This window comes from Hylobates moloch, unplaced genomic scaffold (assembly GCF_009828535.3).
Source record: "Hylobates moloch isolate HMO894 unplaced genomic scaffold, HMol_V3 SCAFFOLD_13, whole genome shotgun sequence".
Classification (NCBI taxonomy): Eukaryota; Metazoa; Chordata; class Mammalia; order Primates; family Hylobatidae; genus Hylobates; species Hylobates moloch.
Window position 1 is genome coordinate 63940763 of NW_026652288.1, and position 144179 is coordinate 64084941.

At 37.5% G+C, this 144179-nt stretch overlaps 2 protein-coding genes and 1 pseudogene across 5 annotated transcripts; 2 read left to right on the forward strand and 1 right to left on the reverse strand.

Annotated features, from left to right (window-relative positions):
• The first annotated feature begins 8569 nt into the window (after positions 1–8569).
• On the forward strand, positions 8570–77836 carry CPB1 (carboxypeptidase B1). Of its 4 annotated transcripts, XM_058426969.1 has the most exons (14): positions 28450–28491; positions 29950–29979; positions 30326–30379; positions 45356–45596; positions 45704–45779; positions 52163–52287; positions 58670–58769; positions 58858–58959; positions 59807–59908; positions 62461–62571; positions 62660–62750; positions 63417–63619; positions 75084–75168; positions 77466–77836. In XM_058426969.1, exons 4-14 carry the CDS (start codon positions 45526–45528, stop codon positions 77651–77653), a joined length of 1254 nt encoding a protein of 417 aa, XP_058282952.1. In that variant the 5' UTR covers positions 28450–28491; positions 29950–29979; positions 30326–30379; positions 45356–45525; the 3' UTR covers positions 77654–77836. The 4 variants fall into 4 exon arrangements, with proteins under 4 accessions (XP_032029689.1, XP_058282952.1, XP_058282954.1 ...); XM_058426970.1 differs by lacking the exon at positions 28450–28491 and having other exon boundaries at positions 29969–30018; positions 77466–77820; XM_032173798.2 differs by lacking the exons at positions 28450–28491; positions 29950–29979; positions 30326–30379 and adding an exon at positions 8570–8703 and having other exon boundaries at positions 77466–77820.
• On the reverse strand, positions 42415–43392 carry LOC116480085 (high mobility group protein B1-like; annotated as a pseudogene).
• Positions 77837–82946: 5110 nt separating the features above from the next.
• CPA3 (carboxypeptidase A3) lies at positions 82947–115230 on the forward strand. Its single transcript, XM_032172218.2, has 11 exons — positions 82947–83026; positions 83123–83198; positions 86574–86698; positions 96118–96220; positions 96323–96424; positions 97468–97569; positions 99203–99313; positions 100182–100272; positions 101292–101494; positions 104112–104196; positions 114538–115230. The coding sequence occupies exons 1-11, from the start codon at positions 82959–82961 to the stop codon at positions 114723–114725; spliced, it is 1254 nt and encodes a 417-aa protein (XP_032028109.1). The 5' UTR covers positions 82947–82958; the 3' UTR covers positions 114726–115230.
• The last annotated feature ends 28949 nt before the right edge of the window (positions 115231–144179 follow it).

Here is a 144179-nt window from a genome sequence, read left to right on the forward strand (position 1 = left end):
CACTCAGATGAGCTGGAAAATAGCCACACGGATTATAATATTTTTATAAATTCCATTTCCTTTTCAAAGCACCACTTAACATTATATATTGCTATATTATCTACCTACACAGAAATAATATACTCATCAGGCCAAAATTCATAAAGTAAATCCAAGTGTACATAATTAATGGCTAATGAAGATAGAGCCCATATTGTGATATATGGTGAATGTAAAATCAGTGCAGAAATATTGAACCTGAATCAATACATGTATATAAATAACATCCCTTGATTTGGTTTGCCTTTTTGAAAACACTTATAACACAAAATTTGAAGATAGTAAGATGCACCTTCTCAATGTTAACATCAGGACAGAATTCACACAAAAGCTTATCACAAAGGCAAATATTTCAGAGCATGTGGCTTTTACAAAGCACAATTTTATTGCTGAGACAATTCCAACCCAGTGTCAGTTTTTCAGCAACAGTTGCTATCTATCTGTCATATTCAGGGCAGTTATACTTTCAATATGCTCCACTAGAGGCAGCTGGATAAACTTGAAAGCACTTTTAAAAACATGTTTAGGAAAGTAAAGGAAATGACCTGTAACATGGTAAACACCCCATATTGTACATGAGATTCTCACTAGTCTAGCTTTATCAAGTCAGGATATCTAGGATGGAATGAATGTTTAAGCCAACATTCATGCTCAGGATTTCATGTTTCAGGACTTAGTGATGGCTTCCATTTCCAGTCGGTCTTCTTTTAAATGCTGTTTGGCATTTTATGTGGGCTTTGGTTGTCAATAAAATAAAATAAATAAGAAGGTAAATTCTACTAACCGCTTAATTGTCTGCAATGTAAGATGAGCAAAATCTAAGCAGACATTCTGACTGAGAGAGGGCATAAGACAACTTGGAGATTCTGCCAAATCCATAGGAGAGGACTTTTTGTTTGGTTGGTTGGTGGGCTGATTTTCAGCTTTTTAATTTTTTTTAATAGAGTGGAGATGTTGTAACCCTGTCTTATAAGCTAATAGAATTAGGAAAGCTGCCTCCATCCACAGCAGTTTGTTTTTCATCCCAGTGGTTTGTCAACATAATGAACTAGATAAACAATCTGCACAAGAAATAAAATTGTCCTTATAGATAGGCTAGGGAAATGTCAGGCCTCACTTGTTACTGATAACTCAGCAGAAACTTACAAAGACACAAGAACAATTGGGAGGATGCCAAACACACAAGCCAAATAAACTGAAGATTCTCCTTCAGGCTTCAGTTTCTTTGCTTTTCCTACACACATCTCACCCAGCATTTGGCTAGGCACTCCTAACTAAGAATGTTGAGGTCATCAGAAAAATTGGCCTAAAAGAAATCAAGATTTATGATCTTTAAAAGCAGCCCTTTTTTTTAACACCCTTAAACTGATGTTCACCACACTCAAAGTTGGTTGTCAGACTGAAAACCAGAATATTTTATGTCTTCAGCTTTAAAAAAAAAAAAAAAAAAGCTCCATTTCATTTGGCATTTTAGAATTATTTTTAAACAGAATAAATCCTACCTCAAAGCAAATTGGGAAGATGATAGTGCCAACTCTTCCTTTGAGTCCTTCTTGGTTCATACATGAGCCATTCATTTTCCAAGGGAGATGCTAATGAGCAGACAGACACCAACTAAGGTGTCCTGGTCCATAAAAATGCATCTGTGCAAATGCTACGGACTCTACACTGCCCACCCCACATCTCCCGCACCAGCTTGAAGTGAAGTAGTCAAGGGGCTAAAATATTCATGTAAATGAGCCAGTCTTGGTAATAATATTACGTACTAAGTGAATCAGTGCTTTCATTTTGCATGAGATCATATTCCGACATACAAAATCTTGGTAGGTTCAGTACACAGTTATTATGTTAGACATTTTGTTGACCTAAATGATAATAATAATTATTATTCTCATGTATTCCCTGCACTGCTGGATTCTGATTTTTCATGTTAATTTGATATCGCAGTTAAATGAAATGTACCTTCAAGAGGTCAAATGTGCTGGTTGAATATGCTGGGTGACTGATGTACACAAGGCTAAAAGCTGATGAAAAGAAGAGTCCAACAGATATGTACTTAATCATTCATTCAACAAATATTTTTGAGCACTTGGCACAGTTAAAATTGTTAGGTATATACAGCACTTAGGAAATATTTAAAAAAAAAAAAAAAACTTTGCCATCATGGAAATTACATTCTAGAAAGAAGAAAAAGAAAATGAACAAGACGGATAAGTAAAATAAGTAGAATATAAGTAAACATATAAAATACACAGAATAAAATCTCTCAGCATTTGCTTGTCTGTAAAGGATTTTATTTCTCCTTCACTTATGAAGCTTAGTTTGGCTGGATATGAAATTCTGAGTTGAAAATTCTTTTCTTTAAGAATGTGGAATATTGGCCCCCACTCTCTTCTGGCTTATAGAGTTTCTGCTGAGAGATCAGCTGTTAGTCTGATGGGCTTCCCTTTGTGGGTAACCCGACCTTTCTCTCTGGCTGCCCTTAACATTTTTTCCTTCATTTCAACTTTGGTGAATCTGACAATTATGTATCTTGGAGTTGCTCTTCTCGAGGAGTATCTTTGTGGCATTCTCTGTATTTCCTGAATTTGATTGTTGGCCTGCCTTGCTAAGTTGGGGAAGTTCTCCTGGATAATACCCTGAAGAGTGTTTTGCAACTTGGTTCCATTCTCCCTGTCACTTTCAGATACACCAATCAGACGTATATTTGGTCTTTTCACATAGTCCCATATTTCTTGGAGGCTTTGTTTCTTTTTACTCTTTTTTCTCTAAACTTCTCTTCTCACTTTATTTCATTCATTTGATCTTCAATCACTAATACCCTTTCTTCCACTTGATTGAATTGGCTACTGAAGCTTGTGCATGTGTCACGTAGTTCTCATGCCACGGTTTTCAGCTCCATCAGGTCATTTAAGGTCTTCTCTATGCCGTTTATTCTAGTTAGCCATTCATCTAATCTTTTTTCAAGATTTTTAGCTTCTTTGCGATGGGTTCAAACATTCTCCTTCAGCTTAGAGAAGTTTGTTATTACCAATTGTTTGAAGCCTTCTTCTCTCAACTCGTCAAAGTCATTCTCTGTCCAGCTTTGTTCCGTTGCTGGCAAGGAGCTGCTTTCCTTTGGAGGAGAAGAGGCACTCTGATTTTCAGAATTTTCAGCTTTTCTGCTCTGGTTTCTCCTCATTTTTGTGGTTTTATCTACCTTTGGTCTTTGATGATTGTGACGTACAGATGGGGTTTTGATGTGGATGTCCTTTCTGTTTGTTAGTTTTCCTTCCAACAGTCAGGACCCTCAGCTGCAGGTCTGTTGGAGGTGCTGGAGGTCCACTCCAGACCCTGTTTGCCTGGGTATCACCAGCAGAGGCTGCAGAACAGTAAATATTGCAGAACAGCAAATGCTGCTGCCTGATCCTTCCTCTGGAAGCTTAATCTCAGAGGGGCACCTGGCTGTAGGAGGTGTCAGTCGGCCCCTACTGGGAGGTGTCTCCCAGTTAGGCTACTCAGGGGTCAGGGATCCACTTGAGGAGGCAGTCTGTCCATACTCAGATCTTAATCTCTGTGCTGGGAGAACCACTACTCTCTTCAAAGCTGTCAGACAGGGACGTTTAAGTCTGCAGAAGTTTCTGCTGCCTTTTGTTCAGCTATGCCCTGCCCCCTGAGGTGGAGTCTACAGAGGCAGGCAGGCCTCCTTGAGCTATGGTGGGCTCCAATCAGTTCGAGCTTCCCAGCTGCTTTGTTTACCTACTCAAGCCTCAGCAATTGCGAGCACCCCTCCCCTAATCTCGCTGCCACCTTGCAGTTTGATTTCAGACTGCTGTGCTAGCAGTGAGCGAGGCTCCGTGGGCGTGGGACCCTCCGAGCCGGGCGTGATATATAATCTCCTGGTGTGCCATTTGCTAAGACATTTGGAAAAGCACAGTATTAGGGTTAGAGTGTCCCGATTTTCCAGGTACCATCTGTAATGGCTTCCCTTGGCTAGGAAAGGGAATTCCCTGACCCCTTGCACTTCCCAGGTGAAGCAATGCCCTGCCCTGCTTTGGCTCACACTCTGTGGGCTGCACCCACTGTCCAACAAGCCCCAGTGAGATGAACCTGGTACCTCAGTTGGAAATGCAGAAATCATCCATCTTCTGCATCGCTCACACTGGGAGCTGTAGATTGGAGCTGTTCCTATTCGGCCATCTTGGAACCTCCCCCCCCCCAATATTTATATAGTTTCATAGTACTTCCCTACAAAATCCTTATTAATTACAAAAGGATAAAGAGAATCTTCACAGTGGAAAAACCTGACTGTACCACTTTAATAATGGTCATGATTACCAGCAGTGGGACACATCAACACTGAGTCCCATTTGATAGGATTCAGTGAGAATACGGTATCACTTCTATAATACTCCTATCAAAATGCATAACCTGAATCAACCCATAAGAAAATATCAAAGATACAAAAAGTAAGGAACATTCAACAAAATAACTGGTCTGTCGTCTTTAAAAGTTGCAACATGAAAGTCAAGGAAGACTGAGGAACATTCTAAGCTGAGGGAGACGGCAGAGACATGATAGCTACAGGTGATGCATGATCCTTTACTAGATCCTTTTCTCTAAAGGACGTGATTGAGACAATTGGCCAAACTTAAATTGAGCCTGATGAGATGGTAGTAATTTATCAGTGTTGACTTCCTAGTTTAGATGTTGGAGAATTTCCTTGTCTGTAAGAATTACACACTGAAATAGTTGGAAGTGACAGGGATTTACATTAGCTACTTACTCTTAAGTGTGTCAAGGGAAAAAAAAGTTTTTTATGCTACTCTACAGTCTTTCTCCTGGTTTGAAATTATTTCATATTAAAAAATAAAACTCATGTACCAAACAGTAGTGCAGACACAGTTGAGTGAATTATTTGGAACCTAGAACAGAAACTGTTTTAAAACAAATGGAATTAAAATATTGGACAAAGACAAAGAAAGTGAGTGGAGGACTTCAGAGTTAAGGATTTCAAAGGGCCTTACATTGTTTCAGAGCAAGATAGATGTGCTATTTAACTTCACAATTTAAGAAGTCACATAAAAATTTAAAGGTAATATAGAGTAGAAAAAGAATGAAAAGCTTTCAGGCTCATAGAGGAGAAAATGAGTAATAACAAAAACATGATCCATGTTCTAGAAAGCTGCATGGAAGAAGAAAACCATAGAAATTGAATAAGTATGTAAGTGTGATTAAAAAAATAAAAGTTGGCAACACTATAATAAACATCCTTGGATATAAACCTCTCTCTCTCTCTGTCTCTCCTTCTCTCTCTCTCTCTCTCCATACATATATATATATTTAATGTACTTAAAATTATATAATATTTGATATTAATATAGTTTCAAAGTACTTTCCTACAAAATCCATATTAATTACAAAGGGATACAGAGTATCTTTACAGTGGAAAAACCTGACAATGCCATTTTAACTGATCACCAAAAATGGGACAAATTAACAACAAGTGCTACCTGATAGGATATTATATAAATGTCCTTAGACATTATGTAAGTGTTCTATGTTTTATAAAATGTCCTCAGAATCCCTGGAAATAGAATTGCTATGTTAAAATTACAGACACATTAATGTCTCAATACATTAACAAGTAAACAAAGGTTTTACTTAACAAACTATAACTTTTCTATTTAAAAAATGTAACTACATTTACTGTGCTCCACCCTATCAATGAGGCTACACCACACTATCCATCTACCTACTCTCACAACAGGCCAACTTCTTTCTTGCCCTAGGGCCTTTGTAAATGCTGTTCCTTGTGTCTGGATTGGTCTCCCATTTTCCCCCATCCTTCCTTCCCTTCATAAACTCACTCCTTTTGGTCTTCCCATAAATGCCACCTCCGCGGTGAAGTCCTCGCTGACATTCCTGGGAGATCACCTCCTATGCACCCCATAGCCACACTTTGTGCAAAAAAACGTTCAACAATTCTCTCCTAAAATTGAGGAGTTTAGTGTCATCTTCTTATGTTAATTTTTATAAAGCAGTCTTTCTCTTGTGACACACTATATTCAATTTTTTTCTTTCATAAGTCAAGCTGCTAAGTGCTAATAAAACACGTAATAAAAAGGTAAATGGCCTCTGTATTAATCTTAAGTACTGCTGCCTGTAATATGATTTTTAAAGCTATATTCTCAAATTACATAAACCCCATGGGGCTGATTGTCAATGTCTTCCATACATAAGAAAGCCTCACTGTGGCTGTCATATAACTTATGCCAAATCTGTTTTCTTCTCCTTAAAAAAAAAAAGTGTTTAAAAACTTTTTCTAAATATTTTCATGAAGTTAGTGCTGGTCGAAGGAGCCACACTAAAGCACTCATAACCTCAGCTTAACCATGGGAAAAGCACTTTCTTATAGCATTGATCAACCTCACATTTATTTCAGAAAATCCAGTTTTCTTATAAACAAGCATCTAACGCTGGTGAAAATTGTTGCCATTTCCAGCAGGAAGTGACCTAGGACTCCTAGAAAGCAACTGCTTTTAAGGGTCTGGTGATGACCACTGGGCATGAGCTGGTGAGTGATTAACATTGTTAGATTTGTCCGTAGTATTTAAGATGTTCAGAGTGTTTTACAATCCCTTTTCTTAGTCATAACTCATAGGCTTGTGAAGGAGGCAGCTCCTGTCATTATTGCTTTGCTATTTGGATGCTGATCCACAGAAAGGTTAAATACCGTTTCCAAGGTCACGGAGAGTTTTCCTGACAGAGCCTACTTAAGCATTCATTGCCGCTGACACAGGGCTCTAGGGAAAAGGAAACAGAGGAGGCGAGGAAAAGCCCTAGGCTACGATGAGAACACAACATCATAAGCACATCACTGGGGATAGCCTTTCTCATGTGCTACTAAAGACCACTATGTCAGCAAACATCCAATTATGTCTGATTCTTGCTAATATTAAATAACATTCTCAGGATTCCTGGGAAACAGCAAAACTATACACTGACATAGAATGGGAGGGGGATGAAAGTACATTGACTTTTTCATACCTACCCAGATGTACTGTTTATTTTCTATTTATAGTATGCTAATACTAATACATGTAAGCTTATATTTTAAAATGCTAATGGAATCCTATCATATGTGCTGAAAACAGTAGGCATCGTTTAGTTTTTCTATCTAAGGGTCACAAGTAGGCTTTTATTGTCAAAGGAAGACTCTCACTTTTCAGAGTACAAGTTGAATATCCCTTATTCAAAATTCTTGGGACCAGAACTCTTTCAGGTTTCCATTTTTTTTTTAATTTTGGAATACTTGCATATACACGGTGAGATATCTTGGGGTGTCTAAGGTCAAAACACAAAATTCATTTATGTATCATATACACCTTATATACATATCCTGAAGGTAATTTTACACAATATTTTTAATAATTTTACACATGAAACAAAGTTTTGACTGCATTTTGGCTGATATCCGTCACATGAGGTCAGGTGTGGAAATTTCCACTTGTGACATCATGTCAATGCTCAAAGTTTCAGATTTTGGAGCATTTCACATTTCAGATTTTTTGATGAGAGATGCTCAACCTTTAGCACACTATGTTCAGAAAGGTTAACATCACACAGCTATTCAGTGCACCTTTCCACCAGCTCAGTGCTCCTCCGTCCCAAGCGGTGTGTCTCCCTGTGGCCGTCCCCTGCTGGGCATTACTGATACATGTAAATATGTGAACAACAACATCCATAAGGAAAGGTTAATTTGGAGAAAGCCTAAGCGGAGGAATCTATCAGCAACAAGAGTTAATAATCAACTGCAGGTGATTTGGGTAAATGTGAAAATAGCCTGAGATCACATAGTCTTTATGACATCACCTTTAAGGACAGGAACTCATCATTGCTCAGTAGTCACCAATCTCAGTTTACTTCTTATCCTAAAAACATGGACAAAAGGGAGACTGGAAACCCAGACTGGCCCTGGAGGCTGGCCAGCTGTGAATCCCATTCTAGGCTCTTAGTCCTTATAATCATTTGTTTAATGAGACTGCCTTCTGCACATGAAGGGGGAGTAATGGCTATTCCTCACTTAGAAAGCAAAGTAATAGAGTACAGATCAGCTCTCTAAGTCTTCGTTCCAGATACTGACTTATTTTCCGTACATTGTGGTTCAAGAACACATCGATCATAAAAACGTGGCAGCTTTAATGAGTTAATGTTGTCTAAACTGGAGTAGAAAGAATGCCAAGACAGAGCCTAGGGCTTCTGAGTAGATTTGGACCTTCAGTAAATTTCTTTCAGTCACCCCGTATTCCAGACAGAGGCCAAGAATGGCCCTTTGATTCCTGTCTTCAGCAGCAAACCAAAGACGTTTTCACTGTGGGGTTTTGGGGTTTGGTTTGTTTTCCCTAAACCCTGTGACCATGACTTTCCTAGCATGTGAGAGCTCATTGTCTTTCTGCTGAGCTCTCCAATTGGTCCCCACAGAACACATTTGGCACCCAAGGCAACAAAGGCAGACCACAAAGTCTCCAGAATGAGGAAATGTTGGAAGCAAATAATATATTCAGCTGAGCATTCTTCCTGGCAGTGGGAGCAGGAGCCTGATTTGGACCTTAAAAGCTTAGTGGCAACAACAAATAAGCATTGGCCTGGAAAATCCACCTCCCATCAGGCTAAACAAGGCAGGTAATATGAAAATAAGTTTGATGTATTTACAAAATTTCTCTAAATTTTCTTTTTACTGGTCGCACTCTCAGGCCACTTTCATGGAATCATTCAGTTCTGCATCCCTTGTGTGGGATCCAGAGCTCTTTGTATCTTTGACTGCCTCCCAGCACCTGAGGGTCAAGTATCCCACTGAGAGCTTGGAAACAGAAGCCAAAAAGATTTGGAGCTGGTGCGGGTGACTGTCGAGCGCAGATGGCCAGTTATCGATGTAATCTGTGTATCTGGGAGGCATGTGCTATCAGAAGGCAGCTGCTAAACCAAATGAATCAAGGCACAGTTTTTAAGAAGGAAAAGTGTAGATTGGAAAAGGATAAAAGTTTTGAATGTATGCAGCTGTGCAGGGCTATGATCAATGCTTTAAAAATTAGGATTATATGCACTGATGGAGGGTTTTCCCAAAGTGCAACTCTATGTGAGGTCAGAGCGATAATCCATTTCACTTCACTGGCAGAGCTGGGAGAGGGCATGTAACAAGGTCAGCTTTAATACTGTTTTCCTTGTATGCTGAATGTGGTTTGTTACTGTTGATGCTCTGTGTTTTGGAATAAGGTTGTAAGTCTAGGTTTAAAAGAAGGTATTGACCTGTCATTTTCCTATAAAAGTGGAGCAGAGATTGCTTTTATTCCATGTATTGATCACTTAGATGTGTGACTTAATCTGTATGGCTGGATAAATTCTGGATTTTCTGTCTATCCATGGTTTAACCCATAATGTTACTGGAAAATGAGCCAACATTACTTTGTTCTGGCTGTGTGCACAGCACTGAATTCTAATTGTGTTTCTCAATCTAAGCCCCAGAATGAAAACTGCCAAGATCAATTCATTTTGATAAATTAACTGTTTCTGATGGCTATCTATACTGAACTGCAGCTGCTGTGTTTTTTTTTCCTTAACAAAATGATTATGAAGTAAATGTGCTCCAACTATTGCTCACATTATTTTATTGAACTAATGAATTGCTCTGGGAAGCTCTGTGAAGACTTTTGATCAATTATTGTGTGCAAATTGTTTAAAAGGAAATACATCATAATTAGGCTAACAAATCTGCATGATGCTGCCTCTCCTGATGAATAAATTTTGTGTAGATAGAGGGGTAGACACATAGGGGTACTTTGCATTTTTCTCTTTATTGATTTTCATACATTATAATATGATGGATTAACCAACATTGGCTCACAATTGTTCTTTGTCCGAAGTTTAATGGAGGAAAAAATAATACCTTTTAATCCCTTTTAAAAATCTCCTATAAGTGTGAGACAGATAAGCATATGGTCATCAAGCAATACTACTGAGAACATTCACCTAGATCAAAATGAGGAAATGTATTTCAGCTGTCACTGCCATGTCATTATAGCCCCCCCTTAACTGCATTTATGTTGCCAAGAGGAATCCTCACCAGATCAAAATGATTGGAATGAGGCCCAAGACAGCTGTGGCCTAGATAAAGAAAACCAAATGATTTTCAGTCTCCTGGATACCAAGAAACAGGATATGTCATTGATGGCCAGTTAGTGATCTTGTTCTACACTCAGTACTGCTCATCTGAGTGTGACACTTTCTGTATCGTCATTGGACTACTGTCACTCATTACAGCTTAAAGAGAAAATTATTCCATTTTCTTTAAAGCTTTCTACTGCAAAGTTTGGGACTCAGACACCAAGTAATACAGTCAGAGAAGACTTCAGGTGTCTATACAAAGCATCATTAATTCAATCAATGACAATGCCCATTGTTCTAATAATTTAATTGTTCAAAAACTAAAGATAAATTGGCATGGAAACACATACTAGACTAGAGACTACCAAATAATATAGAGAGTACGTGTGTATGGATATATATATATATATAGAGAGAGAGAGAGAGAGAGTATGGATTTATTAAAATTTGACCTTATATATTATATAAGAGGGGGAAAATGACTACATGAAGATAAAGGTTTTTTTTTTTTTTTTTGAGACGGGGTCTCGCTCTTTCGCCCAGCCCGGAGTGCAGTGGCGCAATCTCGGCTCACTGCAAGCTCCGCCTCCCGGGTTCACACCATTCTCCTGCCTCAGCCTCCCGAGTAGCTGGGACTACAGGCGCCCGCCACTGCACCCGGCTAATTTTTTGTATTTTTAGTAGAGACGGGGTTTCACCGTGTTAACCAGGATGGTCTCGATCTCCTGACCTCGTGATCCGCCCGCCTCGGCCTCCCAAAGTGCTGGGATTACAGGCGTGAGCCACCGCGCCCGACCGAAGATAAAGGTTTTAGTCAAGCCTCTCACAGGAAGTTTTGGGCATTGACAAGAAATTAGCCCTTTTTAGCTACCTATCTTTAAAAACACTGTGTTATGCTCTATGAGATGAAACTTCATGAATTAAAAAATATGTGGTGCCAGCCACAGTGGCTCACACCTATAATCTCAGAACTTTGGGAGGGTGAGGCAGGCACATCACTTGAGGCCAGGAGTTCCAGAACAGCCTGGCCAACATGGTGAAATCCTATCTCTACGAAAATATATATATACACACACATATATATGTATGTGTGTATATATATATATATATATACACACATACACAAAAATTAGCCACAGTTGGGGGTGCATGCCTGTAATCCCAGCTACTCAGGAGGCTGGGGCACAAAACTGCTTGAACCTGGGAGGCAAAGGTTGCAATGAGCCAAGATCACACCACTGCACTCCAGCTTGGGTGACAGAGCAAGACTCTATCTGCAAAACAAACAAACAAACAAACAAACAAAACGATGTGGGTTTGATGAGTGTTGGCATGATCAAAGTCATTGGGACTCTATGTCCAAACAAATAAAAGGGAGTCTCTGAGACTTGGGGATAGTATGTTTCTTAGGAAAAATCTGTGTAACATCATCTCCTGTCCCCAAAAAAAAGGGGGGGGGGGGGCTGGGCATGGTGGTTCACACCTGTAATCCCAACATTTTAGGCAGCCAGGATGGAAGGATTGCTTGAGGCCAGGAGTTCAAGAGCAGCCTGGGCAACACAATGAGACTCCATCTCTATAAAAATATACATGTTTTAAATTAGCCAGATGTGGTGGTGCACACCTGTAGTCCCAGCTACTTGGGAGGCTGAGGTGGGAGGATCACTTGAGCTCTGGAGATTTATGCTACGGTGAGTTATAATCACACCACTGCACTCCAGCCTGGGTGACAGAGGGAGATCCTGTCTCAAACAAAAAAGCCAAAAAGAGTTCCTTTAAGTGAACTTCATTTTCCCTGGCCAGTGAGTGATCTTGTTCTTTTCAAAAGGGCTTTCCCTAAGGAACTCTCAAGCCTCCTAGAGTTTCTTATTCCTCTAAGTTCTTCTCCTTCTCTGTAATAAAGCTTCTCTCTCCCTAAAAGATATCATATATGCAATAATTTTTTTAATGTGGTGTCTTTAGAAGACCAATATTTTAAAAGTCAAACCACTAGTAACCTAACAGTTTGCCTAAGCTTTCTTTTGTCATAGAACACATGAAGTTTATGTTTGCACAGACAAGTTGGCTTGAGGTCAGGGCCTCAGGGCCTCCCCCACTGAGGACCGAGAGCATAAATACCTCAGACACACTGTAAGCCATTCATGTGGGAAGGGTTGCTGTCCAGTAGAGGTTGCTTTTTTTGTCATACTATCTGTTGACATCTATTAACCCCTTCTCAGAATATTTTTAAATGCATGAAATAAAATTTATAGGATAGGAAAGGAAACTGATTATATTGAAATACAGTTAGCAAATACTTTAAAACAAATGTATGATATAATAATATAGGTACTTCTTTTTGAAGCATCAATTAAGATCAGTGGCAACTTCAAAGTAGTTGTAAGTGTAAGTAATTTTCCATGTATTTGCAACCATTGCATTGTAATATGAAAATATTTTTTGTTTCTATTAGAGACCCAGTCATGGGTGTTGCTAATACTACAGAAGTTTGTAGCCTATATTTATAGTTGAGGGAGATGACAAATTTTGAGAGAAAGTAAGGATGCAATTTTTTCAAATGCCAACTCATGGACCCCTAAGATTTTTTCCCCTAAGAAAACCCTGCTTTAGACGAGGAAAGCTACAGGAAAATGTTTCTATGGCACTCTCTTCTTCCCTGTCCCCAGACTTTTCCTGAATCACTCATAATCCCTTTACCTATATTCTTTTTTCCTTCAGTTTTATCTATATTTGTTCTCTTTGAATTCGTCTTTTTTCATTATTCTCTTCCAAATTCCTTCCCTTCTTTTCCTTCACTTCATTTCTTTTCCTCCCTTTCCACAATTCATTTCTCAATACACTTAGCACATGAGCAGCTCCATCAGGGCAAGCCCTTGAATGAGTCTGTCCATAGCACACAGTAGAAGTTTGAGCAAAGAGGGAAATGCACCAAGAAATGCAGACAAGGTATAGGAGGGATTCACCTTGCTCCAAGCCAGGCCCTTTGTCATAAGTAAAAAAAAGAAAGCAGTTTTTACAGCTCAGGATAAAAGTGGGCAATTGTCTGTTTACCTTAGTCAATATAATACAGTCAGTAAAATTACCTAATCATCAAAGTAGAATATTTGCAGTCATTTTTATCACATAAATATCAAGTTCTTTCTGTAGATTAAGGTTCCGTTAGTTAATCTCATATCTTAATAGAAGTTATTATCATTAACAAAACCCTAAAAATATTTATAGGCCATCAAGATTATAAAAAAGTGCAAGCATTTAAAATTGTTCTCCACATACCTCAAATACACAACCATACATTGGCATTGAAAAATGTCATAATACCACACTCATTTACCACCCTCCTGCTCAAATAATATTCTAGATAAAACTTGTATTATTAGGCCAGGTGTGGTGGCTCATGCCTGTAGTCCCAGCACTTTGGGAGGCCGAGGTGGGTGGATCACGAGGTCAGGAGTTCGAGACCAGCCTGGCCAAGATGGTGAAACCCCATTTCTACTAAAAATTAAAAAAAATTAGCCGGGTGTGGTGGCAGGTGCCTGTAATCCCAGTTACTCAGGAGGCTGAGGCAGGAGAATCACTTGAACTCGGGAGGCGGAGGTTGCAGTGAGCCAAGATCGTGCCACTGCCCTCCAGCCTGGGAGAAAGAGTGAGACTCTGTCTCAAAACAACCAACCAAACAAACAAAATACTTGTATGATTATGCTCTTAGAGGCCATGAATTATCTGCTTGATCTCTTGGGGCTGCCACTGGGTAATCCAGAAGACCATTAAATTCCCCAGTAAAGGCCAGACAAATCCCAGCACTTTGGGAGGCCGAGGCGGGCAGATTGCCTGAGGTCGGGAGGTCAAGACCAGTCTGGCCAACATGGTGAAACCCCATCACTACTAAAAATACAAAAAAATTAGCCAAGTGTGGTGGCGTGCACCTGTAATCCCAGCTACTCGGGAGGCTGAGGCAGGGCAATTGCTTGAACCAGGGAGGCAGAGGTTGCAGTGAGCCAAGATCATGCCACTGCACTCCAGCCTGGGTGACAGAGCAAGACTCTGTCTCTAAAACATAAAAATAAAATAAATTTCCCAGTAAGTAGATGAAGAAAAATACTGAATAAATATGGAAACAATAGGAAAACAAAAGATTCATAAATGAAATTTATTTTTAAATTGTGCTGGATTAGGCTTACCAATAAGGAAAGGGAATTCATTAAATGTTAAGTCTTTCATTTCAGTAAAGCCAATGTAACAACATCTAATATAATTGTGTGTACGACCATGTGAGCTAATTTTGCCATAAAAAACAGCCACCTGGGTAATAAATTGTCTGGAAAAAAATAATGATAATTTATAAAAATGCCAGTTGGGGAAAAGCACTTAATATTATGCTGTCTAGCCAAAGAAAATGAGATCCACTCCAATTATTTCAATACTCTGACATGAAGCATTTTGTGTTACTTTGATAGTCATAATTTATCGTGAGGAAGGGCTGATCAGGAAGTGTACAGAAGTATCTGTATGGAAGCCACACCTCAGTCCACAGGCTTTTTCAGGTGACTCACCTGTTTCCAAGCTACCTAGCTCTCCCTGCTGATTGTTTCAAGTGCAAATAAACATGCCGTATGATGCAAATCTTGGCTTCGCTAACCAAACGTGTGACCATAAGCAGTCATTATATTTTTCTCTAAGCCTCAGTTTCTTCAAATGTAATATGGGGTAATTCATAGAGCAATCATGAAAACCAAGTTAGACAACACATGTTAAGTTGCTAGTACCCAGCCTGACACAGAGTAAGTTCTCAATCAATAATATGGTGATGGCCTTGAGCTGATCCAAGCAACTGGCCAGATAATACTTTGAACTCTAAGAAGAAAATATGGTTGAATTTTGTATGATGTGTAATGTCTTTTACCTGTTTAGAAATCTATTTTTTCTTCTTCTATTTGGTGCAATACATACCAATGATGAGCTAATGCTGTGGTATTTTTCACACACCATAGTGGAAGTATTACTTTAATGTCAAGTGTAAGCAGCTCCTGTTATGCTTAAGACCATGACATCTGCCTTGATATAGCGTAAAGAAAAATCACATCCACCTGGAGAACATGAAGATAGCTATAGCATTGTTCCTATAGGGGGAATAAATTAAAATTTTGTGATTTCTTTACGTTAAAATTTGAAGTACGTTGACTTAGCCTGGGGATTTCCGAAATAACTTTTTAAGAAGTAATAGGGATCTTTAAAAGAAAATGATTAAAAATCCATCTATTTTATTTGGCTCATTCAAATATAATATCTATAAAAGCTTTGTGTTGTGGTAATAATCCCTTACTATTTCCCTCTCTCCTTGGTCTTTTCATTTATTCATTTCCCATTAATCGTAAAACTGAAATAAAAAGAGAATGAATTTTTTAAAGTCACTTTCCATTCTACAGCTTTGTTAATTTCTTCTAAGTGCACTTTAGTGCTGTTTAATTTGTATCTAGGGGCAGCGCATTGTTGCTGCACTATTTGCTTATTCCTCCAGAAAGAAGCAGTTCACTGGGCTAGCCAAGTCCTCCACCTGGCCACCATCAGCATATGCACAGCAGCAGGAGGAAACAGGCAGCTGAGTGTACCTTTGGGCCTGTTTCCTTTGGTATTCAAATTCTCCACTTTCTCCAGTGGGCCCACAGTAGTGGGGGCATGTTTATGGAACTCAGATCATCTCTGATCCTAATCCTGGCAGACAATGAACATAGCTGTGTTTCCATTCTGATATTTTAGTACTAAACAAAGCTCTATCTATTTAAATCTATTGCACTGACAGATAAGGAGTCTCTAATGTGCACTTCCGAATTTAACATTAGTTGTTACTGGCAACTCACTGTTTTGTTAATGTTATATAAGAAAAGTCTAGAAAGAAACAGGGTGATCTTGCTGTAGCTCAACCAGGATTATGGATGTCCACACTTTGGAAAATGTATAGATGTTAGACTGTGGTGATATGTTTTTTAGGGTCACTGGACAACTCCATACCGCTTAGAGCTAGAATTTGGTATGTTAAGTGTAACTTGGTAATACATATGTTAAAAATGGCTTTTATCTTGGATGATAACATCACTAGTTTCTAGGCATAGCATTTTTCTAATGTGTAAGAAGTTTCACTCCGTGGATGTCACCTGATGATTGATCATTTTGATGTAGGAAAGTTTGAATTTAAACACCAAATCATGCTTTATCTGAGAATCTGTTACCCAAGAGAGCAGATATTTTTAACTAAGGATGTATCATGCTACATTGAACTGAAACAAACACTAAGCACGTTGTACAAGATCAGTAGTGGCAGTAAATGTGCACAAATGACTAGGACACAGCACAGTATTTTTATTCCAAATGAAGTACTTGTAATTAGCTTTGTGTTTTTTGAACAATATTTATATAGATTTCCTTATGTTAAATTTCAACAAAACATGTAGGATCCAGAAGACCTCATCTTGGAGGTCTTGGGATTTTCACCTTACAGAATGATTCTTCTTGTCCTTGGTCATATTTTTCTTGGTCTTAGAACCTGCTAAATACCAAACCCACAGATGATTCAGAAAAAAAAAAAAAAAAGAAAAGGCCAACCAAGCTATTCTATCAAGGAGCTGAAGAAAAGCCCTAATGATCTTTAAATCCAGTAACCAAAAGTTGCCAGCTACTTCTTCTAAAACAAATTAACATTTTTTTTAATTAGTTGGGAAAACCATCTGCTACATACCTTCTTTCTTTGCTGTGTACAACTTGAACTGCTGTTCACACCCATAATCTACATGCCTAGCTTAGCGCCTGGCACATGAAAGGTATCACATAAATATATTTAGAATTCGTAAGAGTCTAGTTTAGTGAATTGAATGAATGAATGAGTGAATGAAGACCATATTCTAAGTCTTAATCCTTATCACTACTAATTTAGCAGGAATGTCCTGAGAAGTGCTGATTTTCACATTCCTCCTCATCACATTTTTCCTATTGATACTGTTAAAAGTGGCAAATGTAGAACTCCACTCCAGATTTCTCCAGTGTAGGAAACCAGGGAGCAGAGCAAATCAAAGCAAGGGAAGTCTTTCAATCTTTTAGCATCTCTGGTAAATTAGTAAGGTATCCTCCTGCACGTTGCTCTGGGTTTGAAAAGGTTTTAAAACAAATTACTTTTTTCTCTTGGCCTCTCTCAGGAGCAACCTAAATGCTACTTTTCAAAGGTTGAAATGCCCTTAAAAGGGAGGGGTTGAAATGATATATTCAAAGAATCAGTTTTAAAGAATTAGATTGCTAGCTCTCCTCACAGCAGATAGTCTGGAAATGACAATTGCTAGGCTTTTTGGTGGTATTAGCAGAGTAGTAAATATAATGTATATGTCATTTTTATTCCAGATGGAAAGACTAGTAGTTACTAGTGAATGACAGTAAATTGTACCAGATGCCAAGTAAATTTTAACAATTTTATAGATGCTTTTCTCATATTCATATAGTCATTAGTATTTCAATGTTTAGGTACATAACTCAAGGTTTCAATATTACACCATGTAAAAAGAAAATTACAAAAGTGTCTACAGAACAACATTCCACTCTTGAGACACAAATCCATAGTTTGGTCAAGAAATTATTCTATATCAACCCAAGAGAAATGAAAATATATATCCCACAAATACCGATATGTGAATGCTCATAACAGCGGTATTCATAAGAACCAAAATGTAAAAATTATCCAGATGCACGTGAACTGGTAAATGGATAAAAAATATGTGGTTGCTCCAGACAATGGAATATTATTAAGCAATAAAAAGGAATGAACTACTCATAAATGCTACAATATGAAAGAACCTCAAAAACACTGTGCTAAATGAAATAAGCCACATGCAAAAGATCACACGTTATATTATTCCACATATATGAAATGTCCAGAAAATAAAAATCTATAGTAATAAAAAAGCAGGTCTGGAGCTCAGAATGGGAGCAGGAATTGTCTGCAAAGAAGCATGAGGAATATTTTCAGGGTGAGAGAAAGAGTCTAAAATTGGATTTTGGTGACGGTTACACAACTTGTAAATTTACTTAAAAACTGTTAAACTGTACACTTAAAGTGAGTAAATTTTATGATATATAAACAATAAAGCTGTTAATAAAAGTGAGACCAAACACTTTTGTTACAGATGAAAAGCTTGATTAAAATGCTTACCTATGCAAAAAAAATCACCTGTGAAATATAAAATACTTTTACTAATATGTAAAGCAATTATCAATGAGAAGTGGTTTTTTTCTCTAAACAATATGATAGAAATATGAGAACAGCCATTCCCTAAATTGCCCTACCTTCCAATATGTTCTCTCAACAATGTCACTGAGTAGATACTTACTGGGTGCCTCCTGTGTGTCAAGTATCATGTTAAGTTCTTAAAAGTGAAAAAGATTGAGACAACTTTAATCAAGGCCTCCTTTTTTTAATTAATTAATTAATTTATTTATTTATTTTTGGCTTTCCAGCCATAGACCTTCTTTACCCTCACTGATCTAGAGACTGTCTCAAAAGGCATGGACAAGCACACTTGTAGATTTATTGTTCCAGTTCCAACATCGGCTGAGCCATCTATGTGAATCAGTATATGCCCTAACCCCTTGCCCAGATTTCACTTTCCTCACACTCCCTTCCAGCCACATGGCTCCATTGTCTGCAAATAACCTTGCCTCTTACTTCAAAGAGAAAATTGAAGCCACCCTGCAGAAAATGCCTCTTTCCACTCACCCACTGACAATTCCTCTCACCTCCCAACCCTTCAGCCCCTCCTATTCCCTCAGGGGTCAATATTCAACTCTCTCTAGTATATTTAACCTCTTCTTAATTGGTACTTTTACCTTAAGTTACAAACATGTTCAAGATCTTTCACTATTTTAAAAGTATTCTTAAAACTTACAAACTCCTCTAGCAACTTTCCTCTTTCCCTCTATGCCTTCATTTCCTTGAAAGATCTGGCTAAAATTCCTGCTTCCTCTTCTTGAGGCCTGTCTAAGATCAGCAATGATGTGCCAGTTGCTATATCACTGTTTCTTCATCAATATTTAGTTTACTTGCTGTTTCAGTAGCATGCTTTTGGGCCTTAGAGTTGATCCTGGAAAGGATTGAGACTTTGGAGAATGCTGGAACGGAGTGAATATATTTTATACCTTCACCTCTCCAAAGACCCAGATCATCATTTCCAACTGCTTATTGTACATTTCCACTTGGATAACACATTGACTTGCAGATTCATATACTGTATTTCATCAGATCTAAATTTTCATCAATTATAACATAACCCATTATTTTATATACCACTAAGAAAAAAGTGCCACTAATTTGATGATGCTATGCTATTCATTGTGAGAATCATAGCAAATTGAGAGACGTTAAAAATTGGCATCTAATTAAACTAAAGAGCTTCTGCACAGCAAAAGAAACCACCATCAGAGTGAACAGGCAACCTACAGAATGGGAAAAAATTCTTGCAATCTACTCATCTGACAAAGGGTTAATAGAATCTACAAAGAACTCAAACAAATTTACAAGAAAAAAACAACCCCATCAAAAAGTGAGTGAAGGATATGGACACTTCTCAAAAGAAGACATTAATGCAGCCAACAGACACATGAAAAAATACTCATCATCTCTGGCCATCAGAGAAATGCAAATCAAAACCACAATGAGATACCATCTTACACCAGTTAGAATGGCCATCATTAAAAAGTCAGGACACAACAGGTGCTGGAGAGGATGTGGAGAAATAGGAACACTTTTACACTGTTGGTGGGACTGTAAACTAATTCAACCATTGTGGAAGTCAGTGTGGCAATTCCTTAAGGATCTAGAACTAGGAATACCATTTGACCCAGCCATGCCATTACTGGGTACATACCCAAAGGATTATAAATCATGCTGCTATAAAGACACATGCACACATATGTTTATTGCGGCACTATTCACAATAGCAAAGACTTGGAACCAACACAAATATCCATCAATGATAGATTGGATTAAGAAAATGTGGCACATATACACCATGGAATACTATGCAGCCATAAAAAATGATGAGTTCATGTCCTTTGTAAGGACATGGATGAAACTGGAAACCATCATTCTGAGCAAACTATCACAAGGACAGAAAACAAAACAGCACATGTTCTCACTCATAGGTGGGAATTGAACAATGAGAACACTTGGACACAGGAAGGGGAACATCACACACAGGGGCCTGTCATGGGGTGGGGGCAGGGGGGAGGGACAGCATTAGGAGATATACCTAATGTAAATGACGAGTTAATGGGTGCAGCACACCAACATGGCACATGTATACATATGTAACAAACTTGCACGTTGTGCACATGTACCCTAGAACTTAAAGTATAATAAATAAAAAAAAATTGGCGGGGGATAGGAGGAGACAGGGACCAATGAAGTGAAGGAAGGATTCAATGAAGTGAAGGATTCAAGGAAGTGAAGAATTTAATCAGCAAGGAAGTGGAGGATTCATCTTCAGAAAGAAAGATGTTTCAAGCAGCTGGGAGAGCATGAGCAAAGTCACAGCTGTTTAAAAATGCCTGGTCTATTTGGAAAACTATGGCATCTGGAAAGACCAAGGCCAACTTGTGACAGTCTGTTATCAAAAATATCTCAGTAATTAAGCAGATTTTAAACTGTAGGGAAAGGAATAATAACCCCCATACGTTCTTAGTTGGAACAGACTCATTATGACAGATTAACAAGAGAAAAACAAACAGAAGTTTGTTAACATGTATATTTCATATATAAATGGGCGACACCCAGGGAATAAGTTCTCAAAGTGTAGCTTTGAATTCCAGCTTATATAACATCTTCAACAAAGAACAGCAAATTTTTAGAAAAGTAAAAAGACAAAGGAAAAGGACTTGGAGTCTCTAGGGACAGCAGCTTCGGGAAGACTAACAGAGAAAGTTTAGTTAGTAAAGCTTGTTAATGTGGATTTCTCTGGCATCATCCCTAAGCCTATAAATTGTGTGTATTCGAGGGAAAATAACACCTTTTGTCTTCGTAAATCTATGTCCTGCTTTTAAGCAAATAGAGAGAAGACAGAGAGCTTTCCTATATCTCCTTCTTAATTGCCTTCAGCTCAACAATTCTTTATATTTTGGGGTGATGTATTCTAGTCTTTCATAGTCCCGCCATTGAAACTTTATTTATATAAAACTTCGCAAAATAAAAGTAGGGTTGGTAGCTATGGAAAGATTTGGGTTGCAAGTTGCAAGATCAAAGATGGGCAAAAGACAGAAAAACATAAATTGAAACAAGCAGAAAAAAAAAATACACTGGAGTACACTGTCCCACACCTTATTGAATCAGTCACTTAGTACTAAGAATAAGTCAGTTCAGGTAAACTTGTGTCTCATTTCAGGAGGTGGTAGTACAAGTGGGCTCCCACCAAAGTTAGGCCTACATAGTGCAAGCACACTGTTATTTAATAAGAGGTATTTATATGAAAACAAGAGAAAAACAAAGATTACTCATTAGAGCAAATTTTAAACCAGTTACTGAATTCAGAGGGTGGCTGGTCAGAAAGAATTCTAAATGTTGGACTCAAGCATCTTTTGCAGTTTTCATGACTCCAGTGATGTCTGAGTGGCCCACAGGCAAGAGGAATGAAGGACGGCCACATGTGAGCTACTATGGTTATTTCTCTTAAGTTTATGTTAAGTTGTCCAGTAACAACTTGCGGGGTTTTGGGAAAATGGTAGATTTTGTTCTTAGTGACGCCAAGTCAGAAAGGTGAGAGAATATTGGAAATGTTAATTTGGAGACCCACAGCCAAATATTGGAGGAAACTAGAAAAATTCAGAATCCAGCTTAGTTTACAGGTAGATAATAAAACCTCAAAAACAATGAATAGGACTAGAATCTAATAATAGGTGCACTGTACTTTTATTCTGAAATATTTTTTTCTCTGTAATCACCCCTATTTTTACCAAAGAAAATCACAGTAAGGCTAATTTATTTTCAAAATAAGTCTAGTGTTATTAAATTTCAATTGATTATCTACATAAGTGCAGCAAAAACAGTGATTGATCACATAGGCTCTTTTTAAGTCTGCTTTGCTGGAACTTTTGATAAGAAATTTCAGATTAGACTTTTAAAAGGCTTTGATTCAAGGCCAAGGATTTGCTAGAAGACTTCAACCACAATACCTATAGATTTGAGTAAATTCTTCTCTTCTTAAGGTTCCTGAAATATTTTGAGGTTCCTGATTCTGCCAGGAAGTGACATTCCATACTCACCTATAAGGTTTGCAACACTTTTAATTAGGTACTAGGCCAGGTTTTTTGAGGGGAGGCTTTATTGGTTCCATAAAGCCTACCTTAGTTTCTTAAAACTGTCTGGTCATATCTGATTCTATGCACATTTTCAAGCATGACATTCCAGTCAAAAGCCTTGGCAATATATATAATGAATATTTCCAATTGCATTCTGCTATAAAGTGAATAAATTCTTATTGAACTTATTAAAATAACTATTGCCATAAAACAAAAATACTTGTAATAGCTTCTGAATTCTCAGGAGATCCGGTAAGGAGAAAAAAAAAAATGTTTACAAAATTCTGTTTACAAAAAGTATACTTTATCAAATTAATGTAAGCTATAGACAGTTTAAGAGAAAAAAAAATAAAAGATTTCCTTAATCTGAAAAACAAAGCATTAAAAAAACAGTAAAGTTTCAAACAAAGAGGCCATGAAAAATGTACCCTCATTACTGCATTCAGTCCCATGAAATTGATTCTTGTTCTGTTTGATCTTGGTTAGCAATTTTACGAACCCATCAGTTCCTTTATTGGAGTTCTGGAAATTCTAGCCCAGTCCAATGGTATGATCTTATAGTTAGCAGAAATATTTACTCGTCAGAGTCTTTTCCATGAATCACCTTGAAGATGAAACACTTCGATATTATAGTTGCTTACAGAAACTTCCAGGAAAGTACCAGAGTAAAACAATTAATTATCTGTGAATGACAATATTTTCAATAGCCATAGTTAAAGATCTGATGAGAGTTCATTATAATGATGCAATTGACAAGAAAATTTGTTTCTGTGACAGCATTTTAAGATAACTAGGATTATGTCAGATAATGTTATACAAACTTCTAGGAATCATATTTCTAGGAATTTCATACAATTTCTGGAACACATATTAATAACAAATCCATATAATTCAAAGAAGGTTAAACACCATTTATTTCTTTTTGTATTTTTCCAGAGATACAGACAGCCTGTCACCCAGGCTGGTGTACAGTGGCTCAATCACAGCTCACTGCAGCCTCAAACACCTGAGGGGATCCTCTCACTTCAGCCTCCCAAGTAGATAGGACTACAGGCACATGCCACCACACCTGGCTAATTTTTATTTTTCATTTTTTGTAGAGATGGGGTCTTACTACGTTGCTCAGGCTGGCCTTGAATTTCTGGCCTAAAGTGATCCTCCTGCCTTGGCCTCCCCAAGTTCTGGGATTATAGGCATGAGCCACTGCACCCAGCCCATTTCTTATTTGACAATGCTTCCTATGCAGATTTAGCATATCAAATAAGCCTAATTAATTTAATATGTCTCTTGTTATAAAGAGAGAGAGTAAATTTTTTGAGATAGTCAAGGGGCTCATCTGAAAAATCCTGAAGTTAATTCTAGGATAAAAAATACTTAATTTAGAATTTGATTTAGGGCGTTGTTAAAAATGCCAAAATGTTTAAATCACTTGAATCCATAGGATCACAGATCACTGTGAAATAATAGTCATTCAATTAACCAGAATGAGAATTAAAAGACTTCAAAGGTGGGCTGGGCACGGTGGCTCACGCCTATAATCCCAGCACTTTGGGAGGCTGAGGCAGGCGGATCACGAGGTCAGGAGATTGAGACCATCCTGGCTAACATGGTGAAACCCTGTCTCTACTAAATACAAAAAATTAGCCGGGCGTGGCGGTGGGCGCCTACAGTCCCAGTCCCAGCTACTCAGGAGGCTGAGGCAGGAGAATGGCGTGAACCCAGGAGGCGGAGCTTGCAGTGAGCCGAGATTGCACTCCAGCCTAGGTGACAGAGCAAGAATCCATCTCAAAAAAAAAAAAAAAAAAAAAAGACTTCAAAGACAAATACAGAAAGTTACATAGTTGCAGGAAAAAAAAAAAAAACAACTTTGCTCTTTTAATACAAAGGACTCAGTTGTCTTAAGTAATAAAAGACCTAATAATAGAAAACATAAAGCACAGAAAATTATTTTGATAAGATACAAAATCTTTGTTTTCTAGTCAGGGCCCTCTAAAGGTAAAACTCTTTCAGTGTCTCTTATCAAGAGCAGATTTAATGTTCCAAGAACATTTTGCTTTTTTAACAGAGAGAAAAACAGCTTCTAGTTTTACACTAATAACTTGATCGTAAGACTCATTTTTAAAACCCATATAATACATTTATTCAATTTTAGCCAGCGTCAGCACAAAAGATAGTCTCTCTCTCTTTGACCCCTCTTCTCCTCCCCTACATAACTTTCTATATCCTTTCAGTTTTCTCCTTCATTTTCCTTTTTTATTCTAAAATAACCATTCCTTTCACTTTAGTACAGAATACTTTCTTTTTCCTTTAACAAAACAGATCCTTATACCTTATAACGTTCCTTAACAAAAGCACATTTTCCTTGTATACTTTGCACTCAGAGTTGTTTCCCTTATTATTTCTAGTAGTTTTAATTATATATGTTAATCCAAATTTTTAACTCTAAGTAACTTTAATTTATAGAAACGTGTTTCCTCATAGTATAATTTTTTAACGTGACACAAGACATGTTTAATAACAGACCCAAATATCTTCAGCTTCTCTATACTATATGAAAACAAAATGCCAAAAGTATACCAACTTAAACTTATGCTTAGTAATTAGTGCATCAGTATTTTATCTTATTTGGAAATGATCTAGATATTGAATAAGTATCTATTTTTTAACTTAGAAAAACTTAAGGGTGTAAGTTACCAAAGAGATTTACAAAACTGTTTTTAAGTAGATATAAAACATAATTATTGTTTGAAAGCATATTCATAAATTCTTACCCCACTTACACCTATTTAATTCACTTATTCTTCACAATTGTGCTTGGATTACCCATGAAATTTTCAGGGACCTCAGACAAAGCTAAGCATCATTTCAAGTTATTTCCCCATTAAGTATTTTCACTGCACATGCATGTTAGGCAGACATCACCAAAACAACAACTTAAAGTTAAATACATCGGATTTTTTGTTTGTTTGTTATTATTAAACTAACAATATTAAAGTAGTCTTATCTACCAAAGATTTATCCAAGTCATGTGAACTTGAAAAGCATTTGGGTTAGTTCCTATACTTCTGGCAGTTTTAGGAATAAGTTACATAAGCACTCATTTTTCTTTAAGCCAGTTAAATAGAACTCTTTTACGTATTAATTTTGGCAATGCCATCGGGAGTTAGAAAAATACCACATATGCTAACATACATACAAAGACATATATAGACATGTAGAAAGTAGCAGATCTTATAGCTTTCATTCTAAAACTTTAGCCATGTTCCAGGTACTATAATACAAAACTCACTAGTTTATAAAAGAATAAGCAGAATCCAAATTGTTTCTGACAAATGGGACAAGCCAGGGTTACCTGCTCAGATGGCCAAACCTTTCTACTAGTATTTTTGGAAAAGACTTAGATTTTTTTATTTGCCCAACTTCCAAATAGCTTTTTTTCCTTCTGATGAGTCATCTCCCTGAAGTTTGCATTTCAAAAGGGATGGTTCTCAGGTAAGACAGGGTAGAACATTTATATCTCAAAGGTACAGAAAAAGAATGTAAGTTTCTCTCCAAGAAGGAGCCTTGGGGCACATTTTTCTATCATCAGAACTCAATCCTGTGGAGGCTGTTGACTAAATTTTAAGTGCCAGTATATTTCCAATTAACCTTTGTAGTCTCAGATATATGCTTTGGGGGAATCCTGAGATCCATGAGAGCAGGATTCCAAAGCTCAAGTCACTGAGAGGCTAGAGTGGGAGGGAAAAGGTCCGTCAAAGAAGGACAGAGGGACGGAAGAGGCAGAGGCTGGAAGGAGACATATCAACAACGTAAGGGAACTGATGGAAGATTTAAGGCAACAAAAGAAAAAAGGAGAAACAGAAGAAATGAGAAGGAAGAAGCCAACTTGGGGAGATCTTAAGTTTTTAAGAAGCTAATGAAGTTCCATATTACCCTTAACAAAATTTATGCCAACAAGAAAGAAACCTGAAAGTGGCGGCAGAACCTACAGTTAGCAAGGGTTTGAGAAGAAGCGCTTCCCATGGAGGAATTCCTATGGGAGGAGCAGGATCAACTGGAGAGAACAGAGTGGCCTTTAAAAAGTTGCTCCTATCAGGCTATGAATATCAGAAACCAAACTTTCTTAACTGAAGGTATTATCTATTAAGCAACTCAGGATCAAAACCAATAAACCTTTTATGGCTTAACTACAGATACACCAGCCATCTCCAGAGGTGCAAAGATACCACCTCCGTGATTTAAAAGTTCACTTTCAGAGATAGCCGAAAAAAATCAAAGATCTTTGTTGCCACAGGCGGTTAAGGATAGTGTTTGTGTAAAAATGTGTCCCAGGGAATGTGGGATGCCTCCAATCACAGCCCTGCTAATTTGAAATACTATGCATGCATTTTACTGGGATGGAATTTTCCCTGCACTAACCAAAGCAAAGAAGGTTGAGATGATGAAAGCCCCCTGTGGACTGGGACCTATTATTAAGACAAACTCCCCTGAGAGTTGGCACAAAGAACACTTCGTTTCTCATGTTCCCAACCCGACTAGCTTCCAGACACAAGTTGACACCTGCAACCCCACCCCAACACCAGCAAGGACCAGAGAAAATATTTTTACCAGTCATAAAGCCAAGCTCTCAGGACATAAACAAGACAAACAGGAAATATACTTAATGCTAAATGACGAGTTAATGGGTGCAGGAAATCAACATGGCACATGGATACATATGTAACAAACCTGCACATTGTGCACATGTACCCTAAAACCTAAAGTATAATAATAATAATAATAAAAAGAATGAGAAAGAAACAATTTTCTTTGAAATGTGTGTTAAACGTGAAAGAAAAGAAAACATAAGTAAGGAAGAATGTTTAGTGCTTGCCCAGATTTTTCCTGCTTTTATTAGGTAGTCCAAAGTCTACCTAATAAAAGTAGGTGTATGGGAAAATGTGTTAAGGTGTATGGGAAAATGTCAAGTATACCAAGAAAACATTTAATTAGATCATAGACAATAATCAGCAAGAAACAGTTTCCCTCTTCTCAGCTTCCCTTTGAGGATATAACTAAAACAGGAAGAAAACAGAAATAAGTTCATAGCACCTAGTTGCCCCTGCCCAGCATGTCTTCACCTGGAAAGAACAGAGAGAATTGAGCCAAAGAGAGGTAAGAAACAGGAAGAAAGCATCCAGTCCCATTAACCATGGTCACAGCTTCTAGGCCCAGCTGGACTGTGCAGGGAACTGTTTTCCTGGGAGACTGGCAGCGCCTGCAGATGTCAGAAGGAACAAGTGCCAAGGAACTTTAAAGAAATCAAGTTACCTCCATTCAAGAAAAGCCTCCTACTCAGTAATTGCTGCCCTCTTAATAGGCCAACTGCTGTTGCCTTCCAGCTTGCCACATCTCAACCTCAACTCCTCAGATCATGTTTCAGGGCTTTTTTTTTGCCCTGGGTACCATTATTCCACTTCATCTCACAAATCCATAGCTGCCTCCAAGGCCACCAAACTCTGCTTTGCACAGTTCCAGAGAAGAATCTATTGCAGCAAGCAATGTGTTCATGCTGGCATTTAAGTGCCTCATTGTCTCTGGTATTGTCCTGTTATTTAATGCCTTAATAGGTTCTTACAGATGCTGCTGGAGCCATTCAAAAGCCATGGACAATGTCTAGGCTAAACATTCTACATATATACCTTTCTCCCTGATTTGTGTCTCCATCTGTGTCCACAATCCTACTGAAGTTCATGGAAGCCATAGCTTGATTTGGAAACAGATAATCATGTCAGTAAACCAGTGAACCAGTGATTCTCAATAAGAAGAATAAGATTTAGCCCTGAGGGAACATTTGGCAATGTCTGAAGGCATTATTGGTTATCACAGTGACATCACAATGATATGGTTTGGCTGTGTCCCCTCTGAGAAGAGGGCTACCATCTTCCAGTTAAATTGGACTTTAACTAGAAGTCCAATTAAACCTCTTTCTGTTCCTAGTTTCAGGTATGTCTTTATCGACAGCATGAAAATGAACTAATATAGTAAATTGGTACCAGTAGGGTGGGACATTGCCGAAAAGATACCCCAAAATGTGGAAGCGACTTTGGAACTGGGTAACAGGCAGAGAGGTTGGAACAGTTTGGAGGGCTCAGAAGAAGACAGGAAAATGTGGAAGATTTTGGAACCTCCTAGAGACTTGTTGAATGGCTTTGACAAAAATGCTGATAGTGATATGAACAACAAGGTTCAGGCTGAGGTGGTCTCAGATGAAGATGAGGAACTTGTTGGGAACTGAAGCAAAAGTGACTCTTTTTATGTTTTACCAAAGAGACTAGCAGCATTTTGCTCCTGTCCTAGAGATTTGTGGAATTTTGAACTTGAGAGAGATGACTTAGTGTATGTGGTGAAAGAAATTTTTAAGCAGCAAAGCATTCAAAAGGTGACTTGGGTGCTGTTAAAAGCATTCCACTTTAAAAGGGAATCAAAGCACAAAAGTTCAGAAAATTTGCAGCCTGAAGATGCAGTAGAAAACAAAAACCCATTTTTGAGGAGAAATTCAAGTCAGCTGTAGAAATTTGCATATGTAGCAAGAAGCCTAACGTTAATCCCCAAGGCCATGGGGAAAATGTCTCCAGGCCACGTCAGAGACCTTCAGGGCAGCCCCTCCCATTACGGGCCCAGAAGCCCAGGAGGAAAAAGTGGTTCTGTGGGCCAGGCCCAGGGTCCCTGTGCTGTGTGCAGCCTAGGGACTTGGTGCCCTGTGTCCCAGCTGCTCCAGTCATGGCTGAAAGGGGCCAACATAGAGCTTGGGCTGTAGCTTCAGAGGATGGAAGCCTCAAGCCTCGCAGCTTCCATGTGGTGTTAAGCCTGTGGGTACACAGAAGTCAAGAGCTGAGGTTTGGGAACCTCCGCCTAGATTTCAGAAGATGTATTGAAATGCCTGGATGCCCAGGCCAAAGTTTACTGCAGGGGTGGAGCCCTCATAGAGAACCTCTGCTAGGGCAGTGCTGAAGAGAAATGTGGGGTTGGAGCCCCTACACAGAGTCCCTACTGAGGCACTGCCTAGGGGAGCTGTGAGAGGAGGGCTGCCATCCTCCAGACCCCAGAAGGGCAGATCCACTGACAGGTTGCACCATGAGCCTAGAAAAGCCACAGACAGTCAAAGCCAGCCCACGAAAACAGCCAGGAGGGAGGCTGTACCCTGCAAAGCCACAGGGGTGGGGCTGCCCAAGACCATAGGAACCCACTTCTTGCATTAGTGTGACCTGGATGTGAGACACAGAGTCAAAGGAGATCATTCTGGAGCTTTAAAATTTGACTGCCCCACTGGATTTCAGACTTGCATGGGCCCTGTAACCCCTTTGTTTTGGCCAATTTCTCCCATTTGGAACAGGAGTATTTACCCAATACCTGTACCCACATTGTATCTAGGAAGTAACTAACCTGCTTTTGATTTTACAGGCTCATAGGAAGGAATTTGCCTTGTCTCAGGTGAGACTTTGGACTGTGGACTTTTTGGTTAATGCTGAAGTAAGACTTTGGGGGACTGTTGGGAAGGTATGGTTGGTTTTGAAATGTGAGGACATGAGATTTGGAGGGGCCAGGGGTGGAATGATAGGGTTTGGCTGTGTCCCCACCCAAACCTCAATTTGAATCATATCTCCCAGAATTCCCACATGTTGTGGGAGGGACCCAGGGGTAGGTAACTGAATCATGGGGACCGATCTTTCCCAGGCTATTCCCATGATAGTGAATAAGTCTCATGAGATCTGATGGGTTTATCAGGGATTTCTGCTTTTGCTTCTTCCTCATTTTTCTCTTGCTTCTGCCACATAAGGAGTACCTTTCACCTCCTGCCATGATTATGAGGCCTCCCCAGCCATGTGGAACTGTAAGTCCAATTAAACTTCTTTTTGTTCCCAGTTTCTGGTATATCTTTGTCATCAGCATGAAAATGAACTAATACATACAACTTGAGCAGGTGATTGGGTGGTGCTATTGGCATCTAACCGGCGGAGTCCAAGAATGCTCCAAAATATCCTACAATGCACAGGGCAGTCCCCAACAACAAAGAATGATCCAGCCCAAAATATCAACAGTGCTAAGATTAAGAAACCCTGTAGTAATCTAACAAAATATTACTTATTCAGTAATTATGATCTCATTTCTCATGTCATACATTCTTGGTGAATAGAATTGCAGCACCTAACTTCAAAGATTTAACAATGAAAAGAACGAGAATATGAGCCTGTTCTGCATATCTGCCATGCATACATTTAAAGCATATGCAGAGTTCAGCAGTATCAGATAAACCAAATGTCGAAAACATTGTCTAATCATTTTTTTGTTTGTTTGTTTTGAGACAGAGTCTCTCTCTGTCGCCCAGGCTGGAGTGCAGTGGCGCAATCTCAGCTCACTGCAACCTCCGCCTCCCGGGTTCAAGCGATTCTCCTGCCTCAGCCTCCTGAGTAGCTGGGATTCTGGGTGCCCACCACCATGCCTGTCTAATTTTTGTATTTTTAGTAGAGACAGGGTTTCACCATGTTGGCCAGGCTGGTCTCAAACTCCTCACCTCAGGTGATCCACCCACCTCGGCCTTCCAAAGTGCTGGGATTACAGGCGTGAGCCACCACGCCTGGCCTGACTTATATTTTGTTTAATTTCCAAAATACATGTAAGCTATTGATATGCATAATTCATTTCATAAATGCATAAAAGAGTAAAGTCACTAAGAGTTACTATCCATCTGTCTCCAGAGTGGTTTCTCAGCCTCACTAAAACCTTTTCTTCATCAAACATAATATCCCTCACTGTAACCAGGAAGAATGTATGAAGTTCCTCTTTCATATCAGGGATCTGAGCTACACACTTGACCCTGTGTGGCCAGAATGGACAATATTCTGGATCCTCCTGGTATCCTTTATGATGCTCCTACACTGAGTATTGATTTTTGTGAATATTTATTAGAAAAAAAATGCTAAGAGGAAAGATGAGCAAACAAATGGTTTCAAAAAAGGGTATAATGCAGGAGTGAGCAAGTGGAGAAGGAAGAAGACTGGGAACACAAAGAGAGCGAGAGAGATTTTTTTTTTAATCCTTGTGTGAGAGATGTTGGGGGTAATTGCTTCAGCTGTGTTCTTCGCACTGCCTCTGAAACCCTGCCATGGCCGACAATTTATGACTTGGTCCATATTTCTCTTGATCAACCTTTCACTCTGTCAGTTAAAATTTGCCATCAAACACAACTTTTACCAACTGCTACCCTTATGCCCATTGGACTTACACCAGCTACACTTCCCAACATTTTACACTCTGAACTAAATTGTGTGTGAAAATTACCTTTTATTGACTTTAGTGAGTGCCTTATACAAACAACTGAGGGCTGATTTCAACTGCCCACTGCCAAAATAGCCCTCTGTCCCATCTGTTGGATGCACATATCATTAAGACTTTTATTAGCCTCAGAAATAGAGAACTTGTTTTATGGTGTTAGCTAAAAAACCTGCAAAAGTCCTTGAAATGCAGCACTACTAGTCCCTGGTAACCACTGTGTCTGAGCAAATGATGTTAAAAAACCAGGTTGGCATCAATATTAAAAGATAAAACCGCCTCCAAACAAGAGCACCAAAACATAATTTTATGTCTGTAAATTCATACTTTACATTAGACTACTCAAGGAAAGTATACCTCAAGGAAGATATACCTATTGCCCTTCCAAGAAATGAAGAGTTTTTAAAATGTAGGTGTCAAAAAGAATAAGAAAATGTCTTATTCTGTTTATACTGATTTGGTAAGAAAAATACTTGTCAAAGGACACAAAATTTCAGTTAGACAGAAAAAAATAAGTTTGAGAGACCTGTTGTACATCATAATGATAACAGTTAATAACAATATATTGAATATTTGAAAATTGTTGAGAGTACATTTTTAATGTTTTCATCACCAAAAAAAGAGACTAGTATGTGAGGTAATGCCTGTGTTAAATATCTTAGCCATTCCACAATGTACATACTATATCAAAACAAGTAATACACCACTAATATATTTAATTTTTATTTGTAAAGTTATTTCTAATTTACAAATAAAAATTACATAAAAGAAATAAAGGGAAATTTCCTCAGAAGTACTAGGAAAATATAAATTCTTAAAGAAACCACTGGGGAGTAAAGACATGGCATAAGAGTTACCATCAGAAGAAATCAAGAACTTTCTTAGAAAAGTAGTAAGAGGTTTAACCATTAGGGGCCCAGGGAGAAGTAATGATCTTTTACCAGAAGAAGAGAATAAAATCATGGAAGCCTAATATGGCTTTTTACAGTTCTGCTTACAATTACGCATTAAACAATTTACCCCTTGCAGATGAGTTCCTAAAGCCTGCTGAGATGTTGCACTCGGAGAAACGAGGACATGCTGTTTTTTCTTCTGTTGTGGTTTATTTTTATTAAAACAAAAAACTTACAACAACTAAAAAAAAAAAATTCACTTTTGCTGAATTTTACTCTTTCCAAGAAGACCAACAGCTTGGATGAACATTTGTCCACTGTTTGTAGTAAGTCTGACCATAAAAGACAATGGCTTAGACATTCATGCCCAGTCAATGTCCTATGGGCTGGAATTCATAAAATAAAGGCAGCAGATGGCATGCCTAAATTTAATTTGCTATTTGATTTATCCTTGTGTTACCACTCTGAAATGCAGATACCGAATGTTTATCTAATAACGCTGTTAGAAAACACAAGACCATGCTTCAAGCAAGTTTATCATGGAATCTGATGCTAGACCATCAATCCTGAGAATGAAAACTGTAGCCCATCCACAGAGGCATTCTCCTCTAAGTAGGACCTGTCAACAGCCAACACTCCATGGATCAGGGAAGGCATTTCATGTGGTTTAGAATCACTATTCTGGCTGTAATGCAATACCAGAGACCATCAAGAGGAAGAATACGCCTTTGATTCTGTTATTTCCATTTGAAATTAGAGGGGATATTTTTGTGTGCTTGGGTTTATCTCCTAATGTTCACTGAGAAAACTGATGCTTTGTTTAATTGTTGTGATCACTTTTCCTTGTGAGTTCTTCTCTTGAACGTTATGCTACTGTCTGATTGTCCATTGGCATGTATACATCACACCAATATTCTGAACACCACATACTAAAATGAAAACTTTTTGAGTCTGTGTTACTGCTCTGGCAGCTGTCAAAATAATTCTTGCTGACATCATGTTGAACAGACTTGCCTCCGAGTCAGATCAATGTTGGGGAGCATCATGCAGTGCTGCAAAATTAGGTCATTAATTGTGAAGCAAGCACAACCCTTCTTGCATTTGGAGATCAAAATTCTGACATAAAAGAAAATTGAACAATCAAAAATTCTGGAATCATCTTTTAAATCTCAAACAAGTTGTCAATTTAGCCATTTAATTCTCAGAGTTCTTTGGAAAGATTTTCCTTACATAAAAGTATGGCAATATAATACCTAATTTTCCAAAGGAACTATGAAACATCCCAACATTAAAATATTTCACTCTTAAAGGGTAAAAATCCATGTCCTAATATGGACATGCACCGATCATATTTCTGAGCACTCAAATGCCAACTTTTTCAAATGACTCCAGGAGAACTTATTGTCAACCTGTTTCTCTCAAGTATCAACCATGCTGATTAAAGGTTTGCTTATAAAATTACCTCGTGGTAATATAGTAGGAAGAAACTAGAGTCTCAATGATTTAGAATCGGAAACAGAAAAAAAAAAAAAAAAGAAACAAATCTGGTGGTTAGAACTGGATTGCCAAATGACAGCATCACCGGCATTATCTGTGTGCCTGGGGCTTGCCCTTCTAAACTAATTTTTAAAATAAATTGAAATTGAACTGGAGCCATGCAAAGTAGAACAAAGACCTTTTTGAAGATTCATATCAGGTAAACAGTAAACAGGTTGTCAGAAAATATTGACATTTGAATTGACTTTATGCTTTTATTTCCTACCCAATATGGCATTTTATATTATTAACATTTATTTATTAAAACCCTGCCCGTTCCTCAAAAGGTTTTAAAGAGATTTAATGTTCTGTTACAGCATTTTAAGAATAAAAATAGTTTCCCCTTACCTTATAAACTGAAATAAAACAAATATTTCTCATATTTAAATTGAAAGTAGAAATGTACCTCTTCTTATAAGTTTGTTTCCAAGAAATATTAATATGAAAATATAACATGTAATTTAATAATTCAAAATACCTAGGAATTTTTTTCTAAAATTTATTACCTATTACATGAATCAAAGATCAGACTCTTAAGATGGCCTATGAGAATTAACAAAGATAAATGTAGGAACAAAAACAGGTTGATTTATTTGGCAGCATTCCAGTTTACCTCCCCACTCTTCTGTCCTGATTAATTGCCCTCAGTGAGGAGCTGGAGCCTAGTTATGCTGTTTTCTTAATTCCTATTGATGGAGTGTTGATATAAGAATAGAAAGAGAACCAACTGCCTTTTAACTAGTCCATTCTTCATGCACTAATCAATCATAACTTGTCCATTTTAATTATCTCCCAAATTCCAAATAGAGATAGGCTTGGAGTTTCCAAATATTTGCATGATTAAATATGTTTTCCTTATTTCAATAAGGAACCTCAAACTGATGATTCAGTTGGTAAGATTTATGGAATGAAGCAATTGTGTTTATCTCTCAGCTTTCAAAATACTGGTCTGCAATTCAGTAACAAACAACATTCCCACCAGAGATATGCAGACTATGCCTATTAATGATGATGATCATGTTTGGAAATAAAAATAAAACCATATGCCAACATTAGTAGATGCCAAAAAGGAACCCCAGCCAAGAAAATGTTTACTTGCCTCTCTTTCCATAACCATAAAAAGACAGTTTATCCAAATATTAAGTATAATTATACAAAACTAACTGGGCATGGGTGCACCTGTACAACATTTTCAGGTTGTTTTTACCCTCCTTGGAGCAATAGCAGCAGATCAGGTCATCAGTCAGTTATACCCATCAAGTTACAGGGTAATTCTGGCTGCCTCACAAACAACTGGACAATTCAGTTAAGAAAGGTGTATAAAAGGAGAATTTTTACCGAATTGACTGAACGAATCAGTTGTTTTGATTGGATGCAAACAAACAAAAGCTAACTTTTCTGAAATAACTCCCCATTTAGGAGCTTGCCTCTTCTATAATATAAAATCCTATTGCCTTTTTAACATCAGAATTGAAGCAACAAGGTTCTATTTTCATAGTAAGTGGTCTAGGAATTGATGATAGAATATGGTGATGACGAAGAAGGAGGAGGAGGAAATAATGACAATAATAATGTGAGAGGAAAAATAATTTTTCCTCTTTCAATTGGGATGGATCCGTGTAACAAAAGATAAACAAGAGAAAAACAAGCAGAAGTTTATTAACATGTATACATCATGTATACATGGGAGCCACCCAAAGCAAAATGAGTAAATATCAAGAATATACATCTAAGAAGGTAGACTAAATGCCATCATCCACTGAAACAGAGAGAGGTTTACTATGCAGGTTTCAGTCAATACTTCTCTATTAATAATACTTTCTAGTGATTTAGAGTCATCCTCTTCCTGGTACAAAGTGGAGATACTCATACAAAGGAACATTTTTTAAAAGATGTAACTTTTTTACAAATGGTAACTTCTACTCTATTTTTAGAGTTTCTCCTGTGTCTCTTGTTTCCCGTAATAATCAACTCAAAATAATCCTTAGGCTTAAGAGGCATATTTTCAGGCGGCATATTCTGTTCTTCTAAAGTCATATTTTGGAGTAGCATTTTCTGAACTTCATCAATGATAATGATAAAATGCAAGATTTCTTTCTTCAATAAGGATTCTGGGTGTGCATGTGCAGGTTTGTTACACAGGTGTAGTGCATGATGCTGAGGTTTGGGCTTCTGATGATCTTGTCACTCAAGTAGTGAACATAGTACCCAATAGGTAACTTTTCAACCGTTGTCCTCCTCTACCCTTCCCTTTTTGGAGTCCCCAGTGTTTATTGTTCCCATCTTTGTGTCCATACGTACCCAATGTTTAGCTCCCACTTACAAGTGCGAACATGCAGTATTTGGCTTTCTGTTACTGCATTAATTCGCTTAGAATAATGACCTCCAGTTGCAACGAAGTTTGCTGCAAAAGACATAATTTAATTCTTTTTTTATGGCTGTGTAGTATTGCATGGTGTGTATATACAACATTTTCTTTATCCAATCCACCACTGGTGGACACTTGGGTTGAGCTCATGATTTTGCTATTCTGAATAGTGCTGCAACACACATACAAATGCAGGTGTCTTTCATTAGAATGATTTATTTTCCTTTGGGTATATCCCCAGTAAGGGGATTGCTGGGTCAAATGGTAGTTCTATTTTCATTTCTTCAAGAAGTCTCCAAACTGCTTTCCACAAGGGCTGAATTAGTTTGCATTCCCACCAACAGTGTATAAGCATCCCTTTTCCCCTACAACATCCCCAACATCTGTTATTTCTTGACTTTTTAACAATAGTCATTCGGACTTGTGTGAGATGGTATCTTATTGTGATTTTAATTTGCAAATGATGCAGGATTTCTGCAAGAATAATTCTCAGATAAAAATGATCCTAGTTGTTTATAGGCAAATTCAATTTAACAGAGTTTAATTGAGCAAAGAATAATCCGTAAATCGGGCAGTCTCCTGAGCCAGAGTAGGCTCAGAGACTCTAGTGCAGCCACATGGTAGATTTATGGACAGAAAAAGAAAAGTGGCATATAGAAAATGGAGGTGAGGTACAGAAACAGCCAGACTGGTTACAGCTCAGCATTTACCTTATTTCAACATGGTTTGAACAGTTAGCCCCTTTTGATTGGCCAAAACTCAGTTATTGGCACAAGTGTAGGTTACATCTGTATACACCTCTATTTAGTTTGTACTTCAGTATATACAGGGAAATCTATAGGCCAAACTTAAAATATGCAAGTAGTCAGCTTTAGGCTTAACTTGATTTAGCATACTCAATATCTAACAGACACAAATACATGTACAAAGTACTTAAACTTCTCCAAGTAATTGGAACTGTTTCCTCTGACTTAACAGGAATTACTCATCTCTGATTTCTCTCTCTTCCCTGGTATCACTTGGCCATTTTAACAGAGAGGAAGTCAGCCTTCTGTTTACTCCTTACTCATCAGTTCTAGGTAGCACTCAGGTTGAGAGAGAATGGTTTTTCCAGAATCATCATTTGGCCCAGTTGTTAAACTCACACCCTAAAAGGAAAAAAAGAGTCAAGAGAACTACTCCTTTAGCTTTTGTGCCTGTTTGCCTGCCTGGCACTACAGGTCTTAAAGAACGCAATTAAGCCCTTTTCATCTCTGAATACCCCATAACACTTAGCTCAAGAACCTTAACATTGAAATCACAATACATTCTTTGGTTTTGAACAAAAGAGACCATGAATCCACAGGGCCAGATGTTTAAGTTTACGTAATTGTAATTATGTACTCTTTCTAAAGATCTCAAAATGTATTCCCAAAATAACTGGTCTGAATTGATGCTTTTGAAGAAAATACTCCACAGCCAAATGCACTGAAATCACAGGAGTGGTCGTAAGTCTTCCAATTTTAGCTGGACTCGGTTATCCCAACCCTCTAGTGTGAGACATGCTTGGGAAATAGCTGAATGGCAGAGTCCCTTTTAGATGATTTGTAATGCATATTAAAGACTCCAAGAAACCTTACACTAAAGGAGCTTGTTTGTTTTAGTTTAAAGCAAACATATTTGACCTCAGAACCCTTTTCTACTTAATATTACGGAATGCTTGGGGAAATCCTTCTCCAGAAATGGAGACATCACATAGGATAAATTATCACACCATGGACAGTTTAGAGAGTCTCCAAAATCTCACGCAGTTACATGAAACACAGACACAAAGGTGCCGCTTGCCTTATTAATCACCAAAGCTTTAAGTAAAAAAGAAATTTAAAACATGTACGTGAGACGGAAAGCAGAAATTTCAAAATCTATGGAAAAATTATTGCATGCCTGTAGAGGCCAAGGAAAAACTTCCCCTTCACCCTCCGAAGTTTTGCTGAAAAATCAACTCACAAAATGCACATTACCCGGAGAAAAGAAAAACAAATGTATTGATGTGCACACAGGGAAGAACTACAGACTGATTACTCTCCACCTTCCAATGGGGTTCAGAAGGTCAAATGCCATCTTGAGGTAACAGAAAGAATGAGGGCTTGGACTATGACAAAACAGGTTATGGGAGGGGAAGAAGAAGAGGCAAGGCTAGCAAAAGTGGCCTTGTTATGCAGATGAAACCTCACAGGTAGCAGCCCTCAGAGGGAAGAGAGAGTAAATGTTTCTTTCAGACCTTTAAAGGGGTCAGACTCTTCAATTAACCTTTCCTAGATCTGGACAGATGAGAGAAGGAAGGCCTCATAGAAAAACCGACTGCATCAGTGTGGATTCTCCACAGATGCAAATCTTCCCCCTGAAAGACTTTGCAGGGCTGCTTCTGTTTGCAGGACTTCTGAACAGACAACTCAAAATATGTCAAAGAAGTATATTTGGGGGAAAGATATTTTGATTTCCCTCACACCTAACAGAAAAAAAATTTAATTACTAACTGAATATTTTAATTGCCCTCCACTTGGAATCACAGTGTATGGATTGAGATAAACTTTCCAGTGTGTTTACAGTTCCAAGTACAGCACACCACAAGCCATCCACAAATAATTATGTCCTCCTTTAGTGGATATTGGTCACTCTTTTTAGCTGTCCAGATCTGAACCCCACACCCTAAGACTGGGGAATGCTCTAGCTAAGGAGCCATAGGAGGCAGAGACACTTCTACCATCAAAGTTAAAGTCAGACTCTCACTTTCCCAGCCTCCTAGTAGCAAGGGCACTGACCTATGACTTTCACTTTGACTTGGAAGCTGGTGACAAACAGAAGTGAGGATTGCTCAAGATCTCTTCTGGAAAGGGTGGCAACAGCAGCAGCAGTAGTAGCTGCATTAAGTATTTTGCATGGAGTTTGTGCAGAGTTCTAGGGATGATCCCGTTACCCTGGCCTGGCAAACCAGCACATCCCACCATCCTGACCACAAGAATTGGTTCCAGATAGAGAGGCACATGTCTCAGATTGGTCCACTGAGATTCAATCTAAATATTTGGTTTAGAATTTGGGGGAAAAGACCGGGTGCGGTGGCTCACACCTGTAATCCCAGCACTTTGGGAGGCTGAAGCGGGCAGATCACGAGGTCAGGCGATTGAGACCATCCTGGCTAACACGGTGAAACCCCATCTCTACTAAAAATACAAAAAAAAAAAAAAAAAAAAAAAAGTAGCCAGGCGTGGCGGCAGGCGCCTGTAGTCCCAGCTACTTGGGAAGCTGAGGCAGGAGAATGGCATGAACCCGGGAGGTGGAGCTTGCAGTGAGCGGAGATTGCGCCACTGCACTCCAGCCTGGGTGACAGAGCAAGACTCGGTCTCAAAAAAAAAAATAAAATAAAATAAAATAAAAATAAATAAATAAGAATTTGGGGGGAAAAAGAAATTATCTTTTCAATAGGGTTACCAATCCACTAGGATGCAAAACTGAACTTATCAGTGGCCATCCTGTAACTACATGACACAGGTGACCAAAAATAGAGGCCTAGGCTTAACAAACATTGTAACTGCCCAGTGGGTTCATTTTGCTCACTGCCCAGATAGAGTCAATTTATCAAGACAGGGGAATTGCAATAAAGAGTTTAATTCACCCAGAGCTGGCTGAATGGGAGACCAGAGTTTTACTGTTACTCAAATCAATCTCCCCGAAAATTTGGAGACTGGGTTTTTTTTGTTTTTTTTTTTTTAAGGATAATTTTTTGGGTAGCAGGTCAGGAAGCAGAGAGTGCTGATTGGTTGGGTCAGAGATGAAATCTAGGGAGTCAAAACTATTTTCTTATGCTGAATCAGTTCCTAGAGAGGGCCACAGGATCAGATGAGCCAGTTTATTTATCTGGGTGGCACTAGCTGATCCATTGAGTACAGGGTCTAAAAAATATCTTAAGCAACAATCTTAGGTTTTACAATAGTCATATTATCCCTAGTAGCAATTGAAGAGGTTTAGAATCTTGTGGCCTCTGGCTGTTTGGTTCCTAAGCCATAATTCCTAATCTTGTGACTAATTTGTTAGTCCTACAAAGGCAGTCTAGTCCCCAGGCAAGGAGGGGGTTTATTTCGGGAAAGGGATATTATCGTATTTGTTTCAAACTTCAACTATAAACTAAATTCCTCACAAAGTTAGTTCACCCTACACTCAGGAATCAGGAATAAACAAGAACAGCTTGGAGGTTAAATGCAAAATGGAGTTGGTTAGGTCAGATTTTTTTTCACTGTCATAATTTTCTTGCTGTTATAATTTTTGCAAAGGCGGTTTCAATATCATCAACTAAACTTGTGATGTCAACACTATTGCTAAACTTTTTAGTTACATAAATAACAAGTTCTCTCATTTAGCTAGTTTACTTTTAGTTTTGGTTGCAAACAAGGGGAAATTAGGGAAGTGAAGTGAAGAAAGAACCCAAATTGGGGTTGATGGATTGCAAAAGTTGAAGCTAGAAAGACATTAACAAAAGCCAAATCCAAAAGGCAAGGTCAGTGGGGAGGAAAATACATAAAGCAGAACAGTGAGCAATGAGGTTAGAATCTGGAAGAATCAGCAACAGAATAAAATGTGGTGTATGAAGCAGATTACGTTAGGATAATTTAGAACAAATCCATGAATAATAAGCAAATGTGATGTATCATTTTTGTGGTACCCAAAGCATAGTATAAAAAAGACATCCCATGTGTCTATGACCACACTACCCTGAATGCACCCAGTCAACTGATCTCAGGAAAAAACATTTTATATGTACACCACTCGATCACTAATTCTGAAAATAGAGAAGATTCTAAGAAGCTAAAAGGAAACTGTCAATTATGACTTCAGATAAGTTTATAATTTTTATTTATGTAAATTTTCATAACCAAAAGGGAATTCTGGAAGGTATGTTTGCTATTAACCCAAGGGAAGAATAAAAGTTGACCTTCCTAGGAAAGCAATATTTGTCTTAATATTATTCTCCCTATAATGTCGTTATTGAACAATGCCAAAATAATTTGGCTTTCTTGTGAAAATGTCAGATTGTCATTATTTCTATATCCTTCCACTCAACAAAGTACCTTGCACCTGCTAAAAAACAAATTAAAGTGAATGAGACAGTTTGATATCTCAAGGAGCTTGTAATCTCAGGGAAAGCAGAAAGCTTCACAAATATTCAACTAGAATACAAAAATAAAGAAACAATATGAAGAAATAAAAGCAAAACACCATGAGACTATACAGAAAAGGAAATAATTGACACCCACAAAAGAAGCAGACTTGTCAAAGTCAATGAATTGCCTAAATTTTCAACTTTTTAATCAGTTGTGTTGATAGAGTATCAATATATAGACCATTTATATCCTTTATATCCAGAAGTTTGTGCAATTGGGCTTTAATTTGTTTAATAAAAACATTTTCATCGAAGCATTCAGAACATCAACAAAACAGCTGTAACTTTTTTTTGCAATTATAGTGTTGTATTCAGTTAACTGAACAACAATTACTTTATATAAACTGCATCAGAGACAACTGAAGATGAAAAAACTATCATCCTCATATATAACTAATTTGGGCTGTGCACTGACAAGAACCTACTTTAAATTTCCACACCCATTTACAACCCCAGTACTGTAGCAGGCAACGTTGGTGTCTATTGAAAATACCACCAGGACAGGACAATCAGAAGATACACTTAGTAGTGTGTTAACCATACAGAAAAAGATAGTATATAGTTTAAAAACATATCTTAGGCAGCCTTACCTTTCAATTTTTTCTTTAAAAGGAGTGAGGGTTTACAGGGGATTTAAATGCTTTATAGACAAGGGGAAGAACTTGTACTAGAGCCAACTTATTATCTTCTTCATCTTCATTTTTTAATCTTTCTCCTCCTCATCCTTTTCATCTTCATCTTCCTCTTCCTTCTTTTTCTTGCTTTTTTCAGACTTAATGACTCCCTTTTATGCTACATTAGGCTTTCCTTAGCCCAGAGGGCAACAATATCCTTTTCATATTATTCTTTCAGCTTCACAGCCTTCTTTTCGTAAGGCTGCTTGTCATCTGCAGCAGTGTTATTTCCTATTTCTCCCAGTTTCTTTATAACATCACTGATGGATAGGCCGAGATGTTCTGCTTTGATTTGGGGGCAATACTCAGAACAGAACAGGAAAAAGGCTGAAAGTGGCCTCTTGGGCGCATTAGGATCCTTGAACTTTTTTCTCCCTCTTAGGAAGGATGTAGGTTTTCATTTCCTTTTCACAACAGGCCCTGTCTGCCATTGCCATGTATTCATATTTTCCTTTCTCTTTAGCAGAGAGGGTCTTCCACTTCTCTGAGTGCTTCTTAGAAAACTCTGAGAAATTGACTGAAACATCTGTGTGCTCCTCCTGGCAAATTTGCACAAAGAATGCATATGATGACATTTTGTCTCTGGGCTTCTGAGGATTTCCTTTGCCTATGTTTGGTTATTTTTCCTCAGTGAGGCATGGAGTCATCTAGTGCCTGACTGGCTCTCGCTTGTTCTAGCACTTTCTCTATGGATCTCAAATTATGGTAATGGCTCTTTAACTTTTTTTAAAAAAATTGCTGTACGCAGATTATTGCCTCAAGTGAAGTTTCAGTCAATACTGAAATTTAAGGAAAAAGCTGCCTGTCTGTCTAAGGCATTGATGGTTAACTATTGTTAACAATATTAACTATTGCACAAACTCTACCATGGCCTGCAAGGAGGAAGTCTAGGGTAATTCTACCATCCATAACAACTCTGGCCAGTGAGTTGGGACTGTCCTTAATGCCTCCCAGGGCTAACGTGGTATTTAGTGCATTTTGTGTATGTGTATGAATTAGGATCCAATCTAGGATGTCTCTTTAGTCTTCTTTAATCTGGACTAGTACTTCAGCCTTTATTTTTCATAATATTGACATTTCTAGAGGGCAAAAGTCAGTTTTTGTGGAGGATGTCCCTCATTTTGGTTTGTCTCCTTGTTTCTCATGATAAATACATTTTTTAAAAGGTTAAAGAACCATTACCATACATTGAGATCCATAGAGAAAGTGCTAGAACATGTGAGAAAAGCCTTTTCAACAAATAATAGTGGATCTACTGAATATCCATATTTTAAAAATGAATGATTCATATCTTACACTAAAGACTCATATCTTACATAAAGACCCCAAACTACAAATCTCTTATAAGAAAAAAACAAGTGAAGGTATTTGAGACCTTGAGATAGGAAAAATTCCTTTGAAAAAATGTAAAGGCACTAATTATAAAAGAAAAATGTTGGTAAACAAACTTTTATCAAAATTAAAAACATCTGTTCATCAAAACATAACATTGAGAAAATAAAAATGCAAGCCACATACTGGGAAAAATATTTGGAACATATATTTCTAACACAGGGCTTGTATCCATACTATATAAAGAACGGCTACAACACAAGAATAAGAGACAACCAATTTCTTTAAAAAGGCAAAAGACTTCAACAGATGCTTCACAAAAGAAGATTTACAAATGATCAATAGACACATGAAAAGATGTTCACCACTACTAATCATCAGGGAAATACAAGTTAAAATTAGAATTAGATACCACTTTACACTCATTAGAAACACCAAAATTAAATACTAAAAATAAGGTGTTGGAGAGAACACACAGCCACTAGATACTGATGGAAGCTTAAAATAGTACAAACCACTATGGAAAAAATGTTTAGCAGAATCTTATTGTGTTAAACCTAGATTTTCACTATTGCTTAACAATTCCACTCACATGTCCACCCCCTTAAATGAAAACATATGCCAAGAAACGAACTTGTACAAAAATATTTATTGCAGCCTTATTAACAATAACACAAAATTGGAAACAATATAAATATATATCAACAGTAAATAGCTAAACAAATTATTACATATCCATACAATGGAATATCACTTACTAATAAAAAGGAATAAACCAGTAATACCAACAAAGCCAAGCACAGTGGCTCATGCCTGTAATCCCAGCACTCTGGGAGGCCAAGGCAGGCAGATCACTTGATGCCAGGAGTTCAAGGCCAGCCTGGCCAACACAGCGAAACTGCATCTCTACTAAAAATACAAAAATGAGCCAAGCATGGTGGTGCATTCCAGTAATCCCAGCTACTTGGGAGTCTGAGGCAAAAGAATCACTTGAACCCAGGAGGTAGAGGTTGCAGTGAGCTGAGATTGCATGCCACTGCACTCCCACCTGAGTGACAGAGCAAGATTCTGTCTCAAAAATAATATCAATAGTAATAATGGTAATACAAACAAAAACACTGACAAATCTCAAAAACATTATCTTGAATGAAAGAAGCCAGAAACAAAGGAATATATATTGTATAATCTCATTTACATTAAGTTTAATACAGGTAAAATTAATGTATAAAGCTAGAAATCAGAGTAACATTTGCCTGAGAGGAGTACAGAAATGGACTGGAAAAGTGCTCAAGGGAACTTGTTAGAGTGATAAAAATGTTCTATATCTTGTTTGGGATGTTTATTACGTGGGTTTACACATTTGTCAAAACTCATCAAACTTTACACTAAAATCTGTAGAATTTATTGTATGTAATTCTCAATTCAAAACAGAAAAAAATACAAAATAGATTGTATTTAAATCTAATTTACTCCCAGACTATTCAAGTTCTGATCCAAATTAAATAAGTTGAATTTGAGAGTATTTACTCTATTTCCACAGGTGTTGAGAGAGATACCCTCTCAGACTTTACCCAGCTACCAAGGCAAAAATGCCAGGAAAACTATTAATCAAGATATGATAGTTCCTGTTTGCAACCAGGAGAAGAAAGCAAAGAACACTCAGGATTATAAAAGCAGATAAGACCTACCCACTAGACCTGGTCAGACACAATGTTGGCGCTCTTGGTTCTGGCGACTGTGGCCCTGGCATCTACTGATCATGGTGGTGAGCACTTTGAAGGGTAAGTAAGCCATCTTTAAGGAGCAAGTTCTTCTTCCTTGCTAGCCCCAAAATTTGGACACATTACTCAATTCAAATTTTCTGTGCTTCTATTATCTCACTATTCAGCGAGAAGGTGTTCCGTGTTAACGTTGAAGATGAAAATCACATTAACATAATCCACGAGTTGGCCAGCACGACTCAGGTAACAATTTTGATTTACTTCACATCTAATTTAAAATCTTAGATCGCACTGTGATTCCAACAATGGAAAAAAAAACATGAAATATTAACTATAGCACTTTTGGTAGCAAGAAATAAAAACTTGGAAAACATTTAGTGCCATCATGTCTTCTTTTTCTGCCTAAATTAGATTGCCATAAGCCCTGTAGTATTATAAATCCATGGTAACTTTTAAAAGAGCTGACAGTGTGACAACTGGATGAGTTGGAACTGTCAGGAAGGTCACAGAACATCTAATGTGCAGTCACTTTCCTTCTAAGGCAAAAGAGAAAAATGATCAACTTGGATATTACTGAAAAACTGGGCTTTTGTCCAACTTCAAATTCATTTCCACATCCCATGTATCATCTGTCCTCTTTGATTTTCTTTCATTCCAAATCAAACAGCTAGGGTTTTCATGACCTTGATTCAGGTCCCCTTAAGGATATGACGTGAGGGGGAAAAAGAAGGTAAAAAGCCTTGAGTGATTTTCATACTTTTCTTTTGCTTTCAAAAAACTGACATCTCTGTGCTAATTTTTTAACCCATTATATATGAGGTGAGAACTGACATTTTAAACTGTATATATAATGTGGCAGGAAGCTATTGCTGACTACAAATACAGTAGTTCCACTTTGGCCAATGCCGTTTCTTCATAAATATATAAACTAAAATAATCTGCTAGCTTATACACACACACACATATTCATATATACACATGTATAGTCATTTTGTAGCTTTTAAGGCATAGAGGAAGGAATAAGAAGGTGGAGAGTGTCATAATCACAGGCTCAGAAGTTCAGAATTGAAAGAAATATAAACTCATCTATTCCAGCAATCCACTCAAATCTGGAATTTCCTTCTGGGAAACAGCATCCCCAGTTACTACCCCTGGTAAAACCTGTTTGAGTACTTCCAGGAATAGTTCGTATACTACTTTTTGGAATAGCCCACTTGCCTTACAAGTCATTCCAACTGTTTTCTTCCTTATTCTGAACCGAAAGCTTCCTTCTCTAACTTTGACCTGTTGGGCTTAGCTGGGCCAAATATCATGTTACCTCTAAGGTTTATATTTTTCAAGCTTTCCATAATTTTTCTTAGCACTGGTTTACAGACTCTTGATCATTCTGCTCACATCTAGATACAGCTCAGTCTTTCTGTCTATATTTCTTTTTTTAAATGTAGCTACCACAATTGACAATGGGCCTCCAGGTGTGCTCTGATTAATATATAGTACAGGGCCACTGCTTCCCTTCATTTGTAAAGCAGACATTTATTAATGGTGCCTAAGATTCTTTTTAGCATCTTAAGTAGTCATAGAACACTGAGCTTATATTAACCTGTGTTCAATCAAAACCATTAGGTAATTTTTTTTCCTCACATGAATCACCCTCAAACAGGATATCCCTCCTTTTGTGCTTACCTAATTGACTTTTTTCACCTAAATGTAGGATTTTAGATTTACACTTTTAAGATTTATCTTGACAGCCTGTTTTCAGCATGTTGAGATCTTTTAGAAAACTAATTCAGTCATTCAGGGCAATAATTCTTCCCCCTAACTTTGTATCTCCAGCAAGTTTGATAATCATGTCTTTTCGAATTTTATCCTTGTCACTGATAAAAGAAAATATTAAGTAGGTCAGGAGTCATAGAATTAGAGGCCTTCTTCATGTTTCACTCATTCAGTATATATTTATCATGAATCTCCAATGTGCCAGACATAGTGTTAAGCACTGAAGTGATTCATTAACCTATTCTGCTTGCATAAGTTTACTCAACTACCCAAGCTAGTGGGGTGTTACCTAGGGGTAACTCTGCCTGGTGCTTTCTGGTTTATAAAGAAAGATATCAAGGCAGAGACTTCATCAAATGCTTTACTAAGATCAAGATTCGACATTCTACCAGGTTAGTGCTCTCATCCAAAACTAAGGTGAAGTTAATTGGGCCTGACTTATTCTTGCTTTAAACCATACTGGCTCCCAGAGACCACAGCTTCCTTTTCTCAGCATTCACAATCCATCTGCTTCCAGTTTACTCTGCAGCTTTGCCAGAATCCATGCCAGGCTCCAGCAGCTCCTGCTTCTGAGCTTCACCTGTTTTCTTGTTTATAAAATCTAAAACTTGCCCCCTCTACTCCCCAGTGAGCCCTTCAAGCTCTGATTCTTCCAAGATTGCTGAGAAAGTTCTGCAATCACATCTGCAGTATTTTTTTAGTTATCTAAAATTCAGCATTTCATAGTGGTCAAGAGCAGAGAGTCTGGACTTAGACTGCCTGGGTTCAATTCCTAGCCTTACTACTTAGTCAAACTTGGACACCTCTCTGGGTCTCAACTTCCTCATTTGTAAAATGAAGATGATAATACTATTTACCTAGGGGATTGTTGTGAGATGTAAATGAATTAATATTGGTAAAGCACTTAGAAAGAACTTAAATACTAAGAATTATATGTGTTTGCTGTTATTACTATCATTAGGTCTGGGATTTTGAATACAATTTATATGGCAGGTATAATCAATCACCTATGTCCTCATCTACCTTGGGCCTCAGTGTTTTCTAAAGAAGGTATTTCTGTTTAGATCATAACATGAAAAACTCTTTACTTATCCCTGTGGTAATTTCATCTCTCAGCAGTAATAGAATAAACAAGGGATAGTGTAATTCTCTCTTGGAAAAGACAGAAGCCAAAAAACAGTTAAATAGGGCTTCTTTCTTTCCTCTGGCTGAAATCATGCTTTAGCTCCAAGCAGTGGGACACATATTTATTCTTTATTCTTTTATTTTCAACATGATTGAAATGAGATTTTCATTCTCCTTAGCAGTTATGGGAACAGCATATTCTGGGCTGTAGCCTTCCTGATAAGATCATTACAAGGGCATCCAGTCTTTGTATTCATCCTTGGCTATGTGTCCTTCCTCTCAGCTTTTGAACATGTCCTTTTAAATGCTGAATATATTGGGCAGATCCGTGACCACACTGTACTCCAGCAGCCCCTCTTTTCTCATCTATAATTGAATAGTAAGGATTTTATTTCATCTCCTCACAATCAGGGTTGTGCTTGTTCCTTTATTGAAGGCATTCACCGTAAAACCTATTCACTTTTCTCTGGACTGTCTTGAAGTCTGTGTTTCTCCAATTTAAGATGCATTTTTCTCTATGCCTAGAGTAACATGGTTACTGTCTTCCAATGTTCTTATCATTCCTACTGTACCAGTAAGTTCCTCCCTGCTGTCTGGAATTGGGCCTTGAGTAGAAGTTGCTTTCTTTTCCAACAAAAAAGGAAAATTTCACCAAGATAAATGAAAAGTCTATCAGATGTTTGACTTATAGTCAAATGCAATGTGAAGAAACAAATTCATGCAAATTTCTGAAGAAACAAAGATCCCCAACACCAATATTTATTTTTTTATTGGCCAATCTTATTCTTGGAAAAATTTCAGGTTGGCATGCTACTTTATATTCCTTTTAGGCTAGTTTTCCGAGATATTTTAGGAAGGATTCTTTAGTTGTTAGGCAGCTGGCTGATTAAATTGATATTCTTATAATGCTATCATTTAAAAATATCTCTTGATCATCCAATAAATGTTCTGTATGGTTCTTTGTCACATTTATATTTTATAACTTCGTTTTCTAAATTCATAATGTATAGTTTAATTTCCTACATCTACATCCTATATTTCACTCCATGTTTATATTTCAGACATACATCTCATTCACAAGGTCTTGGTAATTTCTGAAATTTATATTTATCACCTTATGTTATTACTTTGACTTTATTACCTATATTCATATTTGGTGCATTGGTAAACAGCTGTGAGGCTATAGCATTGCTCCTGATTTCCAGCCATGTTTCTCCTAGGAAGTACCAGAGACTAACTCCAGTATAGTGGGTCTGTGTCACACATGCAACACTCCAGAGTGTTGTATGTTGACAGATTTGCTAACTAGTTTTCTCCATGTCAAACTGAAATTTTTAAGCAACCTTAGGTTAGGTCTGTAAGTTTCTGTCAAACATGTTTATGAGATTTGCCCCCTCTTAAAGAATCCATAATGCTCACACTGTAATCTTAAAAGTAACACTTTCTCTACATATATATACACTCTTCTAATATTTGGCGGAGCTAGGACCAATGGGTAAGAGCTTAGGAGGATATAGATGGCAATTTTCAGTTTAATATTAGAAAGAAAACCATTTATAAGCAATTAAGCTGTTCTGAAGTGGCACTAGATATATACAAGGTTCTGCCAGAACCACCACCAAGAACATCATGCAAGCATTTGATGCTTTGAGTGGAAAGCTAGCATCTTAATACAGGCTCTTCCAAAGCGGATCCTGAGACAAAGATTCAAGGGAAAGAATTTTATCTGGGAAGTGCAGGGAGCCCTGGTAAAGAAGTGGGGAGTGCTAAATAGAAGTAAAGGCAGCCAACAAAGGAAATGGTGTTAAGCCAGCTACCACAGAGGACAACTGGAGGTAAACCCCCAGGGAAACTCTAGGAATGTGTACAAACAACACACTTCAGAATTATCCCACCTGGGAAGTGAAGGAGTTGGAGTAGTTCAACATTCGCTTTTCAGGATTATTGGTTGAACCACAAAGAGTAATTTCCTTGGAACCTCCTGTCTACCTGGAGCTGATAATTTGGCTTTTCCCAGTTCTAGAGGAAAGAGCCCTCAGGTACAGAGAAGCAGATCTTAGCAAGGGGAGTACACTGAGCACACTAAAAGGTCCCAGCAATTATGTACCAGCGGGACACTGTCAGGTCAGCTACAGATACATGGAGGACTTTATGTGCTTTCCCAATTCTCAACCTTGTCGTCTATAATAAAGACATACCTCTCTCTCCCACCACACCATAGAATGGCAGGTGTTTATTAGGAACACAAATTCAGAGCTAAGTTTCAAAAATATACTTTCTCTTATAATGTGCTTATCTTCATTGCCCTTCTCTCCACAATGTTGGCTAACTAGAAGTTGTCACTAGCCCCTTGCTTTCTCTGTCCTTATCTTAGCATGTCTTTATACTTACTCACTTCATTTAACCTCTCATCCTTAACTCACTAGGTCACCTTCTACAGCCAATCCTTATCCAAACATTGATATTCTATCCTTTCAATCCCTTTATGACAACCTCACTCACGCTTTTTTCTTCTGGAATGCCAGTATCCCTGCCTCCCATTGCCTTGACATTCCTTATGGGCCTGATTCGTGACTCACCACCTCTAGATTTCTACAGTGGTTTGAAGTTTACCAAGACAGAATATAGGTTACTGGGAGCCCCACAAATGTATCTGAAACTGAGATGTCTTATAGTATTACCTCGTCAGTTTCTGCTGCACCACCTCTAAGTCTGCTCAAACTCCCTTCCAAGTTTCCAAGCAGTGGTCCTAAATATCACCATCAGACACATCTCCAGCCCTAAAGCAGTGCGCAAACATCCGAACAGAGATTGGCTGAGACACAGGGACAAAGAAAGACCCAATGTCAGGCTGACCTCAGACTTCTAGGCTTCCACTCAGCACAAGCAAGGAAGAGAAAAACAGACACCTATAAGACACAGTATGTTTTAGTTAATATTTTTCCACTGAAAAGTGATACTTAAAACCACACATCCACAGACTAAAAAAAATGCTGTTTGGGGCTTCATCTTCTCTAATGTCTCCCCTATAAAGACAAAGGCCATGTTTGATTTGCCCACTAATGTATTCCTAGTCTCAGACACAGAGCCTAGCATATCGTAGGTTCTCACAATAGTTGATGAGTAACTGAATAAATGTCAGTACATGACTGGATCCCCAAGAGCAATTTTTCTCCAGCCACGGTGCCAATATACCCATTGTGAAAAGATACCATTTTTCTTCCTGATGTCTCCACCGCAGCTCACGGATGCTCCTGGTTCCACATATTACTGTGACTTCCAAGATAAACTCATAAAATAAGTCCATTAAAAAGTAAAACAGCTTCATATTTCTCCATTAAATTTTGTAGTTCTAGTTAATTCATCATTCATCTGGCACATAGATCCATTACCACAACACTGCTATTCCAACAAGTTAGTGATCCAGAAAATCAATAAATAGAAAAGAACAGTTACAGAATACAACTGACTAGCATTATGGGAAATGATTATATGTTTTTTCATGTTCATTGATAATCAATCAAGGTTATGTATATATTTGTAAACACTTTTATCAACATCTAACTGCTTGGTTCCAACCCTTGTTCACTCAAAGGAAATATTTTCAACAGATTTCATGGATGATTTGATTTTAAAAATAATTCAGTAGAGCAATAATGTGCTCACAGATTATCATTCACCCATTGAATTATAGGTATCCAATATAGTTTATCTTGCCCTTTATTCAGATTGACTTCTGGAAGCCAGATTCTGTCACACAAATCAAACCTCACAGTACAGTTGACTTCCATGTTAAAGCAGAAGATATTGTCACTGTGGAGAATGTTCTAAAGCAGAATGAACTACCATACAAGTAAGTTTATGTTTTATAAATATTAAAATTCTCTCCCATGCATGCTTTCATCTGAGCCTTTGAATAACTCTGGGAAGGAAGAAATAAGACCAAAACCATGCGTTCCCCAGGACCCCACAAATACGTAACGGCAGAGCTGGCCCTGGATTCCAAGTCGTAAGACTTCAGTTCTGATGGATTTTGTGTTTAGTTATTGCTCTAATGAACATGGTTTTTATTCTTGAACCCCAAGTCTTCTGCCTGATATCTGACTTGGTCCATTTTACAAGCAATGTATAGAGTACAGGCCTAACCAATGGATACTCTATTCTCAACTAGACATAGTTTTAACCCCAAATCTTATCAGCTCTGCTTTCCAAGGGATCAGCCAGACCTATTGTGAGTTATGAGGGCTATTTATGCTTTTTTTAGCAGAAGGATAAGTCTAGAGTCAGTCTGAATGGCCCTTCTTCCTTTTTTCTCTAAAGTCCCACCACTATCTCTAATGGTAGGAGAAGGCATGGAGAGAAAGATGCAGAGAAAGGACTAGAGTAATTGGCTAAGCTGATCCTGTCTCCCTCACTGAATACCACTTTCGTTCATCTAGGTCTTTCACGACAAGAATGTCTTCCTAAGTAAAGGCAATTGTCCATTGGGTGATCCAAAAAATCAATATTGAATGTCTACACGTATCAAGTTCCAGTAAGGACAGATATGGCCTCACATCCTTTAGGGGAAAACAGACTTTAAATAAGGAATTGCAGTAGTATTTAATAGATGGAAAGAAGAGTAAAGAGCTGGAGTTCAGAAGAATAGACCAAGTCTAGAGGTCAGGGAGGGCTGTCCTAGGAAATGATTCTTCAGCTAAGAACTGAAAGATGAGTAGGAGTTGATTAGCCAGATAAAGACAAGGAAAAACCATACTTTAGGCAGAGAACAGACCATGTGCTAAGGCTTAGAAGTGGGAGAGACCATGCTAACCCAGGACATTTGCATAAGAGGGAAGGAAGAAATAAGGTCTCTAGTACAAAGCAGAGGTCCTCCTCCAGTGGGTAGATTAGGGAGGAACAAAGACAAAATCTCGGGCTCCAGTCCTGAACATTCAAATGTTTACCCAGCAATCCCCCATCACAAGCTCAAGTCTTCGTTATGTTTTGGAAAAATGTAACCTATGTAATTTTAACAGAAATTTCTCGTTTTTCACATCTTAAAAATGTAAAAGTATAGTATCTGTGCCAGTGAAGATGTCAGAATTGTCACCTATAAAATCTGTACCTCCATCAGGAGAAGTGTGTAGCATAGTGCAACAAGTAAAGGCTTTGAGGAAAAAGCAGACTAGATTCTAATCCTGGCTTTGCACATTGCTGTGTGGTTGTGGGTAATTAGCTCAAACTTTCTGAGCTTCAGCTTTCTTATCCATAAAATGAAGATATAATGCCTCTCTCAAAGGGCTGTTGTATAAATAAATAAATAAATATATATATATATAAATTACAACTGGTATTATATTGCTGGGAATGCTGCTATGGTTTACTGTTGTACAAAGAAGGAGATTATACATTTTTTTAAGAGTCAACAGAAACTGCGATGTTTAACCCCATTATCATGCCTCACAAAGCTTAGCTATGTGCCTTCTGCCTGAAGGAAGTGTCAAAATGTGACCTTAAGAATTGACTGTCTTTTTAAAACAAAGATATAACCTGGTAAGCCTCAAAATGTGATTAAGATTCATGTCTATAACATTTTGCTCTTTTTATTATACTGAAAAGGACATCTAAAATTCTAGTCCTTGGAGCCTTCAGTAGCATTCAAAAAGATGAGTTTCTTTGTAATTCTTTAAGAAAAACAAAGATCAGCGACCATAGATTAACCCTAGCTACCTGAATGATGTCTTAATTCTACCCTTATCACAAAACAGTAAAATGGTTTCCGATAGAATTTCAATCTCTATTTATAATCACATAGAAAATTCACTTTCTTTTTTAGTGGTGAACTTTTTGGGAATTGTGTATGAATATTGTCTCATCTAGAACATAGGACATCCCCTGAGGGCTAAGAGCTTGTTAATTTTTGCTTCTCTGTTCACTGCTTAGCATATTTACAGCATACAATTTTCTAAATATTAAATAATAAGTCCCTGGAAATCCTGGAGAAGCATACCAGCAATATCCTTGCTGGGGTTGCAAGCAGTCCCTGTGCATCCCATTATTACCTCATATGGTAACTAACTTGTATTTAGACGATTTTCTGCTGGCAAAAATTTGCAGTCGTATTTGTATATAACAAGAGCCATCCACTGCACACAAGTTCTACCAAAATAACTTTTCAGATTTTTTCAGTGTTTCCAACCTTCTTCACCAATTCCTGTATTATTTGGCAGCTTTAATCAGATCCTGAATTATCATAGGAAAAAAAACAAAATGTGTGCAAAAAGAAAGATAACTGTAGTTTCAAATGACAAAGTTTCACTCTTAGTAACAGAAAGACTAGGAATCAGAGAGCGTAAATCTCCAACTTATGGTTATGAAGCTAAGTTGACAGAACCTTTAGGTGGCCTGCCCTCCATGGAATTCCTTGCTACAGACTGTAGAAAGATTGCTTTGCCCTGCTTGATCCAGGCAGACTGATTGTTGCTTACACGTATATCAGCATTTTTCTGCATATTTCAGAGGCATACAGGAAGGTGTCCTAGGATAGCAATAGGCACGTAGTAATGTTCTTCAATAGCAGTGGGCACAAAGTCCAGGTACCGATCAAATATTCTATTTTCCAGAAATCTGAAAGGGGGATAAAACTGAGTCATGTCTTTCTTTACTTCTCAGACATTGTGTTCCTTGCTTTTTTGGGAGTCCCAGTTATCTAATTTGCTTGTGTGTTAAAAAAAAAAAAAAAAAAAAGAAGTTGGATGGCACTATAAAACAAGCATATAAAAGTATAAAATACTATACATGCTTCTCTATTTTGGAGCTGTGAGGCATTGTTTTAATCTTCTAGAATGGAAGCTCATTATTTAGTAATAATATTTTGTAATATAGCTAAAGCAGTACTTTGTCCTAAATCTAATAAAATCAAATAACCACAGGGCTGGGAAGGATCATTTGAGGTCAGTCTCCCGCTTTCAAGCAAAAGTCAGCAACACATTTCAACCTCACTCTGATGCTCTTTTGCAAGTTACTAGAGGATATTTTTATTCTTGGGTGTCATCTTCAATTTAACTAACTGGATTTTTATGCTTTGTTGTCCTGGATATTGATGAAAATGTTTAATATTTAACGTAGTAATAACTCTAACAGAATGTCTCTTAGTACCAAACAAAATGCCAGCCCCCACACAGTCACTGATCCTCCTAAATAATTTAAACTCGGCCGGGCGCGGTGGCTCACACCTATAATCCCAGCACCTTGGGAGGCCTAGGCAGGTGGATCACGAGGTCAGGAGATCGAGACCATCCTGGCTAACACGGTCAAACCCTGTCTCTACTAAAAATACAAAAAATTAGCCAGGCATGGTGGCGGGCACCTGTAGTCCCAGCTACTCCGGAGGCTGAGGCAGGAGAATGGCGTGAACTCAGGAGGCGGAGCTTGCAGTGAGCCGAGATCGCGCCACTGCACTCCAGCCTGGGCGACAGAGCAAGACTCCGTCTCAAAAATAAATAAATTAACAAAAATAATAATAATAATTTGAACTCAAGGGTTGGGTGCAGGTAAGAGGATAGCAATATGTCTGGAAGCTTTGAAATGAAAGAGGATGTCATTTTCTGGTCCTCTTGGCGTTTTTTTTTTTTTCATTCTGAGAAGCTCGTCCTTATTAGGTAAGATTTGTTCTTTCACATTATGATATCGAGACATAATTGTCCTCTTAGCAGTTTCTGTCGGTTGATTTTTTTGTTTGTTTGTTTCCAGGTTTTTGTCTTGCTTGGCTTGCTTTGTTTTGGTTTGGTTAGTCTGTTTTTAGTTTTTTGTTATCCTTGAATATCATTTTCCTGAACTATTTTTTAGTTTTCCTCCACGTTTTCCTGAGTTATGACAGTGGTAACTGGCAAATTTTTATTTTTTTCATAAACTTGGAAGACATGTATGTAAATGACTGAGGCTTATGGATTGGAATCAAGCCACTGCATTTTAGAATTGAAAAGGATGTTGAATATTTACTAATCAAATGACCCCCCTCTAAAACTTAGGACATTAAGGTCCAGGGATTAGATGACTTTTCTAAAGCCAGTTTATGAGTTAGGCAAAACTACGACCTTGATCTTTTGATTCCTCATTCATGATTCCTTCTACTTCCACCCTATTCCTTAACAATTCAACTGGGATAGTGAATATAATTATAGTGCTGACTAAACTCATTGTTCCTAACTATAGCAGACAGACTGATGGTCCCCAAAAAACTCTATATCCTAATCCCCAGAACATGTGAATATGTCATGTTTATCACAAAGAAGAATTTAGGTTATAGATGGAATTAAGGTTCCTAATCAGCTGATGTTAAAATAGAGAGATTATTCTAGATTGTCCTATATGTCCACTGTAATCATGAGTCTTTAAAGTGAAAGAGAGAGGGAGAAGAGGTCACAGTGATTGGATGTGAGGACTTTATCTGCTGTTGAAGCCTTGAAGGTGGAGAAAAAGGATATGGCCAAGGAATGCAGGTGACCTCTCAGAACTAGAAAGGGCAAGGAATTAGATTCTCCCCTAGAGCTTTCCTGTTGATAACTTTTTTAGCCACACCTCATTTTTATCCCAGTGAGACTTGTGTTGGAATTCTAACCTACAGAACTATAAAATAATAAATTCACGTTGCTTTAAGCCACTGACAGCAGCCATAGAAAACTAATACACTCACAAAGCACTGGCAGCTGCTCAATAGAAAATATTTCTCGGCCGGGCGCGGTGGCTCACGCTTGTAATCCCAGCACTTTGGGAGGCCGAGGCGGGCGGATCACGAGGTCAGGAGATCGAGACCACGGTGAAACCCCGTCTCTACTAAAAATACAAAAAATTAGCCAGGCGTGGTGGCGGGCGCCTGTAGTCCCAGCTACTCGGAGAGGCTGAGGCAGGAGAATGGCATGAACCCGGGAGGTGGAGCTTGCAGTGAGCCGAGACTGCGCCACTGCACTCCAGTCTGGGCGACAGAGCGAGACTCCGTCTCAAAAAAAAAAAAAAAAAAAAAAAAAAGAAAAAGAAAATATTTCTCCATGGAATAACTTTTAAAATCTGCATTTTTTTCTTTTTAAATACTACCTCTTAAGATAGTTAAGACCTTAAGAAAGTGTTTGTCTTTTGCTAAGAAACAGATCCCAGTAAGTATTAATTTATTACACTTTCCAAAAGCGGACACAAGTTCGTACCCAAGTTCACCAATCGAAGGAGTGACCAGGAGGAAGGTTCAGAGGATGTCCCTGACATACTTCATCAGAATGTCCTTGGGGCAGCCAGAGGAGAAGCAGACTTTTGATGTGTGTCTGCAATTCTCTGTATGTCAGATAAAATCATTTCAAGGTTTAACTGTGGATAATAGCAATTTCTGCAAAGTGGCCTCTGTCTGTAATATTCACAGTACTGTGATCAAGGATACTAATGATCATAAACTTTTCTCTCTTCCAAACATACTTTTCACTCAAAGTAGAAAGGGAAGTGAAGTCACACACACACACACACACACACACACACACACCCCTTCAGACTAGCCTCATAATAGAAACTATCACCTGAACAATTCATTTCTCTAAACAGGTAGGCCTCAAAGGTTTCCGTTACCACTTTTCATATTACCTTGCTACAGAACCATTATTAGATTACTTAAACCACCCAAAAGACAAGCAAATAGAAACCAGTTTTTTAAACCCATTCTTCTTTTACCTAGTAAATCTTCAGCTTGTCAATATTTCTGAATTTCCAGACAAGATATGTTTCTCAGAACCTAGAGACAGGTCCAAATTGACAACTCCTCCCATTTACCCAGGACTGAGTAGCTTCCTGGAACACAAGACTTTTAGTTCTAAATTCAGAAAAGTCCTGAGGAAGAAAGACCAAAGATAGGCTTCGAGTACATACTGTTGTGTGGAAGCCCAAGGCCCTGACCCAAAATGTCCCAGGTACCAGGAGCAACCATTTTCCAAGTTTAAGGTTCACAGTCAAATACCTGAGGTTTGGGCTGAGGAAGATCCTACCTTGCTTGCACTCTCCAGTATCCTTCTCAGTGACTTACTCACTCTTTATGGTCAGTAACAGAATCTCCCTGGAGCAGCTGAAGGTCATCAGGAAGAACCAGAGGACAACATGAGAATTTACGGAGAGTGCAATGTGCCATCTACTAAAGCAGTGGCTCTGGGGTTTTATGTGTGTTCACTGGGGAAAAATACACTTATGTTCATAGGAACACCCACTTTGGTTCGTTGCAGGGTACTGATAAGCAACCTGAGAAATGTGGTGGAGGCTCAGTTTGATAGCCGGGTTCGTGCAACAGGACACAGTTATGAGAAGTACAACAAGTGGGAAACGGTATGATGTGCACATGATTTAGACAGATATTACTTTGGGAATTGAACCAAGAATGCCACATTGATCTACAAACGATTCCATTTGGTAGATAGAGGCTTGGACTCAACAAGTCGCCACTGAGAATCCAGCCCTCATCTCCCGCAGCGTTATCGGAACCACATTTGAGGGACGCGCTATTTACCTTCTCAAGGTAATCATTTTTAACCATGACCTTGCCATGTCTGAGGGCTTTAAATCAATGAATTCTAACACATGAACATCTGTTTCACAGACATGCTTATCCCAAACATTGTTATAACTCTTTCCTGCCTACATCCCCAAGGAAACCAGATTCCCCAGCTTCTTTTATCATATGTGAATTTTTAAATCATTATTTTGATTTATTCAAAAGGAAAAATGCAATAAAATAAGAGAAGACCTATAAATTTAACCACATTCCTGTAAGCAATGTAAATGATTATCTACCTTGATGAAATTCTTCTTTCCCAGCTGTTGTTTGCAAATCCATTTGCTAAAGAGGCTCATAAACTTCATGTCTATCAGACAACATTACAAACACATCAACAATTTGTTTCTGTCATTTTCTAACACCATTTTTGTCATGTAATTCTAATGAAGGAGATAAAAAGACAAGGAATAAGTGAGAGAGTAGTAAAAATTCTTACAAGATTAGCAACAATCATGATTACTTCTAATTACTCATCCAGTTGTCTTGGTCATGTCACCTAATAACAGCAGCTGAAAATAACCTCCACATGAGTACAATTAAGCAGGGTAATCAAGCATCATCTCAAAATATGAGCTTGTCAAGCTTAATAAAAATAATAAACAGCCATATAAGCTTTCAGCTCAAACACTGTGAGTCTAGAAGCGAGAACATACTGTGTTAGCATTATATTTTAATTTAATCATGGGATCCAGCTCTTGCTGCTGTCGGGTTTCACTTGTTGAGTCTCAAGCCCAGATGGGTAGTGGAGGTTAACCCCTGAATGTCCTATGATGAATCATGGTTTCCCTTTTCCTTTTGTTTGCAATAGGTTGGCAAAGCTGGACAAAACAAGCCTGCCATTTTCATGGACTGTGGTTTCCATGCCAGAGAGTGGATTTCTCCTGCATTCTGCCAGTGGTTTGTAAGAGAGGTCAGTGTGTAGAGTGGTTTTTGGCAAAGAGAAATGTATGTTTTAATTTTCAATTAATTCCTTAAAACCTAGAGAGAATAATAACACAGAAAAAAATCCACAATTACAAGTTCCCAATTTTGGAAATTAGTTTCAACTTCCACCAACAGACCTTTATAAGGCAAGATTTTAAACAGAAAAATTCTATTTATGGGCCAGGTGCAGTGGCTCATGCCTATAATCCTTGCACTTTGGGAGGCCGAAACAGGTGGATTGCTTGGGCCTAGGAATTGCAGACCAGCCTGGGCAACATGGTGAAACCTCATCTCTTAAAAAAAAAAAATTGTATTTATTTGAATTTCACTCATCTGAACTTTCTCACTCATATTTGGTAGAGAGTCCAACAACTAGCATAGTGATTGGTCATGTAAAAGCTAATGGTTGTGGTTAAACCAATTTGATCATTATCTCTTGGCTAATAATCATTGTATACTTCAGAATAAAAGAAAAGTGTGCATAGTAGTCATTACTCTAAATAATACTGTTTTTCATTCCTTATCATTCTAATGATAAGATATATGTAAAAGCTTTTGAAAAACAAGTTTTAAAATATGCATGAGTCTATACTGATATGCATAGATAATTCAATAAATAAAAGAGAGGCAAAGAACAACTCCTTCTTGCAGAAGAATTACAACCAATATATGTACAAAGAATGAGCAAAACATAAAATCATCACGAGAACATCACAGCAATAATCATGTCAGGCAAATCCACAGATGGATGTAAAATTAGTGGGTAAAAGTTTAGGGAGAAACAGGATATTTGCGGAGTCTAAAAGTTATCTCCTCCCAAAAATGTATTCATTATAAAGGGAAAACTTAGAGTGGATAAACCTAGCAGAAGGAATCACCTTAACTAAGTGATCAAGGTTAACATCATAAGTAATAAATAAGACATATCAATATCATGTGCCTTCAGATATTATGCAGTGAAACGACATATCACCTTTGTGATATTCTTCCTTGAAATGAATGACCTCCCTTTAATCATAAACAAAATTTAATTTTGAAAAATAATTTAGACAAACTCAAAGTAAGGGACATTCTGCAAAATAAACTGACCAGCACTCTTCAACAGTGTTAAAGTCATAAAACACAAAAAGACTGAAGACCTGTCACAGATCAGAGAAGACTATGGATACTTGACAAATAAAGGCAATGTAGGATCCTAGATTGGAATCTAGAATGGAAAAAGGACATTAGTGGATAAACTTGTGAAATCTGAATAAAGTCTATAGTTTAGTTTATAGTATTGTATCCATGTTAATTTCTTCACTTTAATAATTATACCATGGTTATGTAAGATGGTAACATTCAGGAAGCTGGATGAAGGGTATATGGGAACTATTTTTGCAATTCTTCTGTACATCTAAAATTATTTCAAATTTAAAAGTTGAAAACATTGAAGTGCTTTAAATATATAAGAATATTATTATATACAACATAATTTTTGTGTGAAGCACTTCCATATATATTTGTTATGTAGTCTTGGTTTCTAGACATTATATATCAGATTGGCATCACTTAGCTTCACTATGTAGCTCACCATCTGCCTTTTAGAAGAGGATAACTGGATGTTAGAATTAAATTTTATTATTTTCCAATTTGTAGACCATTAAAAGAACATGATTATATAGCTCCTCTAACCTAAAAAGCACATGCTTTATCATGTAATATTGTAATTAATATATATAATTACAAAGAGTATATACAAATTGTTCACACATAGAAGTCTAATCTATTTTAAAGTTTGTTCAAGCAAGCCTAGGGAAGGGTTGTATTTAAGTTTAATATGATGCTGGGGAGCAGAGGGACTGTGACTAAGAGAACGTATTAAATGGCACGATGTCCTTCATTCATAGATAAGTGTCTACATTACTTAACAGGGACAACAGGATTGTCCCTTCTCGAGAAAGACAGCAAAGGAGACTCCCATCACTATGCAGCTTGGAGTGTTGGTGAGAGCCTCCCCAAAATCCATGAGTGTGAGCTTATCATGAGAGGCATTCTCATTAACTTGTTATATCGGACATTCCCTCTAGTGAGATCATCTACAGGAGGTTTCATAGAAAAGAAATACATTTCTAAATGACATTATTAGGAAAATGCATAGCTATCCACAGACACTTCTTACTTACTAGAACTAGGTCTTACACTTATACCCTTCTAACTTTGAAAAAAGCTATTGTAGTTTTATCTTAAAAGAAATGAGTATATATGTTCTTTAGAAGTCTTTAATTAAATAAGTTTCTCATTAAAGTAAAAAGTTAAAATAAAAAGGATGTAATAGAACTATCCTGGAAGCAGAGGAGAATTAGAAATAACAATTATAAATAAAAATATCAAGTATTGGTAGTAATTTGCTGATTACTTTTTAAATATTAATATTGTCCACTTCAATAGGAAATACTGCTTTTATTACCAAAATTAACATTCATCAGTCTTTGTAAATTTTAACAGCATCAAACACTCCATTTTTCCATGAAATTTCTCTTCATAATTCACATACAGGCTGTTCGTACCTATGGACAAGAGATCCAAACGACAGAGCTTCTTGACAAGTTAGACTTTTATGTCCTGCCTGTGCTCAATATCGATGGCTACATCTACACCTGGACCAAGGTATATGCACCAATACTGAGAGAGGCTGATGAAATTAAAACCAACCTCTCTCTATTATATTTGTCCTAACCATATAGTCCACTTTCAGAGCCGATTGTGGAGAAAGACTCGCTCCACCCATGCTGGATCTAGCTGCATTGGCACAGACCCCAACAGAAATTTTGATGCTGGTTGGTGCGGTAAGTATCTGGGTACCCATTTTGCATGTATCCATTGAAAAACATAAGAGAAAAAATAAGAAAACACAACAGTGTCTAAAATAAGAAAAACTGCAAAGTTTTATATTTTAAAGTTCTAACTTTCTAAAAGTGCCAAAAAAAAAAAAAAAAAAAAACAGTTTAATTCATTTGACCAAAACATATTGAGAACTCTGTTGTGTTCCCAGCTGTGCTAGATGCTGAAAATACAAGACTGAACAAACCAGACATAATCCTACTACTCATGGAATGTATAGTCTAGAGGGGGAGACAGCCATTAAATAAATAATTATTTACATAAAATTGTAATGCAATTAAGAATGATCATAGTAATAATTTTTTCATAGATATTAGTTTGTTCCCCACTTACGAATTTTTTTACACTATATTGATATCATTGTGTAGTACTACACGGAGACACACCGGTGATTCCACGTGCAACTTTTTACCACGTTAGCTTAAAAAATACCATCCTAATCCTGTGATTAAATGGATATTTTACTATATAATATAAATATAATAGGGACAAATTTAAGGACTCCTTGATAAGGACTCCTATGAAAACAACTCCCTAATTTGAAAGTTTAAAACATCCTCACAAGAACTTCACTAGGTGATCCTTGCCATTAACATCATATGTTTTTCCAGAAATTGGAGCCTCTCAAAACCCCTGTGCCGAAACTTACTGTGGACCTGCTGCAGAGTCTGAAAAGGAGACTAAGGCCCTGGCTGATTTCATCCGCAACAACCTCTCTTCCATCAAGGCATATCTGACAATCCACTCGTACTCCCAAATGATGATCTACCCTTACTCATATGCTTACAAACTCGGTGAGAACAATGCTGAGCTGGTAAGTAGCAAAGTAGTAGGTATGACATTTTACTGTTGAGATTTTTTAAATTCTAATCCTGAAAAAAAAAATCATTATAAGAACACTTTCTGGAAGTCCCTTTATTGATTTTTTTGGTAGTAGAATTGAAAAACTTATTACAGATTTATAAGGAATCTGGAGTTGGCTAAAAGAAATACAATTTTCATGCAGGAAATTGTTCCCCACATGTGATTTATTGACTAATCTTCAAAATGGCAATAGTTCCATTTCCTCTGGCTTCACCACAATGCTGACTTACATGATGATTTCAGATGTATATGAGATAATCAACAAAGTTGCTTGATCACACACATATTTTTTTTTTCAGTCAGTTTTGTCAAGCTGCCCTGAGCTGAATTTAACACAGATCCAGAGCATAGCAGAGCACAGCAGATGTCATTAGGAATTTGTCACATTTGGGTGATATCAAGTTTAGTCATTAAATACTAAAATTGTTTATTTCACTTTTTGATTGGGTGAGACTCAAAAGTAAATCAATCAATGAACAAATAATGTGAATGAGTCTTTACCACATACAGGGAATAAAGCAAAGAAATGTAAGAATCTCTGACATCAAAAAAACTAGCAATCTTATTGAACAATCAAGACATAATCACTTGAGCAGCTAAATAATGAGTTTTCTCATTGAGAAATATCACATGTCAATGAATGATTTTTTGAATAAGCATGTTTGAATCTTTCAAACAATATTTCTTTAATTTATGAAACATCTGGCTGCCAGAAATTGGCACCAATAAACTAAAAGAGCAAATACAAGATTTAAAGCATTTGAGCTACGCCAAAAAAAAAAAAAAATGTATTCCACTTAGACAATGACATGGATATTTGGCTTACCTAAATGCATAAATTTGAAGACCTAGTAACTTTAAAACTGAACATTGTTGTTTTATACTTTCAGATTCAGTCTTTCAGAGACCAAATAAAATATGTAATGCCATAAATATTTTGAGAACAAATCAGAAAAATAACCCAGTCTCCTAGAAAATTGATAGCTAATAGTTGGATGGGCCCTTTTCTTTAAAAAACAATACAATTTTTCAAAAAGCTTTTCATTTTTCCCCATCCATGGCCAAAAAAATATATATATATATATGTATATATGTGTGTATATATATATGTACACACACACACACACACACACATGTGTTAGCACCTCTAAGCATTTCAGTTTTTCACTTAAGCTCGGTCTGTATGTGTTCCCAATGGGTGCTCACAGTCTTGCTCTCCCAGAGATGGGTGTGGTTGGCTCCTCATTTCTGTCCAAAATTTCTGGCCACCAGAAAAGGGGAGGTGGGGGTATGTAGTTTGTATAACTCATGTAAATATATTTAAATTGTGCCATATCAGAAGAGAAAAAGTCAAAGTCATAACTACATACTAATGAGTTAATTAAAATATAAAAATTAAAATTACAAAACACATTAAGGGTAGCAATAACATATATATCTCCAGTTTGCTTCAATATCAACTAGTTTTAGACATAACTACTAAAAGACTAACACTAACAGAATAAAGCTTAAAGTGTTCCTGGAAGCTGAGCTGCCAAAGTTTTCTTATTCAGTACATTTTCTTATTGGAGGAATAAGTTTAAGCCCCTTTAGTGATGAGACAGCTTTGTTGCCACTAGTTGTATACAATAACAACCAGAATCTGGGCTACCCTAAAAGTCTCCAAATCATTCTTAAAAAAAAAAAAAAAAAAAAAAAAAGGGCAAGTAAGTCCTGCCTTTAGAATATTATGAATAATTTTTGCTACTTCCTAAGGGAATTTTCTCCAGTAAAAGAACCAAGCCTCATAGTTAGCAAGTTTAGTGGGACAATTCACATGTGTGCCAAATGGTGTAAAAATGTTCCAACAGAACATGAGTCACTGATACTCTTCCCTAAGAGTCACTTCTTTATTTAAAGTCAAGGAGAGGTAATAGTAAGAGAGATACTATTCAAAATCCTGTCCTCCAAAATTGTTAAATTCTAATTGCCAAAGAAGTATAATAAGTAGAATTCTACTAAAGTAAAATGTTCATAATCTATTCTCAAAAGGAGAAAATGCACAAGCCACAACATAATCTTATCTTGGATGTTTGTTTCTACACATACAAAACTAAAAAGTTCAAATAAAAGTACATGCCACTTTTATCTTTACCAGAGTACAAGACAGGTGACTAAAATCCAAAAACTTAATGTGATGTATCATACTCATTGATTTAAAAGATATTTTTAAATCAATTTTCTCTATTGATTAAGTTTTTCTCTAGTATCTTAAAAGAAATATTTAAATGCCACTAGTAAGTGGCATGCTACTTAAGGTGACTGTTATTTGATTATCTGATTAATTTGGTGTCTGAATTTAGTTTAGCACACCAAAGCAACTTTAATATTTTGAGTAGCTGGAGATCCTTCCAACTTTTTCTTGTATTGTAGAATTCTAGTTTACTTACTTCCAGAGCACATTTTGCTAAAACAAGCTCATTAACTATAGTGCAATTACAAATATATGTATAGACAAAAAAGAATGTGAGTCTCTCAAAAATATCAGTATTAACATTTTTACAGTTTTTATTTACAATGAGGATTTCATGGGGGAAAAAATAAGTCTTGATCTAGAAAAGTTAATTTTCCACCTAAATCTAGTGCCTCCATATTAATTCTTACATAGAGAAATGTGACTCTGCTGCAGAAAACAAAAGGTAGTAACACATTAGGAAGATGAATTCTTGCATCATACCACATTAAAATTTAAAGGAAACAATGAGGACTTATACAGCATTCTGCCAAGTCATTGGTGTACAAGAGATTTCTATTTTTCTACCTATAAAATTATTATTTTATTTATAGCAAAAAATATATATGTTTCAAGGAGAATAAGACTAAAGGAAATTATTTTCTGCGTATGTTAGCATTTTTAGCCCAAACTTAGGACATCCTATAAGCAGCAGTCCTTTGATATCTGAGTCATGATAAAAATGTATGTGGCTTCATTTCTGAATGATTTTACATGTAGCTTGCCTAATAATTGCTCATATCATGAGACAACCTTCAGAAGAAAGAAAGGCAGAGATAAGAATGCAAAAGACCAACGAAGTAAAGAACAGGAAAAGTATTATATGGATTGCAGAGAAGACTACTAGAAAAGATATGTTTAGCAGAGCAGTAGAAAGTAGATGGAATAACAAGAGTATCTTGCACATATAATGCTTTCCCATTTGCAAACTGCTTTTACTCATACTATATTGTTTAAAGCAAGAATACAAACTGCACTCTGAGCTTCTAATGGCCTCATAAACTATCCAGTCTCTCAGTGTAGACCTCTTTAATATATAAAGTTGCCACTATCATCAAAGGAAGTTTTAAGACTTAGAAGAAAAACAATGAATTTAGATTTCCAAAATTCTAAAGGACAATGAAATATTGAATTCTGTGACCTTGTTATTGTCAGAGAAATTAAAACTGGGAGAAAAGGCTCTCAAACCTAGTCATATGGCTGCACTTATTGGGCAGGAAGAAGCTCCCAATCTTTGGTACACCTTCCCCTGCAAAGATGTCTACATGACACTGTTAATAATAATACAACTTCAAAGTGAAAAATGGGAAGCCAGAAGAATATCCAGCCAACAAGTATCTTGTCCCTCTCCACAGATTAACAAAATGGAAAGCAGAGCGCATTACACAAAGGTGCCAATCCAGGGCATGAGTCTTGCACCATTTCTCTGCATTAGAAGCACAGAATGTTATACCTAGAAAAGTCTTAGAAATTCTCTGGTCTGTTTCTCATTTTCCAGCTGAGACATGGAAGGCTTGGCGAAGCCAACACTAGTAGTCAGGGTAGCCCTGGGTCTAAGGCTACTGGCTCCTAAAGAATCTTCTAGGCTGCCTCAATTTCCAAAGACACACAGACACATATTTAAGCGGCCACATTCTATGGTGGTACCCCATATAACTGCTTTGCAGAAGACCATTCATCAGAAAGTCTTTAATCCCACACAGTACATCATAATTACCTCTGCCTCTGGACATTAATAAAGATGTACTCTGGTTAGCTAAGATGACTAACTTCTCATGGCCTAGTCTTTATGATTTTGGCCCATTTTTTGAGAGACATATATATTCATTAACCAGGAAAAAGATAACAGTAACCAGAAGAAGAAATATGACAGACTTTCTGAAAAATTATTAAATGTGAACAAAAGATAGAAAGCTACTCCTAAATTCTAACACCTTCCAGTCCAGTGGCAACTCACTCACTGCCTCTTAATTGAAGTTTTTTTTTTTTTGAGGTGGAATCTCACTCTATCACCCAGGCTGGAGTGCAGTGGCGCAATCTCAGCTCACTGCAAGCTCCGCCTCCCGGGTTCATGCCATTCTCCTGCCTCAGCGTCCCGAGTAGCTGGGACTACAGGCGCCCGCCACCACACCCGGCTAATTTTTTTGTATTTTTAGTAGAGACGGGGTTTCACCGTGTTAGCCAGGATGATCTCGATCTCCTGACCTCGTGATCCTCCCAAAGTGCTGGGATTACAGGCGTGAGCCACTACCCCCGGCTTAATTGAAGTTTTAATTAAGGTATTACTAAGATAGAAGTCCACTGCTCTCCTCAAGAATGTGAGTATAATGCAAGATTATGATTAAAGATAAACATAAAAATCGGAGGGAAGAAATATTGTGATTAGAAGGCAGACAGTTGCAGGGCCATGCACACACCCATGCACATCACTCATCACAGCCGCACCATGTCCCTGCATAATAGCAAGAGTAGCAAGCCACGGTTCTGCTTTCAGGCAGGCTTAGGTGAACAGGGCTTTAGGCACAAAACATCTGCTGCAGGAATTGTCTCCAACTTTATACTCTCACTTAAAAGACAAACATTTTAAATGGCAAACTCGGAATTCATTTAATAAACTAGTTGCTTATTCACCATTATGCTCTTTAAGTGACTTCTTGGCCTGATAATTCTCCTACCAGGCCTGGTCAGCACGTGGCTTATCAATCATGGAAAATTTCATGGCCAAGCCTGGTGGCTCATGCCTGTAATCCCAGCTCTTTGGGAGGCCGAGGCAGGAGGATCACTATGGTCAGGAGTTTGAGACCAGCCTGGCCAACATGGTGAAACCTCTTCCCTACTAAAAATACAAAAATTTGGCTGGATGTGGTGGCACATGCCTGTAGTCCCAGCTCCTCGGGAGGCTGAGGCATGAGAATCATTTGAACCCAGGAGGCAGAGGTTGCAGTGAGCCAAGATCATGCCACTGCACTCCAGCCTGGGTGACAGAGCAAGACCCTGTCTCAAAAAAAAAAAAAAAAAAAAGAAAGAAAGAAAAAGAGAGAAAGAAAGAGAGGAAAGAAAATAAAAGAAAAGAAAGAAAGAAAGAAAGAAGAAAGGAAAGAGAAAGAGAAAGAAATTTCATTGAGCACCTATTAAGTGTTCATCATAAAGTATGTTTCCTGCCACTGAGAACTTAAATCCTACTGAAATGATAAGACTTGGGTACCAGAAACCATACGAAAGGAGAACAGAATTGGGAGTTTCCAATTAGTGCAATCGTAAGAATTCAGGAGAAGGAAAATAGCAATGTTTGCTGAAGCTACTCAGTGAAGATTATAGAGAGGGGATGCAATTTGTTCTGAGCTTTGAAGTCTGGGCAGGATTTGAGTGGTAGAGAAAGGAATAGAGTGTTTTAGGCAGAGAAAAGAGCCAACAAATGAGCAATGGAGAAACTGAAAGATGAAGTTGAGGAAGGAAGTAGAAGGGGGTCATCCTGTATCGAGTGTTCTCCTTACTGAAGAGTGGGGGCAAGGGCCAATCAATGAGGTAACCAGGTTGTGGAGGCACTTGAATGCCAGGATGAATCCTGTGTCACAGTGGGCCCTGGAGCCAGGGACCTGGAAAATAGGATTGCAGGTCCATTACAGGACTTCCAGTAGAATTTGGATTCAAACAACAAACAATTTTTATTGTAACCATGTCCAAATATTTCATGGGACAGACTTATACTGAAAAATTATTGTTCATCTGAAATTTAAATTTAACTGGTCAGTCTGTATTTTTTGCTAAGCCTGAAAGTTCTGGGAATAAAGTGATGTTTTAGCAAGTGACCTAGCAGAGACGTTTAAAAGATACCTGTAATGTCATCAACAGAGAAAAAAAAGCATTCTCATAACACCTTTAAAATCAGTTGTCTTCCTTTTTAATCTTTTTCCTAAAATAAATTCTAATTTACCATAACTAAATATTTTATATGACTTCCATTTCAACTAATTTTGCCCCCCACTCCCACTCCCACCCCCAGATGACATTTGGCAGTGTTTGGGAGACAACTTTGGTTGTCATAACTGTCGAGCTCTACTGGCATCTAGTGGGTAGAGGCCAAGGGATGCTGATAAACATCCTACAATGCACAGAACAGCCCTCCCATCCCCAACAAATTATCCAGCCCAAAATGTCAAGAGTGCCAAGGTTGAGAAACTTGCTTTAAATAAAGATAAGAAAAAAGTCACATTCCTGGACGAAGACTCTTGCCTTTCACAGGATCTTATACTTTCTTCACAAAACTTTACAATGTTCTGCAAATTTCAAGTGCAAGAGAACCTACAAATCCCCCATTAGACAGTATTTATTTATTTGGGAGAAACTCCACTTCCACCAGAAAAATAAATAAACAAATAAATAAATATATAAATACATTCTCTAGACTTTGCAATTTCAGCTGACTCACACTTCACATTTCCCTTGAATTTCAAAGAGCTTAAAAATATGTATGCAGATCAGCCAAATAAAAAGTTTGGTTTTCATCAGTGAAAGCATTCCCACACTCCCCGTGGGCTCTGTGAAAATCGGCAGGCTTGGTTCTCCTAAGCCGAACTTTTTCCTAACTCCTTGCCCTCTCTAATCTCAGGGCCTCCTTTTTCTCAAAACATATTTGCTTTTTCAGGTCTCAAATGCTTTCTCCTTGGTTCCTGTTTATAGACTGTAAGGGCTTCTTCTTTTGCACCAAAATTATAAAAGTTTCTTATTGGTCCCTTGGTGTAATTTACCCATTATCGCAGGACAGAAGGAAGGAAACTGCAGTTAAGGATTATTTTGATGTTTCTCTTATCACAAATATTCACCCATAGGGATGGCTAAACTCAGAACTTTCTGTTAGAAACAAAGTTCTACAGAAAATTTTCTTTAAATTGTGTTATACCTTATAGCTGGTTTGGAGCTTTTGTTTTCTTATACTGTAATAATGGGCCACTGGAAGATTAGAAGAGGCAGTCCCCTGTCATGATGCTGGCCGTGTACAAGAGATTGGAATGAGGGCTATGTGCACAGTCACGAAAGGGGAGTTCTTTATCATATATTCGATGGGAATGCAGGTCAGTGGAAAAGAATATCCTCTCCTTAATCATCTCACCAGGTCCTTGGAACTCAACGCCTGGAGAAACATTACACTAGCTTTTACTTTGTCTCTTGGGCTGTGAGCTAGATGTGACATTTTGGACTCTCTCTGTCTTTTGCTCTAGGACCAAGGCCTCGTTTTGAGGAAACAGATGACAAAAGAGAACATGCATAAGATGTGAAAATTCATAGCTAAGGATTAATAAAGGCTGACCATGTTTGGCCTTGACTGAAAGCAAAGTTTTCTCTCAGGCTGGTTTATATTTAGCTTCCTTCTGTTCTTTACAATTGGTAAAACCAGCTCCAGCAACACTTCTTTTGAAGTATTCCAAGGCCACAAGGAGAAGTGAAAAAGAGCAGAGGATTTAAAGAAAGAAGAACCTAGCTCAAGTCAGCCACTTACGGGGCCGTGTGCCCTTGAGCAAGTTCTTTTATCCTCTGTGAGTGTTAGCTCTTTTATCTGTAAAATGGGGATAAAAATATCTAGGTCTTATCAAGAGCTCTTTGTAAAGCTTAAGTTTTTATGTAAATGTTAGTTCTGATTTTGAATCCACTGAGAAACAATATAAGATGTCCCTCAAAAGGCAAGTTTTATAGAAATCATCACTAATTGGAGTTTCAAGATATGGACTGAGCTCTCTGCTGTGTCGTTGCTTCTTGGCTCTTCCATCATCTGCCCTCATCTCTTTTTACAGAAACATGAAGGGAAAAGAGTTACCACTCTAAATTGTAGCAAATGCAAGAATTACCTTTCTCTCTACCATTCTTGGCAGGGGTCAGTCATCTGGGTTGATTGGAACATTCCCACTGAGCTTGCTGCCCCAGATGGCATTCCATTCTGCTAGAAAATTCTGTGTCGGTGAAATGTGGACAGATAATGTTGAGAAGATAAATGAGTAACATTTGTGAAATTATTTGAACTCTTCTAAAGAAAAGACCCACACTGATTCCAGGGATTTTTGTTAACGTAATTGGAATTTAAAATATGATATTTTACTTGATTAATGTCTGTTCCGACTTTTTTCGCCTTTTGGCCTTGGAGGGGCTAAGAGAAAGGATTCATAGACTTTTTTTTTAATTAATAGAAATAAGTAAAATGCACAGAAGATGTCAATGTCTAAATGTGGCATCCCATCAACCATCAATAAATGGTACCACTGCCCTCCCCCAGAAGCATCCCCAGTCTCCACTCAGGTGGGTTCAGCCTCTGCAAAGCTCAGCACTCTGCACCTCCACCCAAATCTTGATTATTCATAATGCCCCTAAGCCAGAGTGTTAGACTCAGTCGACTAATCGTGTGCTAGGTGCTGTGCAATCTGCTGAGGATACAAAATGAATAGCCAACAATTCCTTCCTTCAAGGAGCTCACCTGGTGAGGAAATACATGCAAAAAACAACTGATTATAGCATACAGTGAACCCTGATAAAAGTGTGGGCCCCCAAACAGGAGAGGTGCTCGATGCTTCCTAAGAGAGTAGGGGCAGCTTCACAAAGAAGATAACACTAAAACTGAATCTGGAAAAACAATAGCAATTATCCATATTAGCAAAGACAGAAAGAGGATTCCAGTGAAGAGAAAAGGGTACCCACAGTCATGGAGGTCAGGAGAAGCAGGAAAGGGTGTACAGGGAAGTAATTCAGGAAAATCTACCTCAGAAGGAACACGGGAATGCATAACAAATGATGTAGCCTGAGAGACAAGGCCGGACCTGGTTTGCAACAACTGTTTTTGCCAAAAGAGGTTTGACATGATAGAGCCATCGAAGACGTGGAGATGAGGTGATCAGACGATGAGAGATGAGGTGGATATCAAAATGAGAGAGCAACTGAGGACAAGAGCTGAGAACTTAGGCATAAACTAAATGTTCCTCCAGTGTGCACCTGTGACAGGAATAAAATAACAACCTTTTAAGCTCACATCAACCTCAGATATTGCTTCAGCATCAAAAAAAAAAATAGAGCAACTGTTTCCAAAAGATGCCGATGATGGTGTAGAGAGAACTCGGATGTCACTTCATATGCCCAGAGTGTGGTTTGAGGAAAGGACAACTAAACATTTTTCTGTGGCCTTAATGGAAATCATGACTAAATTGATATAATAAGTCAAAAGAGATAACAGATCACAAGTAGCCCCCTTTGGTTTTGTCTGAAAACTGTATTACTACATTGCACCAGTAAATATATTGAGAGACTTGAAAGACAATCAATCAACACACGAGTCCAATAGATAATGACAATGAGTATTAAATCTTCTCTAGGCTTCATAACTTTGTATGTTTGGAACTAATCTTGAAGAATCATATTTCTACTAACTAAAAATAATAATTCAAGGCTTAAGGAAAAATTGAAGTAAAGCCTGAAGAAGGCAACCAGGGAAGGAATAAGAATTCTTTAAGATCAGAGGTTCTGCCTTTCAGATAAATAACTAACTAGAGATTTCCTTTGATAAATGGCAAGTTAAAGAAATTGTAGAATGGTAGAAAATATCATGTTTACCTACAAAAAGAACTATTGCCTCACCATGTTTCACATCTCTAGAAGATGGTTTTAAATCTATTATGAGCATTATGTAATGTTTAACTGGTTCTGGTTTCAATTGGCAGTGGAACCTAAGGGTTTAAACAAAGGGTTAAAAAAATCTAAATCTAGTGTCTTTGTTACAATAAGATTAAACAAGAGGAGCAATATATTTAGGCCACAACAGTAAAGATTGCATGCAGTTAGAGAAAGCATTTCTTAGTTTATCAGTTTAGAAATAGGAAAATGGAACCCTAAAATTTCCAAGTACTGACCCAAAACTCTGAGAATAATGTTAGTTCCAGGAAGCTGATTGCATCATTTCAGTGGACCAGAACAGAAAATAATGAGTTACATTTTATAGCTCTTTTTAAGTTTTCTAATTTACCACCTGGCTGATGTAGTATTAATGCTATAGGAATTGGAATCCTTGAAGTCTTACGGCCATGCCCTCATCAGTTTGACATAAGATTCTACTAAACTGGTTTCAACATTAGAATAAGGGAAGGAAAATTCCTACTTTGTAAAAATCATATTATTCTGATTTCATCACCAACCTCACAGTTTTCCAGGCATATGTAGAAGAAGTCATTATAATGCCAAAGTATGAAATATAGCCGGTTTCATAACCGGAATGAATTATGGCTAATTCTCCTGCAGTAAACAATTTGTTTTTCAAATCTGTATTCCCCAGACAGCTGAGCCAGGCCTTGCTTCTCAAGTGTTTTATTTAAATAGGCAGTATGTCAGTAGAGTTTTACCACAGAGTTTCTGAGTGCAGAGAACCTTTCCCTAGGAGTGGGGTGCAGGGAACTGGAGGGCAGTGGTTCTTATGAGAAGGTGATGATGCTTCTAAGAAAAAAGATTACACGTAAGTTAATACCTAACAATTTTTTTTAAAATTCTGAAATTCAAATGTTCTGCATTTTGAAATAGAATGAATATTCTCTAACTTTTTAGTCTAAAAAATTTCCAAGCTGGAGCTACCACTCATCCTTGGAACTGCCAATTCCTAAGCATTTTCACGCTGGCACTGAATGTTGCATTGACTAGCCATTCCTATGTGCAGTTTCTAATGCTCCTGCCCTAATTCACACAACCCTATTGTAACTTAATCCGGCTTTATAACCTGCCACATTGCCAAGTGTTTTGGGTTTTTTTGCTTTGTTTTCTGAGTTTTTGCGTGCATGTGTTTTGGTTTGTTTGCCTGCAAACAGGTAAACAACTTCTTTGCACAACCATAAAGACTTCCTTGTCTCCTGCTTTTCTCTTACAAACTCTTACAAGACAAGATAAATAGAGGCTCAGAGTGAATGCTTGGGGAGGGTATTAGGGAAGACATTCTTGCACAAGAATTACTTGGATCATATCACTAGGTTAAGTAGAAAAATGAAAATGGGTCCTGAATAAGGATGTAATACGATCCAAATTGTTACTTACATGCTTTGAATGCCTTAAAAATAATGTATAGGGCATTTGTTTGGCAGTGTGCTTTTATTTATTTCCTTACTTATTGCTGTTTCTTTTGCAGAATGCCCTGGCTAAAGCTACTGTGAAAGAACTTGCCTCACTGCATGGCACCAAGTACACATATGGCCCAGGAGCTACAACAATCTGTGAGTCTTGGCTTCAGAACTGTGCAAAGAACCATGTGCCTAAAAAGCCAATAAATGGTTCCTGGGGCCTTTCTTTTCTGATAGTTTAAAGCATGTGGCTTTTGCCTCACAGCGAATTTTTCTAAAATATGTAATCAGTTTTCTGTTCAAAAAAAAAAAAGGAGGGAAAGCCTGGACAACATAGCAACCTTTTCTCTAAAAAAAAAAAAAAAAAAAAAAAAAAAAAAAAAACACTAAAGAATTAGCTGGTCATGCACACCTGTAATCCCAGCTACTCAGGAGGCTAAAGCGGGAGAGTCACTTGAGCCCAGGAGTTCAAGGTTACAGTGAGTTATAATTGTACCATTGCACTCCAGCCTGGGTGACAGAGCAGGACCCTATCTCAAAATAAAAAGGAAAGAGGAGAAAAATATCCTTTTCAACCCACAGAGACATTTGCTCTCTGTAAGCATCTACTGAGCACTTACTATGTGCCAGGGCCTTACTAGGCACAAAGACAACAAGAAAGTAAGAATAGAGAGAAGAAAAGATGAAAAGAGAAAAGGAAGGAGGGAGATCAGGGCAGTCTTTAAAGAACTAGCAGTAGGGAAGCAGCAAAAATAAGCAGTCTTTTGTGATACAGGGGCTAAGTGCTGTGACGTTAGGATGCACAAGGAAAGAACACACCCAAAGACCAACCAACCCCACAGTATCAGAATTAACTTCCCAAGATGATGACACGACAGTTTTATCTGAAAGGATTGTTGCTGGAGGAAAATATAAGGCAGAGTGTTTTCGGCCGGGCGCAGTGGCTCATGTCTATAATCCCAGGACTTTGGAAGGCCGAGGCGAGCAGATCCCGAGGTCAGGAGTTCGAGACCAGCCTGCCCAACATGGCGAAACCCCATCTCTACTAAAAATACAAAAAATTAGCCAGGCGTGGTGACAGGCACCTGTAATCCCAGCTGCTCAGGAGGCTGAGGCAGGAGAATCGTTTGAACCTGGAAGGCGGAGGTTGCAGTGAGCTGAGATCCTGCCACTGCACGCTAGCCTGGGCGACGAGAGCAAAACTCCATCTCAAAAAAAAAAAAAAAAGTGTTTTTTTGGCTAAACAGATGACAAGTACCAGGGCTACCTGAGGCACAAGTCACCTTCAAGAGGTAGACACCAGTCCCTCTAATTAGCCACTCAGTGTATGCAAGCAAGTGGCTAGAGTGGTAGGGGCTAGACCCCAGAGCTGTGGGTGCTGCAGCTTAAGATTTATCTGGAAGGCACATTCCACAGGCCTCATTTTCAATTTCTAAGTACATCTTCCTTTGCCTTCAAATGATTTCTTTCTGCCTGAGGTTGGAAAGAAATTGAAACACACACATGATAAAAGACCCGGTCTCATCATCAAGTGGCCTCCAGTGCAGTTGGAGAGGCTCCAGTCCTGAGTTGTTGGGATTTATTTTAAACCTTTATGCAGAATACAGTTTGTTTTATTTTTATTATTTTTTAAAAACTGCTCTAAATCATATGCGGGCATACTGTTTTCTTAAGGGGTTTCTAACAGAGATAGCCCACCTATTTATATATTGTGAACTTGGTGCATGTTTTATTCAGTTCAACTAGGTTTCTTTTTCCATTACACTGTAAGACCTTGGAGGGCAGAGCCAACATCTCTCCTTTGTTCTGGCATCTTCAGAGTTGAGCCCATAGCCTGCTGTTCAGTGGGGGCTATACAATTGTTGATTGAAAAAACAGATGAGTGAATAAATGAACAAATGAATTAATTAATACATATTCTATGTGTTAGTGACAACATGATTGTTATTGAATAAATTAATAACAAATACCTTATCTGCACCAGGCCCTGTGCTAGATAAACACTAAAAATACGAAAATAAAGGCATAGCCCTGCCCTCAGCTTCTTCCATCTTATCATTTGGCACAGTTTCAGCCGGGTTTAGAGTCCTCTCCTCTTGCCAATCATCATACGGCTTTCCTTATTTTCCTGAGAGATACACATCCTTTCACATATAAAGTGTAGTTTACCATAGCGTACAAGCACACTGGGAATTTTGCATTACAGATTACATACTTTCTGAAGTATTCAACACAACATTTCTACAAAGTGAAGTGGTGATATGTTTAATAAGATTGGAGTAATTTTTTAAAACGGCCCCCATAACATATATGATCCAGTTTACTAAAAATTGGCGTACTCAAAATATTTTGCACAGTGAAACATTTGTAATGATAAAAAGAAGCTGGCAATTTTTTAAAGCTTCTTCCTAGATTTAAAGTTTTTTTCCACTGCTGTTTGCATATTTCAGATCCCGCTGCTGGGGGCTCTGACGACTGGGCTTATGACCAAGGAATCAGATATTCCTTCACCTTTGAACTCCGAGATACAGGCAGATATGGCTTTCTCCTTCCAGAATCCCAGATCCAGGCTACCTGCGAGGAGACCTTGCTGGCAATCAAGTATGTTGCCAGCTACGTCCTGGAACACCTATACTAGTTGAGAAAGCTGATGGCCTTGTTTCAAAATTCTCATTTTTCATTTCTTTTCTTCCTTGAATTCTTATTTTGGTTTTCCTGGATGTTTTACAGATCTCAATCTTTCTTTTAAGCCTCTGCGTCTATTAAACTAGGAAATCTTTTCATATTGATCATAATAAAAGTGAATCATTACCATTGGAAAGCCTGACATATGGTCTACTTCTTTGGGGAAAAACTGATGTGAATAAATGACTAAGCAAGCCATGCACAGTGAGGATCCGGTCAGCTGTATAGGAGTTAACATCCTGGGGTGCTGGCCGAGACCATCAGGGTGCAGATGCACTGATTACAGTGGGAGGCTTATGAGCTAAGAAGAAATGTAAAGGGAAATTTAGGACTATTAAACCTGGCGTACATGAAAAGACGCCATCTTTCTTGGTCTAGCTTTCGTCTCAGCTCATTGGAGTTATTTTATCAGCTGTCTACTACATGCCATGCACTTTGCTAAGCAATTGAAGATGGACCAATGAAAAAGAAAGATAACATTTCTGACCTTAATGGGCGTGTAGGCCCTTTGGAAAGACAGACATTACACAAATAATTAACTCATTAATTAACAATTTATTAATTAGTAATCTAATTTACATTAATCAAATAAGTGCTGGATGAACTACACAAAAAGAACATACAAAGTCTACCTGCTTGATGTAGGGGAGAAGCTTCCCTCAGAAAGTGCTGTAACCTGAGAAATAAGTCACAGTTAGCTAGACAAAGGGAGCACCCCTTCCAGGCCTGTGGCTATCCCAAAAGTGCAAGAAGAAAGCCAGTGAGGGTGAAATTTAGAGAGCTGAGGAAAGAGGAGCATGTGTACAGGCTGGGGAGGAGGGGAGGGTGGAAGGAACCATGTCAGGCAGAGCTTAGAGGTCACGTTAAGGACTGGGGACACCGGTCTAAGAACAATGAAAATCCATTGAAGATATTAAGTCATCAATGACATGGTCACAGTGTTTTTGGAACACCAACTAGGCTAGGGTGTGGAAAGTAGATCAGAAGTGAGACAAGAGGATGCCAGGGACACTGACTGGACCACTTGGACCAATGAAAGTGGCAAAAATCACTCCAGGACTTGTTTTCCAGGATTGGAATTGAACATGCTAATGTTGGGAAGTATTGTGCCAAGTTCAAATTTTAAAATAGAATGAGATGTATTAAAGTTACAATTTAGGGGCATGTCTTACTTAAAAATAATAGACTATTAACTCATTACTTTCTATATAGACTTTCTGTAGTCTACTTTCATAGACTATTAACTCATTACTTTCTATATGGCTTCAAGAAAAATGAGCCTCCATATTGGGCTTGATATGTTAAAATATCTATAACAGTGTTCTATTCGTAAACAGAATCCATTGAAGTAGCAACGGTTTGTGAAAGTTGTCAAGCCAAAGAATAATTAATTGCATTAACTGTCCACTAGATGGTAGCAGTGCAGCTGCTACAATGTGTTACACAATCATCTTCAAATTCATTTAGTGATACATCATTTAAATAGACCCATACATGAAAAAAAAATCCCATTAATTTGTCACCAACATTGGTGGTAATCTAAAAATAGATATAATTTACCTAAATATTCTTCCTCTTAAAGTTATATCCACTTTGTATATTGGAGGGCTAACATAGCCCTAGTTACCTGAGTGAGGTAATCTTGCTGGAGGCGTATCATTAAATTCATGTTCCACAGGATACTCCCTTGTGCTATTTCTGACAAGTAACACCAAGCCCTGACTAAGGGATGCTGTGGCCGAAAGTATGGAAATCTTGGCAAACCACAAAGAACTCTCCTAATTCCCTAAATTGAATGCTTTAAAATAGAAATTAGAAATATATGTGGGTTGCTTTTTTAAAATTCTAAGGAATTTTTAAGGGTAAGAACAAAGAATAGGAAAGCAAATATACAAATATTCTTATTTGAAATCCCATGTATCTGAGATGTCCTGCACCTGAGAAATTTTTACTCTGACCACTGTCTACTGAAAGTTAACAGGAAGCTGGCTAGAATTTCCACTTGCCTGGGCAAAACCAAGAAAAACAGAAAGAGAAATCTGCCCTAGTCCTCACTGTAGTAGTATCTGACCAGCTAATCAGAGACTGTTGTGAGTGCACCCAGCCTTGCCCACCTGAGAGCCCCAGGTTGTGGGGATACCTCTTCTTCTCCCTCCTTTATCCCACTCCCACCCTGAGATCCCAGAGCAGGCTCTGAGCCTTTCCTTCAGCTCCAAGCTCTCAGCTCCCAAAGCAACAGTGAACCAACAGCACAAGAGTAGCCCCTGAATCTTTCTTTCTCAAATGGTGTGGGTAGAAAACAGCAAGACTGATTTTCTCATCTGGATTATGGAATTCCTACATACCTAGAATCATATGCCATTTGTTCATCTTATTCTGCAAGCTGACCTATATGAATTGGTCAAAAAGAGAATTTCTAGAAGAAAAAGAAGGCAGACCATAGCAAGTTAACATGTTAATCTGGGGGCAAAAAAGGGCTCTGCTGAGTGATAATGATTAAAAATATATAGAGAAAAGCATAGCTAAACTATATGGTGATATTTTAAATCATGGCTAGACATACACTACTACAAATACCCTAGAAAGTGCAGAGCTCAAGAAAGATGGAAAATTATGGCTGCATGAAGTATTCACCTCTAAGCTACTTTTTAAAGAGGTTGATTTAATCTGCGAAACATCACAGTCTTACATAGTCAATCCTAAAATGATACGGTGTTTGACAATTATTCATCCTACCCACACATATGCCAAGACCTTTTATAAATCTTGATGCAGTAATATAAGGCAGCACCGATCTATGCTTGCCAAGAAATAACACTTGTTCTAAGAAAAAGCTCTAGAACCTTATTGAAATCCATCTATTGTATTTTTCTTCAGAGGCTAAATAGATTGGAGAGGCAGTGGAGTCTCAAACGCACCACATGTTTATATCATATTCCAGAAAGAAGAAATTGCCAATATGTAATCTATTAAGAAGCCAAAGATGTACTTTTATTTATTAATGAAGTCTTATCCTGAGAAATACCAAGGTCCTCAAAGCACTCACCTAGATTCCCCAAATAAAAGTGTTCTTCCTACTTGACCTGAAAAACTGACACAGAAGCTTTCTCTACAGAATTTTAAAACCAGTCACAGAGGAAACGGCTTCAAGAAAATATAACAGAATTCTAAAATTAAGAGGATTTCTATCTTTCCTCTTTCAACTTTCCTATATTTTCCAGAATCGTTTCCAATGGGCGTTTATAATTTTTAGAATCAGAAAATAACTCTAAAAAGCAAAGCTATAACATTAAAAAAAATTCTTGAAGTAGTCCACATTAAAACAGAGAGTTATTTTATCCCTAAAGGTCATGGCCACCACTTTAATCTACCACATGATCTATTTTGATACCAGTTCTGCAGGCTGGCAGTGGCCAACTGTAAGTCTCTGTTAACAGCACATGAACGTTTTATCAACTGTCTAGAGAGCATGGATATGTTTTTTAGCACCTACCATGACGTCCCTAACATATGCTGTCTCACTAAGCCTCACAGCCACTTGTTATAGTCACATTAGCATTCCCATTTTACAAATGAGGAAACCAAGGCCCAGAATAACTAGGCAGCCGGCTCAAGGTGATGTAGCTAGTGTGTGGGAGCCACATGGAAGTGATGTCTGTCTAAACCCAAAGTCAAGGTCGTTCTTTTTCACTGTTCCCTGGTCAAAGGTATCTTTAGTCAAAAGCAATGGAGCAAGCATTTGCTTTGGGAGTTCTCAGTGCTGATGAGCTTGCCCGGTGTGAAGAACATGAAGGCATTTGCAAAACCCTCCTCTTCCTTACTTGCAAGGCTGGAGCCGGAAAATTCATTTGGGGAAATAAAAAAAAGTCTTCAGTTCTACCACACACCCATCAAATAGAGAAGAATGGAATTACTGCTGCTGTACATACAACAGGGGCGTGTCTCCAACCACACTATTTTGATAATACATAAGCATGACTCTGAGAAGTTTTATATACAGTCAACTGTACGTTTGTCAATGTGAAGAGGTGGTTTTCAAAAAGGAAATTCTAATAACTTATCTGATTAGATAAATTCACTTACTCTTTTAGGTTACCTATGATTCTAGGTAAAGGTGTTATTCTCCTATAATTAACCAAGTTGTGTTCAAGACTAAAGATCATTCCAGAGATGGTTTTAAATAGTCTATAGGTGGCTTTCATTAATTCAACTTTCAAAAGGCATTATTTGGCAATTACAGCATCCAGGCTCTGAAGACAATGTCCAATTAATAAACATTATAGCATTGATATTTTCTTGCTGTCAAGGAGTCCTCAAGCTGCCTTAGAAATAGGGGTCACCTCTGAGGACAGAGAGAAGAGAAGGGCAAAGAGGGCAGTGCTTTAGGTCTTTAGTGTTTATTTATTTACCAAGAGAAGTACAGGACAAATATAACAAAAATGTTATCATTGTAAAATCTAAAAGGTGAACACTTCAATGCTTGCCATAGTACTTACGGCATTTTTAGTACATTTATATTTTGTAATTTAAATGTTTTTTTGTTTTGTTTTGTTTTGTTTTGGCCTCTCAAGTTGCTGGGATTAAGGCGCCTGCCACCACACCTGGCTAATTTTTGTATTTTTTAGTAGAGACAGGGTTTCACCATGTTGGCCAGGCTGCTTTCAAACTCCTGATCTCAGATGATCCGCCCACCGTGGCCTTCCAAAGTGCTGAGATTACAGGTGTGAGCCACTGCGCCCAGTCAATTTCAATGTTTTTAATTTCACAACTTACATTCTAGCTTCAAAAATATATTTTACATTATTACGAATCACTCACCAAGATTTTATGGCCAGATACCCAAATTCATCTCAGTCTCCAAGTGCAAATTTTAAAACTGATTTCTTCCATCATTCAATTCAAGCAGAATGGTAGAGTAGTATTTTAGAACAGACAGAACTAGTAAATCCCAGCTCTGTGAACATACTTTCTCTGTTACCTTGGCCAAGTTATTTGCTAAAGGCATTTGCTTCCCATCCTGTGTCTGTAAAATGGGTATTTCCTATTGTAAAAGGTAGATAAGTAGCAAGGGCTTGGTGGGTTAGTGTTTTTCCCTCTCCAGCTGGAAAAAAAAAAAAAAAAAAAAAAAAAAAACCTGGTGTGGGGGAAGAAGGGGAACAGTTTGTGCAACAGAACTCTAAGAGGAAATCAGCTGCTCATCAAGATAAGGGCTGAGGCATAAAACTGCCAGAGGGTCTCAAGGCAGGCAAAGAAGAACCATGAGGCTCATCCTGCCCGTGGGTTTGATTGCTACCACTCTTGCAATTGCTCCTGTCCGCTTTGACAGGTAAATCTTACTTCCTGTGTTCCAGTCTCTGTGTGGGAAGAGAATTAAAGGTTGTTTCCTTACAGCTCACTTTTTTTTTCATTTGCTTCCGTAAAGGGAGAAAGTGTTCCGCGTGAAGCCCCAGGATGAAAAACAAGCAGACATCATAAAGGACTTGGCCAAAACCAATGAGGTAAGCATTTAGAGGGATATTTTATCTTTTCTTACTGTTCTGTAAAAGATTCTTCTTATTATTTTACTGTTAATGCCCACAGGACTACAAAAGACTATGGAACATAGGGGAAAGCAGGAGCTATCTGGATAATTTAGCCAATGGCCAATACTTCACCTGTTCTGGTTTTGGTCTTGGTTTCCAAGACTACCACTTCTGTTTTTCCTCCCAAAAGTTTTGCAAACACCAGCTTTTTCAAGGTAAAACTGTGAAATCAGGAGCTGTTCTTGGCCTCCTTATCAGGCGTCTTTCTCTTGCCTACTGGTGCCATTTCCTCTCCATTCTCCACACTCCGACCCTCATCTCCTCTGGTGCCATAATTTCTCTTAGAGTACTAACTGAAAACGTTGAGGCACTGGCTAATATCAAGATGTGACCCTTTCCAAGAGCAGGTACATTTTCAAATAAGACTTTTAAAGTTAGATCAATCCTTTAAAATCCAACAGTCTAATATAATTTTATCATGTATTCAGCTGCTCCTATTTATGTTGCACCAGCCACCTTATATATGTCATTTCAAATTCTCCAACAGATTCTCAATGTCAGGGTTATAATGTAACTCATTTGAAACAGAAGAGCTAAAGTGCAAAGACAATAAATGAAATGACCAAGATTACACATCAGATTTAAACCCAGAACTGGGTCTGGGATTTATTCCACTCGAACACACTGTTATCTCCACATCAAATCAATCAAAGGTCCTGCCTATTCTAACTCCCAAACGTTTCTCAAATCCACACATTGCCCTCCATTCCACTGCCACTGCCAAGTTCATGTTCACTCTACCTCTTGCAAGGAGAATTTCCGTAGTCCCTTAACTAGCAATCAGGGTTCTAGTTTTCACTCCCACAAAGCCAACTCTGCATTCCAACCTGATTGCTCACTCTGAAACTTGACAATTGCATTCCTCCAATTGAGGGTCATTACTAAAAAGCAGCCTAGTATGGAAAAAGCATTTTCTTCAAAGTCAAATGCTTGCATTCAAATCCAAGCTCTACGCTAGCTCTGTAGCCTTAGGCAAGTTACTCAACATCTCTGGGTCTCAATTTCTTCTGCTATAAAATGGAGATAATAGTCATAGCTACCTCCTAGGGTTGCTACAAAGACTAAGTAAGCGTTTGATAGCACTTAGAAGCAGGCTTGCCATATTAAGCACCATAGAAGCATTTTTTGTTATTGTTTTTGTTTTAAGAGTGAGAGTCTCACTCTGTCACCCAGGCTGGAGTGCAGTGGCACAATCGCTGCAGCCTCCGACTCCCAGGTTCAAGCGATTCACCTGCCTCAGCCTCTCTATTAGCTGGGATTACAGGTGCCCACCACCATCCCTGGCTAATTTTTGTGTTTTTAGTAAGGATGGCATTTTGCCATGTTGCCCAGCTGGTCTCAAACTCCTGACCTCATGATCCACCCGCCTTGGCCTCTCAAAATGCTGGGATTACAGGCGTGAGCCACCATGCCCGGTCAGAAGCATTTTCTGTTGGTATTGTTATAGCATTCAAAGCCTTTTATGATCTGCCAAACTACCAGCCTCTTCAATATCCTGCTCCTCCACCTTCTTCCACACACTTCAAGCCCCATAAACACCAAAATCCCACCCACATTGACCCTGTACATCTTTTCTCATGAGAATGTGTTTCTCTACGTTTTGAGCTGGGTAAGTCCTACTTATTTCTCAAGATCCAACTCAGGCAGTGTCTGCTGCAGGACGTCTCTTCTGTTCATCAACTCTCATGACTCAGTTTTGGCTGCTCCTTGTGCTCCTGGAACACCCGGTTCCTTCCTCTGGCATTGGTTAACATGTGGGAAACATGCATGTATGACTCTGTGTTCCACACCAAACCTTTCACATCTCATAAGTCCCCTATTAGTCTCTACAACTGTGGCACTCAGCTCTTTGCCTCGTGCTTAATAAATGAAAGTTCACTAAGCTCTAAGCTCCTGCTGCACATTACCCTGCTAGAACACAGAAATGTCTATTGTGATGAGATGGCTCTACCTAACTTGCCTTTGCATCACACTACATCTCTCATATGTCCAACTCATGATGTAGCTTTTTGATCAAAATAAACAAACATTGGTTGGTTCATAGCAGCCTCATATTGTCACTTGATTGACCTCGAGGTAGAGGGGGACTCAACCAAGAAACAGCCAGGCAGACCTGAACACATGCACAAGCAGGAGTGGAAATTGAGCTTTTCCTTCACATTTCCCAGTCTGGGGACTTGTACTTCATTTAGTTTAACAATTGAGTATGATTTTGAAGAAGCACAAGAACTGGAATCTTTTCAATGTTTGCTTTTTTTGTTTGTTTGTTTTTTGTTTTTTTGAGACAGAGTTTTGCTCTTGCTGCCCAGGCTGGAGTGCAATGGCGAGATCTTGGCTCACCACAACCTCCACCTCCCAGGTTCAAGCAATTCTCCTGCCTCAGCCTCCTGAGTAGCTGAGATTACAGGCATGGGCCACCACGCCTGGCTAATTCTGCATTTTTAATAGAAATGGGGTTTCTCCATGTTGGTCAGGCTGGTCTCGAACTCCCGACCTCAGGTGATCTGCACCTCAGCCTCCCAAAGTGCTGGATTACAGTTGTGAGCCACAACACCCAGCCTCGAAGTTATTTTGATCTGAATACTATACTTCTGAGCTCATATACCAAATTTTTGAAATTGTCAGCTAGAGGAAGAGAAAGGAAAAAAAAAATCTGCACCTGTTAACTGTCTTCTTGCCCCAGACCTCAGACCTATTTCACAATCTTCACAACACTTCCCAGTGGACCCTCATTTGCCCCATTATTTTAGGAGAGAGGAGTAAAATTTAGAGTCCTAGTAACTTGCCCAAGGACATATTGCTAGAAAAATCACATTTCTGGGGGACTATACCAACTGTTGGATACAATATCTTGTATCAGGATTTCCAGAGTTTATAGGGACATCAGGTTTTGAGGACTAACTAACCAGATATTTAACTTAAATTTCCAATTAGAGCCAGATTCTCTGGCTAGATGAATTGTGATCCCATTCAACCCCAAAATTGTGAAAGAAAAAAATTAACCAAAAGAGCTGCCCGTCCTTTTTAACTTGATAGACCTGAAGTCCTAAAAAAAAAAAAAAAAAAAAAAAAGTGATCAGGTACTAGGAAGGTTTCTTTCCTCCTCCCTAATATTCAACAGTTCTTAAATATATTTGTAAAAATCCCATAAACTTATTAAAAGAAGGGTCTGTATCTTAGTTATGCTGAGCCCCAAATTCCTTTCATAGTGTATGAGACATGATCATTTCTTAATCAATATGTGTTGGGTAAGCAAATAAACTCTGGCTAACACTGAGCTTATCTCTGCAGCTTGACTTCTGGTATCCAGGTGCCACCCACCATGTAGCTGCTAATATGACGGTGGATTTCCGAGTTAGTGAGAAGGAATCCCAAGCCATCCAGTCTGCCTTGGATCAAAATAAAATGCACTATGAGTAAGTCCTTGGCAAATATTGAAATTTGTTGGATATTCAAAGTTTTGGGAGCCTTGAAGTAGAGGAAAGTATTACAATGGAACTATTTTTAATTGGGCCCCCCAAAACGAAAGATCTTTCTGTAAGATACAGATCACAGTTACTTCCAAACACATTATCGAAGCCTGTTTACAGAGGTGATAGAATAAAAACTTGGCAGTTCAACATCTACCTTACATTTGCTCTTAGATATAAGAATAACAATTACCTATATCTACCATCTCCAAAACCAGCCCCTCATAAGCACAGAGCCCACATGAGCAGGCATGAATGGTTTAGCCACACATCATCACTACTGACAGGTAATTGGCCCAGAGCTCATGAGCTACTGGCGCTGGCCTTCTTTTACGTATTTGAATTTTCCTGATACACAAAAGGAGACCAAAAAAAAAGTCATTGGTATGTCAGAAATACAGCAATTGGTATGTCAGAAGTACAGCAATTAAAAATATACAATAAATAATTCTTTATGAAAAAAATTATTCCTCAGAGAAAGCACAAGCAGAGCAGTAGAATAAGGTTTAAATCAAAGAGAAAAGAATCTCAAATAGCCAAAGATGCAGAAATGAGTCATTCTGGCCCCACAGAGAAATAAGAGAAAATTTGAATATATTGAGCAGCAACCATGGGCCATGTACAGTCTGGGCCCTGGGCAGTGAACAAGAAGGGAGCCCAGCAATGAATATAATAAATCAATGCATAATTTAGAAAATAAAATCTGTCGGCTGGGCACGGTGGTTCATGCCTGTAATCCCGGCACTTTGGGAGGCCAAGGCAGGTGGATCACAAGGTTAGGAGTTAGAGACCAGCCTGGCCAATATGGTGACACCCCATCTCTACTAAAAATACAAAAATTACCAGGCATGGTGGCATGTGCCTGTAGTTGCAGCTACTTGGGAGGCTGAGACAGAAGAATTGCTTGAACCCAGCAGGCAGAGGTTGCAGTGAGCCGAGATCGCGCCACTGCACTCCAGCATGGGGGATAGAGCAAGACTCCATCTCAAAAAATAAAAAAGAAAATGTGTTTTTATACTTTCAAACATTTCATAGTTTGATGTACAGAGGGATCCAATTTTAACTTCCCCAGGCCATGTCATGCCAGGATTCCCCTTTATTGAGACCCTCATTGTCAAAACACTGCTAAACACTAGTTCATTTTTTTTTTTGAACTTGCCATTTTATACCTCCATTACCTGACTTGGTGCTTTAACTCAAAAGGTCTGCTTCTGGCTGAGATGAAGAAAGATCCTATTGATGTCAGTGATGTTATATTGCAGAGCAGGATTTACTACTGCTCACCATTAACTTGATTTTATTTATGATATTGCCACAATATCTCAAATAAATATAAACTCCATTGAAATTTAAAAATCATGTACATAAGACAAGTAAGCAAAAAACATTCATGGCTTTAAAGGTAACATTCTATTATTTGTGATGGTTATTGATGACTTTTTTGGTTTTGTTACTGTTTCAAGAAGGTTGTGGCACAAACGTAAAAGTTAACAAATTGAAAACATATAATTCACGTTGTGCACATGAACCCTAGAACTTAAAGTATAATAAATATATATATATATAAATTAATTGATACCAGATTTTAACCCTTTTAACTTAATATACTGATGTTTTTCTGTGTTTTTATAAATCACATCATTAAAATTAGACACTTCAAAAATATAACTACGAGATTGCAGAAATTTGTATTACATTATCTGCTTACATTAAGGTTCAGATAATGTATTGACTCTTTCATCTAAAAGAAATCAACCCTCTATCTTAAATAACCCCTGGTTACTGTGTCTCTTTTTTTGTTTTGTTTTGTGTTTTTTGAGATGGAATCTCGCCCTGTCACCCAGACTGGAGTGCAGTGGCACAGTCTCGGTTCACTGCAAGCTCCGCCTCCAGGGTTCATGCCATTCTCCTGCTTCAGCCTCCTGAGTAGCTTATACTACAGGCACCTGCCACCATATCCAGCTAATTTTTTGTATTTTTAGTAGAGACGGGGTTTCACCATGTCAGCCAGGATAGTCTCCATCTCCTGACCTCGTGATCCACTCGCCTTGGCCTCCCAAAGTGCTGGGATTACAGGCATGAGCCACCGCACCCAGCCTACTGTGTCTCTTGATTCACTTCATTGCCAAATTTCTAGTATACGTGCCTAAATTATTACACTCTTCACTTTACTTCAGTAATGTAGACCTGGTCTGGATTCCTATGATAAACTAATTCTTACAAAGCATTCAGCCCAAGCTAAAATAAAGTAGTGGTGTGGCCAAATTTTATATAATTTGGCTTGAACAGCAAGGTAAAGAATTAGGTATTATGTTTTCCTTAATAGCCCTATAATGCAGTTACAATGTAGAAAATGTATCTAGAAAAGCTAGTTGCTTGGCATGAGCATGGATAGTGGAGTAAATCACTGTAAGACACCTAGGCGGGCAGCTAGCATCCTTCCAATTTATCAAATAGCTCACATCAGCCTTTTTTCTCCTTTGGTCCTCTAGGCCTCTTCTATCCTGAAATGATTCTGATTCAACTAGATGTCTAAATCCAGATCCTCAAATTAGTGTGTTTTTTCACTTTATCTTATGACAAAGGAGTTTCTTGCTATCTACATCAAGAACCAAAGTGTTAAATTACCTATAAAAATTGGTTTTATCAAATTAAAACACGAATTCTACAAAGTGGCCCAAATCAGCCACAGTTATGAGAAAGCCAAATAATTAATTACCTCCCTCAGAAATATAAATATGTAAAGTGATATGTGCAGACAAGAACTACTTAAAATCTTGTCTCCAAGTACTAATTATATAGATAATTTTATTTGCATATTAATTATATGAATTACTTGGTGTCAGTCAGTAACAGAAAAGAGTTCTAAGAACAGAAACATCTGGTCGGACCCAGGCACCAGGCTGAATTAAACCATATTAAGAGGCTGGTTTGACACAAAGATTTACTTAGACACCCTTCATTAGACCGTGTATATCAACCACTATTTAGTTTAAAGCATCTGTGTGATTTTTCTTTAATTTTTAGAAAATTTAGTAAGCCAGATTTTATTTTAAAATAACATACTTGTTTCCTTTTTTATTTATTTACAAAATCACAAAAGGCCAAAAAGCAAACAACACGGATATACTAACAAACCCAAACAGACTGGCAAACAAATATCAAAAGGGAAGCACGTCCATTGGACTGAGCCTCTGGGGAAGACACTGTACTTGGATTCAGCAGTTAAAAATCCTAGTGTTTTTAACATCGTTCACATTTTAGACAGTCAGTTTTTAACATTGTCTTTTCTTTGATCAAAGGTTAAAAGTAGAAAATAAAGTTGTTAATGAAAGGTAACTCAGAAAACAACTATTAATATAATAAGAAAACTCAAATGGTACAATTAAGTAAAATCTTACTAGGATCCATATAAGATTATGTGAGAAATGCAAAAGAGATCTATGCCAAACTGACACAGTGGTAACACCTTATATTAATGTCTAACTGCCTAATAATAATGTTCAGTCAGATACAAATTCATGTTCCAGGGATATACACAGTCCTATCAAGTGTTTCAATCAAATCATTCTAATGTGTCATTCCATTCATTTCTTCTGCTTCACATTATACATATTACTTACCTAAGAGTATAGCATGCATGTTATACTACAACATGCTACATGCTACAAATGTTGAAGTTACAATTGGTCATGTGACAAACAGACATGTGGAAGGTAGGAAAGTGGGTTCTGAAGCAACGCTGTCTGGGTCCAGTCCCATTGAAGCCATGCATTAGGTATTTAACATTGGCAATTTATTTAACTTTGCTTTACCTCACACCTCATCTATAAAATGGGAATAATAATGGAACTTATTTCATAGGGGTTTCATGAAGATTGACTGGGATCATAAAGTTGCTGTCTGCCTGGTCCTTTACTTCTATGAATACACACACACACACACACATACACTGAAACAGGGAATAACTAGAGGCTATCACCAGATGTTCCATTTTCCTCCCAGTGAATAAATGAGTAGTATTCCTCAAACTATGAGAAGTCCATGTCGGTAAGTGTTGAATCTGATGTGTGGTAACCAAATTAGGGAGTTACCAGGGGGATACTGAATCTTAGGGAAACCTGAAACCATGCTTTTTGAATAGCACCGTATCCTGATGTAATGTGGGCATCAGGAGAATCCAGTCCCATTTATAAGTCACCCTGACAGTGACTCTGCCTTCCTGAAACATCTTTCCCCAGTGCATGCGCGCACGCGCGCACACGCACACACACACACACACACACACACACCCCAGAGCCTACAATAGTCACATACCTTGGCCCATAGTTCTCCAGTCCTTTGTTGCTTTTTAAAAGCAGCAAAGGATGGGAGCCTTGAAACTGTCAAAGTAGAATTTATCTCATCTCTTCTCTGAACCACTTACTTGCTGCCTAATCCTGGGACATAGACTTCCATGAGAGTTGGTTGATTGGGCCAACTGTGCACCAACCTCCGAAGACTAAGGAGAGTACAGGTCCGACGGCAATACCCAAGGATTTCACTCTCATGATGAAGGCACTATTGTACGATGGCTTACAGCTATGGTGCTGATGTCAGACCCTCCAGGTTCAAATTCCAACTTCTGTATTTTAATAGTTGTGTCCATTTTGGAAATTGGCCAAACCTTCATAAAAAGAAGGGCTGATAATGGTACCCAGTTAATCATGTTGAGTGATAAAATGTAAATACAGTGCTGAGAAAAGTGTCTGGCACATAAGAAAGGTTCAGTAAACACAAAACATTTGTATTATTCAATACCCAGTGATAATTATTTATCCTTTCACCGATATTTAGGAATTTTCTTAAACAAATTAAGCAAATTTTGGAGCAAAAAATAATATTTGAGAAAAAGTAATTTGGTTTCATTTGTTTATGCCTGGCTGCTGGTTAGTAGAAGGGTTTGTGAAAATAACATCTGGCCCCAGTTCTTAATTTCCAGCCTTAGGCTTAATTTCTAGTCCCTATCAGCAACAATCTGGCACCATTCTGATGCTCTCATGCAGCTGCATCATTTGTGGAAAGATTGTACTTCCACTCACACTGTTTTTTTGCTTTGTTTTGTTTGGTTTTGTTTTGCTGCTGTTATAAGAGCTAAATTGATATGTGTAAGTCTAAAAATATTCTTAGATATAAGCTTCCTGTGACTAATTAATACTGCCTTATGTTACAAATCAACCTCTGGGACCATAGAATTTCTCTTCTGCCTGGTTCCTCCACTTCTATTAATGCAGGTGGAGCAAAAGCCACGTGCCCTCTTTAGAGCTTAAAGCAATTAATATGTCTGTAATGACCACCCAAAATATAATTTCAAACCTTCCCAGACTTTGTGTGAGTTTCAGTGCAACATGCTCCACCTGATTCCAAAATTGCTGTCAAAAGTTTATTTTCTCAGAAATCCTAGATTCATCATAAGTCAAAAGCAAAGCATACAGTGGGTTAGATATGATGTACATAATGATGTGCTTGTCAGTGCTGCTAATAGGAATCAATATTCATTAGCAGTACTTGGTGCCATGTGCTAAATAAACTCTAATTAGGGGAATACAGCGTTTGCGTTCCACATCAGAACTCAGATCAGTCAGTCAATCAGCAAGGAGAAACCAACAAGTAGAGTGGAGCTCAGCAGTGTCAGTGTCATAGCTCATTATTATAAGAAATTGAAGAAATCAAAGAGTCAAACATCTACATACCATCAAAGCCTGCTTTGAAAACGTGTTATGATTGTAAAATAATTGTCAATTTTGTGACCCAACTTCACTATTATTCTGAAGTTCAATGGGAGCCTGAGGCCACCAAGCACTTAGGTTTTACTCCATTTCATCCTCACCACATGCCTGGTCACCACAATTATAAAAGTTGGAAAACTGAGGTTCAGAGGGTAACTAAGCCACCCAAGATCACATTTCGTATTATGTAGCCGAACTGGGGTTGGAACCCAAGAAGGTCTGAACACAGGTCACTCACTGCTTCCTTATTTGATAAGATTTATGGTGATGGAAAGAGCACATGATATTGTCCTAAAGACTAGAGTGAATGTTAAAAAATAGACTTCTTCCTGCATCCAGGACTCAATGCTAACAGCAGAAAAAAAATACATGTGCATTTCATTACCAAAAGGTGAGTAATTCCTTTATTTATATAGAGTTAATGAGAAATGAGATAAGCCAAATAAGAAAATTGTTCAGATAAGTACAACTTCAAGAAATCCTTTCTTTTTAACATTTTTATTGAAACATTTCCATTATAAATGATAATTTTCTGCCCTACAAAATAGAGTATATTGAATATGGTTTACCTTTGGGTAAAGAATTGTCATTATCAATGTGCATTTTCATACTGTGCTATGAGACCACTGACCCATGTTTTCGAAGCCCTTCTGTCTAGGGAGTTTTTTTACTTTTCTCTTTCTTTTTGCTGTCAGCTATCACCTACTGATAAGAGCGTGTTCTCTGCTTGCTTTCAGCAAGTCATTTTCCCTAGATCCAATGCATTCCTTCTAGGTTAAACAAGATTTTTAGAACAGTATCTAAAATAAGACAAACAAGATTTTTTGTGAGGGTATTTGTAAATCTCCTACAGCTGTAAAATAATATTTAACAAATTAAGGAATCTAATAATAGGTTTTAATGCAACCATACATCAATGGACAATGATTTGATCATATAAATTGATACTGCCATATTAATCTCAAAGTGGCATTCAACATCATTCTTAACGGTGAAAGATAAGTTTTCCTGTAAAAAGCAGAAAAAAAAGAATGCCGTCTATGGCTACTATTATTTATCATAGTTCAGAGAGTTTTCCAATGCAAAACAGCAAGGAAAAAAAGAAATAGTTATTAAGAAAATTAGAAAGTATAGATATTGGCAGAAGAAATAACACAGAAAATACCCTAAAAACATAACTAAAATTCCTAAAAGTAAAGAGGGTTTTTTAATCTAATAAAATAGCTAAGTGCAATCAAAGTAAATTTTTTTAATATATGAACACTGTAATAACCAATTCAAAAATGTAGTGAGAAAAAAAGTCACAAAACTGGTAAAAAATATATATATATAAATAGGCAATCAAAATACTTAACATTTTACTGAAGAATCAAAAAGATACAATTATATTATGATCCATTATTAATAAGAAAATTCTTATATTTATTTATAATTTAACGTCTATCAAAAAATCCCATTTTTTCTGATGATTCTAATTCCTAAAATGATTCTGATAAGACTTTTTTTTTTTTTTTGAGACAGAGTGTCCTCTGTCACCCAGGCTGGAGTGCAGTGGCACAATGTCAGCTCACTGCAACCTCCACCTCCTGGGTTCAAGCAATTCTTATGCCTCAGCCACCCGAGTAGCTGAGACTACAGGTGCCCACTACCACGCCTGGCTAACTTTTGTATTTTTAGTAGAGACAGGGTTTCACCGTGTTGCCCAGGCTGGTCTCAAACTTCTGGCCTCATGTGATCCAACTGCCTCAGCTTCCCAAAGTGCTGGGATTACAGGTGTGAACCACCATGCCCAGCCAAGACATTTATTTAAAATAGGTGAAATTACTCAAAATTTTTGGAAAAAAAGAATAAGATACATTATCCAGTATTAAATTTTACTGTGATTAAATATGATTTGGTTTCTATTAAGCCATTAGAAAAAAGATTAATGAAGCAAATAGAAAATCGCCAGACAAAATAAATAAAATACTTGCATATATGATGAAGATGACATTTTTTAAAAATAAATCTTGAAATGAGGCAGTTTGTATTCAAATTCCCAACTCCATCTCATACAAACTGTGAGTATTTAAACCTTCTGAGCACTAACTTCCCCAACTGTAAAGTGATAATACTGACAAGGTCAATTAAATAATGTGTATAAAGCTGTACCTGGCCTGTATTACACATATGGATATCTGAATCCAAGTGAAAACGTCAGGTAGACAGTTGGATGTGTAAGCCTAGAGTTCAGAGGAGAATCCATACCTGGAGATTCAAGTATGAGTGACCATCAGGTGACCATTACAGCCATTGGACTCCATAAAATGATGACATGAGATGGCTCAGAAAGAGATGAAAATAGGAAGATGAGGCCGGGAGCAGTGGCTCACACCTGTAATCCCAGCACTTCAGGAGGCTGAGGCGGGCAGATCACCTGAGGTCAGGAGTTCGAGGCCAGCCTGATCAACATGGAGAAACCCTGTCTCTATTCAAAATACAAAATTAGCTGGCGCAGTGGCACATGCCTGTAATCCCAGCTACTCAGGAGGCTAAAGCAGGAGAATCACTTGAACCTGGTAGGTGGAGGTTGTGGTGAGCCAAGATCACGCTATTGCACTCCAGCCTGGGCAACAAGAGTGAAACTCCATCTCAAAAAAAAAAAAAAAAATAGAAAAAGAAAAAGAAAAGAAAGAAAGAAAAAGAAAATAGGAAGATAAGGTGTAAGCCTGTTGACCCTCAACATTAGTCTCCCAGTGATTTTTCCCACCTCTTATTTCACCCCCTTCAAATCATGTTAGCCATTTTCTAGATCCATCACTATAGGCACGTTGTTTCAACACTTTGTACCTCATTTTTCTCATCTGTAAGATAAGCATAATAATCTCATGTGAAGATTAAATGAATTAATAATGTACACATGGAAGTCAGTGCGATGCCTGGCACAAGGTAAGTGCTAAGTACCTGCTTACTATTATAATTATCATTATTATTCAAGTTTCTCCCAGCTCAGAAGGTGTGAAATTACAAGGTATGGTCTGTAGATGTGTGCATGAAAGTATCCCTTGTTGCCTGTGTTAATGTGGATGTAGATGTGTGTGTGTTTTGGAGAAGGATGGGGAGTACGATAGCAGTACAATATGAGCCACATGCATAATTTTAAAATTGCAGTAGCCACATTAAAAAAGTAAAAAGCAACAGGTAAAATTAACTGTAGCAATACATTTTATTTAGCCCGATATATCTGAAATTTTTATTCTACACAATTTAAAACTTATTAGTGAGATAGTTTATATAACTTTTATACTATCTTCAAAATCTGGTGTATATTTTACACATACAGCAATCTACTCTTGGACAAGCCCCACTCCATATGTCCTATATGCACTTGGGGCTAGAGACGATCACACTGGACAGCACAGCTCTAGATAAATGGGGAGATCAGAAGCCAGACACATGACATGTCTAAAGGAGATAGCTAGAGGAGAATAATGAAGAAACAGAGCAAACTTGATTAAAGATACAGGAGAAGGAAGAGAAATTTTCTGCAAATGAAAGATAACTGTGTTTTCCTTTCTCATGATAAAACATGCATTTTATCATTCCCCTGTCAAACAGAATCTTGATTCATGATCTACAAGAAGAGATTGAGAAACAGTTTGATGTTAAAGAAGATATCTCAGGCAGGCACAGCTACGCAAAATACAATAACTGGGAAAAGGTACAGTATAAAATGCCTGTACTTTTTTTAAGTTACCCTTAATATTTATTGTCATTTTGTTTTCTTTTATTCTAATTTCTCAAAATTGATTTTGCTCTTAAGATTGTGGCTTGGACTGAAAAGATGATGGATAAGCATCCTGAAATGATCTCTCGTATTAAAATTGGATCTACTGTTGAAGATAATCCACTATATGTTCTGAAGGTAAAAATAATTCAAGAACCACTAATTCTTATTACTGTTGAAAAACGTGAATTTAAAGGTTACTTTGTAACACAACGGAGCTAATTTTGAGACAATACGTATTATCTCTGAAAGAATATTTAAGCTTATTAATAATTCTTTAATATCCATTAAAGAATAGAAGTGACAGGTGGTTTTGGTGGAACCAAGAAATTGTCTGGATAAACATCTGTCAGAGATTGCACAGTGGACAAACCCAAATGAATACTTCATCCCCCAGCTTTATTACAAGAGTCTGTGATGTCTCTGGTATAAAAAAAACCCTCACCCCTTAAAATGCAGTGAAACCGATGAATGAATGTCATGAAGGGAATTTAAATATCATAGCATCATAGGACTGTAGAACAGTATGTTAGGCATTTCAACCCTGTATTGCTTGAGGGTTCCCTGTAACAGAGTCAACAATTTCCATTCCATTGCTGCTGGATTTTTGCGCATCCAAAGATACTGCTCCCTGAAGCAGCCACTTAACAAGCGAGAAGCCCATCCACATCCCGAACCCCGATTCATTCCTTATTTCCAACTACTCAAAACAAATCTGCACTCTTCAAAATGACAGCCATTCAAGTATCCAGTACTATTTCCCTTCTCCACTCCAACACAAGATCTTCTCCACTCCAGGGTAAATAGCCCTAGTTTACAAAACCAGAAAAACAAAAGGAAATGGCAGAAACAAAAGTGACTTTATAATCAGTTTCTCAGAACACAGGATGTTAGAATAAAATAAAAACAATGGGCTATGAATTTTTTTCAAAATCCTACCAGCTGCCCTGACACTAGAAAAATTTTTTGAAAAATATATATTGTAATAGATTATGAATTACGTATAGACATTTAAAGATATGTCCCATGGTCCCTTCTGAGAACAATATGTGCATACATGGTTCTCATTCAACAATAGACAGGGGAAAGAATTGCTTTGAGAATATGAATAAGTTATTGGTCAACAAGGGATCAATGTGTGAGTTTGTTCAAAACAATATCTCAAGTTTATTTCTAAATAGATTGGGAAAAAGAATGAAAGAAGAAAGGCTATTTTTATGGATTGTGGCATTCACGCACGAGAATGGGTCTCCCCAGCATTCTGCCAGTGGTTTGTCTATCAGGTAAGTGAATCAGAAGACTCTTCCAATTCTCCTTTGACTGCCGAGTCTCCAGCACTTCACTGAGTGGCAACATCCTTTCCAAACACACAATTCCACTTAGCTAGAAGAGCCCACACTTGGTGCTGTCAAGGAAGAAATGCTCTGAATTTTACTCATCATTACAGTTTTTATGAAGCTGACACCTTCCCTTCAAACAATTCTTAAACTCAAGCTAAGAGTTTATGAAACTCAGACTTTTCTTGGGCTATCATATGAAAGTTTTTCTTGTAGTCAAGTATGGAAAATCTGAAACAACCTTCACATAACCTACAAATGTAACTTTTCTTCAATGAGCTCAAAACATAGATATTTAATTTTAATTCCTGTTTAGATAATACGTTGGTCACACATGTACTTGGAATTTTAATATTTAAGTGTCCTTTCTGAGTGAAAAATAACTCACCTTTTTTTTTTTTTTTTTTTGAGACAGAGTCTCACTCTGTCACCTAGGCTGGAATGCAGTGGTGCAATCTTGGCTCACTGCAACCTCCGCCTCCTGGGTTCAAGCGATTCTACTGCCTCAGCCTCCAAAGTAGCTGGAACCACAGGCATGCACCACCATGCCCGGCTAATTTTTATATTTTTAGTAGAAACGGGGTTTTGCCATGTTGGCCAGGCTGTTCTCAAACTCCTGATCTCAAGTAATCCGCCCCCCTCGGCCTCCCAAAGTGCTGGGATAACGGGCATGAGCCACCACACCCAGCCTATAATTCACTTTTTTGAAAGGTTAATCTAGTTTATATATTCAATATTCCTCTCACCCTATTGCCAATGTATTTGGACTCCTACCATATTTTAATTTTCTCTTTCTGTCAGCTTTTGCACATGGCTCACTGGTGAAATATGTATAACAATGGTTTTCTGGGCATAGATACTTTTTCTAGAAAAGAATCCACCAGGAAGTGACCTGTAGTTACTTTTGCTCTCCCAACTGAGGGCCAAGAGCTCCCCCTACTCAACACATAAAGGAACGCACATCACAGGTCTACAAAAAATCTCCTCTTCAAGTCAGATGTACCTGGAAGGACTTCCCAAGAGTGGTGAGAGAGATTTTAGGTAGCTACAGAAAGTGCATGTGATTAGAGAAATTTCAGTCAGATATAGGAAAAAAAAAGTTGTTCAACCTCTGAATTCTTGGGTATTTTATTAATACAAATTTTTTTATTTAATTCTGCATATAACTATCTCACAAATTCTCTCCAATATTTTCATATTCCTGTGCTTACAGACTCAATCTGTATTTATGTAAAGGATGTGAGAGAATCAATTAAAAATAAGTTGTATTACAAATTTTCCATTTGGCTTCCAATCTTTCTATGAAACATAACTCTCATGCTACATTTGGAATGCTACAAGTCTCGATAATTAAATGCTCCTTTAAAGACTGTTCATTTCCATTAATGTCACTAGTCTAAATAAGTTAGGTTTTTTTCCCCTGTAATCTACATGGATTATTTTTGTTAATTTCAGGGAAAATATGTTTGAAAGCATGTGATCTTGGGAAGTGACTCAAGTTATTACTATTATAACCACAGCTTTCCACATGATAGCTAAACTTCATACCAATAGCTTAATTTTTTTTTTCCTCCTACAGGCAACCAAAACTTATGGGAGAAACAAAATTATGACCAAACTATTGGACCGAATGAATTTTTACATTCTTCCTGTGTTCAATGTTGATGGATATATTTGGTCATGGACAAAGGTACTGCTCTCTACTCTCTTGTTTGCATTTAGATATTATTTACAGGCTTTAATACACATTGTTATGCATTCAGCTTAGGGTTTAGGTAACTAGTTAATTCTAATTCAGAAAAGTAAAAATCTCAGTTTCAAATTAAGTATGATTTCTTGGTTGCATAGGTATCCTTAAAATAATATAAAATTTTTGCTACTGAAGCTAGTTATGTGGAAAAATGAAATAAAGTAGTAATTATAGAGGAAATGTATGATTGCATTATATGATATGGCATATCTAGCTAAGAATAAAGCCAATTAATTGATTTTAAAACAAAAACCTTTGTAGTTCATCAATTTTGAATAGAATTTGAGGTAGAATCACTGTATCAAAAAAATAAAATAAAAGAGAGATATAGATACCTATTTGTCTTTTTACAGTATATTTTATTATCCTGCTTTCGCTAAATAAGAACTCTCAGACAGATACTGTTACATCAAGTTATTTTCTGCAAATAATGCTCCAACAGTAAAAATTTGACCTGCATTATAACTGAATCTATATATGGTGAGAAAGCTAATGAAGTTATAATTTAAATTATGGTTAATTTCAGAACACCATTAGTCATCTTCTAATACTGAGAACTAATCAACAGTGTTTAAAATTAACTGAATTATTTCATCAAAGCCTAAGGATATAATATTAAAAATCATGATTCTGAAAATACTACAATTTATAAGAAGACAATATTTTTTCCTTTTTATAATAAAGGGCCTCAAGATAACTAGATAGATTTCCAAGAAAGTTGCAGACACCTGCAGAGAGAATTTGAAATGATCAAATTGAAAAATGCAAACTGATCTTGTGTAAACACTTACATCATTCAATCTGGCAGAACCGCATGTGGAGAAAAAATCGTTCCAAGAACCAAAACTCCAAATGCATCGGCACTGACCTCAACAGGAATTTTAATGCTTCATGGAACTGTGAGTAGCAGACTTGCTATCAAGGAAAATTGCTGTAAGGAATATTTAGGCCCCAAACTTAACTAAAACACTTACTTGCTCAGTAAAAATAGTTATGCTTTGAGTGAGTGTTAACTTTGTATCTATAACACGAAAGACAATCATCACTACCATTAAGGGATGTTTTGCTGTGTGGAAGGAAATAAGGAGGAAGGGACTGTTTATCAAACCATCTCTTACTTACTGTATCTAGTTTGCTAAAAAATTAAGCACAATCCAAATGCATAAAAATTCAGATAATCTGAATAAAGACCTCAATTTCCTCTGCTTCCTGATGTAAGAAATATCGGTGGTTAAAAGCAACATACAGATAGTTTTTCAGATATTTAGTGAAAAGAGTCATCTGGAGCAAAGAAAGTGAAACAGTTTAAAGGAAATACGATGATAAACAGAGGCCTGCTACATCAGACGATGCTTTAGTTGCTATACAACTATGACTTTATCACTGCACACTTTCAAGGAGAAATTACCATTGCCCCAATTTATATATTTCTTCTGTGCCTAATTTTGTTGAAAACGTCACCTGAGCTTTTAACTGTATTCTACCATAATGAACATGATAATAGCAGCAGCTATCCCTAATTGAGAGCTTTCTGCTGAAAAAGGCTGAAGAAACTTGTGCCCAGAGAAGGTAATTCACACCAGCCCGCAGCACATTAGAGCTGGGGTTGAATAAGAACTGGAGTCTATCTGGCTCCATGTCATGGACTGCTTCTGATTTATTATTCCTGTGGCCTTGGGAAAGGACAAGGAAGTAAACAAGGCTTAGAATATTCCAGTGGGCTAAGTCTGTTACAATCTGGCATGTGTGTGCAATGTTAATCTGTAGTGACTATGATACAAGAGACATTGAAGCAGCTCTGTAAACATGAGAGGCAAAAACATTTAAAACATTCTGTGAATCTATAATACATTAGAAGAGGCAGGAGCTATATGCATAGGGAGCAGACTGTGGTCTCATCCACCTATGTCTTCTGCAGCCATTCCTAACACCAATGACCCATGTGCAGATGACTATCGGGGCTCTGCACCAGAGTCCGAGAAAGAGACGAAAGCTGTCACTGATTTCATTAGAAGCCACCTGAATGAAATCAAGGTTTACATCACCTTCCATTCCTACTCCCAGATGCTATTGTTTCCCTATGGATATACATCAAAACTGCCACCTAACCACGAAGACTTGGTACGTAGACAAAAGTTTGCGTTTCATGCATCGACACCACCATTGACTTTCAGTCTGTTCTTCATTAACTTGGGTATGTTGAAAGAATTTCACATTTTAATGTCAAAGAAAAGAACTAATGAAATTTGCCTTAAAGTTAAAATCATGATCTTTAATTTTTCATTGATAAAAGTATATAGATAATAAATTCTTTTGATGTGATTCTCAGGAGGAAAAAATATCGGGAAGAAATGTCTAGGCAAGGCACAATAGAAGTCTATTACAACACAGCTCATTGTGGGGTTTAACATTTACCATGGGTCATATGGTAAAACCATGCACAGAAAAAGCCTAATAGAATAGCAAAGACATTCACTAGTCCTGCCCCCCAGATATCAGATTTAAGAAGATACATTGTATTTTTATCCTGATCAACTTGGAAATTATATTCTTTTACTATCTAAAGAAGATTATAAATGTTTGTGAAGCTTCCTAAGAATATGTTATCTTTCCAAAACTATGATCCATTAAGCACCTTTTTTTTTTATAAAAACTGATTTGATAATGTGAGCTTTAAAAAAAAATTCTGCATATGGGTTCCAATGAATCACAGGAAGTGACAGAGTGAATGGGTGCATAGAGGGATAAATATTTTGAATTGCTATAGAAGAAAATAAATAAAACAGATAAAATAAAATTTAAAAAATTAAAAAGTAAAAATAAAAAATAAAATTAAAATAGTGGTCCAGATCCCATGGTGATTGGCAAATATAGCACTTCCAGTAATAGCTGTGGTCCAAATACTGCCTCATAAAATATTTTAAAAATTTTAAGAGGTTACAATTTTCATTCTGACCTCAGTCCATTGTATTTAGCACAACAGCATTTAATGTTAATTGGAGCACAGACTTGAATCAGTCATTAAAATCATCTCCATATATACAACAAAGAAAACATACCAGCAATATATGGCCCATAGTCATTTATTATCCAATCTAGGTGATAATCTGAGTGCGTGAGTTCGATTAATGCATACCAATGTACAGCACCGCGATTTCAATCCACTGTTAGGAAAATGACATTATGGGTTAAAAAAATACATATCCACGGCCGGGCGCAGTGGCTCACGCTTGTAATCCCAGCACTTTGGGAGGCCGAGGCGGGTGGATCACAAGGTCAGGAGATCCAGACCACGGTGAAACCCCGTCTCTACTAAAAATACAAAAAAATTAGCCGGGCGTGGTGGCGGGCACCTATAGTCCCAGCTACTCGGAGAGGCTGAGGCAGGAGAATGGCGTGAACCTGGGAGGCGGAGCTTGCAGTGAGCCGAGATTGCGCCACTGCACTCCAGCCTGGGGGACAGAGCGAGACTCCGTCTCAAAAAAAAAAAAAAAAAAATACATATCCACAAAAAAAAACCACTTTGAGTAAAATGAGAGTTCTTGCATAGCAACTAAATTAAGAAAAAAATTATTTCTTGATTATATACATTATACATATAGTCTTTTAAAAATCTTTATTTGTGAGTGCAAATATGTTAGTAACTATATTCCATTAAAATTCATTCTGACAATCACTCTCACAGCACAAAACACTAACGTGTTTTAAAAGGTCATGACAAAATGCCACTCTGAAAGAGACACCCTAATTAACAACTATTTTAAAGAGCAGTCAAATGCCCTTCTTCCCTTGGTATGCTGAAGTCAGATGAGTAGAGAAGATCCTGTAGCAATATGAGCCTGTTAGGGACCAAGGAATGTAAAACATGGAAGAAACTGGAGAAACTGTCAGAAGAGACAATTATCTGAAGCCAAAAAAACTGACAGGAAAAATAATATATATTTTATATTTTAAAAGAAAGGAATGAGGAGAGAGAGAAAGGGAAGAGTAGAAACACAAAATGAGATATGACATTACTGTATATAATTGACTGCATATTTAAGTCTTTATTTTTTTATTTTTATTTTTTTTAGATGGAGTCTCGCTCTGTCACCAGGCTGGAGTGTAGTGGCGCGATCTCGGCTCACTACAACCTCCGACTCCCTGGTTCAAGCGATTCTTCTGCCTCAGGCTCCCAAGTAGCTGGGACTACAGGCACATGGCACCACGCCCAGCTAATTTTTTGTATTTTTAGTAAAGACGGGGTTTCACCATGCTAGCCAGGATGGTCTCGATCTCCTGACCTCGTGATCTGCCCACCTTGGCCTCCACAGGTGCTGGGATTACAGGCGTGAGCCACCGTGCCCAGCCAAGTCTTTATACTTACCACATATATTACTGAAAATAAGTTTCTCATTTAACCATTTATTTTATTTTGATCTTCAAATGCCAAATAACTGGCAAATTTGACTTTTTTTCATCCCTAGTAATTTACATATTTACGTATATATATGTATGTATGGGCTTTGGTTTTGTTAAAACCAGGAACTGAATTCCGGCTTCACCAGTTGCAACTAACCAGGAATTAGTACTGTCCATCTCATAGGGTTGTTATGAGTCTTGAAACTAAAAATCAAGGGCTAAGCACAGTGCCTAACCTGTAAGACTCCATTAAAAAATTGCATACATACATAATTACATATTCCTTGGTATTTACACAGTATTCTATTATTTCACTCTAACTTTCTTTTGTCTCCAGGCCAAAGTTGCAAAGATTGGCACTGATGTTCTATCAACTCGATATGAAACCCGCTACATCTATGGCCCAACAGCATCAACAATTTGTAAGTCATTCCTCTTATTTACTGAGCCCTTTTCCCTAGTTATTTTTCATAAATATTAAAGAAAATTATGGAATTTGCAATTTAGGTTAGAGCATCTGGAATTGCTAATTTAAATTCTACTTTTTACAGAATATTCTGAATTATATGTGAAACTAGGGGATAGATTCTGACCTTTTCTTGGGATAAGATTTTTCTAGAAACAAATTATACTGAACTTTTACAGGGTTACAAGGTCAATGGAAGCTATTAAGTCAAGACAGATTTACAGTTTACATCATCTACCTTCCCGTTTCCCACCTCTACCACCAACAAGGTTGTACCCTTCCAGGAACTAATGAGAATTCACTGGAGCGAGAAAAAAAAAAAATTAGCCAGGCATGGTGACCTACGCCTGTAGTTCCAGTTTCTCTGGAGGCTGGGGTGGGAAGATCATTTGGGCCTGGGAGGTCAAAACTGCAGTGAGCTGTGATGGCACCACTGCACTCCAACCTGGGCAACAGAGCAAGACCTCATCTAGAAAAATCACACACAAAAAATTAGATGAAGTAGAGTCTACATTTTTTTTTAACCATTTAACTTTAACTGGACTCTTTCTTACTTGCCTTGTCTACATGTAAGTATGGTCTTTTCCCTAGCTGAAAAACAGCTAGGATAGGAAAACAGATAGAAAATCAGTTTCAGCCTCCCTGGTCATGTAAAACAAGTTATCTCTCCTTCTCGCTTGCTCCTTCTCACTATGTTCAACTGAAATCTGTATGGTGAACTAGAAGGGAGATCACAAGACTCTAGTTTTGTCACTTTTGTTTTATATTCTCAGCACCATTTCTTAGTCTTCACTATTTTTAAATTTATGTTGTCTTTGTGTGTTTTTAAGTTATTGACTTGGATTTCTTGGCCTTGATTTTCTTGTCTCTTATTCTATATACAAGGAATCAGTAATTTTTTTTTCTGTTAAGGGCCAGATAGTAAATAGCTTTGGCTTTGTGGAGGTACGGTCTCTGTTGCAGGTACTCAACTGGAGCATCATAGCTCGAAAACGGCCATAGACAATAAGTCAGCAAATGAGTGACTGTGCCAATAAAGCCTCATTCACAGAAACAGGAGGCTGGCCAGGATTTGCCAACTCCCATACTTTATACTAAATAATATCTGCAAATTTTTATGGCGTCTTTACAAGTTAGGCACTGTGCTTACCCCTTGATTTTCACAATCTCAAGCTTCACAACAACCCTATGAGGTGGGGAGTACTATTTCCCGGTTATTAGTAACCGGTGAAGCTGGAACTCAATCTCGGATTTTAACAAACAAAAGCCCTGATCTTGCCCACTGCACATACTGTTTGCGCATTTGGATTTTGTAGCTGCAATATCCAGGATTTTCTATTTTCAATGAACAGCCAAAAAATCCATTTGAGTATCACCGAAGACAATTAACTCAGATCCTGGGAAGTGAGATCACTTTCTGCTCTTATAGCAACTCCCACTAAGCTTAGTTTGGGAATTATTTAGTAAAAACTACCTTTTCTCCAAACTAAGTTCAACCTTCAGTTCTTAGTCTCTAAATTTATACAAAATTCCCCATGAAACTTCTCAAAAGCAAGAATTATGCTTTGGATTTCCTCTTAGGCCCTGTAACTGTATATGGTAACATATAGTACAGTGCAAGGCATGGAACAACAGCAGAATTAGTTTCCATAAACTTGCTCAATGATAATGGTGCTCTGGCTTATTCGAAAGAAGTGAATGTGAGTTGAAACCACAACAGGACTGGACTTGATTAAGCCTGCATCACTCTCTAGACCAAATATCCAACATTGTTTAGCATTAAGACTGCCTTTCTAACTTTTAAAAATTTCATGAACAACACTTCCACCACCAAAGATACACTCATATTTTTATTACACTTTTAGAATCTGTGCATTAAAAAAATACATATGTGCATATGAATTCAGGATTCCTTGCAACAATTTTACCTGACCACAGTTTTTAAGTCACTTCCGTGTTCCAAGCTAAAAGTATAAACTTTGAACTGAAAGTCTACATCCTCAGCAATTGCAATGGAATTTGAAAATGCTAGAATCAACATATACAGTTTCTAGGACTTACTTATTAGAGGCTTCTTTGGCAGAACTGGAAAATGACTAAAAAATGGACAAGTCCCTTTCCTTGAGCACATTCATTAACAATCACCTATCAACCAGTCACTGTTAAAGTACTGAAGAAAAAGTGTAATGATACGGATGATCCCCAGCATCCACATAGATCTTGCTACAACCTAGCCATGCTGAGGGCTTATTACACATACAGGTGGATGACCACAAGATTTCAAAATACATGTTATGTACCCAGCTATGTGACTGGACAAAAAGTAAGCAAAGTAAAGAACAAGAAGACAGACTAGAACATCAGTTTAAAATGGCAGCCCACTTAGTAGATACTAATAAATAGCAGGGCCAGACTGGCCACCCAGACACCACGTAAGAGCGAGAAAAACACACAGATAGTCTTAGAGGCAAAGAACAAAGCATTCCAAACAGGAACAAACTTTGCAAAAGGCAATTGAAGCATCAAATAATTATCCGTGTATGTATATCTACAAAAGTATGAGAATACAGAGCTGTGCATAGCATTGCATTAAGATCTCTTAATGAACAAAAATATATAGTATACCTAGCTAGCAGGCTAGCACTTTGGAGCTTTCAGAGATAGATGAGAGGACTTAGGACACAATAAACTACTCTTAAGGAAGTCACATTCTAACTGGAAGGAGCGGAGAGCCAAAACTACCATAGCTCCATGCCATCACGTGTCACTTTCAAAATGGAAAGATACAGTCAAGAGAGATTACTATTCTGTTTAACTGTGCAGTATTATTTAAAATTTTTATATTATACTAAAACATTTTAAAGGCATTGAGATTTAGAAAGAATTGCCTTTGTCACGCAGTGCTGCAGCAGCTTGATAAATGATCAAGATTTCTAGAACAGACTGCTTTAGTAAAGCCTCTGATAGAATGTTAATCAAACATTCATGAGAAACAGGGTAGCAAAGTAGTTGACTTGGTAAGAATAAAAAATAAAAATGTGATTAAAGTTTAGTCATTCCAATAACCTGATTGTCACTTAACATGTCCTCAGATTTAGGAACAGCATCTAGCATTTGTCAGTGACTTCCTGTCTTTGACTTGATGAAGACAGAAAAAAAAGGACTGGGGGAGCATTTTTTAAGCTCAACTTATGAAGGATCTCTGGCCTTTAGAAAAAAAAAACATACATTTGCTATTTGAACATGAGAGGCAAACATATCAGATAAGTTAAAATCATAAATTTTGAAACCAGGGAAAAACATAGGCAATGATCTATTCCACGGTTCTCAAGCCTGACTTCCCATTAGAATCATCAGGAAGCTGGCCAGGCGTGGTGGCTCGCTTTTGTAATCCTAGCACTTTGGGAGGCTGAGGCGGGTGGATCACAAGGTCAGGAGTTTGAGACCAGTCTGGCCAACATGGTGAAATCCCATCTCTACTAAAAATACAAAAATTAGCTGGGCGTAATGGTGGGCACCTGTAATCCCAGCTACTCAGGAGGCAGAGGCAGGAGAATCACTTGAAACCAGAAGGCAGAGGTTGCAGTGAGCCAAGATCATGCCACTGCACTCCAGCCTGGGTGAAAGAGCAAAACTCCATCTCAAAAAAAAAAAAGAATCATCAGGAAGCTTTTAAAATACATGAATGATTATACCCCCAGCCCCCAGAGATTCTGATTTCATCAGTCTGAGGAGGAGCTCAGGCACTCAATTTTTTTTAAGTATCTTAAGTGATTCTAAGATGAAACTAGGGTTGAGAATCGCTGATCTAAGCAAAACCTCTCATTTATAGACTGAAATTCAGATACAGAAATATTTCATCACTTTAAGGCAGAACAAAAACAAAAATCAGCATTCAAGACCAGAGTTAAAATGGTATACCTACCACTTTGCCCCAACGCAGCAATATTGAGATGGCACAAAAAAGTAAATAGTAATGTTTAATGTGAAATGATTATATTTGCATATAAACAGCATATCCAATCCTTCATCATCTTAGAAATAACTAAACATAGTACCTAGTGAGCAAGAATAGTTATTTGAGTTTATAAGAACCAAGAAGATTGCATTAGTAATAAAATTCATCTGTGAGTCACATCATGAATTAAAAAGTTAATTTCAAAGTACATTTCTTGTAGCTTCCTTTGTGCACCAAAATTGCTAGATCTACCACTGATTCTCAACCCAATGCTCTTTTTTCATATTCTGCATATTCTACTTTTTCAGAATTTATATTCTGAAAAAGACAAAGTTAAGACTTGTAGTTCATAACACCACATCTCTACTTACTAAGAGACATTCAAACTGATATTACAGAGAAAATATTTCAGTGTATGCCCATGTATCTCTGGCTTCAGCTATTGCTTCTAATATAATTTTTGCTTATATTAATATAAAAGTATAGATTATATTGAATAAATTTAAATAATACTTTTTAAAATGATACAATTTTTTAGAAAACACTGTATCAAGTAAGCAATAAATGCAGCACACATTAAGTCACCAGCATCACTTCATATGGATCCCTTTGGGCTGAAATCAGATTCCTAGTTTGGTACAGTTTCATTTTGATTTGTTCTGATTGAATATGTTGCAACCAATACTGTGCCTTGAAATAAGTGGGAAATATTTTCTTAATGTTGAACATACTCAGAATATGCTGTCAACAAATACAAAATTATCTTATAGAACTGAGTAAAGACTTGTTATTGGCTAGAATATAGAGTGGCACATAGGTAGCACAGTACAATGATTAACAACATGAACTCTGAAGACACCGCCTGGGCTTGAATCCTGATTCAACCATCTACTAGCTATGTGTTTTTCAGCAAGTTGCTTAATCTCTCTGAGCCTAAGTTTCTTCTTCGGTAGAATGGTAATTCCTACATTTGGGATAGGAATTAATTAAATGAGTTAACATGCATAAAGCACATAGAAGGGTACTTGGTATTTAGCAAGTGATTATTATTATATTTTATAAATGCATACACATGTTTTAGTAGGTACACATGGAGATAAAGAAAAGGCTAAGTATCATGTTAAACAAATTAAGTTCTGGCCAGGCACGATGATGCACACCTGTAGTCCCAGCTACTCAGGAGGCTGAGGTGGAAGGATCACTTCAGCCTGGGACGTCAAGGGTACAGTGAGCCATGATCATGCCACCGCACTCCAGCCAAGGTAACAGAGCAAGACCCTGTCACATACACATACACACACACACACACACACACACACACACACACACACACACACAAATTCTGTATTTTTTTCTCAAAGTAAAAACTTGCAATGTTGTATTTACTTTATGCCTTAATATAGTTTTGTTTGCAAATTTAAGATCTAGAAGATACGAAATGTATTCTACTTCAGAGCATCATATAATTATGAAAAATCAAATTCCATATATTCTCAATCACCACTATTAATCTTAATGACAAACTTCACATAAAGTAAATCTCTCAAAATAGAATAGCCATGCCCTTTAACCCTTGGAAATCACAGCAGTTTACTCGACTGCAAATAGAGAGCTACTGCAACTAGGAACTGGCCAAGTTTATTAAAATGTCTAACATATCCTAAATTACAAGACATAATTCCTATTTACTTCACCTCCTTTGCTACCAAGCTAGCATCTTAGCGTGATTTCTTTCTCATGAACTTAAATCCAACTAGCTAAAAGTGGCAATCTTTTTGATCACTGAAGCCAGTCTCTATATTTCAGCTCACATGCTCCATAAATTATATGCAATATTTGACCCTGTTAATAACTCTTCTTCTTGCCATTCCTTTGGCTTCCTTGACTTTGAACTCTACTTGTTTTCTTCCTCCTCCTCCTTTTTCTCTACTCTCTCGCTGACTGCCTCTAAAAGTAGACATTTTCCAAAAAATAGGGTACGATATATGGATACTTCCTCAGGTTCTCTCCTCAGGTCCCTCCTCTTACTTCTGACTCTCCTTATCAAGAAATGACCTCTATCCCCACAGGCTGGAATCCCTCAATTTGTTACCTAGGGCACCAGGCAATCACCTTTTACCCACTAAGTGAACCAACCAGACCAAAATAGCAATGCAAAGGCTTTGAAAACTATATTGTCAGCTGAGCATGGTGCCTCATGCCTGTAATCTTAGCACTTTGGGAGACCAAGGTAGGAGGATCACCTGAGAACAGGAGTCCGAGACCAGCCTGGCCAACATGGTGAAACCCCGTCTCTACTAAAAATACAAAAATTAGCTAGGTGTGGTGGTACGCACCTGTAGTCCCAGCTACTCAGGAGGCTGAGGCAGGAGAATTGCTTGAACCTGGAAGGCAGAGGTTGCAGTGAGCTGAGATTGTACCACTCCACTTCAGCCTAGGCAACAAAGTGAGACTCCATCCCAAAAAACAAACAAACAAACAAAAAACAAAGCAAAACTGTCTGGGTGTGGTGGCACATGCCTGTAATCCCAGCACTTTGGGAGGCCGAGGTGGGCAGATTGCCTGAGGTCAGGAGTTCAAGACCAGCCTGACCAATATGGTGAAACTCCGTCTCTATTAAAAATACAAAAGTTAGCCAGGTGTGGTGGTGGGCGCCTGTAGTTCCGGCTACTTGGGAGGCTGAGACAGGAGAAGCACTTGGACCTGGGAGGCAGAGGTTGCAGTGAGCCAAGATTGTGCCATTGCATTCTAACCTGGGTGACAGAGCGAGACTCCATCTCAAAAGGAAAAAAAAAAAAATACTATATTGTCATCAGTATCATAAGACACAAAAGTAGGCCAGGGCCTGTTTACTAAACCTAAACAGGATGACTACCTGATAAATTGAAGATTTAAGTTACAATTTATTATTTAATGTAACAGCTAAAATCTCCAGAATATAATCAAAAATCGCTTGTAATACTAAAAACAAGAAAACTTACAGCTTGAATACAAAAAGACAATCCATAGATGCCAACACTGAGATGATTGGAATTTCAAACATTGGAAAAGAATTTTAAAGTTGCCATCATTAAAAAAAAATGCCTCAACAATTACAGATGGCCTTGAAACAAATGAAGAAATGTAAAATATCATCAAAGAAATATAAGATATAAAAAGGAACCAAATGGAAACAATAGAACTAGAAAATGTAATAACTTGAACAAAAAAACTGGAAAGGCTTAATAGCAGAATAAATATGACAGAGGGAAGAATCAGTGAACTTAAAGACAGAACAATAGAATTCACTCACTCTGAAGACAGAAAATAAACAAAAATAAATAAATAAACAAAGCCTCAGGAACAAATGGCATAATAAAATACCCAACATTCATGTCATCGGCCCAAGGAAAAGATATATAAAGGGAACAGGGGCTGGGAAAAAAATGTTTGAAGAAATAAAAGCTGAAATGTCCTACATTTGACAAAGACATAAACTAACATAGTCAAGTATCTGAGTGAAACCCAAACAGGAATAACCCAGAGAAACTCACATCAAAGTACATCATAATTAAACTTCTGAAAACTAGACAAAGAAAAAAATCATAAAATGAATCAGAGAGAAATGATCTAGAGTTAAAAACAATTCCAGTGACAGCAGATTTTTCATGTGAAACCGTGAAAGTCAAAAGGAAGTGACATTTTCTCAAGTGCTGAATGAAAACACCTATCAACTCTAAATTCAATAAATTCAATATCCAGCAAAAATATTCAGAAATGAAGGAGGGAATAAAGATATTCTCATACAAAGGAAAATCAGGAGATGTGTCCCCCACACACCTACTCTTAATGGCTAAAAGAACCCCCTGAACAAGAAGGAAATAGTCACAGCAAAAGGCTTGGAACTACAGAGAGGAAGGAAGAAAAATGGATTCAGTATAAATAAATAAATTAAATAATAGACTATCTTTCTCCACATGATGATAGAATCAAAAATTGTAAGTCTATTTGATGTGATGTTCAATGTATGTAGAGAAGTACTCAAGACAATTGTACTTTAAAAGTGGGAAGGGAAAAAGGATCTAAAAGGAAGTAAAGTTTCTACACCTCACTTGACATAGTAAAATGTCAACACCATTAGACTGTAGTAAGTTATGTAAGTGTATTATAGTACCTGGAGCAACCACTAAGAAAACTAAGCAAGTGACATTATAAATCAATCAAATGGAATCCTAAAAATGTCATGTAACCAAGAGGAAGGTGTAAAGAAAGAAAAAAAAGATAAAGGGATAAAAACAGAAAGAACAAAACAAAGAAATAATGGCGTGTTTAAGTCATATCAATAATTTACCTACATGCACTAATTAAAGACACATGGGCAGAATGAATTTTTTAAATTATAATTCAACAATATGCTGTCTATAAGAAACTCGTTTCCAATATAACAACATAGATAAGTTGAAATGAGAATGATGGAAAAGATATACTATGCCATTAGGAAGAATAGCTACATTAAGTATCAGATAAAGTGAATTTCAGAGCAAAGAAATTTGCTAGTGACAGAGACATTAACAATGATAAAAGGATCCATCCCACCAAGAAAATAATGATCCTAAATGTGTGCACACCAATTTCACCTATGATGTCTATGCCGTAATTTAAACATTCATTTTTCCAAGCTCTTTCTTGAATGTCTGATTGATGTTAAATGTATCACTTTGTCTTCCTTTGCCTTTTCTTTTTCCCATCGCAGTGCTCTCTGAGTTCCCATTTCTTTTAACAGTATGTTTTTTCCAGTTACCCAGATTGAAACATCAATCATTTTTATCAAATCCCAATGTTTCTTATATAGAATCCCTCAGTTCTGTTTCTAATGTGGTGCTCTACCCTAGTCAGGCTGTCATTTCACACTACCTCATAACTGGTTTCTATTCTTTTCAATCCAGATTAACAATCCTAAAGTACTAAAAGGCCTCCAAAAGAAAATCTAAACACCTAGTCCCGATTCACAAGGTTTTCCAAGCTTTACTCACAAACTCTCACTGCTCCCTTTGCTCTGGTCCAGCTGGATCTCATTGGTTTCTAACAATGCCTCCATGCTTTTCTATCCTTGTAGTTCACTGGCCAGAATTCCTTTCTTCCATCTCCAGCTGAAAACACACTAGCCTTTCTTCAAGGCTCTCCTACAATACCATCTCCTCCATCATGAAGGCAGTATTTGAGCTGGCACTGGGCATGAAAGGCCATACTCCTCATCAAGAATAATCTCTTTTTTCTTTTTAATCTTGATAAAATATTGTACCTTTTCTATGGTACTTAGCATATTCTGCTCTGCCTCTATTGACTTATACCTTGACTTCTGCCTCCTAAATTATAAGTTACTGAAGACACCGGTGGCATCTTCTGCATTTTTGTACCCTGCAACAATTACTCTCCCCAGTGCCAAGAAATGTGTCTTGTAAATATTAAAGGTTTAATAAATATTTGGTGACCAATTTAAAAGCCAACACTATCTCTTCATCAAAATATCCCTTCTCTCTTTCATCACAGCTTTGAATTCTTGTCTTTCAAATTTTTCAAACCTTTCAAACTGTTATTATTAGTTTAAACTCATTACTTGTCCTAGAACATAAATGCCTTCCCATACAAAAAAAACCTTTTATATCACATAAAGCAAAATATGAGCACATAAATGCAATTATGATATGTATATGCACTTATATATGTATATAGCCTCTAGATGTGTGTTATATGTATATAACCTTTAGATGTGTGTTTATATTTCCAATCTTTTTACCAAAAAATAGAACCTTGAGTTAAATTTCATAAAAGTTGACATGGAAATTTTGAATTAGGAGATTAAATATGTCTTTAAAATAACTAAATTACATTTTCTTGGTCTTTTGACTATGAAATCGTTTACCCTAGCAACATGAAAAACAAGAGACCTAAGCTATTAGAAGAAATGCAGTTCTATGTATCTTGTGTGTATAGTTTTTCCCTGGTGGTTTTCAATGACCAGTGACTCCTTAACTGGTTTCCTCAGCTGCTAACACTTGCTCTGGATACTTGCCCTGAACATGTCCATCTGCAACAATGTGTGCCTAGGAAATAAACTCAACTTAGTACTCACCCAACCAAAATGTAATTTTTTAAATGCAGCACACACTTGGTGGATTCCAAAGTCATGATTATGCTTTACTATGCACTCTGTACTATTCAGACCACTACTCTCATTCATTACTGCAATTAACTGTACACATAATTATTTTTTATTGCTAATTATACACTACTGATTTCCACTTTAAAAAAACATTAGCATTTGTCTCTAATTAAATATTTACTGCTTGTGTTTTACAGACCAGACATCAGGTTCTTCTTTAGACTGGGCTTATGACCTGGGCATCAAACACACATTTGCCTTTGAGCTCCGAGATAAAGGCAAATTTGGTTTTCTCCTTCCAGAATCCCGGATAAAGCCAACCTGCAAAGAGACCATGCTAGCTGCCAAATTTATTGCCAAGTATATCCTCAAGCATACTTCCTAAAGAATTGCTCTCTGTTTGGAATAAGCCAATTAATCCTTTTTTGTGCCTTTCATCAGAAAGTCAATCTTCAGTTATCCCCAAATGCAGCTTCTATATCACCTGAATCCTTCTCTTGCTCATTTAAGTCCCATGTTATAGCTGTTTGCTTTCACTTACTTTCAGTAGCACCATAAAGAAGTAGCGTTAAGTGAAACCTTTTAACTACCTTTCTTTGCTCCAAGTGAAGTTTGGACCCAGCAGAAAGCATTATTTTGAGTATTTTGAAAGGTGATATACAGTGGGGCACAGAAAACAAATGAAAACCTTCAGTTTCTCACAGATTTTCACCATGTGGCTTCATCAATTTTTGTGCTAATACAATAAAATAAAATGCATTTAATGCTTTAAAATGCATCTTTTTATGATAAATTATATTCTCTGTATTTCTCCATAGCATTAATAATCAATATTACTGCCAATCATTCAGTCTGTTAATAAGAAATAATATCTTCAATTTTCAAAAACATAATTTGCTATTTTTTTCTTATAGAAGTAGACATTGTTTTTATCTTCAAAAAAGCAAAAGGATGTCCTAGCAGGAAATAAAGTGGTTCATATAGAGATGAATCTCAGTCCTTTAAACAACCGATCCAGTTCTCATCAGCATAATGTACATTAAATTCAAAATAGTTTAATTTAACCTGCCATAATCAGAAGAAACCACCTGCCAAAACATCTCTTTGCTGGTACAGACACAGACAAGACAGTCTGGTCAGCTGTGACCCCTGCCCTCCTAATGGATAGAAAGGAAACCTGGAAATGTACTATAAGTTGAGGAGAGAAAGTCATGTTGACCAAAGGCATTCAGAGTAACTTGCTGCATTTGTACCATTTATACTATTATTTAAGATGGTATTATTGGATAGCTTCTCCCCAACACCAATACCTCGCTGTGTGATCAAGTGGCAACAGTGGTAGTGTCTACATTCCCAAAATCCAGACACAGATGCCCACCACAGGACTGACTATAATTTGAGGGACAAGTAGAGAGTTCCTTGACTTCCAGTAAACTTACTTCTCAGAACACCCTAGACAGTTTTCGACGACTGGGAAAGGTCCTGAGAAGTCAAGTCAATAAACAATCTGGGACATGCCTCATGAATCCTTTAGGGACCCATAAAAGAAAGGATGGCATCAAAGCTGCAAGATGATGGTGTGTTCTGATAATCATGAGGTAGATAAAAGTTTCCCATGCAAAATTGTACAGGAAAAACAAATATAAACTAACAAAATTGCTTTACAAGGGGAGGAGGGGAAGGTGACACAGTCAAGAAAGTAAAAGACAAAAATATGGCTATGAGATTATGTTGTATCATTAAAAATATGGTATCTATATCTAAATATTTAGCATTCCAAACTAGCTTCAGAACGTGGGAATGTAAATTTGTTTCATTATACATGCCATATGGGAATTATATACTCATTCACACTTACTTACTCAAATGAGAAAGGACTGAAATATATTCTAACCCTAAAATGCACATAAATACCTCTAATTCCATTGAGCCTTTAGATGGAGGAGAAAAAAGAGATAATCCCAATTGCAGAATATTGTCTCATGTCCATCCAGATTCAGTTTATAAAGACACAAAAGTTGTACACACTATTTGATTATGCAGCTTAATATTTTTTTCTCAATCAGAAAAAAAAATTAGCCTGAGTGGCTAAAAATAAAAAATCCTAACAAGATCTCATCCTAATTAAATAGTTTTTGAATGGCATCTGAGGGCATTTACTTCTTTGACTGCATATGAATTGTGAAAATAAATATGTGAAGACAAATATCTACATTAAAGTTAAAAAACTAAAATTTTACCTTATTTATGAGAAAGTTTGAGTGGCAAGTGCTGTGATTCTTCCCTTTTCATTTCTCACCTATCAGTAAAAGGGCTTTGTACCCAAGTTACAAGTTGTGCCATCATATAACAATATTCTTGACAGAGGCCAGGCACAGTGGCTCATACCTGTAATCCCAACACTTTGGGAGGCCAAGGTGGGAGGATCACTTGAGCCCAGGAGTTCAAGACAAGTCTGGATGATAAAGTGAGACCCTATCTCTACAAAAAAATAAAAATAAAAAATTTGCCAGCTGTGATGGCACATACCTGTGGTCCCAGCTACTTGGGAAACTGAGGCGAAAGGATTGCTTGAGCCCAGGAGGTCGAGGCTGCAGCGAGCCAAGATCACACCATTGCACTCCAACTTGGATGACAGAGCAAAACTCTGACTCAAATATACATATACACACATACACACACACGTATATATGTGTATATACATATATACACAAAATATATATGTATATATACATATATACACAAAATATATATGTATATATACATATGTACACAAAATATATATGTGTATATATATACAAAATATATAATGTAAATATATATATCATCACTCATTTTCCAATTTTCTTATTATAAAACTCACTCAAGAGGCATTGTTTCATATTTTGAAAATGTGTTCTTTTATAGCAATATCTAATTGTTGAGGTGTACATCTGAGATGTACATCTCCATTATGAAAAAATGAAACATCTTATTTTTACTTACGCAAATAAATGTTTCCAGTAAGTCTTATGACCCCAAACTGATCTTTAAATGTCATATCAGAGGTCCCTTCCCCACATCTGACACATTGGATATGTTCTTTGACCACAGAAGTGCTCACTGGCTAAGTGAACATTAGGCTTACTGACAAGAGTATCTGTTTCTCATTTAACACAAATATCTATCCCTGATTTGCGTTAGATGAAAAAATAAAGAAGTAACCCCCAAAGAAACTTAGAACATGTCACTGCAAAGACGCAAATTTTCTCTGTTCTCATGTTCTCCCCTAGCCTCCTTATCTCAAAAAAAAAAAAAAAAAAAGTTTAAATTATTTTGACCTTTCTAAAGGGACGGATGTTGGGCTTTTCTGGACACGGGAAAAGGTCAAGGACAGAGAACTCTTCCTGGCCCCACCATGTGGTTCCCAGTGCTATAAAATAACCTTTTACCTTTAATATAGAAAATGGTAATGGGAGGTTTTCTAAAAGAGAATGCATTGGTCCCCCAAATCTACAGTGAAGTATTGCAGTATTAAGTTAATGTTAAATTTCCCAGGATATAAATCATACAAAGCAGCAGCAGCAAGGAATCTTACTTAAATACTCATTTATTTGAGCATCTAAAAGAAGCAATGGAGTCTAGAAACTGTTCCTGACCACTGACCCTCAGAGACTGCATATTGTTCTCTAAAATCTCTCCTCTTTTCCTTGCCCTCTTTCTTCATTCTATTCTCCTTTATAATAGGTCTCCCAGTTTTGAACCAGGCACATGGCCATACAAATAAAGGTTCTATTTCCAAACTCCTTGCAAACAGAATCATAGGACTGACTACTCAAATTTTCTCATAAATAAAATAAAGTTTTAGTGTTTTAACTTTAATATCGATATTAGTCTTCACATATTTATTTTCACAATTCATATGAAGTCAAAGAAGGAAAACACTCTGGGATGCCATTCACAAACTATTCAGTTAGATTGAGGAATGGTCTTGTTAGGATTTTTTATTTTTAGTCACTCAGGTAATGTTTTTTCTCTGATTGTGAAAAGAAATATTAGGCTGGGTGCGGTGGCTCACGTCTGTAATCCCAGCACTTTGGGAGGCCGAGGCGGGCAGATCACGAGGTCAGGCAGATCACGAGATCGAGACCACCCTGGCTAACAGGGTGAAACCCTGTCTCTACTAAAAATACAAAAAAAAATAGCCAGGCATGGTGGCGAGCGCCTGTAGTCCCAGCTACTCAGGAGGCTGAGGCAGCGGAATGGCGTGAACCAGGGAGACGGAGCTTGCAGTGAGCCGAGATCGCGCCACCGCACTCCAGCCCGGGTGACAGAGGGAGACTCCGTCTAAAAAAAAAAAAGAAATAAAAAAACAGAAATATTAAACTGCATACTAACTCAAGTAAAATGGTATAAAGCTTTTGTACCTTTTATAAACTAAATAATGGATGCACACAGGACAACATTCTATAATTGGACTATTCTGGTCTATGAGTTGTAAGCAGAAGCATCATATTGCAAAGTCGAGAAAGCTCACTTCAAAGACCTCTGGAACACTTTGGCTCTTTTTTCTCTCTCTTCTTTTTGGCTGCAATATAATTGTGATGGCTGATGCTGAGCAGTCATCTTGGACCACAGATGATCTTGAAAACTGAAGCAAAGAAAATGACAAAAGGAGCCTGGGCCTTTCAGGACTTCACCAAGCAGGGATGCTAATCAAGACTTGGACCACCTACCTTAGGATTTAAATACGAAAAAGAAATGAAGGTCCTGTTTAGTGAAACCACTGTTAATTTGGATCATTATTCTTTACAATCAAGCCTAATCCTAACTGATGTAGCAAGCCAGAAACAACTGGTACAACAGTTCCAGATGTGTCACAGATGGAAATCCTTGGAGGATAATGTGGTGTTATGCAAAATCAAAGAGCTAGAAATCAAGAGGTTTGGGCTTGAATCCTGACTCTATTACTGAATGATATCTAGCAAGACACTATCACCTTTTGCCTTCCCTGCTTATCTCATCGCTTTTTATTAAAATTTGAGATAATAGAGGCTCACCAAGTTAACCCACTCATTTCCACTTTGTATTTGGGACAAAGTACACTTGTCTTAAAAGGAGTTGGCTCAAGCGGTTCCTAGTGGAGGTAAGTGTTACAGTATCAAAACAACGGGTGCAATTGCTGCTCTCAAGTGTGGTTCTTCACCAAGTTCCACTACAATGGGGCATAAAGTAATGTGTGCATGTGCATGTGTACATTTTCCTGTGTGCAGAATTTTCATCAGATTCTTACAATATGGAAGTTACGGACCCTCAAAAGTTTAAGCAGAATTGAATACAAAACCAAACATAATTTGAAATCATGTTTTCACACATTAAAGTAAAAATTAATTTTAACTTTGGAGTTTTTGTTTGTATAGTCATTTGCTCCCTTTTTATTGTTGTTTCTTACTATTGATTTTTTCTTTGTTTTATGATGATCTTTTAAAAAAATATAAAATTTCTCTTAGATGGCTGGAAAATACAAAACAGTTTTACGGAACAAAACCAGGAAAATTAAATATCTCAAAATTGTACAAAATGATTAAATTCTGCCAACTTATTTGTAATAATATTGTGGTCCTTACAAATGATGTAATATTTTTAACTGTGCATGCTATGATATTTTGAGGGATCCTTACATGTTTCCCTCAAAAAACATTAACCCACCGAAATGGGAAAAGCAGTATTCTATTATTAGGGAAGAACAAACTTATGGAGAATTATGTAAAGTTCAGTTTACCTCTGGTTGCATAAGATGCCTCCTTTTCATTCAATTGGTGACATACAGAAAATTATGGGTGGAACTCAAATTAAGGGAAAGAAATACATGGCCCCTTCCAAACTAGAAGATTTTATTGCATGAAACCACTTTGAAAGCTACATTTTCGAAATAGGCTAATATGAATACATTGCAATATTTCAAAGATTATGGCTTTACACTTCTTTCTCCTCCTTTTTAACACAATTGTATTTCATGATTAAAATGCCAAGCCATTTTTCTATAATGAGTCATAATAGCATCTTGAAAATTTCGGCAGCATATATATAGGCTACTGTCAGAATTTTTCAGGCAAAGCTTTTGGGAGACTCTCTTGCATTTCATTGTCACAAGATCCATTATACCAGGACAGATCTCAGCCTGCCTGAGTAATATCTATCTGAGGGTTATAATTTTGTCATAAAAATTTACTCTCACATGAACTTAGCATAAAAGGTCTCCGTCCAGAAAACAGGAATTGAAATGGATATATTATCACTTAAACTGCTTTTTTGCTCACTTATCCTTCAATTACAAGCCTCAAGTTCACTGGTGTCAAGAGAGGTTAAACCAGAAAAATGTAAAACAATTTTTGAAATATGTGAGGGAAATTTGACACTTAACATTCCAAATGCATTATTATTGCCATGGTATCACTGAAGTGTGCTATTGCTTCATTTTACGTGGTGGATTAAAAGCTTAAAAGACTACTCATGAAACAAAAAAAAAAGATCTATATGTACCATTTCATATATAAAACAATTTGCAAGAACACTGATTTTTTTCTTATTCAAAAAGCCTCTAATTTCTTTTTTTTTTAATCTCTGCTTTGCAAAACTTAGAGAGATAATTAAATTTTCACAGGGCAAAGAGTGGGGAGGTGAGAAAGGCAAGTTTTGAGAATTGCAATCATCCTGGCAGTAATGTGCTTATGAAAAGTAACATTTGCATAGTACTGGTAATTTTTAAATTGCCTTTGCATGCACATCTGCATTTGATCACAAGTCTATGAGGCTAAGTTGGGGGATGTTATATTATCCCCTTTTATATATCAGAAACTTATGACTCAAAGTACTTCAGTGACTCGCATATATAAAGTTGCAACTTGAAAACTAGATCTTCCCACTTTAAAATTTAAATTCTTTCCATTACACTACACTGTCCAATGGTCATCACTTCTCTATAAGGCAGAGACAGCAAAATTGTCTAATTTATGAGTCATCAATTTAAATTCTAATTGTCAAGACATGCTAAAGGTACATCATCATAATGACCCATCAGACACTCTTCTGAACCAGGGATTCTCACACTTGAGTATGCATTGGGAGGTTCACTAAAGCAGACTGCTGAGCCTTACTCACGGAGTTTCAAAAAACAATAGGTCCTGGATGGGGCACATAAACCTGCATTTTTAACAAGTTCCCAGGTAATGCTGAAACTGCTAGTCCAAGAACCACACTTTGAGAACCACTGATGCAGAATAATTTTAAAATTTTCTCCTATTTTTTTCAATTGTTATTTCTTCAATAATTTTGGTGATCTTTATTTATTTATTGCAGTTTATTGGCAAAAAAATAATTTACTCATAGTTTTTATCTTTAAAATTGTAGACAAATAAGAGAAGAAATTAGGATAACAGTTCCATTTCAATTCCTATCTTCTATTAAAATGTTTGTAAAAATCAAAACCAGGTGTGGGAACACAGGTTTACATATTTTAAACCCATTACACATTAAAATAGTTTAGAAATATACAGAAATAATTAAATATAATAGTCCTTGCTTTGAAATGTTGATTCTACAGATTTTATGATAACTGACAATAATTTTTATTATTCATACTCATATTTTATATTTTATGTATTAATGTATTGAATTTTAAGATGTTTTAAGTTTTATGTTAAATGTCATATCCAAATCCACTTTGGGAACATAAAAAAAATGGAACTTCTGCCCAGGGGTGGGTTCATTATGGCTACATCCAACTGAGAAAACTCTGGCTTCAAAATCATTATAAAAATTCCTTTGGTGGTGAGCAGTCACTTTCTTAATAGTAAAACTGGGAAAATTCTGTGAGAAATATTTGCAGAAGTATTTTTGGAGTTAATAGCATTTGTTTCATGAAGAGTAAGGAAAGATTCCAAATGATTTGATTCTTTGGCTGTCATAGAAACAGGGTAATGGGATAATCTGAGGACTTTCTTATGTGCAGGCATCCCCTGATGTTGCCACTTGACAAAGCTCAATTGTGTCTGCTCCAATTAACCTTTTACAAAGACCGAGAAATGAAGAAAAGGTAAGAAACAAGTCTAGGCTTTTTGGCAGAAGACTGGAAAGAGAAGAATCGGGAAGAAAAACTTAATACTGGGGCCGGGCGCAGTGGCTCAAGCCTGTAATCCCAGCACTTTGGGAGACTGAGGTGGGAGAATCACCTGAGGTTGGGAGTTCGAGATCAGCCTAACATGGTGAAACCCTGTCTCTACTAAATACACAAAATTAGCTGAGTGTGGTGGTGCATGCCTGCAATCCCAGGTACTCGGGAGGCTGAGACAGGAGAATTGCTTGAACTTGGGAGGCAAAGGTTGCAGTGAGCTGGGATCGCGCCACTGCACTCCAGCCTGGGTGACGGAGTGAGACCCCATCTCCAAAAAAAAAAAAAAAAAAAAAAAAAAAAAAAGATTAATGTAATACAATCCTGTTCTGCTTAGCCCCCCGCCCAAACTTCCACTTTCTCCCAAAATTATCTAAATAGTCTACTTCCCAGTCTCATTGCAACCCAACTGTTCATTGTATTTGGTCCATAGAGAGCACGTCTGAGAAGAGTCGCCTTTCCTCAGGCCTTGGATTAGGGCAGCCTCGTGATTAGGCATGTCCAGTGTATTTCCTATTTAAGTATTAATTTTTTAATAAAGTAACTTTGTAAGAGTTAAAGATCTTTTATTCCTTTATCTTATTCTAAACCAAATACGTTTCTGGTATACATTTTGGTTTTTTTTTTTTTTTAGATGGAGTTTCGCTCTTGTTGCCCAGGCTGGACTGCAATGGCATGATCTTGGCTCATTGCAAACTCCGCCTCCCAGGTTCAAGTGATTCTCCTGTCTCAGCCTCCCGAGTACCTGGGATTACAGGCACCCACCACCATGCCCAGCTAATTTTTATATTGTTTAGTAGAAAAGGGGGTTCACCATGTTGGCCAGGCTGGTCACGAACTCCTGACCTCAAGTGATCCGCCCGCCTCAGCCTCCCAAAGTGCTGGTATTATAAGCGTGAGCCACCATGCCTAGCCTCTGATATAAATTTTGAAAGACTAAATAAGAATAAAGGAATGACTGTTGAATGTACAACAGATGTTGCATACAAAGACTTTGTAGACACCCAAAGGCAGGTTTGAATACAGGCTTCACCACTTACTAACCATGGCCCATCAACCCATCTGTGAAATTCAAATAATGGAACCTATGTCTAGAGATTATTATAAAGATTACAAAAGAAGTATATAAAACATGGATAACCAATTGTCCCAGTTTGCTCAGAAATAAAGGATTTCCCAGGATGCAACACTTTCGTGCTAAATCAAAGCAGTTCCAGGCAAACTGGAATGGTTAGTCACCAAGTAGCAGTGAAATGTTTCTCAAGCAAAAATAAATCAATCCTTTTTCTCCCCTTCTAATTTTCTAGAAGCTATTTTCATCAGAAAAAAAATATAAGCTATATTGATTAGCAGCCATTGCTTTGCTATCATGTATTAAATACCTTACACAAATTATATCAATTATTCTTTAAATAAGCCCTAGGAGTTAAATGCCATTTTAATCACTCCTATTGTGACAAATGCCAGTATGGAGGCATAGAGCAGCTAAATTTCCTCCTCAAAGTCACATAGGTAATACACAGTAAAACAGAAATTCAAGCCCAAGCAGTCAAGTTTAAAATTGTGTGCTATTAACTAAACTCTTTATTCAGACCAACCAACTTAGCATCACCTGGAGCGTGCTGGAAATGCAGAATCTCATCACCGCACCCACCCAAGACTAACCGAAGCAGAATCCATGCTGAAACACAATGCTACATCACCTGGGACTTTTACAGTTGGAAATAATTTAGCATCTTGAGGTATAGAGAACATTACTAAAGTCCCATTTCATGCCCCTGATTTGAGGTCACAAATCTAATGCCCAGAACCTCTAAAAAACCACGCAAAAACTTCATGAAGGAAACTAAAGTTGAACTAAAGTAAAACTCACCTCTCTGAAAATCTAGCCAGAGCTTGGACCACGAAGTATACTTAAACACACTAAGAAAACCTAGAACTGAAACAAACCCAAAAAGTGGAAAGCACAGGGTGGTAGCTGTTGTTTTCCTCCAAAATATGCCTGCTTAACACATGACCAAAACTGTACCTTTTTCCTAAGCCAGTGCATCAGGAAGCAGGGAGAGAAAGAGACCAAAACATGAAAGCATTTTGAAAAGAAACTTTGAGATGATCCACTGTTTGTGCTATTCAAGTTCATAGCTTTGACATAAAACTGAAAATATGAGGAAAATTCATAATTGGGAGACTTGCTTATGGTTAGCATGAATTTAGAGTTTAAAATATAAATATAAATTAACAAGTATTTAATGTTCTTTTCAAAAGCAAGATCGTAGTAGCAATAATCTGTCAAGCACTCTTACCAAAAGCTGAAATCACAGCAATAAAATCTCATTCAGCACTGAAACCAGACACACAAAGTCAGAAGTGATGAAGTCATTATCGTTTGCTAGATTAAAAACACTCCGTCTCAATAACAACTCAGACCCAGTTCAGAGTAACAGCTTCAGTCTATCAGAGCAAATATTTTATGTGCCAAAATATGTTGGGTACACAGTCTGCACCAAATTATGTGCTTAATTAGCTGCATGTCATCAGATGCCTTTCCACAAAGGCTACCTCTTCTATATGACATATTTTTTCTATACAATGTGAATAAAATAGTCACTGAAAACAACTGCATTTGGGAAATAAGACTATAATTCTACCTTCAAAATTCCTCAGCTAAATCTAAACATTTTTTCTCATGGTTTTTCTTTTTTAAAATAGTGCATAAATATCTTATTTTTTCATTAAATTTAAGTTGAATTTTTAAGGTTTTAGTATCAGGAATCACAACTGACATCCTAAGCTATATTAGAAGAGAACTGATGTTTCTAAAGTTTCGTGCCAGAGGCTTTACATCAGGATTTTATTTAATCTCCGAACAACGTTATGAGACAGATATGATTAGCCACAACTGATAAAGAGGAAACCAAGTGTCCATAAGAATCGAAGAGAAGCACTTGTGAGTTCACCTGGTGGCAACATTAGGATTTGAACCCAGGTCTAAGACCCAAGCACAACGCCTTCCAAAAGTGACTATGAGTCATTCAAGGCCCCTGGGGTTGAAAATAGTAAACTGTTGCTGGGCGCGGTGGCTCAAGCCTGTAATCCCAGCACTTTGGGAGGCCGAGGCAGGCAGATCACGAGGTCAGGAGATCGAGACCATCCTGGCTAACACGGTGAAACCCCGTCTCTACTAAAAATACAAAAAAATTAGCCGGGCATGTTGGCGGGCGCCTGTAGTCCCAGCTACTCCGGAGGCTGAGGCAAGAGAATGGCATGAACCCGGGAGACAGAGCTCGCAGTGAGCCGAGATCGCGCCACTGCACTCCAGCCTGGGCGACAGAGTGAGACTCTGTCTCAAAGAAAAAAAAAGAAAATAGTAAACTGTTTTCCCTCTAACAAGTAGGAAATTACAGACAACATAGACTCACAAGGGATAAGTAAACAAAGAGAAGTTTTAATGCCCCTCCCAAACACCCTTAGACCCTTAACTCCATCCACTATAGCTCAAGGAAAAAAAAAAAAACGATTACAGCTCTCTCTTAATGATGAAGAAGAGGGGTCATGGCTCCACTGAGTGCAGGTCCACCCAAGAAAGCTGGTCAGCCTTATCCAACAAGGCAAGGACAGCAATTTCCTAAACAAGTTCCCAAACATGTGACACAATGGCTTGGACCAGAATGCATAGACCATAGTACATCCAGCTTCCCCAGGGAGTGAGCCACCAAGTTTTTCTTCTTTACAGAGTCCTCTGTATCTGGAGCCTTTATCCGAAGCATTCAGCCAAGCATTCAGAAATTGAGCTCCCCATGTCCAAATAACCCACCAAGCCTGTCCAAGGACATTGCTAAATGTCAGTCACCCTCTTACTAAGCAAACATAGCATTGGTACCTACAGGTTTCAACAGACTTACTGGATAGTTTCGTTATCAAAAAGGAATAAGATCATATTTTAAAATGACATTTTCTTGAAAGTCTCAGCCTCCAAAAAGTGTCTTATCAACACGACTCGCTTAATTCAAATTCTATCCATTCTTCAGGGCATGCTCAGACCTGGCCTCCTCCTGGGACTTCCAAAAGGTTCCGGTCCACCTATGCTCTCCTCTCTCAATTGCTCCCAGACTTTGAGTTGCTGTCTTTAGTAAACTGCCTCGTGCAGACTTATTCCCAAGCATGCTTCTAAACTCCTGGAAACTGGTCATTATCACACAGATTTTTTTTAATTCCCCATAGCACCTAACACATCTTGGACATAGTAAGAACAGGACTGATTCTGGCAGACTGCTTCAGCAGGGCCTCCTGGAATGGCAACGCCTATGTGGAGTGACCACAGTCCAGAACTGGTGTGCAGAAATGTGATGTGGAGTAACAGCCTCTTCCAAATAAATGCATGTTAACCAGACTCACTAGGGGCTGACTTCCACATGAGATTGCCAAATTATTAATAACTTACTATAGGCTGGCCAGGCGCGGTGGCTCACACCTGTAATCCCAGCACTTTGGGAGGCCGAGGAAGGTGGATCACTTGAGGTCAAGGGTTCGAGACCAGCCTGAGCAACATGGTGAAACCCTGCCTCTACCAAAAATACAAAAGTTAGCCAGTCATGCTGGTGCTGGCCTGTAATCCCAGCTACTTGGGAGGCTGAGGCAGGAGAAACGCTGGAACCTGGAAGGCAGAGGTTACAGTGAGCCAAGATCACACCACTGCACTCCAGCCTGGGTGACAGAGCGAGACTCTGTCTCAAAAAAAAAAATAAATAAATAACTTACTATGGGCTGATAGGGGTTTGGAGTGAATCAGATAATGTAGAGTAGATACATTTAAGATAGACAGAAAGCATTCATCCCAAGCAGTTGTTAAAGAGGCAGAAATGCATATGGGATGGGAAAGCATACGCTGTAAAATCATGCTGTCTCAACTTTATACATTTTGATCTGGCAAGTAACATGGAAAAAGAACAATACCAGCATAGTGCTTTCCAGTGCCATCTTTTTCTCTTCATCACTGTTCTTTGTATTCAAAAAATAAGGTCATCTTTGCTTTTCTACCTCGAAGAGCCTAGAAATGGTGGGTGGGGGACAGTAAATGCCCCCAGGGATGAAGTTAATCCCCCTAGAGGGTCACTGCTTCCAGTGATCATGTCCTAAATATGTATTCACATCTTTGTCTCAGACTATGCTTTCAGTTGAATTAAGGAGGGAAATGAAGGCCGGGAAAATTATCAAATTAACCAGAAGAGATGAAAAAGAGGCTTGTGTGATTAATTCATGCCGTCATCCAGGCCCTAAGTATTAATTTGTCAGAAACTTTTTACTCACTATAAACAGAAGTTAGTTAATTTGCAGCAACATATGATTCAACTAAGAAAAATAATACAGCAGTTTGTTTGGTCGAATATAGGATGCTAAAGAAACTCCAGTGCTTATACTACCAGCGCTGAAGAGATCAAGATCATGACACAGATTACAAAAAAAACAGCCTATACAGCCGGGTGCAGTGGCTCACTCCTGTAATCCCAGCACTTTGGGAGGCCGAGGCGGGTGGATCATGAGGTCAGGAGATGGAGATCATCCTGGCTAACACAGTGAAACCCCATCTCTACTAAAAATACAAAAAAATTAGCCGGGCATGGTAGTGGGTGCCTGTAGTCCCAGCTACTCAGGAGGCTGAGGCAGGAGAATGGCGTGAACCTGGGAGGTGGAGCTTACAGTGAGCCGAGATCGCACCACTGCACTCCAACCAGGGCAACAGAGCAAGACTCTGTCTCAAAAAATAATAATAATAAAAAACAGCCTATACATACAATGCTATGCATAATTGACATTAACAGTGTTGTTATATTTAATTTTTAATAGACTATCTTCTAGAGCAGTTTTAGGTTCACAGCAAAACTGAACACAAAGCAGAGCTCCCTTCCCCCACAACACACAATCTTATCCATCAACAATATCTTGCACCAGTAGTGTCATTATGACAATCAATAAACCAACATTGACACATCAATATCACCCACAATTGAGATTGGCTTCACTCTGGGTGTTGTACATTCTATGCATTTTATATTTAATTTCAGGTGTTTACAAAATGGTACCCAAAAATGAGATATTTCCCCAAGATATGCTCAAAACTAACAGACGGATTGCCACTGAGCTAACAGAAAATCTTCCAGAATAGATATTCAGGAGCCCTATACAACCACTAATTAGGTTTGTTCTTGGTGCTTTACAGGAACATGTATTAAGATGGGGAAAGAATAAGTTCATTGAGAAGTACAGAATCATTCCCATTGGTTTATCTAAACCATTGCAAATTCTCACATTTTGAATCAACAAACCATTTAAGAATTCTTTGAAGATGGATAAAATCAAGATAACACCAGCAAAACTTTCAGAATAGTTGTTAGCAGCTTGGAAGAAAAGGCAAGAGATAATGGTGGAGCACTCTTTTAAGAAATAATCCTTCACCAATGTTCCTGATGCCTCCTAAAGAGTGGGAAAATATAGATACTGATGCCTCTAACTGGAAAAAAAAAATTCACAAGAGCAAAATTCTACATGTGAAATAACACACGTATTGTGCTCATATTTGCATTTATATGTATGTAAAATTCTGATATTGACTTTTGAAAACTTGTCTAAGTAGGTCTAAAACAGCCTTTTAAGTATAGAATTAAAACCTTAAAGATAAAAAATTTTAATCTTATTGGTAGCATTTTTTTCTTTCTTGACAGAATTGATGGCATCTTAAATTCAGTAAAATAATACAAATACTTACAAAATTATGGGATGATCTGTGGGAGCAAAGGTCTGGCTTTCAGAGGTCAGAAGGCTGAAGGAATCACAGCAAACCACCGCTGATGATGTCAGCTCCCTGCAGTACCAAAGCAAATGATTCACAAAGGAATGCCCAGGAGTCAAGGTAAACCTCATGACTACCATTTGCCACTTACCTGCCCACCTGCTGTCAGAGAGTAATACCTTCTCCTAATTTTCTACTTTTAATCTCCCAAGTAAGTGTTTCTCATTAACAGAATCTGAACCAGAATTCCTTTGGCAAGAGATTCTGGGAAATGTTGTTCCTAGGCTTCTCTTCTAAAATGTAATACTGTCAGCCCCTTTTATATAAAATAGGGGATGGGGATGATAGTGCATTAACAGTAGACAATCTGCACAGTTGCTTTGAGGATTCTGATGTATGGGATTATTGTTCTCAATTCTTCACTCACTCCTTGATAGTTGGACACTCACAGTCTTTCCCATGTGATTTTGCAGTGCCTCCCACTGTGGGTGGAGCATATATCCCAGCCCACTGCTGTTGGGCTTGATCAGGTGACTTGCTTGGGCCAACAGAATGTTAGCAAATATGACACAAGCAGAGGTTTTAAACATGCCTATGTGGTTTGGCTTCCCTGCTTGCACATCTGTAATCTTCCATTAGAAGAGCATGCCCCCTGGGTGGCTCATGGCACTGGTAAAGCAGATGAAAACCCACCCCACAGCCTGGAGCCAAGGCCAGCCAATCCTGGAGCCCAGCTGAGCCCCCAGAAAACCACAGACCCAAAAAAATTAATACAAGGATTAAATGTACAATATTTAAGAGTGCTTCACACATATTAATCATTGTTTCAAGAATCTTATAAATTATATCATACTATAAAAATGTAACATATTCAGTCTTTGTTTAAAGACAATAGCAGATATGAAGTGCTGCGTGACCCTTAATATGTTAAGGAGTTGCCTTTTTAAATTTCTCTGAATCAAATTAAATCTAGTTTGAGTCCCAAGCATTAGGGTTGCAAGAAGTCTAATAACTGTCCTTTTTTCATTTCTGTTGCTTTCTTGCATGATAGAAACCCAGGGACTTGAATAGCTCCAGACAGAGGGGAAGGGCCGGACTTTCAGACAACTTATGGAAATAACTTCCATCAGTTCCATACTTTCAGACAACTTATGGAAATAACACAAATTTCAAAAAAATATTTTGTACCTTTCTGGGACACCTAATATTTCAAAATATATGATTACTTCATGTTCTCTATATTGTCAGAATCTGAAGGAGTAAATGTCACCCATTGTCTTAATTTATATTTATATTCCTAATTACTTAAATTAGAATTAGAATTAAGAGGATTTTACAGGGCTATTTGGAAGTAATAGTGCTTTTAAAAAAAAGGAGATGGTCTATCACCATTTTAATTTAATGTATCCTTAAAAAATGTAATCAGAGTAGTTTAAAAAGACAGAAGAAGATTTGTCTTAAGTGATATACATGCATATGCAATTAAGTATATATCAGAATAAGGGTACAGAAAACCATTCAAAGAGTAACATCATTCTTTGAAGGGTAATTTGGCAACACTTATCAAGAGCCATTAAGTGTTTATATCCATAGACCTTGAAATCTCATTCTTAGGAATAAATCTGAACCAATAAATCAGAAGAAAAAGAATATATGTATAAAGATGTTATACTCATCTCTAGTTATAAAAAGTAAAAATAATTTTTCTACAGTAAGAGAGTTTTGGTAGATTTGGGTATATAAATTTTTTAGAATGTTATGTATGCATTCTAAAAAATATGCATGTCTAAAAATATGTCTAAAAACACACACTGAGAACGATAAAAATAAAAAGGACAAACCAAAAGAAGTACAGTCAAAATAATGTAAAGTGAAAAAAACAGTAAAAAATATGATTGCAATATTTTACTAAAAACAGTAAAAAATGTGACTGCATGTAGTTAAAGACTGGAAATAGAACACAAAGAGCTTGGATGTAATATTTACATTTTACATGTATATTTATATTCTAAACACGTTTTGTAAAAATAAAGCCACACAAAACTATATGTTACTTTGTATTGAAAAAAATATATTGGCTCCTAAAAATAGTGCAAAGGTGTGGGTAGATCCATTTCTAGATCCTACTAGGAAGGTGAACAGGCACTATTATTGGCACTCACTCCCAACATCAACCAAAGAGAGAATGAAAGGTATGAGAAATCCCTAAGATAAAGGAAGAGGGTTTGTTTTTTCTTTTTTAACTGACGTGGGAGGGAAGGAATGGATTTGTCTAGCATAAGAGACAGACCAGTAGAATATAGAGAGGATAAAATAGAAAAGATGCTGTTGGGACAAACGGTACACACCCCACACCTGTAGCAACTCAGGTCTCTCATCCAAGTGATCTCAAAAATAAAGGAAAATCACTGACAGAAGCCACTCTGTGAAAAACGAAGTAATGACTTTGGGAAGTTGCTATGCTTAAGGAAGCTCCCCACTTAAGTACTTTTTCCTGAGGAGGCAAAGATCAAAGTGCTTTGCTTAGTTGTTTTTTAGAGTCAGGAATAATTGACTCTGGTTCTTCACTGCCTGGGCCTCTCCACATTAGGGCTCATGCCTGCACCCCACTTGCTTCCCCTGAGCTAATTGTGGTGACAGATACAGAGACCCAGCCTTTCTTTGTAGCATTGCTTGACAGAGTTGAAAATACCCTCAGGAAAGACAAGCCCCTACAAAACTAAGGATAAGATAATTAAGGAGCACAACTATCTGAATTGAAGATTATATCCAAAGCAAAAATATCTAAATCAATAATTTTAAATCACTTTAACAAAATGTTTAAAAGGAAAGAATGTATTAATATGATTTTTAAATATGCACAAAATATTTTAAGAAGAAGTTTATAATAGTTAAAATAAAGAACACAAAGATAAGATACATTAATAAAAGCACACTATTGATGAAGGAAGAAGATTTTTTTTAAAAAGTAAATAGGTATAAGAATAGGACTCCAAGTGTTATAATTCAAATAATAAGAATCACAAAAGAGAGGAAAATTTATAAGAGTAAATGTTTGGGCCGGGTGCAGTGGCTTCTGCCTGTAATCCCAGCACAATGGGAGGCCGAGGCAAGCAGATCATGAGGTCAGGAGTTCGAGACCAGCCTGGGCAACATGGTGAAACCCTGTCTCTACTAAAAATACAAACCTTAGCCCGGTGTGGTGGCTGGTGCCTGTAATCCCAGCTACTCGGGAGGCTGAGGTACAAGAATCACTTGAACCCAGGAGGCAGAGGTTGCAGTGAACCGAGATCACACCACTGCACTCCAGTCCGGGCAAGAGCCAGACTCCATCTCAAAAAAAAAAAAAAAAAAAAAAAAGAGTAAATATTTGAAGAAATAATGTAGATAGATGTCCCAGATTTTTAAAAATGTACAGGCCCAAAATTGAAAGAGTCTATAGAGTGTCAAAAAAGAGAAAGAAAGAAAAATCCACATCACATTACACTAGAATTTAAACATAAATATTGTTTTAAGAGACAAAGATAAAAATAAAATTCTAAAAGCCAACAAAAAGAAAAGCATACTCTATGAAATAATAATTTAAAGAATTAAATAATTTAATTCTTTTTTCTGTGGTATGAAAATTAAATTGCTTAATTTTTAATTACATTTTACACCACGGGAATAAGAATTAAATTATTTAAAAGCAAAACCGACTTCAAGAAGACTGTGGAAGCAGAATTTCCAAACTACTGGGAAAAAAAGAACTTAGAATTTAGAATTTTGTATCTACCCCAAATATCAGTCAAATCTAAGGGCTTGATGAAAATCTCCTGAGGCATGTAAGACCTCAGAATATTTGCTGTGCAATGACCTATGTTGAAAACATTGTGCGGATAAAATTCTCAAATAGAGGAACAAACAAACACAAGAGAGGTGGCAAGTGATATATAAATAAAAGAGATCAAATACCTTTGTGTGTTTGCTATCTTAGGAAGAGAAAGAAAGCTATTACAAAAGTAACAGAGGAATCGTATTTATAATAACTCCTAATTAAGAGAGTCAAAGGACAAGGAAAAAATAAATAAAAAGAAACTAAAAAAAAAAGTTTAGGTACTGTCAGTATGTTGAAGGTTGAGTTCTCACGAGAGATGTGAGAACATGCAAACACAGTATTTCTCAGACTGTGGTCCACCAAGCTGGCCTGTGAACTTTTCATCAGTTCTTGACAAGAGAAGGATCTTGCACCAGAATGCACATTAACTTGTTACTAAGCACACTGCTTAGTTCAGTTGACAGGATTTTCATGTAGAGATTTTCTCAATGAAGGGAGAAATGCTTTAATATACATTCTGGTATAAAGTGCTTATCTCATTGTGAATCAATAACAGATAATTCCTGAATCAGCATTTTGGGCAGATACAATAGCAATTTAAAGCGGCAGGGAGGTGAAGTGGGTAAAAAGAAGTAGAAACAGAAGAGAAAAGGCCAGATGCGGTGACTCACGCCTGTAATCCCAGCAATTTGGGAGGCCAAGGCAGGGGGATCATGAGGTCAGAAGTTCGAGACCAGCCTGGCCAACATAGTGAAACCCCGTATCTACTGAAAAATACAAAAAAAAAGTTAGCCAGGTATGGTGGCACACGCCTGTGGTCCCAGCTACTCAGGAGGCTGAGGCAGGAGAATTGCTTGAACCCGGGAGGTGGAGGTTGCAGTGAGCCGAGACTGTGCCATTGCACTCCAGCCTGGGCAACAGAGTGAGACTCTGTCTCAAAAAAAAAAAAAAGGGAGGAAAAAAATAGAAATGATAAGGATAAGCTATTTAAAACTGTTCCAAATATAGGAATTAGCATAAATGAATATAAACTAAAGGTAAAATTCACATTTTGGGTTTTAACAATATCTAAACTAAGCTGTTTATAAAAGACCAAAAGCATACGAAAACACAAAGGTTAAAAGTGAAAGGATAGAAAATGAAATATGAAACAAATACAACCAAAAGAAAGTTGTTGGCCAGGCATGGTGGCTCATGCCTGTAGTCCCAATACTTTGAGAGGCCGAGGCAGGTGGATCACTTGAACTCAAGGTTTTTAGGCCAGGCTTGGCGACATGGTGAAACCTCGTCTCTACAAAAAATAGAAAAATTTGCCAGGCATGGTGGCACACACTTGTAGTCCCAGCTACTTAGGAAGCTGAGGTGGGAGGATCCCTTGAGCCTGGAAGGTGGAGGTTGCAGTGAGCCAAGATCATGTCACTGCAACAAAGCGAGACCCTGTTTCAACAACAAAAAAAAAGAAGCTGTTGCAGCTATGTTAATAACATAAAATAAATGTTAAAGTAAAATATTATTAGAGGACAGAGAATTCAATTTACTATCTAATTCAATTCTCCAAGAAGAAAAAAAGTAATTTTAAATGTGTAGTTACCTAATAAAATTGCCTTAAACTATATGAAGTAAATTTTATTGAAACTTCAGGAACAGAGTAATAAATTCATCATTGTAATGTGAGATTTCAGCACACCTCTCTCAACTATTGACACAATTTAAATAGGAAAAAAGCAAAGATATACAAGATCTGAACAACACAATTAAAAAATTAACCTAATGAATATATATTGAATTATATATCCAACAACTAAAATAATACATACTTTTTCAAGTATATATGAATATTTATAAGAATTTATTATGATTTAGGCCATAAAGAAATCCACAACAATTTTATAAAAACAAGCATGCAATGAAGTTGGACGATTATACAGATATAATTTTTTAATTCCTACTTATTTAAAAAATTTTTAAACATCTTGATAAATAACTCGCAAGTTAAAAATGAAGTCATAATGGAAATGTTAAAACATCTAAAACTGGCTTAAAATTTTTTAACTACATATCAAAATTTATGTGATGAAGCAAAAGCAGTGACATAAGGGAAATTTATAGCTTTAAACATAAATATTAGGGGGAAAAAAACAAAGTCTCAAAATTAATGAATTGATTTCCCATCATCAGAGTTTAGAGGCCAGGCCTGGTGTCACACACCTGTAATTCCAGCACCTTAGGAGGCCAAAGCAGGAGGACCACTTGAGTCCAGGAATTTGAGACTAGCCTAGGAAACATAGTGAGACTCCTGTCTCTACAGTTTAAAAATGAGCCAGGTATGGTGGCATGTGCCTATAGTCCCAGCTCCTCTGGGGGCTGAGGTAGGAGAATCGCTTGATCAAGGCTGCAGCAAGCAGTGATCATACCACTGCACCCTAGTCTGGGCAACAGAACAAGATCCTGTCTCAAAAAAAAGAAAAACAAAATTGTAGAAAAAGAACGATAGGATAAAACTAAAGAGAATACAGGAATGAGGTAAAATAAAACAACGATAAAATAGAGAAGACTAACAAAGCCAAAAAATTAGCTATTTGAAAACTTAACAAAATGAACAAACTTTGACAAAATTATCACAATAAAAACAGAGAAGGCTCAAAGGATTTCAGAAATTTAAAAAAACAGGAAAAAATTACAGAAAAGTTAGAAGTTATAAAATGAGTTCCGCTTTCAAACAAACTGAAGAATCAAGGCCCAGATTGACCCTCCTACCAGAAACAACCAAAAAAAAGAAAGTCACAATATGTGAAACAGTAGTTTTCAGATATTGATCATCAGGCATAATTGACAGTGATTCCTCTTGAGAAAGGAGGAACAAATGAGGGAAGCCTCACAGTTACCTCAGCCTACTGTCTGTAGAGAGTTTTCAGGCTGCAGCTTAGGCAGGATCTGTAGTATCTTGATGACATTACTAGTGGAAATGTAAATGAGTGCAACACTGTGGAAAATAATTTAGCACTATATTGTATAGTTGAAGACATATGTAGCTTGTAGTCTAGCAATTCCACTCCTAGGTATATATCAAGAGAAACTCTTTAACATATAAAACATGATGCATGTACAAGATTGTTCACAATAGCAAAAACATGGAAACATCACATATCTCCACCCACAGAAGAGTGCATGAATAAACCATGTTATATATCTACAGCAGTCAAAACTAATAAATTATACAAAGACATGCTGCCATATGGATGAATTCTAGCAATATGATACTAATGCAATAAAAGAAATTCCCCAAAGAATACTTTCAGCATGATACTATTTTTGTAATGATAAAAATAAGTAAAGCGATATAGGAACAAATAAAAATGTAATTAATCTATATAAAAAAGAAAGCAGCTTCCACTTCCAGGAAGATAAAGTATATGTACTTTTCCTCATCCCTCTCACCAAGCACAATTAAAAACCCTGGATATAACATATAAAACAAATATCAAAAGACTCTGAAAGGGAGAGAAACTAAAGGAGCCTTGCTTGGAATGTTGGGCTCAAGGAAAACAAGTGGTGGGTACCATGAATGTTTTTTTCTACCAGACAGAAAACTGAAGAAGCCAGCAACACAGAAACACCAATGGGCACGGGGAGGGGGGAAGAAAAAACCCTAACAAAAGAATACTCTCCCTAGCCAACAACAACAAAAAAAAAACAGGAGACAGCCTAGCAAGACAGAAAACCTGTAAGCAATAATTACTCTACTTTAGCAAAACGCCACAGAAAAACTATGGCTTGCCCCATGCCAGCAAAGGCTGAGTGAGGAAGTCTAGATTTCCACCCCAATAGGAATCCGCTTACCAAACCAGACAGTACAAAATGAAACCGACCGATCAAAATCCCTCATGAATATAGATGTAAAAATCCTCAACAAAATATTAGCAAATAGAATTCAACAATGTATAAAAAAAGAATGATGTATCATGGACAAGTTGGACTTTAACAAACTACGAAAGAAAACTTCCATTATTGTATCAATAGATGCAGAAAAATCATTTGACAAAATTCAACGCTCATTCATGACGAAAACTCTTAGCAAAATAGTACTAGAGAGAAACTTCCTCAGCTTAATAAAGAGTATCTACTACCAAAAAAATCCTTACAGCTAACATTATACTTAATGGTGAAAGACTGAATGTTTTTCCCTGAAGACTGGGAACAAGGCAAGTATGTCTGCTCTCACCGCTCTTATTCTACATAGTGCTGGAAGGTCTAGCCAGTGCAATAATGCAAGAAAAAGAAATAAAAGCATGCAAATCAGAAAAGAAGGTACAAAAATGTCCCTATTACAGATGACATGATTGTTTACATAGAAAATCCCAAGGAATTTCAAAGAAAAAAAAAATTTACAAATAAAGAGTAAATTCAGTAAGGTTGCAGAATATAAGAAAAATATACAAATATGAGTTATATTTATACACTACCAATGAACACTTGTGGACACTGAAATTAAAAAGTATAATATTTACTATTACACAAAAAATTAAAATACTTAGGTGCTAAATCTAACAAAACATGTACACTACTTGTATGCTGAAAACTACAAAACACGATGAGATAAATAAACCTAAATAAATGGAAAGATATGTTTATGGATTGAAAGAATCAACTTAGTAAAACTATCAGTTCTCCCCAAATTGACATACAAGTTTAATACAATTTCTGTCAAAATCCAAGCAATAATTTTTATGGATGTAGGCAGGATTATTCTAAAGTTTATATGTAAGTGCTCGGGAACCAGAATAGCTAAAACACAACAATTTAGAGGTGATCGTCAGCAAGATGGCAGAATAGAAAGCACTGGATCCTCCTTTCCTCCATAACACACCAATTCAACAACAATTCACAGAACAATCCCTTTGTGAGAAATCCAGAAACCAGTTGAGAGACTCCTGCATCCTGGGCAAGCAAGAAACCAGCCACACAGAAGCCAATAGGAATAGTCAAGATACTGTCTAGCTGTAGCCCTACAGCTGGCATAGCACCATATGACTGGAAGAAAACCCTCAGCTCCTAACTTCTTCCTGGGGAAAGAAAAATATTCTGATCCTTCTGGGAGCTAACCAAAGCACTAACTTCTATTTTACCTATCTCACAATACTGACAGGAACCAGCATTCTCTAGTCACTGGAAGCCACTGGGAAAAAAAGACTACAGCTTGAATTAGCAAACTAGCACATGCTGCAGCTCCACTCTCTGGCTCAGTGCAAAGCAAGCAGGTAAAAAAAACTCAGCTTCCAGCTTCTCCCTGGAGAGGGAAGGAAATAACCATACATTCAATGTTCTTATTTTTCTGTAGTCTACCCAAGGCACTGCCTTCTGTCTCAGGCTACTGAATGGACACAGCAAACTCTAGATGCCTGGGGACCATTGGGAGAAAAGATAATGATTTAAACTATTTAGAATGAAGGCTTGAGAGATCCACAGTACTTCTGGCTGGGCTGATTGGTCAGGGTCTTCTGTATCAGACCAGTCCCTGAAGACTGATAAAGGCTGTGTGTGAAAAGCCTGTAGCTAATCTCATACTTGGCAGTGAAAAGTGAAAACTTGTCCTCCAAGGAATAATTCAAGGATGCCCGCTCTCACCATTTCCATTCAACATAGTACTGGAAGTCCCAGCCAGAGCAATTAGGCAAGAAAAAAGAATAAAAGTCATCCAAATGGAAAAGGAAGAAGTAAAATTATCTGTCTGCATGATTTTTTTCTTTTTTTGCCTTGAGACAGAGTCCTGCTCTGTCACCCAGGCCAGAGTGCAATGACACAATCTCGGCTCACTGCAATGTCCACCTCCCCAGTTCAAGTGATTCTCCTGCCTCAGCCTCCTGAGTAGCTGGGATTGCAGGCACCTGCCACCACGCCCAGCTAATTTTTGCATTTTTAGTAGAGACAGGGTTTCACCATGTTGGCCAGGCTGGTCTCAAACTCCTGATCTCAGGTGATCTGCCTACCTCAATCTCCCAAAGTGCTGGGATTACAGGCATGAGCCACTGCACCCGGCCTGTTTGCATGATGTTATATGTAAAAGCCTTAAAGATTTCACACAACAAAAAGCCTTAGAACTTACAAATAAATTTGGTAAAGTTGCAGAATACAAAATTAACATACAAAAATTAGTTGTGTTTCTATACACTAACAACAAAGTATATGAAAATATTATTAGCAAAGCAATCTTATTTACAATAGCACCGAAAAAGAAAATATTTAGGAATGGACTTAACTAGCAAGGTGAATTACTTCTTCATTGAAATCTATAAAACATTCATGAAAGAAATTTTGAAAGACACAAACAAATGGAAAGATATCCATGTTTATGGATTGGAAGACTTAATAATGTTAAAATATCTATTCTGTGTTCTCACTCATAGGTGGGAATTGAACAATGAGAACACTTGGACACAGGAAGGGGAACATCACACACCAGGGCCTGTTGTGGGGTGGGGAGAGCGGGGAGGGAGAGCATTAGGAGATATACCTAATGTAAATGACGAGTTAATGGGTGCAGCACACCAAAATGGCACACGTATACATATGTAACAAACCTGCACATTGTGCCCGTGTTCCCTAGAACTTAAAGTATAATAAAAATATATATATAATCTATGCTATCCAAAGAGATTTACAGATTCATTGCAATCTCTATCAAAATTCCAATGACATTTTTATAAAAATATGAAAAAAATACTAAAATTCATATGGAACCACAAAAGACCCCAAGTAGCCAAAACAATCTTGAGAAAGAAGAACAAAGCTGGAGGCACAACACTTCTTGTTTTCAAAACTTATTACAGAACTACAGTAATTAAAGGAGTGTGTTACTGTCATAAAGACGGACATACAAACCAAGGAACAGAATAAAGAACCGAGAAATCAATCCACACATATATAAACAACTGATCTTAAAGATGGATGCCAAGAATAAACAACAAAGAATAGTCTCTTCAACAAATGGTGTCAGAAAAACAGGATAGTGACATGTAAAAAAATGAAATTGGACCCTTATACCATACACGAAAGTCAACTCAAAATTGATTAAAGACTCAAACATAAAACCTGAAGCTATAACACTAAGAATATATATAGAAGGAAAACTTCATAACACTGGTCTTAACAATGATTTCTTGGATATGACACCAAAAGCACAGTCAACAAAAGCAAAAATAATCAAGTGGGATTGTATCAAAGTGAAAAACTGTACAAAGGCAACCTACAGAATGTTAGAGTTAAGGCAACCTACAGAATGGGAGAAAATATTTGCAAACCATATATCTGATAAAGGGTTAATATCCAAAATATATAAGGAACTCCTTCAACATAATAGCAAAAAACAAAAAAACAACCCAATGTAAAAATGGACAAAGGACTTGCATAGACATTTGGCCAAAGAAGACATCCAAATGGCCAACAGGTATAATATGAAAAGATGTTTAACATCACCAATCATCAGGTGTAATACTATAATAAAATAAAAAAAATAGATTTTGGTCTTTTTTCCCGGCTCCTAAACAGAACTTCTGAAACCCTTGTAATTTCCTAAATGACAAGAACAAAAGTAGCATATTTTGTCATAAATTTGGTTTAGGTCCCCAGTTTTTAAAATAGCTCCAGCATGGTAAAAGTGGAAGGAGCATCTTTTATTGTTTGTTACAAGCCCCTTTCAACCACATCTGAGTTTATATTAATGAGATAACTTTTGGAAAGCCCCTAAGAATGGGGGCTGATTGCCAGGGAAACCAACCATATGATTAGAGAGTTGGAACTTTCAGCCCCACTTCCCCAACCTTTGGGGAGGGGAGAGAGACTGGAGATTGACCTAAACACCAGTGGTCAATGATTTAATCAATTAGGCCTACATAATGAAGCTTCCATAGAAAAAAAACAAAAGGATGGAGTTCAGAGATCTTCTGGGTTGGTGAACACATGGTGATACTGGGAAATGGCGTGACCAGAGAGGGCATGGAATCTCTGTGCATCTCCCCCATACCTTGCGCTGTGCATCTCTTCTGGCTGTTCCTGAATTATATCCTTTTATAATAAGTCAGTTGACGCAGGGCAGGTGATCCCCAAAACTGGGGAAAGCCCAGGGGGGTATTTGGCTTCAACCAGGAAAGAATTCAAGGGCAAGCCAGTTGCGTTAGACAGCAACTTTAACTGAAGTGGCAGCGTACAGCAGCAGCAGAGGCACCTCTCCTTGCAGAGCAGGGCTACCCTACAGGCAGTGTACCCAGAGTAGCAACTCCGAGGCACTTCCACAGTCATATTTATACCTGCTTTTAATTACATGCAAATTAAGAAGTGTATTATGTGGAAATTTCTAGGAAAGGGGTGGTAATTTCCAGATCATCGGGTCGTTGTCATAGAAAGCAGCGATAACTTCCTTGTGTTGCTATGGCAATGGTAAACTGACATGGTGCACTGGTGGGCACGTCTTGTGGAAAGCTGCTTCCACCCTGTTTCTGTTTTAGCTAGTCCTCAATTTAATTCAGTGCCAGAGCCTTGCCTCTGTAGTCAAGTCCCACCTCCTACCTCACAGTAATCTAGTAAGTAACTGTTTTCCTGAGTTCTGTGAGCTATCCTAGCAAATTATTGAACGTGAGAAGATTATGGGAACCTTTGATTTATAGCACAAGTAATAATGTGGACTTGTGATTGGCATCTAAAGTTGGGGTCTTGTGGGATTGAGCCTTTACTTTTTACATCTGATGCTAATTCCAGGTACATAATGTCAGAATTGAATTCAATTGTAGGACACCCAATTGTTATCCACTGTGAATTGGAGAATTGGTTGTTATGGGGGAAAACCACCCCACACATTTGGTATCAGATGTGTTCTGTGTAAGTATAGAAATAAAAATAGTTTTTGTTTTTATAGAGAAATGCAAATCAAAACCACAATGAGACATTGCCTCACACCTGTTGGAATGGCTATTATGAAAAACATAAAAGGTACATATTGGAGAGGATGTGGAGAAATTGGAACTCTTGTGCATTGCTGGTGGGAATATAAAATGGTACGGCCACTATGGAAAATAGTGTAGAGGTTCCTCAAATATTTAAAAATAGAAATGCCATATGATTCAGCAATCCCACTTCTGGGTATTTATCCAAAATAATTGAAATCAGGATCTCCTAGGGATAATTGCACTTCCATGTTCATTGCAGCATGATTTACAATAATGTACAATGTAGAAATAATCTAAATGTACCTCACTATATGAATGAATAAAGAAAATGTTGTATATACCTACAATGGAATATTACTCAGCCTTTAAAAATAAGGAAATCCTGCCATATAAAAGGAAATTATGCTAACTGAAAGAAGACAGTTACAGAAAGACAAATACTACATGGTACCACTTATATGAGGTATATAAAACAGTCAAACACATAGAAGCAGAGGAAAATGGTGGTTGCCAGGGGCCAGGGAAAGCAGGAAATGGGGAGTTGCTAATCAACAGGTGTGAAGTTTCCATCATCCAAGATGATGAAGGCACAACATTGTGCCTATAATTAACAATACTGTATTGTACACTTAAAATGTGTTAAGAAGATAGATGTCATGTTGAGTATTCTTACCACAATAAAAAAATATATGATTCACCAGTTGCAATTCTAGACATTTATCCTAGAGAAATGAGGACATATTCACAAAAAACTGTACATGAATATTTATAGAAGTTTTATTTGTAATAGCCCCAAACTGAAAACAACCCAGATGTCATTAAGTGGGGAAATAGTTAACAAACTGTAGCACATCCATACCACGGAAACTCAGCAATAAAAACGGTTGGACTATAGTGAACATGACAATCTGGATGAGTCGTCAGAGAATTATGCTGAGTGAATAAAAAATACTAAAAGATTGTTTACTGTTTGATTTCATTTATATAAAATGCTTGAAGTGACAAAATTACAGAAATGGAGAATAATCCAATGGTTATCAAGAGCTAAGGCAAAGGGCAGAATAAAGTTGGTGTGACTGGGAAAGGGCAGCATAACTGATCCTTGTGGTGATGGAAATGTTCTGCATCTTGACTCTATCAGTTTTAATATCCTGGTTGTGATGCTATACTGTAGCTTTTTAAGATGTTGCCGTTGGAAGAATCTGAGTAAAGGGTACAAGGGATCTCTCTGTGTTTTTTTACAACTGTATGTGAATCTAGAATTAACTCAAAATAAAAACTTAAAAAAAAAAAGTAAAGCAATGGAATGATCAATGCTGCTCTCAGGAAGATGGTCCTCTCGTGTAGAGGAAGTCAGGGAAATGAAGGAAGGGAAGACCATGTGGTTAGATGTAGGTTATTGTCCTCTTATTTTGGATGCTAAGTTTACAGGTGCTTATTATATTATTGATAACTAATAATTCAAAGGAAAAGTTAAAATACAAGACGTTGGTTTTAAGTTTTGTCTCAGTGTCTTATATTCTAAATAAAATGTTGTGGCTAGACAATGCTATGCATGCATTCAGCAAACTGTTTTATTTTCATCTCAGGCACAGGGAAAATCTACATTTCCTATATCCCTGTGCATCCAGGTGGGACTGTGTAACTCAGTTCTGGCTGATGGTATTGGCCAAAAGTGAAGTACATGACTCTCAGTACTGCCCATAAAACATCCTTTACAATCTGCCACCATCTTCCTCCTTTGTTCCCATGGCTAAAAAGGTGGTAGAGCTGTACAATAGAGGAAGATAAATGAATTTACTGCCTGGAGGAGAGCCACACAGGAAAGCCTTCTGACCAGGAATATCTGTGTTGAATTCTGCAGGAGCTAAGAAGAAATTTCATTGAATTAAACCACTGTGATTTCAGTTTTTATTATTACAGAATAATCTAGCCTACCCTGACTAATATAGATGCCAAAAAGTTCCCCCCCAAAAAATGATGGAAACTCAAAACAGTAAAGATGAGAACAGCGGCTGAATTGCCCAAATCTGGGAGAAATAGCCACTATTGCGAAGTCCTTAGAATTAGACTGAGAAGTATAACTGGTGATCCATGAACGTGTTGGCACTGGGTTGCAGCAAACCTGATGGCTGAAAAGAAGGTAG

Coding starts and splice junctions, on each gene's coding strand:
- CPB1 (XM_032173798.2), top strand. CDS start 45,526: ATGTTGGCGCTCTTGGTTCTGGCGACTGTGGCCCTGGCATCTACTGAT. Junction 52,288..58,669: donor CAGAATGAACTACCATACAA/GTAAGTTTATGT, acceptor GGTTCGTTGCAG/GGTACTGATAAGCAACCTGA. Junction 58,960..59,806: donor GCGCTATTTACCTTCTCAAG/GTAATCATTTTT, acceptor TGTTTGCAATAG/GTTGGCAAAGCTGGACAAAA.
- CPA3 (XM_032172218.2), top strand. CDS start 82,959: ATGAGGCTCATCCTGCCCGTGGGTTTGATTGCTACCACTCTTGCAATT. Junction 96,221..96,322: donor AATACAATAACTGGGAAAAG/GTACAGTATAAA, acceptor TTTGCTCTTAAG/ATTGTGGCTTGGACTGAAAA. Junction 104,197..114,537: donor CCCAACAGCATCAACAATTT/GTAAGTCATTCC, acceptor TGTGTTTTACAG/ACCAGACATCAGGTTCTTCT.